Raw genomic sequence first — 144,179 nt, forward strand, 5'->3', positions numbered from 1 at the left:
GGGAGAAGGCAGGAGGAAGGGCTAGACTGGAGCAAACTGGAATTCAAGAAGAGAAACCTATGCAAAAAAAAAAAAAGAGGAAGAGACTTTGCGTTAACTATAAAACTGATCTTAAACAATCTACAAAAAAAAAGATGACAGCTCTAAAGAAGAAATGTAGTATCAATTCTGGCACTTCTTAACCTCTGCATCCTTGCTTTTGTAATTAGGTTGCTCTTTTACTCTAGGTCTGTGCTATAATCACCCTGTTTTTCTCATATTAAAAAGGCATTGGGGTAGATTCTCTGCTGGTGTAAATTGGCACAGTGCCATTGATTCTAGTGGAACCATGCCAATTTTCATCAGCTGCAAATCTGGACCATTCTTGTTAATTTACTTGTAAAGAAGCTCCCCACATGCCTCTAATCACTTCCATTTTCCCTCTTGACCTTTCCTGTGTTTGCCATTGTCTTTTTTTTTTTTTTTTTTTTATCTTTGAAATGTAGTGATAAAATGCTTTATTTTGTTTCATCAGCAAATTGGGATGTCATTAGTCACAACTTCTAGCCTCTCCTCCAAACATAATTCACAATACAGTGCCACACATAAAGCTCTCTGCCACTGCTGACCACCTTCGTTGTTTGGCGTGGTGCAGGAAGGGAAGCACATAGAGCACCCTACAGTTCGTCTCAGGTATTAAGACTTGCTTACTAGTGCTGTTTTGCAAATGCTGCTGTACTGCTTCAGAACGAGAGGTGGCATGTGCGTTGACTTCGTGACATCCACAAAAATCCTATGATGCTCCACTGACTGGTTTATTTTCCTGATGAAATATTTTTCTTTCCATCTCTAATCTAGTTTCTCCCCTGTGTTTCCTTTGTTTCACCTTAGCTATCAAATTCTTTTCATATGATTCTACTTTAAAAGGTACTTCCTGGAGCAGCAAGATATACTGTTGCAACAGTCACATCAACTTCTTAGAATTACATTCCATAAAAGCTCTTTACAATTGTTTACTTGTTTGGTTTTGTGGATTTTTGAATCTTTAATGATTTTAACAATTAAGTTTCCTGACACTGAAGTAAGGTTCACCATTCTAATTTCTGGAATCATTCTTAGAACCATTTCCCCCAAACTGTTTTGCCTGAAGCTGACTATCTTCAGTTTTGCTCTATCAGATTACATTTTCCTGATTAATCACCTAAATTTTAATAAGAATTCAGTTAGCAATTCTTTAGCTCCTTCAGATTCCTTGGATGGAAGCCACATGTTCTGACTTTACCTGTCATTAATTCCTTAGGTTGGTGCAAGCCCTGTATATACATCACTACTTTTGGCAGCCTTTGCTGTTTGTAAATAGCAGCACTAGGGTTGGTATTTCTTTTCAATCTGCTCTGCTGAAGTTCTCAGCAACCAAAATACTTTGTTCCTGCATAAGATCTTTGTCCTTTCAGTTTGTTCCCTTTGTACCATGGTGACTCCTCATACATTTCCTGTCATACTTTCAGCACGTTATCACTGTATCTCTAGGCATTCTTCACATTCCCTGTAATTTATTTGAGAAGAATTACCTTTACATTAGAAGGATGTGCCTTTGAAATAATAATAAAAACCTATTGTTTGGAATACATATCAAAAGCTGAATTCTGAGACAGATTATTACAAAGTTTACATTTATAAGCTGTTTGGTTTATATTGTGTTGTCTGTCACATTTTGATGTGACATGGAATGATGCCATCCACCTCTACTCACATTTTCCTTAAATTCCCATTGGAGGGGAAAAAAAAATAGTCTTTGCTTTGTGCTCTTTGGTGTCATGCTCACTCTGACCAAGACATTATTTAGCCCAGATATTCCTATGGTCCTATCCACTTTTCACTTTTCTTGACTGAGAAAAACTATGGGATTTATAGAACCAGTCACCCACTTCCAAATCCCAATCTGTCTTTCCTGCAAAGTGTACAGGTGAGTTACTGTACCTCATTTGATTGTTTTCATGAGCACCATATTTCACAAGTGGTAAGTTATGTCCGTATTTTCTTGATGTCAGATATTAGGTCTTATCCAGAGTTTCCTTTAAGCTCCTTACATCAGTCTAGTAGATATTCGCAAATTTTACTAGTTTATGAAATGTTCCTCTTTAAAAAGTGTTTCTTCACTCAGATGCAGCAGCAGCAGCTTACTATATCTCCTATTTCTGGTTATATTTTGCAATGATGGGAGGTCTCTACGGCAGTTAAGGAATAGGACATTTTCATCTAAAAATATTAACAGAAGAAAATTATGGGAAAATACTAATGAAGAAAGTTTTGTGCTGCCTATATTTCTGTTCTAAGATGTTTGTACCAGTTATATATATTATATACACTAATCAAAAATAAGAAACATTTTTCTTTTGTATAAGGTGTTGATGAAACTAAGAGTACTATAGAGTTTAGGTATCTTAATTGCTAAAAAAAAAAAAAAAGATGAATGTACAGGGAAGAAAAAAAGACATGAAAATATTTTAGGCCTACGCAAATGTTTTAAAACTGGTTTGACAAGCCCAATCTATTCAGATTAGCAACAAAAATTGAGGGATGACTTAATGACAGTGTTAATATATCTTTTCGGGAAGAAAATACCAGTAAATAAAAAGCACTTCAGCCTAGCTGAGAAAGACATAAAAAGAGCAAATGGCTACAAGCTGATGCCAGACAAATTCAAATGAGATATAATAAAGAATAACAGTCACAATGATTAACCAACCACTTGAACAAACAACACCCCCACAAGTTGTGAAACTTTTAGATGAAGATTGACTGGCTTTCTGAAAAATATGCTTTAATGAAACAAATGTGTTAAGCTCTAAACTTTACTAACTGTATAAAATTCTTTGCATAATCTTAAAAGGTCAGACTAGAGGATCAAACTGAACTTCAGACCTGAAAGTTTTAAGATGTGATAGGACATAACTTTCAGAATGAAACAGAACAACCATTCAGAACTATTGTATGTTTTTATAATTGTCTTTTTTTCATTGCCTCTTAAAATAATAATTTTGTGAAATGGTTTTCTAGCCCCCTGTCTTACTACACCCAATGTTAATTTCTCTAAAGACAGAAGAGGTAAAAGGCAGGTGAAAGTTACATTAAAGAGAAAAAAAAAAAAAAAAAGAAAAAAAAAAAAAAAAAAGGAGGGGGAAGAAAAACACTGCTTCAAATAGCATTTAACATAAAGAGAGAGGGAGATACAGAGAGAAAGAGACACAAACACCAGCTCTGGAAGTATTAAAAGCACACTGAAAACCTCTGTGATGACAGTTTGAAGACAGCAGCTTTTATGTGCTACTGAGCCCACCTCTACAATGTCTTTTAAATGCAACTGTTTACCTAGAAAATATAAGCAAGGGCCAGAATCTCATCTAGAAGAGGCACCTTTTGATTGCAGACACTGAACTGAATCCTTAACTAATAAATTGTTCCACACCTTTGTCTGAAACAAGAAAAGCAAAGGTCTGCATTTTCTCACAAGAATGCACAAGCCCCCTCAAAAGCATATGGTTTTCTACATCTAAGTCTCAGTATTTGTTGACTTAAAGAGTTTGTAGGAATGACAATGCACATCACTGGTTTGTTACTTCTGTCATCTGTGCTACTGAGTGTACCTTGACTCAGATCAAAGTTGAAAGCTTCTAAAAAGATACACAAACCACAATGTGACAAATAGCATGCTTTGTTTGACACAGCAAACAAGAAATTACTTTCATCAACCCAGGAAAAGAATCCTGTGTTTTCAGTGCTAATTCTGAAGACCGCAGTGATGGAACCAGAGCTTTACTTCATCCTCAAGGAATGAGAACCTCTTAAAAGACAAACAGAGGGGAAGAAACAATATCAGTGCATTAAATGCAGGCAATTGTATGAATTTTAGATTTGTACCATAGTACACACTTGTAGAAAATTCAGCCTTTACTTAATTAAATCGATTTCCCACAAAATTGAAAATGTTTATACTAAGCAAATATTTATCCACTAACTGGAAATTACAGATTAGAACATATGCAGCACTTTACAGATACATCCAAAACTAAACATACATCTACAGTATTACCCATTAGTATTACTCATTCCAGTAGCATACATAGTTAATAAAGACAGGCATAAGAAAAACTGCAAATGAGGTGTTTTGATTTTGTTCATTTTTACAATAATACGACCTAAGTCATTCTCGATGTATTTTTATAATATATTTGAGATATTTATTTCTACAAGGCACTACTGTTCTATAAATCCTTAATAATATGTGTATTATTGGGGTGCAAAAAAATTTTCACTCTGACTCTTGTTCAATAAAAATCAAAGGTCATGCATGAAATCACATTTGCCTTGCAAGCTAAATTTGTTCCAAAAGTGTACATACACAAATTTCCCCTTAAATTAAGCTTTTCCTCCCCAAGAAGGAAACAGTATTTACTTAATATTTACTTGCAGGAATAATATTTACTTACAGATTTGGAATTGAACTATAAACTAATGACTGCCTTTTAATTGACTTGAAAGGGCTTTAAATAGGCACTAATAACATCTCTACTACCCTTAAAAACTAAAAGTATGCAGCTTGCCTTTTGAGTTGGAAACACGTGCCTGAAAGTTAGCAGAAACTCACAGAAAAGGTAAAAAGTAAACCAATAGCACAACAAAGAAAAATATATAGTGTATGTTTGTGTACACAGACAAACACATATATATTAAATGCATATATTTGTATATGTGAACAAACAGTAAATAAGGTAAAAGAATTTCAGACTTCTGAGAAAATAGAGAAGCTGCTGTATTTTTATAATTGTCTGAGTCAGTTCTCTTAAAAAAAATTAACTGGGCAACTACAAAGCTCTGTGACATTGTGTTCCTTGCTGAGTCAAAGACATGGCTCACATGTGCAGATTTGCCAAAACCTGCCTTCCTCAGCCAGCAGACGTATTTCAAGCTGGAATTCCTCCTTAACACATTCAACCTCAGCTCTCATCATTTATGACAGCAGTGCACTTGATTTTTTGAAGAATTATTGGCTTGTACACTTTCAAGCAGCATAAATGTCCTTATTGCCAATGAAAAAAAAATCTTTATCTTTGCACACACAATGGTCATTCCCCATCCTATTCAGTGTCCACACCCTGGAGCTTCGTTTGGAGACAATAAGACAGCCTAACATCACTCTAACAATACTATGTAACAGCCCTTCCAGGGATAAGCTTACAAAAGGTTTAGCTGGATACAGCGCTCTCCATTCTTGCTGTTTACAACACAGGCTTTATTTGCCATGTCAATATATATATTTATAACATGTTCTTTTGAAACTGTTATTGATCAGTGCCAATGTTGATAAATTTGAAATAACCTCCACAAAAGTACTGCATACTTTTCAAATATATATATCTTTAAACATGACAAAGTGTCAAAACATGTTGCAGACATTATCATGGCATAAAGACAAGCTTTCTGTGAAGCTCATGACCATCACTATACTAGAAAGTTTACTTCAAACCTTTGCACTAGCTGTGTCTGTATGAAATTTATTCAGCCAACACAACTTAAGAGCTCTTCCCAAAAAATTATTCTCATCCCATTGATGGTAGCAGACCACCTGCCTCTGTTAATTAGCAGTACCCAGCTCAGTTGCAGCTCTACAAGAAGAAAATGGATTGGCTCTTCTGCTAGTCCATTTTGTACTACAAGACCAGAAACTTTGGATCTGTACCTTCCTCCTTCACAACAGCTTTAAAATTTACAACACCGTAAGGTATCTCAGATGAATACTGCTAACCTGTGGCTAAAAATTTTCATTTTTTTTCATAAATCTTCATAAAAAAATAAATATAATAATAAAAAAATGAAACACACCCATTATGGATGGATCTGTGATTTCAGCACTATTTTACATTCAATTATATTTTAAAATTATACACATAGATAAAAACAGGTATTATCAGTCACTTATTAGTCACCTTTAAAACAGGCAGCATGTTCATTATGTTAATGTCCCTAGAGTGTTTAAAGCAACCTTTTGCATTTTAAGTGGAGGTTCTTGGTAAAAGGTGGCACTTAATAAGAAATGGCAATTATTGAGGCATGTTACTCTCCAGAAGACTGCAGTATGAATTTCAATTTCTTCCTGGCCATGTATCAGATGGGGCCAATACAAACAGTTCAGTTTAGAAAGAATAGTAAGTACAGTAACAGTGAAAATCAAAATAAGAGATGATGCTAACCTTCTCTAAGTTTCAGCTAAGGCCCAGCACTTTTGGATTAAAGGCTTATTTTAATGAAAAGCCTTAATTAAGCATACATGTGCATAGGATCACCTTAATGAGGTATGACAGAAATGGAAAACAAGGAAAAAAAAAAAAAAAAAAACAGCTTATTAGCAACTTTAAGAAACAGTCAAAGGTTCCTGAAGAAAAAAAAATGCAGCACTGAAAAGATACAAGAATGCTGGATCAAGTTCAAGGATCTAAACAAAACAGCGAAACCAAACTATGTATAAGACAGAGGCATTTTCAGTATGTTTGTATTAAAATTGATACATACTAATGATTTTTCTATAAATCAATGCAGTTATTTTTGCAGATATCACAGCATTTACACTTTCACCTAAATTTTAGACAGCACAAATACAAGTTTTCTACTTTATTTGCTAATTAAAATTTATTACTAATCAATCTTTAGAAGTATATATTGTAAAATCTCCCTATATGGTATTACTAAGTCGAGTTTTGTGTCAGGCTAACTTGTGAGTTCACTTTAAAACTGTTATTTTATCTTTTTGTCCTTAGAAGCAATCAGTGATTTAATGTCATTATAAAGATAGCCACTTCAGTTGTTTTTTACATCTTCCCCTACAGTACACAGAGGTATTCTCATTTGCAGATTTGAATTTAAAGTAATTACTTATAATTACAGAGAAGAAATGCATCCAGTGGATTAATCACTCCATTTACATGCTGCTTGAAGGATTACTCTCAGGACAGCCTCGCTGCTTGGAAAATGTCACTTCCACAAGAAAATAAATTTCTCAAGTCAGTAGCAGTTGAAAAGGAGTTTGAAAAGTATTTAAACCTAAAAGATTAATGAAACAGTGCACCTGGACTTAAGGCAGAATCTGTACCTGTCCTCCACTTCGGAGATAAAGGGCCTCCAACCAGGAAAACAGCCAGAGGAAGCCCATACTCCTACTACAGGCTAAAAGTGCCTTTGCATGGTCCTGGATCTAAAAGAAACACACCAGGGGTTCTGGAAGTCATGCTCAGAAATGTGGCAAATGCCTGAAGGCACTGTCGTTGTAGACAGCCCCTCTCACAACTCCTCGAGCCACCCACTTCTTGCCGCAGCTGAGGACAGCTGACAAAGGTGCTAGGTGACAAAGATACTTGGTTTGACCCTTATGGATACTGTTGATCCATTTGCTTCATATAGAATTTATTTTTTTATAATGCTGATTATATATTGTTTGCTATAAACATGGGTCACACAAAATGGCAGCAACATTGCTTCCCTTAAAGCCACCAGTTCCCAAAGTCCAATGAGCCACCCTAACCCTGCTACACATAAACACAGCAGAAAGTAAGGCTCCCAACCCCTCCCATTCATACTTAGGGCACAGTTACCACATTAATCACCCTAACAATGTTTCTCAGGCTGGAGCCACTCATGACTGAACTTATCCCCAGTAGATTGTGGACCAACAGCTACTCAGGGCTCCTCACTGACCCCAGCAACTGGCCATGGGCTGTGTGGCCCTGTGGCCATCGCTGGGAAGCTCTGAGAGGAGCCAGAGAGCATCACTAAAAGTCCGTTGCTAAAGGAAGTCCTTCGGTGTGAGATAAACGTTTCCCCTCTTCCTTCTCCCTTATCACCTGACAAGTTAAAACAGCTCTGAATTTTAAATAAATAAATAATATTTTGCTGCCCCCCCTTCCCCTGGGCTGCTTTGCTGCCAGGCAACAAGGTGCAACCAAGGTGCACAGAGGTTTCCATGGGTAAACACAGAGCAGCCGGGCTGAGGGGACTGTGAGTCAAAGACTGGGCACTGGGTGGGGAGAGATCCATGAGGTAAAAAATAGTTGGAGAGGTAACAAGGAGTGGAAGGAAGTCCAGTGCAAGGCCTGCACATATTTGCCATGAGTTGGCCTGGCCATGAGGCGGGCGCTGAGGGGCCATGGTGGGCAGGGCACAACGCATCGTCCAACCATGGCATGAGGGGCCATGGAGGTGGCACTGCTCTCCCTTGGTCACACAGAGGGGGAAGGCAGTGTTGGCCACGAAGGGGTTGCTAACATTGTCTTTGCTCACTCTGCCTCTGGTTTACTTGTCCGCAATAAACAGTTCAATGGGACTTACTGCTACAGCTGTATTTTTAACTTGGTCCGCTTGAAATTTGTTATTACCACCACTGGTTTTGAAGGTGTTCTGCTTAACAATATGTGCACAGAGAGAGATACACTGGGGATGAGATAAGGTTGACAGGGGAGGGGCACAGGCTTGTTTATGGACCCAGAGTTAACTTCTGTGCGTGGAATAAGTGTTAAGTTTTCCCCTCTGCCAGGCCTAGGGGAAAATGAACAAAACTGTAAGTATTAGCAAGGCTGTTTCTGCTGAGAAATGTTATTCATGTTCTTGGATATTTCTGTTCACAGAACCACGTGACTTTTGAAGAATCATCTAAAGACGGTCAATGGAGCGTCATGGTTTTTACAAGGTATGATTTCACATCTTTTAAAGTAAGGTAGAAGGGTGGGGAGAAATGCAGCAATAGATAAACACATTACCTGTATAAAAATAATATATTCTTGTTTATAGTCAGTGTTCTGAAGACAAGGATAGCCTTTGGGATTGTTTTTAATTGAAATAAAATGTGTTTGGGCATGCCAGACTTTTATAGTCCATAATGAGTTTATTGCATATAATAATTATGGGTTCAGTAATTAAAACTTAAAAATTACTGCTATTTTATTTAATATAAACGATAAATCAAAGATTTCATTTGACTTTTTATAAGTTAAAAACTAGGATGTGTCAGAAACATCAATCTTAGATTTCACATTATGGTAATTGTATGTTAGAATTCAAGTACAGGAGTTGCATGTGCATAAAAGTCAAAGACTTTTATGCACATGCAAAAACATTGGCTAAGAGCAGAATTTCATTTAAATTGGTATTTTATCTTTTTAATTCATTTACAATAATAGCTATAGAAGATTTTTTTTCTTTCTAGAGCCACTTTTCTGAACGAGAGGGGATGGCAGTTTCTGCAGTTGCTTTACAGGATCATATAATACACAGTCATCAGCTCCAGGATCTTTCATTAGCAGATCCTTTTAAGTCAAGGAATATCAGGAACATTTACAAACCTGTGAACAAAGAGATGGCCAAAGCAGTAATAGATACTGGACTACGAAAAAAGAGCACTCACCACAAAAATAAAGAAGATGCAGAAAGGGAGTATGTGCTTGATCCCAATCCTCCCCGTCTAACGTTAGGTAAACCTAATATATATAATATATTATATTCAGATTCATTAATTCTTTCATTTTATTTAAAATAAACTAAAATGAGGAAGCTAAACTTCCCATTCAATAAGATTATTCAGTGCTAGACAGCATAAAGTCTTGTTTTTCAGATATGTCATAGCCAGCTACTTAGGCCATTTTGTAAACGGTCATTTAAACAATGAAATCGTCATTGGTGTCTTGAATGCATCTTCATATCTGAAATGTATTAAAACCTATTAAAACCTAAAATGCAATGAAGGTGCATTATGACAACTAGTGCATCTTGAGGAAGAAAAATTCTAGTCTCTTACACTTTTTTAAAAAGTTTTCTGTATTGACTATCATAACTTTCATTACCTTATATTCTCAAATAAATCATCAGTTAAGTGGATATTGTATTTATTTGGGATAATGTATTACTAATAAGATAATTTTTATGTCTATTTGAAATTGTTTCTTTTATTCCTTATTCAGTAAAAAGACATTTACTACTGCTGCGTTAAATATATTCTGTGTTAATGTATACCCACCTTTACTCAAAGTTAAAAAGGTTTGTTTTTACAATGGTCCTGGGGCTAAACCCAGGAAGAATTAACACCTGTAGTTAAATACCTTTTTCAAATTTGGAAGCAAACATGCAGCAAGATAAAAGTCACAGATGTGAGGGCTTGGAATGATGCCTGGTGAGAAAACTCACTTTTAAATAGTATTATAATAATACAGTTGTAGAGCAGTGACAGATAATATTGCTTAAAAAAAAAAAAAAAAAAAAAAAAAAAAAAAAAAAAAACATAGCCATGGAGCATCTTAGCAGACCAGGAATCCAGATGTGCTTCACAGTGGTCAGTTTCCATTTTCTCTTGTCCCTTTCTAAAGGTTTCTACAGTATTCTTACCATGAACATCTTGTCTCCATCCTTTTTGCCGCCTTGATTACACTTGTCTGAAAGAATCTTCCAGCTCAACAGTTTACACTTTTAAGCATAATAAACTTTCATCATCATTAATAATTGTTTTATTTATTCTGTTTCATAAAAATGCCCCCAGGCCTCCCTGAAGATCATGTTGCCTTTGCTGTAGTAACTGTCACAGTAGTCCCAGCTCTAAAGAGAACCATGTAAATCAATGAGGCTCCATACAAGCACAGGCATCTGCCTTTTGGAATCAGCTGAAGGTTAAGAGGGTAACTTAAGATAATACACAACAAGCGAGTGTAACAAGTGATAGGACAAAGGTAGTAAGACTAGATTATTATTAGTATGTTTGCTTGGTTATACTTCTAAAGATGAGAGGGTTTTTTCTTTGGTTCCGTTTGAAGAGGAATTTGAAAGAGGAGAGAATGGGGGGGGGAGGGAGAAGAAAAGCAGAGAAGTACTGGGGTTAAGGCAAATATAAATAATGAGTGATTATGGAAGCTAAAGGTTGTGAAAAAATGCAGCCCAAGTGTGAGCATGTTCTCTGCAATTATAAGAAAGACGAAGTATTTTCTCTTTAAATCGCAGCATTGACTGAGAGGTCCCATATGAATGTTTGTGCAAGTGATTCAAAGAATGTGCTGAAAGATTTTAAGAAGTCATTGCAATTGTTTCTGTGTTTTGCTTATTAGTATTTTCACCTATAATCTCTCATGAATTTACAATGCTTATATTAAGCTTTCTCTTTTTTAAGAATTGTTCATTTTAAACCTTACAGTTGTGAAACAACAAACGTATTCAACATAGTTGAATACAGTTTTCTCTTCTCAAGTTTGTGGGTCTCAAACAGGCTTCTATCATTAATTTTTTTCTCAACAGGGGCTTGAGTCCTAAAAGCTAATCATAATGGTTTGGAGGTTACTGTATATAATCACTTTGCTAATGTTCATTTGAACATAAATAACTCAGATGTAAAATGGGTGTGTCACTAGATAGGTTGAGCTTGTAAATGACGCATAAGGCTGAAAACTCTTGGATGTCTTGAGCTGTGATAAAGGTAGGCTTTCATTACTTATATTTATTCTAAGTGGTGTTTCAAGAATATCTTCACAGAGCCATTTGCATCAACTGCATATCACTTCTTGTGTGTCCTGCTGCCAGTTTTCCTTCATCAACTACGTTGTATAAAAGCTTTCCTTCTAAGCACCTGTATAACCTGTCCCTCACAAATATCCCATCTGGTTTATATTATTTAGAAGTTAGGTTTTGCCTCCAATCTCTTCCTATTTGGCAGCTTTAATCATCCACTTGTGAAAGTTTTTAATAAGCTTTTTTTTTTTACCCCGGGCGTATACAAACGGCTTTCCACAAAGCCATCTCATTGTCTTCCCTAAAACAGTCTCTGACCACAGTGCTTGGAAGAAAATCAAGGGTAGGCATTTTTTGTGTTGTGATACTGTCTTTCATGCTGTGACTGGTTTGCTATGTTGTTCACTCCCTGTATATCCAGTTTTTGTCATCATAAAAACTGGCACTGTGTATATTGGACTATCAAAGTGGGATCCTGTTTCCTTATTTATTCACTGATACTCTTAGGTATTACTGTCAGATGAAATTTGATATATGTTTTTACTAGAACTTTTATCATGTATTTTATAATCTGATTCCTCTTTTGTAGCAGAAACACACTGATCTGAGCACCATGTGCTCCTCAAGGATTGGATAGTCTGTGCAGCATGTACTCTTCAAGAGAGAAAGCACCTGGTTAGAACTTTTTTCGCCACTCAGATGCCACTTTCAGCAATTCATGCATAAGCTTTAAGTCAAATACATATTCTGACCATAGATGAATATAGCATCTAAAGTTTGTAGGGTCTTTCATAGCTCTCTTCAAGCTCACATTATTTTTCACCACCAATATCACCAGATGAGTGCATTTTATTGCACCAGAATTGAAAGACAATGATACATATTGTTAAAATATATTTTACGTTTGGAAAATATAGTGCTGCATATATGTACAGTGCTGCTTGAGACTGAGTGGTTTGAACTGTAGCCCATAGCCTGCAGACAGAGCTGTGAGCTCCCCTCCTCACGTGTGGAGGTGCTGCCATCGTGTTCGGGTATCAAGTTGTCTGGGAACAGAAAGTGTTTCTAAGCTAAGACATTTCATATATGACCACCAATGTAATTTATGGTATTGCTTCAAATTTTCGTTTGATACTTAGGTTTATATGCATTGCAAAACATGCATGGTTGACATTTGGCTTGATACCTTTACAAGGGCGACAGAAGTAACAAGGTGGTGTGCCCGTGAACCAAACCTTAGGTGCAGAAAGGACTTTCCAAGTAGTTCCAAAGTACGCTGACACTCCTTGAAATCTCAAAGCCATCCAGTTGTTCTAAGATATTAAATCAAATTTGTTGTGTATGTTTGAAGCTATAAAGAAGGTCTATGCAAAGATTTTGGTAGGATCCATTCTCTGGTATGAATGAAAGTGTTGACCCTTCCCGTTTACAACTAAAGCTCCCAGGTAGGCATGATCAGCTTGGATTCTGATTATTCCTCTTCTTTCCTTCCATGTTCCTCTTCCTTTCTGGTTTTAGCAAATGCCATTGATGCCCTGTCATGGACTTGTGTTTTGCCTTATTACACATACCTAGAGCATTCCTCTACTGACTGTAATCAGTTCTCATAAACTGCTTACTCTGGTCTCAAAAGATGACAAAGGTCTATTCTTTGCTGTACCAAATAGTATATTTGGTATAGTGCTGGAATACTGATCCTGGCTCTTACCTGACATTTGTGGGGTTGGAAATATTGAAAGTATTTTCATTAATTCGTCCTTTGAGAAGGCTGAGATTTGTTGTGGATGTTCAGGAAAGCACCTCACAGTTACTGTTTGAAATTGACTAGATCATCTATTAGAAGTCACTGTCACTGGTGACCTGCGACAAAAGTCACTGTCATTGGTGTCCAGTAACCATCTCTTTTCTTTTATTAAGCTCCTTCTCTTGCATCCATCACAGTCATACCACACTTCAGCATTTTTCACCACCAATTTTTAATATACTGTTTCATCCATGTTTCATTTTATTTCAAGAATACCATCATGTAATGTTAAAGAAACCTTTAGAAATGAATTCCCAATCTTGTTTATACTTAGATTTTGAAATTATGTTATTGTGCTTTGTTACATTGTCTAGTTAATTATCCCCATCTTAATAGCTGTGAACAGCTATCAAATTCATATTACTTAGCAAATAAGTTTACATTTTTAAAATTCCTATATAAATCCTGTAATTGAAAGAAGTTCCAAAATTAGAAAATAGCTAGCTAATAGTAGGAGGTATGTTGCCCGCCAGTAGTTTGTTTGATGATAAATTTATTTGAAGTATTTGTATAAGTATTTTTAAATAAATGCATTATCAATGAATTTCATATGCAGAAAAGCCATTGTCTGCATCTGCCAGTGGGCATTATCCAGTGATTTGTTCTTTTTGCTGTCTGCAGCTCAGAAATTAGGACTAGTTGAGCCCCCTTCCTTGCCACTAACTGCTGAAGAATGGGCAAAAATAAAGCAGAGATCCATACAGCATGGGGATTCCATACAGCCTTGTGCAATATGCAGGGAAGAGTTTGCACTTCAGCCTCAGGTACATTATCTGTGCACTACACAATTTAATTAAGATTTTCCAGAGTTACGGCTAAGACTCATTAGGTGGAGGAGGAAAGGAAGGTGACAGGACGAGGGGGAATGGGCTTAAGTTGAGCCAGGGGAGTTTTAGGCTAGATGTTAGGAAGAACTTCTTCACTGAAAGGGTTGTGAGGCACTGGAACAGGCTGCCCAGGGAAGTGGTGGAGTCACCATCCCTGGAAGTCTTCAAAAGACGTTTAGATGTAGAGCTTAGGGATATGGTTTAGTGGAGGGCTGTTAGCGTTAGGTTGAAGGTTGGACTCGATGACCTTGAGGTCTCTTCCAACCTAGAAATTCTGTGATTCTGTGATTCTGTGAAATTAAAAGGTCAACCTTAAGACACCATTTAGTATTTAATAGCTGGACCTAGCTATTATCAGCCTACTCTGAAAGTATTTTGGAAATGAGATGTTAGAGAAAGGTTGGTAGTGTTTGATCACTGATGAGGTTATGATAGTAGAGGAGAAGGCAGTCAGCAATTTTTGTCTGCTCTTGCAAAGCAAATATAGGCTATTTTTTGCTCCGTTTTAACTCCTGTTGTATCTGATCTTATCCTTTGCTCATCAGAATGGTAAATATTCACTAATTAAACAATTTCAGATATGTTTTGTTTTCTCACAAGTTTTATTACTTTGTAGTTTAATTCAATAGTCATTTCTATGTGGAAAATGGAAGTAGGTGTGCCCTTAATGCCATTCCATCATTTACTTCGGTTATCTGAATGAACGCTTGCATTTTACCTTGGTGGCCATGTGTGTAGCATCATGCTTTATTAGATTCTCTCATGTATCATCTTGAAAATGTTAAGCAAAAGGGACAGGTGACTGATTGAAGAGGAGTGCAGCTCCAGAGAGGCGGTGATGGTAATTAGAAGAATTACCTGAACTGCTTGCAAGTTTCTTTCCACAGTGTGTTTCAGGGTGTTTCTTTTCTACCTTTTCCCTCTTTTTAATTTGTTTTCCTTTAAGATTTTTTACAGTCAAGCCTGCGATGTGAATCAAGGTCTTTAATAACCTTAAATGGAGGGGGTTTGCTTCCTTTTACTTCAACATTAACTGGAGGTGTACAATTGTCCAAAGACAGGTGGGATGGATCTGGCAAAAGACCATTCTGCCAATTTCTGGCTACCTAGAAGTCTAAAGCTTGACAAGAGAGAGCAAAAGACGGCACTCATTAAGAAGGTTACTTTAGATTTGGCACAAAAAGGGAAATGCCTCTGGAATTCTTTTTGTCCTCAGTGTTTCGTTAGCTTTCATCCCTCAAGGGAAAAAAGCCACTGTATCTGAAAGCTTTTCCTTCAGCTGGCTGCTAGCCATTAATCCTTTTGTGTTTGCGAGCTCAATAGTGCACACTACTTGTTCTGGTTTTCACTCCTTTCCCAGTTTTTCCTTCCCCTAAGAGCCAACTGCCTTTTTTGTCCAACTCTGTATCTTTTGTCAGGATGGAGATCATCAGCATTTGGTGGGAATTTAGGTCAGATAAAGGTGAAGTTTTCTTGTAGCCTGTGAACATGCTTTCTCTCTCTCTTTTTTTTTTTTTTTTTTTTTTTTTTTTTTTTTTGTACATGTGAAATGCTGCATTTGATGTATATCACTTCTTGAAATTTAACGTCTTTGTGGGGGAAAGGGAAAAAAATAATCAGCTTTCATTTTAAGTACTTGTTTCATAATCTTTTGCTCAAGTCAATGGCAGTTGGCATTTCTTACTTTCTGCCACTCCATGTGTTGTCAATGCAAAAATTCACAAATTGGTTTAAGCTGTTCTCTATTAAGTAATTTGTATAGAAGACTAATTTTATTTTCACCAGATGCAATAATCACAGAAAGAAAGTGATAACCTTTCAGGCAGTCAGAATTTTTGTCAATGTTCTTTTCTTTTCAGCATTTATAATGGCTTTAAGTCTTGTGTTTTTGTTCCTTTGAAAAATAGGTGCTGCTTTCATGTTCCCATGTATTCCATAAAGTGAGTATTCATTTGTTTAACAGTTCAAACATATATAATACATGTTTTAAACTACTTAAGTGAATATCTTAATTAATTAAATATAATCTTGAGAAATAATTTTGTTTCTGGATTCTTACAGTAAGAAATTAAATTTTATGCTATTTTATGATGAGGCCCTTCACTCCATTTATTATCTATTCAAAGCTGTATGGGAAATCATAGTTTGTAACTGAGTTATGCATTTGTATACAAAACAGGAATAGCTTAATTTAAAAAAAATAAATCATAGGAATATACTTACATTTCCAAATTTCTCTAATATTTTAATTATAAAAATAAACATTTTGTACAGTTTTCATAGATTGTTGCATGAAGCTTTTACATTCTGTAATCTGACCTGTTTCACCTGTTTCAATGATATCAAATATATTGTAATTAATTGCTTTTTTTTTTTCAGGCATGCCTGAAAGCCTTTGAAAAATTTACAGGTAAAAAGTCTTGTCCTATGTGTAGGAAAAAGCAGTACCAGACCAGAGTAATACATGATGGGGCGCGCTTGTATAAAATAAAGTGTGTTATTAGGTAAGCCTTACTTATGCTAGAGGCATCATCACTGGACGAAACTTATTTCCAAATAATGTTCCAAATTTGTTAAAACTTTAATAAGAAACTAGACAGAATGAATGCACTACAAAAGTTAATGTTTGGGGGAAACAATGTAAAATGATTGTTTCACGTAAATAGCAAAACTATATAAATTTAATTTTCCTCTTCTTGAACAATCCTTTTTCTTACAGAATTCAAGCCTCATGGAGGGGATATATTGTTAGAAAATGGTACAAAAACTTGAGAAAAACAGTGCCTCCTAAAGACAGCAAACTAAGAAAACAGTTCTTTGAGGAAAAGGTATGTTGGACTTGCTTCTGTGGTCCATTTCTTTGATGTGATTAAACTCCCTTAAATCAAAACTCTTGAGTATCTGCTCTCTACCTTTTCATTTATTCCTTGTCGCTCATGCCAAGCAAGCAGCATTGGAAACACTGTGTTGTTCTGTTAGTCTCTTCACGCCACCCTCTTTTCAAGGTAAAAATCAGAGAAAATAATTCAAGGCCTGCCTTTTGCCTTGGCCAACATCAACAAGGGTTTTTATGAGTCTCTATTTCCCTTCCATTTCTGATAAGTCACAGTAATCTGTTTCCCATGAGGGGGTATTTATGGTTGTGGAGTCTTTTCCGCGCGCCAGTATAATAAGGGGAGAAACAAACAAATGCATAAACAATCATATCCTCTCTGCAGTCCCAGAATTTCTTCACTCAGCACAGACCTGGATAGTTCCATCATGTAGATTCACTCTTCTCTAACTTCTGCTCAAATGCAAGTCGGACTATAATAAATTGGGGTCCTGACCCCATACAAATTAGGCCATATCAGGTACAAGGATTTTGCAGTGACCCTGCATCCCTTCAAGCATGCAGCTGCAATCCTCAAGTTCTTTGCCAACTTCCCACCTTCCCCCAGTTTAATAACAGCCAGTCCAACTCAACTTTTCAGTACAAAAACCACTCTGGTGTGCAATTACCAACCCATCCCTCAGGCAGCAAGATATGCCATTTTCCAGTCCAGGTTATCAAATGGCCTGATCAATAGGCCTGATCAATCAAGACATGAATTTCAGCATAGCTAGTGCTTACAACAAGGAAAATACTCTTACCTGCATTGCAAGCTAAATCAGTGGTAGGTTTAAACCAATACTTGAATCATTCTGGTTTATTTTTTGTTGATGGTTGGTTGGTTGGTTTTTTAATCACTACTGTATTCAAATAGAAGACTGCTTATAGAGGAAGGCTTCTTACTGCCTATCCTTTCATTGTTTGCCGCACTTACTTGGTTGTATACCGCTAGAGCACAGTTTTGGATGCAGGGACCCTCTCTGGCTGTATTATGTATGATATTTATGTATGATGGGTACCCTACAGATCATCTTGCAGACTGTTACAACAAAACTGATAGCACTGTTCTGCTTCTGTGGTGCCGGTGGCTATGGGAGACAAAATACTGCTCTCAGCCTGGCTATGGAGACAGTTCAATGGTTGTTGTACTGCCTTGTAGTCAATGCAAAGTCCTTTGCTAATGGAAAAAAAAAAATGGGGGTAACTGAAGAAAGCTAACATTACATGTGGAAGTGCTTAAACGTTTAAGTTTAGAAGAAGTGAATACTTTGGTGGCTTGTGACTGTCCTCAAGTAGCACGATGAGAACAGAAAACAGAAACAGATTTTCTTGCATGGAGGACCGGGGAATGCCTCTTTCCCAACAAGGTTATCAACCTTCTGTGAGATCAAGACACCATGCTTAATTACACACAACATCTCAGTAATGGGAAGCTGAAGAAAGCTTCTAAATGTGCTGAAATAGCTGGCTGCTATTTGTTATATTTTTTTTCCTCACCAGAACTTCAGATGTCTGCAGTAGTTGTCTATTAAGCTACCTACAATGGGCTAGCTTTTAGAGACCTTATGTTAGATAACAGTTTTAGGAAGAAACAAATGGATAAAACTGCTCACATTTTATCAGATGATAGTAAACCATGGGATAATCTTCCTTTAAGATTTTGTCCACGTATAGTTTTCAGCATTAAGAAATAATTCTCATACATACCACTTCAGGTTTTTGCAGAGAACAAAATGGGAACTAATTCTTCACCTTCTAATAAGAATAAACTTATAAAGTCTTCTTATATGGATTAGCCAGGTTTAAATTAATTCAGTACCAATTACAATTAAAGGATATACATCCATTTTTCTTAGTGGCTCTCAAGTGGGAATTGTAGATGAGTTTTCCTACTGTTAGCTCTTATACTTTTAAGTGTTGGTTGATGAAAACACTAAAGAAATTTTTCACAAGGAGCTATCCATTTCCAGAAGCTAAAAAGCTTTTCTAAAATAAATTTTGCCTCTCAAGCTTGTGCTGTGCTTTTAAAATGTCACTTCCTAAATGTTAGCATAATCAAACAGCATCACAACTGGAAAAAAATCAAAATTTTAATAACCCTTCCTCTTCTGGAAGGATGGCAAAGGTTAAATGTCAAGTTTCATACTCTTAAATAAATATCACAAAATAAAAAATGATGTCTGAAATATTAGTTCTAGAAGGACATACATTACTTGTTTCAGGGTCATACAGTAGCCCTTATTACACCTATGATTGGATTTTTTAATAATCTAGATCAAAGGAGATAAGAAAGGCCAGAATCCAAACAATGCTGCTTTTTTAGCGCTGGTATATGCAGAAAGTAGGGTGTTGCTTCAGCATGTTAGGTAGTGAATTTCTTTGATCCTTTCTATAAATGTCACTTGTGTATGTCATTTAATTGTGGTATAGCCTTTTATTGATGCAATGAAATCTTTTCAAATGCATTGCATTATCTCCAGCTTTGCTAAATATGTTGACCATTGTTTAGGAAGCAAGGTAAGTCACTGTGAAATGGTGTAGCTGGCTTTAGTTTCTTCCTCCCCCTCCACGTGATTTCTCCCAACGATTTTAATTTAAATCTCACCAAACAGTATAATGGTCCTGGAATTTGTTTAGTCGTTTGACTTCCTTTATCACATGGAGATGGTAAACATTCTGTTGCTAACTTGAAGTGGCTCCAAGCAGCAAAATGAGGAGGATATTAAACCAGTAAAAGCTTATCAACTGATTCATTGATATGCTGTAAATTCCAGCCTTTTCATTTTACTTTTGAGGGTTGCCATAAGTCAACACATTAGTAAGCAATTTGCAGACATTGGATCACTTAAAAAGGCTTCCCTGTGGACAAAGTTCACATCGGTGCTTTGTTTTGTCATTTTATTTTATCATAGTCTTGTGCTTCTGTACAGATGACTGATGTAGTTCTGCATATCGACAGAGTATTTCAAATATTCTGTTTATGCCATGCTATTCGAGTTTTAAGATGTCACGGATGAAATACACTAGCATAGCATTTTCAGAAATAAATTCTATTAGTTTCAGATCTGGGAAAAAAAATGTATTCCACGTTATGCAGTAGGACACAGCAAGATTGAATATTTAAATGTTAGAACACAATATAACACTAACAATTTATATAAAATGCTTATTCCTTTCTGTACATTTTGACAGTACTGTTTTGCTAGTTAACATAAAATTTGAGTTATATTTGTTGCATTTTTTTTCCTTCCCAAACCTGGACTCTATTTGCTGATTGATGAATATGGGTTGGGTCAGGTCATGCTGCAGAAAATACAGGAGTAGCTCAAAGCAGATAGTATCTTAGCAGCAGGGGAACTTAATAGAACGCTGTCTTAGGCAGGAATTTTCCTCTATTTTTACAGTTTCTGTGCAAGGAAGCTCATGAGGGGGACTCTCAGGATCATTTAGTGAAATGGGCTAGAGAAACACAAGTTCAAGCTCAGAAGTGGAGGGCTTCTCCCTGCTGAGGGAAAAGGGATCAAACAGTGCAGGCACAGAAAGAAAGCGGACACTACTTAGTTTAATGCAATCCCAGCCACTTTCTCTGCCTCCTGCTTTCTGCTTCCATTGTTGGTTAATTTTCCTCAGCGGTCTGTCAAGTAGTACTGTAGTTCACAAAGACAGACTGAGTCCTGGAGCTGACCACATGCTGTTTGTGTCGCTCTCAGATTCACAGAAATAGACACTGGACCAGGGCCAAGTCAAAATGTGGTGGTTTTCCCTCAAATTTTGGGTCCTGAGAGGCTCTCAGTGAAAGATAAAGCATCTTCATGGTTGCTCTAGCTTCCCACTGCCCTAGCTTTCTTGTGAAAACAATTCAGGTTTGTTCAAGTTTGATACTGACATAAATGAAGACTGAGCATAAATCAGGACCAAAGCAGATCCAGTTTTAGAACTTAGGTAACAACAGTTCAGATTAAGCAGTGACATTCCTAGTAGTTTTATTAAATATATAATCACCTCAAGCCATCAAAGACCAACTCTGATTAAGCGTAGTGCATTGGTATTTCACGTCTCGGTCATTACTTGGGATTGTTTGGAAACCACGTAGTGTAAATATTGAAGGAGGCCTGTGGTGGGATTTTTGTTTGTTTATTTTTTGTTTTACACATACCACTAAAGGTCAGTGTGTGTGTTTGCATGGAACAGAATTACTTTTTGCTTTCTTGTCGGTGAGCAATCATGAAGGAAGCACAAGATTACCCATCTGCTCTTTGCTAGATATAGAATTTCTCCCACAAAATTCATAAAGTACTGCTTCGTTTCATATCACGCTGTGATTAACATGCATACACCACGCAGGGGGGCTCAGAGGGATTTCATTTTTATTTAGTTACACTAAGTTCATACGTCAGCATCATGTAACACTGTAGCTAAGCCCAATTGGCACTGACAGGTGGATACATCCTTTTTCAATATGCTGTTGTGCTAGAGATCATTTGCAAATACAGCAAGTCATAATAGATCTCATCTATCACTGAATTAAACTGTAAAATTAAAAAAAAAAAAATACACAGCATCAAAGCTAACAGCAAGAACCAAATGACTTGTCTTGTGTGATAGTTTTCATGATTTCTCTTATCTGGCCACTTCTAATATTTGTCTCCTTGAAGTCTCTATTGAGAGAAAAAAAAAAAAAGGTTTCACTGGAACACATTCTCATACTTGTGCATTATGTGATGATATTATTAAAAACTGCTATTGTGTTTTTTTTCATGTTCAAGAAAGAAACGAGAGTTTCAGAGTTTGAATGATAACTTAGAGCATTAAGTGAGCTTTTCAGATAGGCTTTTGGTTGGCTGGTTTCTATGGTGATTTTTTTTTCTTTTTTGTTGGTTCTTTACGTTTGGGGGAGTGTAGTGCAGGCAGAGGAGGTATTTGGCTTCTTGTGTCCCTCAGGTCTAGAAAACTTTGCCTTGAATATTCTGATGTATGCTATGAAAGGTCACCTTTAGCAGTTGTAAGGGAGCATGTCCTAATATAAAAAGCTGCCAAAGGAGTAAAATGAAGCAATAAGAAAGTGTTCAGGCACCATTGAGGTATCTGACCTTGACAACTCCTACTACCTCACCCCTCGCTTCCCACCCCTTCCTCCCTGAAAAGATGGCTCACTGTTTTTCTATTGAGTTTTCACTCAAAGGAAATGTATGGAGAGGAAGGGTCACATTCCAACACCTGTAACATGACCAGGCAGTGCTTCGCAAAACTGCTTTAACTATTTACAGGCAGAGTCTCCACAGCCAAGCCTAAAGCTTCTGTGACTCCCTATAGACCTTCCAGATAGTGTGGTAGCAACAAGAGAAATTTCTATACAATCTTTCGCTACAACACAGCTGTACTATCTCTGCTCCACCCAATGGGTTAAGAATGCTACGTCTATCTTCAGAAAGTTCATTCAAAACTGTGATTATTTCTCCATAGTATAATAGTCCATCAGTAGTGGCTGGGGACTTGATATTCCTAACCTTTAAATCTGCAGTGGACACCAGCTAAAATCGCAACAAGATTCCTGAGATCATGCAGCTAATCAGACCCCTTGTCCAAGAGCTGATAATTCCACATACAAACTGCTCATAAGCAACTCCAGGTCTAACAGGAGTCACTTTTCCTTTCAGGTTCAACAGATCAGCAGTTGCCTGTTGAGTTCTTACGACATAAACCTAGATGAATTTTTTGCTGAGATAGATTCCACTATAGCTGCAAGTCGAGATGTGTTTCAGCAGGTGGAAGAAAAAGAAATATTTGTAAGTGAAAATGACTGGGAGAAGATCCAGATGCAGGTTGGTTGGCTTTCTTGGTTTCAAACAAACAAGCAAGTTCTGCAATCATAATGTTTTTGCTCTTTTAACGCACAGAGATCTTCAGCACCACTGAGATTTTCTTGATTTTTTTTTTTGTTATAGTTTTGTGGGTTTTTAATATCTGTTCCAAATCAGGGATCTTTTTTTTAAAAAAAAAAAAAAAAAATTTACAGTTCAGAGACTTACTTCAGCAGCATCTCTTTTATTCCATTAAATAGCCCAAAGTGACTGTAGACAAAATTGAGTGAAAATATTCTTAGAATGTTCGAATTTTGACTACTGTATTTTGATAAACCTAATTAGCAATCTTGATATATTTATATTCTATTACTTTTATCACTCTACAGGATTTTTTGTTTTTATTTTGTTTACTTAGGCATTGCGGCAGGAGATAGTTGACTGTCCTATCTGTATCATGCCACTCAGTTCGACTTCTCAACCTGCCAGCATCCTTCCTGGTAACAGCAATCAGTTTTCACGACAGGCTGTTCTGCTTTCTTGTTCACATCTGTTTCATCATACCTGTCTTCAAGCATTTGAAGAGTTTTCCTTGGGAGTACGGCATATTTGTCCTTTATGTCGCTCATATTACCAAAAGAAGGTCCTCAAATGTTGATCTGTATAGCTCAATGAACGTCCTCGTAAAAATAGGTGACAACACGTGTACTTCTAACTCTGGAGCCTTTTCAGATCCAGATCTTTCAAGAACAAACAGTTTTTGTATGTACTATGGTATTCACTTTGTATTTAGAGAAATAAAAGTTAGAAGGGTGCTGTTGCTTCACTTTTATATTCAGTTTCACCTTTGGTCTCAGCATTTTTTTCTCCTCCCTCCCTCTGTCACTCCCACCTTTCCCAAAGATGACGCATAGTTGATTTCAGCATTGTGTTCCTTCAGCAAAAGACCACTGTTAGCCCTTACCTGTTTGTTTTTCTGCCTGTTATTTTGTAGCACTTGTACTGTATTCTGTTTGTGTGTTCTACAGATCAGCTGCTTAATAACTCAGATGAAAGGCAGCCAGAAAGCTGTCTATAGGGCTTTCAGAGACTGTTATTGTTAAGAATTTGTGGAGAATGTGTGATGCTGTAAAGGACTAGCAATTGATAACCCTATCTTGAAACCAGGGAGGAAAAAAGAAATCCTGAGGATTTGCAAATAACTAGTAGTTGACATGGGATTTACCAAGAAAAAAAAAAAAAAGCCAATTCGGTTAATTTGTGCAGCAGAATACAGTCCCACAGACGTAGTGGAAACCGTGAAATGTCACATTTTAACTTTAAGACTTCAGAAACTCTCCTACGTTATACCTCCGTGAGCAGGTCTTGAATTACCAGTATGAGAAGAAATAAAGTTGGTCTAGAAGTGGGATATAATTGAAAAATCCAAGAGCAAATACTCTTACATGTATATAGCAATAACCCTGTCTATAGTATCAAAGAATGTTCAGGGTTGGAAGGGACCTTAAAGATGATCGAGTGCCACCCCCTGCCATGGGCAGGGCCCCCTCCCAGCAGCCCAGGCTGCCCCCCAGCCCCATCCAGCCTGGCCTTGGGCACTGCCAGGGATGGGGCAGCCAAAGCTCCTCTGGGCAGTCTGGGACAGGCCTCACCACCCTCTGAGTGAAGAATTTTTTCCTAATACCTAATCTAAATCTCCCCTCTTTCATTTTAAAGCCGTTCCCCCTTGTCCTATCACTATTCTCCTGACAGAGTCCTTCCCCGGCTTTCCTGTAGCAGCCTTCCAGTACCTAAAGGAAGGTACAGCCTTCTGGTACCTATAAGGTGTCTCCAGAGCCTCTTTACCTTCCAGGCTGAACAACCCCAGCTCTCTGAGCTTCTCTTCACAGGAGAGGTTCTCTTGCCCTCTCATGATCCTCTGGACTCCCCCCAACAGCTCCCTGTCCTTCTGTTGGGGACCCCAGAGCTGAGTGCAGGCTCCAGGTGGGGTCTCACAGGAGCAGAGCAGAGGGGGACAATCCTCTCCCTCGCCCTGCTGCCCATGCTGCTGTTGGTGCAGCCTAGGACACGGTTGGCTTTCTGGGCTGCAGGCACACATTGCTGGCTCATATCAAGCTTCTCAACCACCACCCCCCCCCAAGGTCTTCTCCTCAGGGCTGCTCTCTACCCCCTCATCACCCCAACCCAGGTGCAGGACCTTGCACTTGGCCTTGTTGACCCTCCTGAGGTTCACACAGGCCCACCTCAGGCCTGTCCAGGTCCCCCTGTGGATGGCATCCCTTTCCTTCAACTTGGTATCATCAGCAAACATGCTGAGGGTGCACACAAGCCCACTGCTGGTGTTAGTGACATGAACAAATACCATTCCCAAAATATTTTTCTCACTCCCTATCAATGTAGCAATACATAGACTTTGTCTAGAGAAACATCCAGAAATATGTTTGTATTCAGTATGAATGAATGCTGTTGGAAACAAGACCACAAGAGCAAACAAAAAGCTATCAAAGACATGCCTGCTGTCATCTGAGGCCTCAAGCTTGGAGGTTACTGTGTGCAGTTCTGAGCAATGCATTTCTAGAAACACAGGAGGGTCCCTCAGGTAAGTGAAAAGGATGAGGAGGCCTGCATCAAACTGCTGAGATAACTTGGGAGGTTACTTCTTACGTAGGAGAGAATAAAAATAGAAATGCAGCTTTTGAGCCTCAGAAGAGCTGATACAAGCCAAAAGAATTGTGTTATAATGGACATCTGAGAACCAATTTAAAGCTTAAAGCATAGCAAGGGCCATTCACATTTGACATTTAGGAAACCTTGGATGATTAAACGCTGGAATATATTGCCTATAGACAACACAGAAGTCAAAAAACCAAGCAACAACAACAACAAAAAAAACAGTCCCTAACAGGATTTGTTGATCCTGTGCATTGAATGGATGTCTGCAGGTCCTGTCCAGTTGTACCGTGCTTGAACTTTTCTTAAAAATATAAAAAAAAGACTGAAGTCTCTAGTGAAACAGTACAGAAAGTCTGAATCTGTTTTAGTTTCAAATAGTTTAAGAAACGTGATAATGTTTTTAATGTATAAAAATTGCACTTCAGTCAGAGTGTTAAAGTATTGAAAATAACTTGTACGTTATAAAATCAGGATATTCTTCTATAAACAAAGCCCTCTTCCTTGAAGTACTGTTAGAATTAATTGCACATCTGCATTAAGAACAGGGCTGCAATAACTCTGAGTGTACACAAATCTCCATCACATGCCATGCACATAACTTTTAAGAAAAACTGAGAAACTCAGAATTATCAAATGGGGAGGGGAAGATGGGAATGCAACCATTCACACCAACTACTTGACAGAATAGTTTAGAATAGCACATTTTCTTCATTGCTTCAAATAATAAAAGAAACAAAACCCCACTATGAATCACACTAACTTTATTGAAAACAGTAAAAAAAAAATCTTCCTACAAAACAATGTAACATTACAAACAACAGAAAAAAAAAAAAAAACTAAAACACTGCTTTTCACAAAAAAAAAAAAAAAAAAAAAAAGTCAACCTGACCAAGGCAGCGATTATTTTCATAAAGGTTTTTCAACACAGCAAAAAATACACAACTGAGAACATTATAAAACATTTCTGGATGATTCTGGATGACCTAGAATATGCTAAGAAGAGTTTGGTGGTAGGGTTTGGATATTTATACAGAATATTGTTCTGATTGCATTAAAACCAAGAGTGTGAGTTTTTCAGCCATGTTTTGCCTTGGTCCAATATACAACCGTGCGAAAGCAAACCTGCTGCTCCGGACTTCAGAATCTACAAAGCCTTAAGCACAAACCAGACCAAGGAGGCACCACTAAATCCACTCAACATCACTCAGCTTCACACACAGTTAAGATGGTGGAATTAGTTTTTAAGATTTCATTTTTCAAAAAATAAAATAAGTCAGCAACACTACTCTTAAAAAAAAAAAAAAAAAAAAAAAAAACTGGAACTGTGTGATGGAAAATATCTGTTGTCATTGTTACGGTGCCATCAGTAGCAACACCAGCAGCACTAGTCCACAACAGTACCCCTGTCACCTGAGGCCACATGAAGGTGACACCATGTGACAGTGTGGCCAGCAGCATCCTGAGATGTTCTCAGTCTCCTCAGTGGGGATTTTAGAGACAACACTTGATGATGACAAGCCTTTCTATGTAAGGAATGTTTTTTGGTGGTGGTGGTGGTAATTTTATTTTATTTTATTTTATTTAGGTAGTGCAGGGTTTGGTTTCTAACCCCACAAGGAAGTAAGGGAAATCTAGCCACATTTGTCTACATGTATGTCATACATGCTAAGATTTCAAACCCATTACCCAAACATATCTTAATTTTCTATTCATTTGTTTTAAAGCAACACCTTAAACACCTACCTTAAAAAAAAAAAATAAAAAATCTTTGTTTTGTTACCTAAAGCCAGGGAGGAGACAGTTATACCAATTTTGTGAAACAAAGCATTTCAGCCCAGGCTGGGAAAACTTACAGTTAGGGGGAAAACAGAAGTCATGGATCTATTAATTTTCTCCTTAAGCACTTAAACACATCCGATCTATTCACCACACAGGTAGATCTGTTCACCATCACACTGCTTTTCTGAACGATCATTTTACACGGAGAAGCTCTGAACCATGCTTATACGCATGAAATACAAAAGGTACAGAAAAACACACGTGAAGAGTCTCACCTTGGTGCCACACAAGGTTTGACTTTGATCAAAAGGTGAAAGTTACAGACTGCTGCCACCAGAATGGTCTGCAATAAATAAAGCAAGGCAGCGGGGCACAGCACAAGCTGCACTGCACACTAAAGGCACACACGTGTGCCGAGACTGAAGCATTTCCACCTCACTTCAAAGTCAGACCTCACATGAGCACTTGGTGATTTTTTTAGGGGACCCACGCTCCAATGACAGGATTGTTTTAATGCAATTCAGTGGCAGAAAACATGAAGTGCAAATGAGTGAATAAATCCTAATTTTTCATAACAGAACATTTCTAAATTACTGAATTTCTCTGCACAGACCACGTGGGAAAAGAAATACATTAAAATCAAAACAAGTGCCCTGATTCTTCAACAGCTGATGTCTACACAGGCACCGAGCATGAGGCATGCAAAATAAGGTGCTGCTCATGAAACAAGTTTCATCACTGCATTTCCAGTGGCATTCACTACACATCCTGGTTAATGGGTGGAGGGAAGCAAGAACAAACGCTTGAGGTAAATATATGAGAAACATTTAGAAGCCATTTCACAGTATCCTGACGTATTCATGTAGGTGCAAATGAAGAATCAGATACCTGAACCCTATGAGAACAGGGACTTCCTAATTTCAATGTTGATATGAGGTCTTAATGCAAATACAGTTTCTAAATGGCTTGGATTTAGATATGCTGGGGTTACCAACATTTACAGGGTATTTCTAATACTATCGACTTTGCCCGTTTGGAGTCAGCTTCTGCATTTGTTGAAACATTTAAAGTCACATATATAAAAACCTAAGAGCATTGAATGACAACAAAATAGTTACTTAGAAAAATATGAAAATTAACACATTAACTAGCAAACATCAGCAGCTTTTCTTTTACAACATGGAGCTATCTTCACAAACTCACAATATTCTGTAAAGTCAAGGGTGGTATTGCACTGCGAATCGCAAAACAGATTTTCAGAAGAATTTATGAATGCTCTTCAGTGAAATACTGGCATATTTAGACAATTAACTTGCATATACTAATAATACACATACTGCTCATTTCTCTTTGCAAGAAGAGTTTGAGAAGCTTCAGTTGAGAAACAGAATCTACCATATAAATTTTCCACTGCTTAGTTTCTTCCCATTTTGTTATTCCACATTTTTTATACGCCAAGAAGAGTATCTATGATATTGATATCATATCATTAATATCATAATAATATTAATATCAATGCCACTGAATAAGACTACAAATGACTTGAAAACATGGAAAATAAAAGCAAGCCAAGATGTTAAGGATTAACAATTAAGGCCAAATTTGGCAAAAAAGTTTCATCAGCTCTTGAATTACATCAGCTTAGAGATTTTAAATATATATTTTATTTATTTATTTTTACTGAAGTGGAATTCTAAAGACCAACTACAAAAAGGATGGAAGGGAAAGCAGACTGTCTGCATAGGTGAGATACAGTTCCATGCCATTTCCTCCACCAAACTTCCCAAAACCGTTGTGCAGAGTAGGGATTCTGGAAGTCACACTCAGTGTTGATTTCCCATGAGACGTGATCTCCATCCAATGATTCTGACCAATATTGTCAAGCTTTAATCATTACATTGAAACGTGTAAGAGATTTGTCTTTCAACATGAGCTGAGGAGATGTTGTTCCCTGTAGAACCACACAGCACTCTTGGGGCAGCATGGAACCATTCACACAAATTGCCTGGACAGAAGGAGTACAATCAGAAAGCAATGGCTTCGTCCCAGTGAAATGGAGCTGACATCAAAGAACTGTAGTTCAAGAATGTGCACAGTGATCACCCAGAAACTAAGCATCTGCAATCAAAAGTAACCCAATTCAGTGATTAGGACTGCGTGGCATATGTCAAACCATGGGCTGATTTCCTCACGCCTAGAGCAAAGAAGGAGCATTGCAGCTGCTTCAGACAGTGTCAGGAGACTGTGTCTGAAGTCAGGGCACTGAGCAAGGGAGGAGAAGGTGGCAGAGGTTATCACCATCTGCAGACTTCACTTGCACACGAGATTGTTTTGGGATTCATGCCAAAGCAGATGGGAGACAGCTCCTGGCTTTGACTGCTCTCAACTGAATGGGATGGATTCAAAAGCAGAATTTTTGTAAAGCTCAAATGCTATTAATGTAACTGAAATAGCTTGCTAGTTTACCAACAGCAAATTCCATATTCAAAATATTAGGTCCTGAAAGATACTGGTGAAAAGTTCATCTGTTTGCACATTAGATAACCTCTAAATGTTAATGCAATGTTGTTTCAGGTCAGCACTAAGACAGCAACAAAAATACTAACTCTAAGGGCTAGGGGATCTTGGTTCCTTACTTAAAGCATTTAAAGGTTCACAGTTCATATCACCACTTTTTAAAAATCAAACCAAAAGTTCATTTCTTCTTAAAGAGGTTATTAAATTGGCCATAGTGTTCTGTCCCTACTTAAGTGGCTTTACCAAGATAAAGAATTATTATTTTAAAAATCTGAGTATATGTAAAACAATAGGATTTAGCTACACTCCTGCAGTTTGTTTGTGTTGCTGGAATTCACCAAGCATAAAACTGCTACTGAACCCTACCTGAGTCCATCACACCTCGAAGAGAAAGAAAAGAAAGAAGGGAAAAGTAACCCAGACCATTCTTACAAAATTCACAGAAAGTCAGGTGGATGAGGAAGCCAATTTGCTTTTACCTTTTTCTTATCTAACACAGATTGCAAATTTGTTATGAGCAGGGTCAGCTTGTCTTTATACAGCAGTAGGCACCCCTGGGCAACTGAAGTAGCCTCAGCTGCTGCAGAGATGCACAGGTGAGCAAGAGAGAACCAGCAGGACAGACAAGGGCTGCAGCCCTCTTTTACAGTTGTCACTCCTGCTGGCACTTACAGGAGAAAGCGTCCCTCTGCAGCACCCGTTTGTGTGTGGTGATCCCATTAAGCACAGGGCTGCACAAGGTCCTGCCAGCACGGACACAGCCGCAGTGCAGAGCAGGGTCTCCGTGTGGCGCTCAAGGCGGTACTTGGAACCAGACAAGGAAAGTAGCTTGACAAATCCTTTAATTTCTATGACAATGTAAAACAGTCAACAGGGTAAGAGATACTGGAGGAGCAGGGCCAAAAAGAAACATCACATTCCGGACAGTAAACAGAGCTTCCTATGAATGCAAAAACTGTTACTCGTACAGTAACCAGTGCTGATATTTATTAGCCTAAGGTGTTACGGATTGGATCGTGTGCTTTACACTCAGAAACCCCACAATATTACAGTTCTGTCACTGCACTCAATATTGTGCTACCAACACAGAATACAGCTGAGAAAAGGCTAACCTAAAACACTTAGTTTACATCTTTTTTTTTTTTTTTTTTTTTTTTTTTGTTTTGGTCTTGTGTGGTATCTAGTTGAAGATGGAAGCATTTATGTGCTTTTTGCCTCATAAGAAGTGAGGCAGGTGTTAATGTTACTAAGATCAGCTGTATATACCTTGAAGGTATAGACCACCTGACTCTACATGAGTCAAAATACTAGGAATGCATCGTCACTATTCATTAATGAATTACCAGTTGCTTGTATTTAAGTGACCATATGCTTCTGTGAAAAGTATACAGTGACCTGTATCTTACACATAGTACATCTGAAAGTAGCATTGTGTCTGTAAGAGGTTTTGCATAAGCATGTCATTTCCAAGGCCAAACACACGATGTGGACAGTACCACAATATAAATGGCTGATTTTAAAACAAAACACTGCCAGTAATTACACAGGCTAGTTCTGAATTTCTTACCCACTGTGTAAAACCACACAGCATCTCAACCACATGCCATGTTTTGGTGTAAAATCGTCACTTACACACTCTTAACCCACACATCTCTGACTACAGGATCCAGAACGGGTGGGAGCAGGCAAGGCTGTCAGATATATTTTGAAAGAGTTTTAAAGTTTTGCCTGAAACTTGCAGGCTTATCAACAGGAACTGTCTCAGCTCCATTTAGGTAACTGCCCAGCTCGCTTTCAGAAATCCCACACTTTATAATTTCATCTCTTTCTATGTTCCTGGACCACTGATTTCAGTGATCTCTCCCCAAAACACCATGTCAGGCTAACTAGTAAGGAAAGTGTGAAGATCAAGACTTATACTGGTTCACACTCCCTGAATTTATTCCTTAAATTTCTTCAGAGCATATTTATGTAACTGTCTTAAACTGATGATAATGATAATATTTTAATAAAGCTAACTAGCCTCATATACCACAATTCACTGGCCCCATTAAGACACTAGGACAATTTTGGTCATACTATCACTTGCGTGGAAAAGTGGATACATTTAAGTTATTTTCAACTATAATGCTAATATATAAGGCTAAAAACTCTGAGAATACCTGAATTACACCCCTAATAACAAATCTCCCAATGTTTTAAATGTAAACACGTTCTCAAACAACTTTTAATTCTAGCTCCCTGTTCTTGGCTGGGAAACTTGGACGCAGGTAAAGATTTCTCAGTAAAATGTCAGCATTAAAGTCAAACAGAAAAAAATGCTTGGAAATCTTCGTAAAAATCAACCAATTTTACTTTAAGTCTTCCAAGACTCAGTACAACACATCAATAGTCAGTTTAATAAGCCTTGAATTCATACTAATCACACAAAAAGTAACTCTCTCATATTTACTACAGCAGTATTTACATTGTGCCCCAGTTCAAGTCAGAAAAGGCAGCCTGCAAAACAACTGAGAAATCCTCATGTGCACTGGAGCTTGATTTTTGAAGCACTTGGAGAAAAACAAATACAAGTAAACAAAACGAAAAAAAACTCACATTCACACACACACAGTAGTAAGGTCTACAGCCCAGAGCAGTCTTCTCACGAGAACAGCCCAAAAACAGCCCAAAAGTTTCTGACACAAGGTTTATCCCATACTGGAACCATGCTGGAGAGTTAGTTGTAACAGCCTGCTCACATGTAAGACCTCAAACTCCAGACATACTTCAGTTTTACAGAAATAGGAAATAACCAAGAACATTCTCTGACTTGCTACGTATGGGGCGCACACTGAAGTTGTCCTTATTCCAATCTGTTTGAAGATTACTTGTGGCAGAGCAGGATGAACGTGCAAACAGATTTTCAATACTTTTGTTGGTGGGTGTTGTTTTGGCCTTTTTTTTGTGTTTATTACAGACTGCTTATAGGATTCCTAAGGCTGCAGTGATGCTAAGAAAAAGGACGTTACCACCCGTCAATGCCATTCTGAATTTAAGGCCTTTGAGCAGCTAAATTGTAACACCGTGGAAATTCACACTACCAAACTGAACAAACACGTTTTACTTACCAAGCCACCTACGTCATCTCTATAAGCTTAGAATTTAATTTATATCTACACTTGTAGGCCTATATACACGTTTATGTGTACATTAAAAAACAGACTAGTGAAAGATGCTGTGTTTTACCACTGAACAGAAATCCAGGTAGCTATAAATTCAGAGAAATAATTTACTTCAAATTAAAAGAACACTGTAAAAAAAAAAAAAAACCTGCAACCTCAGCCTCCTAGGCCTGTGCCACTTGCACTGATTACAAGTACTGCTTATACACAGTAGTTCACACAGAATTTTACAGGGCTGTTCTTGGTAGGGTAAGTGACCTCCACGGCACAATAGCTTACAGAACTGTAAGAGCTGTGACAAGGGGTCTACGCAGCTTTTTACAAAGCATACTAGGCTCAGATTTAACACTGAAGTTAATCTTCATATTGTGGTTCACTCTATTTGATAAGATATTGCCTGACTACCAGTAAAGCAACCTGGCTTTTAGAGCTAAGAACAGAAACTGAAAACGCTGGCCTTCCAAGAAAACTTCGTGATATTACACTATGAACTGCCTCCCAACTCCAGCACGAAAGGAACTGTGGTCGCTACCAGTTTTGTTTTTAACACATTCTTAGTGGAACTGATTATCTACTGCTGAGGATGCATGTTCCAGGTAGCTTACATTTCCAGTAAGGGTCCTATTGGGCTTCAAGTGTTTTGTTGTTGTTTGTTGTTGTTGTTTTTTTTAAACCAAGTCCCAAAGTTATTCTTTGTAGCTGTGTCTGCATTACACAGGAGGTACTGTGAATTCAAACGGTAGCAGGTTTGCATCTAAAGATATGAGACCGTCAACAAAAAGGAATGCATTATTCTCTTCAGCTTCCAGTCTTCAAGGCACCTCCTGCATTAACGTACTGGGAAATAAACAAGCAGACCAAAAGTTAACTGGAAAGAGAAGAGCCTGATACAGCTAACTTCCACAGAAGCACACCAGCATCAAAAAATGAGACAAGGCTGGACCCAGATCATGAACAAATAAAATCAATATAAAAAAGCTGATGAGATGACAGGAATGCCACGAGGTTGATGTTTTCAGCTCTGTTGATTGCAGGTGATTGTTAATCACAGTGTTTTCTGATGCCCATTTGCAGACGGCTTTGTCTCAGAGTCTCTTGGATTGTTTGACAGATGAAGCTTATCTAATCCTGCAAAACATTACACAGTAAGGAAAAAAAAAAATAAGATTCTTCCATGTTTCATGCATACAGCTATTCAGAAAGACACATGCAAACTAATATTGTTAATGTGCTTTCAATTTATATAATTTTTGATTAAACACTACAAGTTTAATGAAATGCCTCGAATTAGCAAGATAATTCCTTTACATCATTTGCTTTAAGACAGACAAACTTTGAAGTTTCACCTGACCCGCTGCTATAAGCCCATGATAACTAAAGTTGGAGCTCTGTAACATCCATTGCATTATACAGAGTAATCCCTTTACAGTTTACACAAAAATATTATGAAATTTTATTAAAGATTATAAAAGTCACTTGACAGGGATAAATCAAGAAAAGAATCAAGGCCTTTTCTCATAACATGACCTTAACTAAATGCTGGGGAATAATGATAAATACATCAACCCACATTACGTATCTATCTCAATCAACTATAGAGCTTCTATGAAATTACTTTTAGCATAAAAATCAATGGACAGATTTACACACCCCAGCCTACTAATCTGTTCCCTCCGAGCTTGAGAATTCAACATCACAAATGACAGAATGGCCTCTAACAGCCCAAGAGTCTCCTCGTTGTATTGCACTGTTTAATAGGCCTCAGTTTAACTTATTGCCACCAGCAGAGCTGCACTCTAGGAGGCGCACTCTAGTAAGTGCTCAGATTTTGTTTACCAAGTTCACAACTCTGGAAAGCAGTAATCAGTGAAAACTAACATGTGTACATTTTCAACACTACAAACTGAACCTGCGGTTATAAACAAACACCCAAGTTTCACTGTTGGTCCTTTCGACTTAAGCAAATACTGTTCTATTGTACAAAAGGCAGGAGCTTCATCGCCATTAGTAGAGATGAGATGTAGTAACAACCTCGTCGCATCAAATATGTTTTAAGCTTTTTTTGTACTGCCATACTCACAAATTCTTAAACATGAATGCACCATTTGATTAAAAGTCTGATTATATCAGCTATAGGTTTTACTCAGCCAGTTATTAAAATTCCATACATTCTCTACAAGGATTTTCTGAACACGTAGCACTTTAAAACATCGCAAGAAAGCAGCTGAGATTTCCACTAAACTACTTTTGGGGAACTAATAAGTTGCTTTAAACAAACAAACAAAAAACCACATGCAAGCTTTTTGGAATGCAGACTATGAAAACAGCCCATTGTAATATACACAAGGAGAATTTAAGGCTTAGGTGACTCAATCTGTATAAAAAACAAAGGAAAAAAAGATTAAAAACCTGTTACTGCTATCTTTCAACTGCCAACAAATGCTAAGTTCCCCTAAAGAGGTCACTGACAACCACCACTCGCACTTTGATAAGTATTCAGGCTTCGTTTGCATGCTCAGAGTACCAATAAATGGTTTTATACTTTCACAAAATGGAAAAAAAATCTAACTGCAATCAACAAATACACGTACACATCATTAAGATCATTATACCTAGCTCTCAACTCTTCTGAAATAACACACGGCTATTCTTTCACATCTTCATTTACAAAAACTTGCATGCACAAGAAAAAAGTTTTCTATGGGTTATAAGAACTTTCACAGTAGCACAACAAGGTATCAATGCTGGAGAAAGGAAAAGTTCAAGCACAAACTAAGTTTTCAGTGCTACAATTACCTATTGCCTTCATGAGCTCTTCTCGCACAGCAGAAGTGAACTTTCTGACCAGACATAACGTTGTCATGATAGCAAAGAGCAAGTTGTAAGATAATACAATATAAAAGTTTCCCAGCCAGTTAAACCTTCCGAAGTCTCCAAGCAGGTCAAATCGAGTAATTCCTGATAAAATTGGATTTGAGATTTGCATTAAAATGTTGATTACGTTTATAGAAGAAACACACAAGTTTCACTCTATTACTCTTTACATACCTAACGCAAAATTCTTTAAGACAACATATAGTAAGACATGGTTAAATACACAAGAAAATGCTATCAAAGTCATTTGTCCACTTACTGACTACTATAAAATGGGAAGATGCTTTTCAAAATGTTTCTTGGATTTCATAATAAAACATTTGAATAACATAAGTTAAAGTAACTTTTGACTCTGGGTAAGAATTCTGCCTTTGTTATTTCAATGAATACAACTAGGAAAATCAGTATTAGTATGAAAACTGCTTGAGATATCGTTTTCTCCTGAAATCCACATCTATTCCCGATAATGCTAACACATTGTGGGCTTTCTTATTAAGCAATACAGGTAGTAAAATGGTTTCCATGAAATCCTTAACATCTAACAGTAAGCCTTTGTATGTGTTTTTCAGGACCACTGTTTTTAAAATGGAATTGTAAAGACCTCTTTCCAAGGGCAGTTTTTCTCCTAGAGCTCTCCACCTCTACAGCCACAGAGTATTTGCACAGAAGGAAAAGAGTTTGGCTGAAAGATAGTGCTGACAGGTGGTCTTCACAGTGGACCTCTAAACAATGACACTCGGGCTTTGTGCTGATCAAAGGCTAGTCAATCACTAAAGCTAAGTGAGCAAGATTTGTCATTAATGTGGAAGTGTCTATAAGCTATAGGGTACATCCCAGAAGGCAGAAGAGCCACAGGTTGTTCCTTTGCCAGGTCTACATCAAAGACTGCATTGACTAAAAGGCAGAATACTGAGATGATAACCCAAACACAGTTGTCTAGAATTGGTGATTCTTCACATTTACAGCAGCAGGAAGCTTTGCAGTCTGAAACTAGTCCTAGTTGCTGGAAGCAAATTTTCTATCATCTTATTATAAAGGTTTCTTTTTTTTTTTTTTTAAAACTATCACCAGTGATAATAAGTGAAGAGACAGAATTAAAGGTCAGCTATCTTCTTTTCAAAGGTAAACCTGGCATTTACGAATCTTATTGCACCATGATCCTGGCTCAGTCCTCAATACTCATCAGCCAGCCATCACAATGTTAAAAGCTGTACATGCTTCTTGTACTCAGCACACTCATTAAAAAAAAATATCATACATACAAATATATACAGGAATCAAATTTTGTATCTGAAGAAAAACATGCCACCATGAAGAAAGTAAAATGTTTAGAAGGATAAAGAAAAAAAAAAAAAGACTGAAGTTAATCAGACAGGTAGAAATATAAAAAAAGCACAAAGGTCTTAGTACAAGAAGAAACTGGCTGACTGAATAACTGGTAAACAGATGAAAAAATAAACATGAGTTGCTTTCACACTTGAAGCAAAGCAGCGTCCTTCGGAACATTTCCAAAGAAAAAGTGTTTTACTCAGGCTGCAGAGCTACAGGAAAACAGAGAAATTCAAGTTTCAATGTACAGTCTTTGTATCCTTAAAAAGAAACAAAACAGGTAAAACACTGGGTAATAAGTTTATTTGCAAACAAAAAAAATACCCCTTGACACAAAGGGGTTTGGAAGAATAACGAGTATTGTTGCAGGAGTTGTAAGGATAAATGAAAATGAAGCCTGACACTTCTGTAACATAAGTTACATTAATTTTCCTCCTATAAACAAACATCAGTGCTCATCAGAAAAAAAATCTGGCAGCACCTTTTTGTACATTTGTGGGAGGAAAGGGTTAAATTTTTGTGACTTTCCTACAGAGTAAGCCTACACAGCCTATAGAGAACACAGCTCCCAAGACTTCAATATGGAAAACTCAGAACAGAAAACTACATCTCTAGTGGACACACGTCCAAGAACGTTCATCATAATTTACCAAGTAATACACTAAAGAACTGTTTAGGTTTAAAAAATCAGGTTAAAAAAGAACTGTTCATGTTAAAAAAAGAAAAACTATATTTTTAAACTATACTGACATGAGTTTCATATCACTTTTTATTCAATCACGATAAACAAAAGAATTCTGGGAAAACTTACAAGTATCAGAAAACTCAATTTTGTTTGCAGTTCCTTGCTTCTATGTCTCTGCCTATTAAGTGCCCTGTTCCTAATTTGTTTCCTAGTATTTAGCAACATAGTGCTGATGGGAAACAGTTTTCAAGCAGGACTACTAAAAGGCTGAAGAGTTATGGATAAAATGACTGAACTTATCCTGGAGTTCTAAAAGAGTGAAAGATTACAGACATATAGCACTGCCGTGTAGGTGGTGGATAACAGAAATATCAGATTTTTTTTTACATCTTTAAAGCTTGAAAAAGGTCAGTACTTGTACCAGATAACTTCTGCTATTTTACTTTTCCAATAATGATAAACTCTAGCCTTTTCTACATAGCCTAGAAACTTGTTTTTTTAATGATGTGAAAAGACTATGAGTCTGCTTAACATATTTCTTTCTTTTTCATCTATTGAGTCCCACAGGGCGGTAGCATGTAGAGCAACACATGTTGATATTTCTGCAAAGCACCACATGACTCACTGTACTCTAATACACTCTATTAATCCTGTTTGGACAGCTGTGTCTGTGCATTTGTTAGCTGTGTGTTAATTGTTCCATCTTTTTTCTTCTTTTATTTATCTCTATGGCAAACTATCCAGGAATTTCATTTGTTGGCTTTTTTTTTTAAAGCGAGTTTTACCATTAATCTGTTTCCTATGAGACAACAATGCACCCAGCATGTATACATTCTTCCACAGAAACCATTTATTATCAACTGTTAATCTCACAGACTATTAACAATGATTTTTTTTAAACAAATGATTAGTATTGTCCACTATCTTGCTGCATTAATGTTATAATTCGACTTTAAGCCACTAAGTTTTTGATATTATATCTTGTTCAATGCTAGCATTGTTTTATTATCAAGATCTTAAACTGGCTATACTCTAGAACTGCATTTTTAAGAAGTTTTGCTACAGATTTTTAAAATGTGAGCTCTAGAACATGTGCTTTAGGATTCAGCTTTCCAAAATGCATTACATTACAGTTATTCACTTGTTCATTATGTCAAGTTTCTTTTTGTTATAAAAATGATTTAGTTAATAAGAGTAATCTGTGGATACACAGCACAAAAAGATGCAGCATGGCTTACTGAAAAATACTAGCTACTCTCAATTTCACAGCACTCTGGTTGAAAAGAATCAGATACAGAACTATTGGGTATACAATAGTAGTCTGCGGGCCTAAGCTTGAACTCCTAAACTTCTACTTATGACACACAGCCTGAGGTAAAGCTTTTTGCTATTATTTTTTTTTTAATTTTGCAAATTAAATTCACATTAGCTGCAAGTATCTTGCACTACTTAAATATGTACATCTATGTACTTTGTAAAACCCTTTCAATCTAACTTCAAGAATTCAAGTTGAATATTAACCAATTAAACAATTTTGTCAAGATACAAAACGTCGTGTCTTTCCAACTGGCTAAGATAGTTTTTCCACTTCAAATGCTACTGCGAGTTCTTAACAAAATCAGAATTATTTCGATTTTACTGTATTGGATTCCTAATTTTTCTATTTGAAGACTGAAGGAACACAGGATGGGAGCAGAATTTACAGAAAATGAAAGTAGCCTGGTCTTCACATTGCTGATAGAAATTTCTGTAATTTGACAGTGAACATGAAGCTATTTTATACTGCCCTGAACGCACAGTCTCTATGTCTATTCACCGCACAATTGCCTTTTTCAAGTTTAAAATCTGACCTGGCTTGTTAGAAAACAGTTCTCTAGAAAATCCTTTTTTTTTAAAATGCACGTTCTGCAGTTTCATGGCCACAAACACAGGTGACAACATGACAGCTACAGATTGTTCCTTTTTAAAAAAACTCAATTAAGTGTCCTTTATTATAATATTCTATATTATAATGCTGTACATTTCACTTACCCAGTGTCCTTGACATTACCGGCAAAGCAGAGCTCAGCACCAAGATTGAGACACAGTTTCCAATTATCTGTTTGAAAATGAGAAACAGTCTTTATATTATAAATGGAATTGTTAAAAATAGAAAAAACATCTCAAAATCAAAAAAAAAAAAAAGTATCATTGTTCAAAAACAAACCTTAGGTATTTCACAATAACATACAGTTAGTCTTACTTCTGTCACACTTCTCCATACGGTGTTATACAACTGAAGATCATCCAAGAGTTAAAAATCAAATATGTAATCACTTACTTTTAATCAAAGTGTTAAAGTATGTCTGGATTCAAAATAATTCAAAATTAGCACATTGCAAAGCATCAACTGTTTATTCAATTCCTGAAAACTTTTTATAGAACAGCTATTCCATGAGCTTAGAATAGATGACTGATACATCAGCTTAAGCTTTGTATGCAACTGCTTGAAGGATTAGCATTATTAAAAAAATTACAACAAAGAGCTTCCTTTCAACTGAATGCCTGTTGACTACTTTAAATAGCATGAAAAAAAATCTCAGCTGTTAGATTTTACTCTACTTTTTGTGAAGCCTTTATAAAGAGTAATTGAAACTTCTTTCTCTCACAAGGGATCACTTTCTTCAGCTCTAATTCTATCAGAATTAGAAAGAAAAAACAAAAATTCTGAGAAGTAGATATTCATGCATTCACTATTTATTAATAGTACGCTATTCCTGATGTACTGTAAACAAACTATACAAGGCATTAATAACATTCCAAGTCCCTAATCTACTATACCCATTCAATGTTTACCTACTTTCTCACTTCCAATAATTTATGGTTAAAAAATGCTTTTTTTTTTTTTTTCTCTATTTCTTAAAGTGAAACATTGAATAAATAATTAAATTCAACATCTGTTCCTTGGTTACTGATCACCTCCCCTTGTCAGCTGTGAGAATATTTTTCCAAAAAACTAAGCACGTTCCTTAGCATTAGGTTATTCTGAAGCCAATGCTAAATTGTAAAAAGTAAAATTAGCCTCAAACTGCAAAAATGTTGCTGAATAGACCTCCTCAGTCTTAGTTTAATTATTCAAATTTGAATTACTTTGTCTGTATTACTTCTAGCAACCAAGTTCTTCAGATTTCAAACAAGCTCCCTGAAGTACAGTTAGCACAATCAAAGTTACTCATTAGCAATACGTTTCCTTTGAAAAAAGTTCTTTCACTAGCTTTTCTATAGCTAGTTAACAAGCTCTGCTATTCCCAGCTTTTTACAAGTGAATGGATGCCATCCAAACTAAACAGAGCACATCCTTTTTCCCACTCATTCAGCATTTTGAAAATCTTCCAGTTTGTGTTTACGCAGCTTACAAACAAATACTGATCACTGCAAATGAGCCATTCAGGGCAATTACTAAAAGAGTCAGTTTGTCTTGGGTGGCAAGAGAGAGGAGGGGGCCATCACCACCACAGACTTTACCTTACCTTTGTCATAGTTGTGTCATCCTTCCTGGGAGTGAAATTTTCAAAAAAACGAAGGCTGTAGAAGCCGACGACAGAGGACACCATAAGATAGCTGTGAGAATCAAGGAAAAAGGAACCTCCAAAGAATGCGTGCTTCACTCAAGTTCTCAGCAGTCTCCTAAAAGTCTTAACAACCAGAAGGGGGAGAAATAAACAAAACAAAAAAACACTTCGAGTGCTTAAGAAGGACAGACCTCTCTCTTCTTTCCAAGCAAGTGTTTTAGTAAATTACCAGTGTCCCAGAAAACTAGACAGAATACTTGTTAACAGACAGTTTTTAAAGAAAGGATACAAAATCAAAATGATTTCAAGTGCTGCTCCCACAAAACCAAATGTGGATAGGGATGCATTTCCTATTCCAGGACCCTAGAAGGAGAAAAATATTTTGCATAATTTAATGAAGTACATGCAACATGCATAAAAGTTAACCTGTACAAGTACCAAAAAGACTTCCTAGATGAAATAAAGCTTTTACTTAATTATTTAAGCATCACACTGATGTTATAACCTATGAATCTCACATCCCGTGCAATTTTATCAGCTTGCTTTCAAACTTGAGCGAAATGTACTAAGGCAGAAGTTAAAATACGCATTTTATACATATTCCGTTGCTTTGGAAACCAAAATAAGAGATCTCAGAAGACGACTAGGTATTTGCAATGCCACAAAGAGTGGTCATCACCACTAATCAGCTTTTATAGCTACACAAGCTCATACAGACCTATAGCCATGAGAAAGCATTAGCAAATTAATAAAAACTCTTGTGATTAAAGACACTATTATACAATGTGCTGTTCTTTACTTTCTTAAAGTTTATGTTTTACCATAAAAGAAGAAAATGCTCATGTTTTGAAAGAGGAACACAAACACAAAAAAGGCTTTTCATATTGCTTTTTAATGCATTTATTTTTTTGAATATCTCTAAACAGTGTTAAAAGTAAAACACACGAAATGCAAAACCCCAGATTAGTTATTTACTTGACTGAATTACTGTAAAGATTCTGTGCTGATTTTATTAAGAAGACACTATAACAAGACATGTAGTAAATGCTTATACAGGACTGAAAGTGCTTATACAGGACTGAAAGAGAGAAACAAAAGTCAAGTTCTAACTTGAACTTCTGTAAGGGCTCCAAAGCATTACTAGCATTATAAAAATTACGTAAGAGAAGTTTACTTTACCCCTGATCCTTTTGGCATTGCAGTCTCATCAACCAACAGGTAAAGAATGTTGAAAGCAACTAAGAGGACTGAGATGGACTGTAAAGAACGAGAAACAGTCACATTATTTAAAAGTATTCCACGTTTGAACAATGGAAGTACATATCCTCACCTGACTTCATAATGTTAAGTAAGTTCTACTAAGATGATCAAGAGAGTATTGATTTTATTGCTTAGAGACATCACTCAAAAATTTTAAAAGTACACCCCCAAATGACTGAAGAATTCCCCAAACTGCTTTCTTTTTTTTTTTTAAAAAAAAAGAAAAAAAAAAGAAAAAATTCTTACTGTCTCAGTCAGCAGCAATATCATAACAGCTGGATAAACTAAATTTCTTTCCCAAGCAGAAGCTTTTTTCCGCCGTTCTGTTCAGAACAGAAATACGATATCATAGATCAGTTCAGAGTAAAACAAGTAACAATTATTTACATCTCCATTATAAACTGTAGATAAAGCAATATTATTGTGAATCGACAACAACAAGTTCATAGAAATATCTATTCTGAGGAACTGTACAAAGCATTCAAAAAAAAAAAAAAGCCTCTAGAGAAAGAATGGGGGGACATACAGAAGAAAGTTTTTCTTATTTAAAGGCATGGTTCATCATAATTCACCATAATTATCCAATGAATACTGCAATATAAAATGCAGAATAGAATTTTTTTATATATATTTTAATATAACCTTTAAAAAAAAAAAGGAATTTCAAATATTTATCCTCTTGTGATATAAATGAAGAGAGACAAGACTAACATATTGGACATCACTAGTGTGTCTAAAAGGAAAACCCAACAACTTCTTACTATCTTTACCTTTGCACATAATACACTGACAAATGCAAAATACTCCAAGCCTTTGAATAAGTAGGGAGATTCCTGTTGAGTAACTGCCATTATGAGAAGTATCACAAGAAGACACAAAAGCGCCAAGAATTTCCCTGTTCAACAATTTGACTTTAAGAGAAATAATTCAAAACCAAAGAGACAGGAAAGTAACGTCTTAGGCTATCCCAAATAATCATAAATATAACATGACATATAAAAAGACTGTGCTACTGATCTCCATGCCAAGAAGTGTCACAACTTCTCAAAAATTATGTTAAAAATAAGATTCAAATCCAACTCCCTATTTAAAGTATGTTTGTTAGGTGAGGGGCAATGATTCCATATGATACACTTGTAGAAACTATAATAGTTTGAAAGGACTGAGAATGTACGTATTTGGTTAGAAACAATTGGGATCAATCAAGGAACTGTTAAAAACTGAACATAATATCTTAAAGTCATTTATTAAATTGCAATCCACATGAAACAATATGAAAAAAGTATATTACCTAGATTTGTTTTCTTGCTTTTCACTTTTTCAAGCTCCCGTTCCAACTCTACTGTCTGGTATTCAACTGTGGAAGAGGTACCTTTTAAAACACAAGAAATTTTGTTTTGGATGGGACTAACTATAGTGCTGGAAGACATACTGTGAAAATCCATGTTTAGGACACAACACATTAACACTTGTGGCTTTAAAGAGCAAGGTTTTTTGTTTGAGATTTTTCAAATCTTTTTCAAAAACCAGTTGTGGTGTGGCAGCCTGACACTGAATGGCTTAAATGTGTCATTCTTTGTCTCCATATGACGCATATCAAGATGCAAAGAACCTCTGGATGCCCTTCAAGGGCATTATTGTTTAGCACCTTAGTGACAGAGTATACCTTTGCCTCCAAACTAATTAAGCTGGTGACTGGACCTCCAGTTGTAATATTAGTGATATTAGACAGCTGTAATATTAGTTCTAGGCAGAAAACGAGCAAGGCAGAGAAGTTGCTCATCAACTCTTCCTCCTCTCTACTATGTCTAAGGAGCCCAGCCCATTTCCCTCTGCATCCTCTTCTCTTCAACCTCCAAGTCTCTTTCAACCAGCCAACCCTTCCAGCGCAGGCACACTTTGGTTTCTCTCCTTTACTCTTGCTCTCCACATTCAAGCAACAATACAACGGAGAAATGCTGACGAGAGATCTGCTCTTTCAGCTCTCGTTATTTCTACTTCAGTTTTTACTCTTTGCAATCACACCCTGGAAATACACTCCCTGGGCTAAATCACAAACACCCTCTACTCATCTTTCTCTCATTCACATGCCTTTAATTTCTCAATAATCTCACCTGATAATAAATTGAGTGCTCATATATTTCCTGCCTATTCCAGGCCAATCTCATTCTGTCAAAACACTGTGGCAGTTCAAGGTCTTAATAACCCCAAAGTTATTAAGTTATCTTCTTTCTTGATTTACACTGACACCCTTCTGCTTGTTGGCCATTCCCTACCCTTGGCCTCGCCTTTGATTGCAGGCTAACCCATAATAACAGTGTTGCAGGTTTTTTTTTTTTTTTTAAACACTAATAAATTTCTATGAGACTAATAGTCTTGTCCAGGCTTTTATCTCATATCTTAATCATTTGCCTACAAAAACTAAATAGCACTTAGGCTGCTGGCACGCTAACACTACTTTATGGTCCAGTCTCATTATTTCCTTATTTTCTGTTGTCTGTTGATCCATTTAGCAATCTCAGTACAAGATAACAAGGTAAATTACTCATCCCAGCCAGCCCCCATGTATATTCCTGCAGCATCCAACAGAGTGAAGTCCTACATGAAAACCAAGATAAAGAAAAATGTTTCTTAGATTTTGGATTTTTTTTTTTTTTTTTTTTTAACTTTTACTATTTCAGAGTATATTATTTTTCACTACAGTCGAATTTTCAACCAGGCATACACATCTTCCAAAAAAAAAAAAAAAAAAAATGGGGGGGATTTAATTGCATACTTCTTTCACACACATTTTTGCATATAACAAGTTTCCTCTATGTTATGCCTGCACTTATCTTTCATATCAGTGACATAAAACATATGCAGTAATATTTACAGTGGCTTCAAATATATAAACATCTCAAATCCAAGAATTAACCAGGAAGATCTACAAATTCACTTAAACTGAAGTGCCTGCAGTGACTGTCAATTTCATTTCTCAGTGTATTTTAAATAAGTAATCAAAATGTGTCTTTTTTTAGAACAACGTTTTGTTTTTAAACAAGACTCTTTATTGTTATAAAAATAAACTGAGGCATTCCTTCCACAAAAAGTCTAAACTAGCTATTTCATGGAATGACTAATTACTATGAAGTGAATAAAAAGGACAGTTAGAGAGCTCAGTGGAAACAGTCTCAAGAATTTTAATGGAAGCAGTTAAAGTAAGAAAACTTAAGTTAACATCTGACGTTTTCTTCTCCATAATTGATTTAGGGGTCTCTGGGGAAAAACTTCATTCAAGATATATGCATTTTTTTCCCCTTGGATATAAGAACTCAGAGCTCAAGATTGATATCCATGGGAGTCTTTCCAGCAAAGTCAATGAAATCACATTAGATCCCTAAAGACACACTTCCATGCACATTCTGAATCATATCTAAATGCTGTTGTGGTTCCTCCTTAAAACTAGTAGCAAACAGGTTGCTATACAAAAGAATATTTTATGAGAGGGGAAAGCAAAGTTTCAGATCAGTCAAAAGAGTATTTGAAAAGGATGCAGCTAAATTCTTAAAAGCTCTATACCATTAGCTTTATTTCAAACATGCACAAAGTTCAATGTCAGCGCTGTCTAGCCAATAAATCAAATTGGTAGACGAGACTTGTTTGGACTAGCAATGAAAAGTTAGAAGGGATTCTCCGAGAAAGCCACAAAGCAGCTCATTTAAGGTCAATTTAACGGTATTATTCTGTTTTTCTTCCAGCCCCGACATAAGATTTCAGTACCTCAAAGGAAATTGTAAGAGTATCTATTTGCATTCCCCCTAGGTGATTGGCAGTTCAACACCAATTAGTTCAAAATTACACTGTTACTAGCGTGCAATAAAAACAACACCTTTCATCTTTCTTACATAGGTAAGGATACCTTCAGAGCCAATAACTTTGATCAAGTAAGTATTTTTGATCCTACCCCACCCGTCTCTTTGGATTCAGGAAAACTAATAGCTGAAGGCAACTTTTCTCTTTTAATATAAAAAAGTCCCAGCTTTATTCTTTGACTGTAGGAGTGCTGTGGGTACTGAAATATAATATACTGGAAACAAACATTTTCCCGAAGCCCAGTATCTCTTCAACAGATAAAAATACTAGGGTAGATAACACGATCAAACTTCCCCCTCCCGCCTCCTCCGATTTTCACTTATACACTGGAAACATCTGAGAAGGAAGAAAATTTAGTTTCCACAAAGAAAACATGCAGTTTCCCAGTTAGAGTTAGGTTGAAATATGAGGAGGTTTACAGAAAACTCTATCGACTGCACCACAGCCACGGCAGTTACATCTGTACTAATAACGGGCACAGCTCACACAGCTGAACTCTTTCCCTCCTCCAAAAGCAGAGGTTTTCCCCAGCCAATTCAGTAGGAACAGCGATTCATGGCAATACCTTGCTCTGTCCAGGCACTGTCTGAGGACACATCAGCTGGGACTGGCCACAGCAGTGTTAAGAGCATGATAGCAATTAACCCACTGAGAAATAATCAGCACTGATAATCACCAAGCATTGCTTAAGGTTGTCATCAGGTCCTCATTAGTTCTAATAAAAATATAAACCTCTTTGGTTATGCGTGTAAATGGAGTGTATATTTCCAAACACATCATTGCTAAGTTGTCCAGCAGGCTTCCTTAAGCACATAGAGTATTTTCACTATGACAACTGCAGGAAAGTTGCAGCAGCCATGACATAGGAAGTCTGTAGCTTAACGTATCTGATATAGCTCCATAACACACAAATGTGTAAGTGAAGTTAGACATCACAAATTATGCCACCTAACATCACAGCACTACGTTAATTAATGTAGTTAGTACACATTTGTATACATTTAAAAAAAATCAGTGAACAGGATAAGCTCGCTTCTTCATAGTTCTGGCAAAAATGGTATTTATTTTTCTGGTGTAATTTGTATGTCCTTCTGATTTCTGGCAGAGAGGATGAATCTTTCCATTCTTGCCACATAAATGAAAACCATACTTAAAATTACTTAAATAATTACTCACAAAAACCTTGCAGAATATCTTCTTGTGCATGCAACATTCCCTTCCACCTACATGTTATTTCCAAGTTAAGCTAAAAAGCAGATAAAAATCTGAATGAAGTCTATGAATTTTCTCTTTATAACTAACTAGAGGTTTTCAAGCAGCCCTTCAGATAGTGGTGCCAATGTCGTTCCCTCAGCACGTGAAACAGAACTCAGTTCCCTCTTCCAAGAAGAGGGAAGCCCCATATCTTTCACCTCTCAGGAGAGGGATGGTGAGCTCTGTGGAATTTGCCTAGGTTGCAGTTCTGCTTATGTTAAATTCTTAACAATCCACTGAAAAATAATCCAGTCTTTCAGCTGATACAGGCGACTTCCGTAACGACACATCCTAAATCCAGATCCAATTAAAAGACTTCTACTAGGTCCATCTCACAAGTGAAATTATTAAACTGCAACATAGACACACACCTACATAGAAAAACAACAGACTATCATCTAAACTACACTCTCCACTTGAACAGCACAAACCACCCTGCACTAGGTCTAATAGGTACTTGAATAGCTATTTGTCCATTTTCTGTATTGCTTTTCCTCATACATAAGCACCATCACCATGACAACATAAAATATTCAGTAACAAATACTTTACAGTTCCTAGCTAACATCAAACACATAAAACAATTTTAATTACCCCCATCACAGCTTCAAAGGTGTTCAGTCCACACACCTTTTTGCATATTTGTATGTGTATATACATATACATACATATATATACACACATGCATGTCAGTATAAAAAAAACCTGGAGCTCCCAAAACAGCAAAGGAGAGCATTGCTTTTAAACTGGGAACCGCGCCTGATTTTAGCACAGAAGCCACTACTCCACCACCACGTTTAAATGCTGGAGCAAAGACCACGACCTCCTGTTATGAAAGATACTTTCTCTGACCAACTTTTATCAGAGACCTATTGAGAAGTGAAAGAAGAAAGGTTTGAGGTATGACTGAAAAGTAAACAAGAAAGGCAAAAAAAAAAAAAAAAAAAAGAAAGAAAATTGAGGCTAAAATAAGTCATATGCCTTCCAGAAAAGATAACAATGGACAAAAGTCATGACATGAATAATCTTTGTTTTACCAACAAGAAGTAATTGTATGAAATGTGGACAGATGATTTATCCATGCAGTTTACAGCAATTTAGAAGAGAATTGGTACAATGGGATTTTAAAGAGATAGAATTTACATATTTTCCATAACTGGCATTATATATGCAGCAATGTTCTTTATCTTAGAAGCTGAAACTTAATACTGCTTTTGAAATACTTCAGAAGAAGACCTTGTCAAGAATTGCTGAATTGTAATGCTAAACACAAAAAGCCTAAAACGCTTACATAATATATTCATTGTAATTATTCATTAATGGATGTACAACAATTAAATTTACCCTGTAGCTCCTAGAATATAAAGAACTGCTCTGATACTTATAATTTAAGCTAACAAGTCATTATACCATCACTGAAGCAGAAAAAGTACTCCAAATAAACAAAGCTCATCATTCAGAACATTGAGCCTCTTCCTAATAAAAGTATGTTCACTGCTTTTCAGGCAACAGTAAAATACAGTCACAATTAGCAAACCAAACAATTTTACAGTAAGGGTGGAGGATTTGGATTCTCAGTCTCAAAATATTCTCAGTGTTAAAACTGATGAACATGTTAAAAACAAAGTGCACACAAGCCAATCTTGTACACAGTAAGCAATCAAATGTAAGGTAGTAATGATTGTTACATACTAAAATCTTGAACTCTGAGAGAAATATTCTGAGAGAATATTTATATAACACTACATAACATTAAGATCAATACATATGACTACTCAAAATTCTGTATTTGAAGCAGAATTTGTATTTACTGTACTGTAACTATTGTATTTGAACAAGCATACCATTGAGCTTCCTCTGAATTGCTTCTTCCTCTAAAGTGATGATATACATCTGCTCATCTAAGTCTTCAAGGATCTGTATTTGGAAACAGAAAAGTGACCTAAGCATCAACAGAAAGTCACTTACCTTTTTGACTTACTTGGGTTTGTTTTGTTCGAATAACCTTTATATTTAAATATATATTCTGCAACTTCATAATGTCAACACAAAAAAAAAACACCATAGGAGATTATTCCATTATGTTACAGTTCTGTTTCTTTGCTGTAAATAAACTTTATGTTAAGTTTTAATTTCAGGTTAAAACTCTTATATTCAATTTCAGCCTAAAGAGACTACTTGGGGAACAGGGGAGCAACAGTACATCTAACCTATATTCAGGTCATTTTATATAGTGGCAGGGAGAAGATAAGTAACCTGTTGACCTTCACATTCAATTTAATTTAAACAAAACTAACTGCAGATTTTGAAAGAGTAAATTAAAAAAAAAAAAAATTCATATGCCAATATTTCAAGCAAATATAAATTGCTAGTGGAAGTTAAAAGCAAAATACATGAAGCCTACCTACCTTACTGTCAGGCACTTTGAATTTAAAGCTTATAAATAGCAAAAGAGTGGTACATATTTTCTTTGTATTTTCAGGATTGACTTGACTAATGAAAAGGAATGCAAGACCTAAACACACCCAAATTTTAGTAAATACAAACTAGGAAACATGACACCAAGGTCACTGGGGGATTTGCATATGGTACAAACTTTCCATTCCCTCACATATTCAGCACAATTACAATATATTATCTATGTTTAAAAGGTTCTAACAGGTGCCAACTACCTGCAGGCAAAGCCAATTTCACTAATTTAAGTACACCCCTAGGTAGTTTTCTTGCCATCCAGCCTTAGTTTGGTCTTACACCCTTAACGCCCAAACTCAGAACAAAAACCACACTTCTCAAGCATTTGCAAAACAAAGTAGGCAATACTGGCTATTAATATTAATACTAATAGTGGTTGTACAGCCTGGTAAGCCAGAGAAAGTCCACACTATTAAAAAACTGAAGAAAGCAGGCTTTTGTGCTATAAGACAAAATTGAAAACAAGTATATTGACTATAGAAAATATTGACTATAGAAAACCAGATGAACAAAAGAGATAATTGTGTAGAAGTACAACCATTCTATAAGAAAACACTTTAATGCCACTGTACCATCTATCAGATAGCACACAAGCACAGATTTGTGTAGCACTTACTGTTGGCTTCACCAGCAACTGACCCATTACTGTAAACATCCGTGAAAGTCCCACTGGCGTGCATACTGCAGAGGAAGGAAGAGTACACAAAACAGTGATTTCTAAGTCAAAGACTGATTTTTCTTTGCAAGTACAGTGTTTATGTCACGTTACACATAAAACTAGGTACAGTTTTGAAAAGAACAGAACTTCAAACTCCAACCTGAACTTTAAAACTTATTGCTATTTTTCGATTTCAAACAAGACAAGCATCTCTCCAAGAGCATAGCTGATTTTTGTTATCAGGGAACACCATATAAATAGATATCTTACACTTGCTTACATAATTATTTATTCAAAGCATGTGGCACCAGAGGCTATGTCTACATGAGTATGTTCAGCAGTGCCAGGAAGCATTCCTGGGCACTAAGACTTGATTGTCTACAGGAGTAAATTGCAACAGCTATCCCCTGCATGATTTTGCCCTGGGCCACTTAGCACTTTCCCCAGAAATTCCCAGGTGTAGTTCTGGAGCTCACACAGTGCAGGAACCATTATCACAAGGCAATGTGCACACAGACACCTTCTGGAAACTGCAATACCATGGATGTGGATGGTGGGTGGAATAACACTGCTTGGCCACAGTGCTGCTGAATGTTTCTGACATTTAATCTGCTAGCACAGGTGTAGCTGTAGCTGTAAGGTCAAGAGATCATGAAACCACCTTGCTGTAAAAGTTCACTGTAATTTCAGTTGGCAGTAGGCTCAGCTACCAGATTTTAAGCTACTTTCTTTTTTATGAAGTAACAGATTGCCCTTTTGATAGTAGACTTGATGGTTTCCAGGTATGGTGCACATATGCTTGTTGGGAGAAAGGATTAGACTCTGATCTTTCACTAATAATTTATTATCAACAGTTTAGGGAGAACAGCCTTCAAATACTAAAGCATGTAGGAGATGGAAGGAATTTGTAACAGCACAGATGAGGATATATTTATAGTTTATTTGATCATAAAGTAGTTAGGTTAAATAAGACAAGAAGCAGCAAACAAGATTTTAGTGAGGATTACGTTAATTTTTACTAATGAGTGCTTCACTACAGCTACTACACATTAGAGGAAGAATACAAAAGTATTGATAAAGACTACCCTTAGCTAGTCTTCCCAAACTACAGGGGGAGCCTGCAGGCAAAGGAGAGAAGGGAAGAGACTGCTGCAAATAACCCTCTCAATAAACCTATCACTTACTTCCCGATACACTGCTTCAGCAATTAAGCCAACTGCAGATCTAATGAAGCTCCACCCCAGCATCCACCCCTTTCTAACTGCTATATGCTGCCCTTTCAGCTACACGGGTAACAGCTTGGAGGGCTTTATGTAATTTCAGTGATTTGGTTGTTTAAGTTACAAATGAGTGCTCTAAAATTGGCATTTGATCCCAATGATTGGGGTGAACTGCTACACAGTAGCCCCAAAACACATGCTAAATTTTCAGCTCTGCTGAAACTGACAGCAAGGCACATGTAAAAGTCTGTAAGCCAAGTTCCCCATTAGGAGGTTGAGCAACTGTTGTGAATCAGTCTCAAAGAGCCTAGGTGTTCATGAATGAGATGGTCAGAATTATACTCTTTGCTTCCCCCCCCTTCCATTACTGTGGATTTAAGAATCTCCACATACAGAGAACCTGAGGAGACTCAGCCAAGTTCTCCCAGTAACACCTTTCATAGACTGATCTGCTTAGTTTTATGTAAATGCCTCAAACTACCATCAATCTCAATCCTTTATCCATAGCAACAGCCCTATAAATGCTAGCTGTAAACCTTTAAAATCTAGAAAACAGGTGAAAACATGATGATCTAGAAAAGGAGATGATGTGCCCCCCCCTTGGCTTTTTTTTTTTTTTTTTTAAATAATAATTCGGGGGGCAGTGGAGGCATGAAACTATAAGTGCAGTTTGGAGCCTCCCATGATCTTTTCTACTCCCCTAAACAGGGACAAGAGAATTCTGTCTAGGACCGGTTGGAATAAGTTTGGTTTTGTTGTTGTTTTAAAAAACACCGCATTTGTTTTGTACAAAACCAAGTAACAGATCTCTGGACTGGCCAGATACTAGTTTCATGACTACGAAAGTTAGCTGTGTTGTGTTCTTGCTTCTGCCTTTACAGGAATATTTTCATTTAAAAAAGGGAGAAGGATAGTTTATTGAACACAGGACAAATTAAGTATTCTATGAAAATGTAACTGGTTTACAAACTTCAGAATTCAAATGTAACAAGTTTATACTAAGATTCTATCTTATAAAAATACATATAATTTTTCATATTCAACTTTCATATTGAAGAACAATTTCCTTCAGTTTTTAAAAAACAAATAGAAGCATTCATCTTCTGGAAAAAAAAATCGGGGAAATACTTACACAGAAGTAACAAGCATCCCATCAGTGATATACAGGAATATAAATATGGGAGGTAGAATTCCCAGAGGTCTGCAAAGAACACATTAAGCACAGCCTTAGTTCATTATGAATAGACTACTTATGTCACAAATACAACTGAATTAGCTTCTTTCCCTAAGATTTCTTCTCCAGGATTGAAGAATTTCTGTGTTTTGAAGTATAAACTAAGAATTACTCAGTTAATAAATCTGCAGGCAACAAGCTGTCCTAGCACTTAAGCTTGAAAAATATCTTTATCTTTTATCCCTATCCCACTTAAATCACTTGCTTTTAACATATAGATACACAACATCGCATCCACAGGAGCAAGAAACATCTCACCATGCTAGAAACTGACTTAATAAGCTTACTGAACAGAAAAAATGGCATTAATTAAATTAATATGACTTCTCAACCTGCGCAATACTCAGAATATTTACTAGAAATACTTTTATTTGAAAATATCCATTTCTAAAATTAAAAAAAAAAGACAAAAGCATTTTTTGTTTGTTTTTTAAAATTCCATACCATACAAAGACTCCATACTGGCAGCATCATTGTCTATGAGAGCTGAAGCCACCCATACGATTCCAAGGATAAGCAGTGCAAGAAGTATAAGCATTACAAGAGTTTCCAAAATGCGCGCTCTGATCCCCTGTGGGCAGAAGAGGAGAAAGAAAGAAAAAGAAAAACACAGCAAAAGAACTTTGAATCAGATATTTTCAAACATAAGAAAAATACAAATAAATAGCAGTTTCTTGTGCCTAAATATATATCCATGTTTTATCGCATAGACAAAAGAATAACATGTAATGTACATTTAAAATACAGCCTTCCGTGTGCATAAAAAAAGGAAGTACTTATGGCTTTATAATGCCTGGATTGCGTTTTTCCCCTTAAAACGACAGAAAGATGTTTTAAATTGCATATGCCTTACAGTTCTCATTAATCTCATTATTCCATAAAATATTCTTTATACGATATGATTTTGCCTGAGCATTTTTAAAAGATGGATTACTTTCCTAATACTTTCAGCAAAGAAAAGTGGATTAGCAAATTTTTATCTATGATTCCAATCAAGGGAATGGAAAGCCAATTATGGCAAATAGCCAAATAGCCCAGCAAGCATTAAAGCCCGCGTAGGTACAATGCACCAATTTCGTTAAAATACATTCTTCAGCTGAAATTGCTTCTGCACAGTCTACAGAGCCCTCAAGCGTATGGCCAGAGAACTGCTCCTGCTTGGCCTGCTCACACACCACTGCAGCCGCATCCTACAGCTCCCAGCCCTGCATGCTCCACGCTGAATCCAACTTCTCCCTTGTGCCACACAAATCACAGGTCTAAGAGGTTGTATCGCATTTTTCCTCATGAGCAAATGCTGTAACTACTCTAATTGCTGTGTTACATCTGCGAATCTAAATATACCAAATAATACCAGAAATCCTTTTTAAGTACCGTTTTTTTTGTTTTTTTTTTTATTAATAGTGTGGTCGGGACACTTTCTTTAGAGGTCTTTACTCTTAACAGAATTGCTTTTCATATAACAATTTTTTCTTCAGTTGTCAGCATGTGTCTCCACGAACAAACCCAATCTCCTGTTTCTCACACAGGCTCACCCGAACTTGGGCATATTCTACTGAAAAAAAAAATCTACTTCAGAGTTCAAAGAAGGGAGCTTTACTTCATTCTTTGCCCACTCTCACTACCCCTTCTCTCACTGCTTAACAACCTTCACACAACACATCCACTGAAAGTTAGGTTCCTGACATGACCACAGCATCCAACGATGAATGAAGAACTTACACATCCCAACCACGTGCGTTTATCTTTACCATGTGCATTTATCTCCTATAATACATGAATTCCTCTCTGCCGTCAGTCCCTACAAAACAGCCAGCATAAAGGTAGCACGAACGAGAAAACAGACAAATAGAGACCTTCACACAACTCCCCTGAAGGCTTATGTGGGCAGATCAAGACAAACTCCATAAAGGCTCTCAAACACCAAATTTCAAACTAAAAGGTGGTATGGATAAGATATGGATTTGCTCCTAGGATGTATTTTGTGTACAATAAGCTACTTTGAGGTTAAGTTATTAAAAACTAATTTTTACAGTGCTCAGAAACTAGCTTTCTCTTCTCTGAGTTATTCTGAAGGCAAGCACCTAAGCCAAATATATGTATTTGAAGATGAAAGATGAAGATGAAAGTCGCATATTAAATACTAGAACTTCAGGAATAGGTTACCAGAAAACAAACGCATTACAGTCCAATCTTTGTGTTGTAGTTCTGTTCCCCTCCCCACAAAAAAATCACAAAGTTATTGATTTTAAAAAGAGCTCTGTAAAAACAGCAATCTGAACTTAAGAGGTACCTAAATGCAGTAGGTTTGGCAAGTTTTATCTCCAAATTTATCTACATCAGTCCTCCTTTCAGTAAAGAGCACTGATACAGAGCCTTCACTGTGCAACAGAAGAAAGTCACAAGATTAGAAGAAAACCCAAAACAACCAAGGACACAAGAACACATAGAGATCTGCTCCAAGCTTTACAAAATGCTTGATGACTCTTCTCCTTGGCAAAGGAAAATGTGATGCTATCTTCTGGGCTTCTGACGGCCTCAGCCCCAAGAAGTGGAGACCATTTTAAGACCATCTAGTTCCAACCCCCCTGCCATGTACAGGGATGTCACCCACTAGATCAGGGCTTTGAATAATTTTGACCTCAGAAAATTAGATCAATCTCCTTCCATTCTCAATAGATACACCTAACTTCACATTTCCATGATGCATCAACAGTACTGCAGTCTCTCATAGAGAAGCACAACTGACAGTTCACTCCAAGAGCGAAGCAGGTTTTATTTTTGCATTATAAACATGAGATACACACAAGATTCAAGAACTGACGATCATTACAAAAAAATATTTTGAAAAGCTTTAATGAAGTGACTAGGCAGAAACATTTTGTCATAGGCATAACTGCCCAGGACTTTTTATTTTTATTTTTGTAAAGATGCTCAAGGACATAGGTGAATACTTACTCATTTATGTGCCCACAGGACTGTGCTATATTTACATACACACATAGAAAATTCCTGGAGAAGTGAGCTATAGATACTTGGTACGTTTTTTTTCCTGACAGTAGGTTTGTTTGTTCAGGTGTTTTTTTTTTTGCATAATATTCCTCAAAAAAATAATGTTTTCACATTAAAATTAGTAACATCACTAATTTAAGAGCTGAACCAAATGCTGTACTACTGACTCTTGAGAACAGAGGAAAAAGAAGTAGATCCAAGCAAGAGACACATAACATTTCATTTCAAAGAAAGCAAAATTATGCAAACCGACCTTGAAATTCACTGCTGAATTTTTTGATTTTGCGAACAAAGACCTCCCCACTGACTTTTTTTTCATTTTGGCTTAACATTTCTTCTTTGAGTCATTTCATTTGCCTTCTCTCCCACAGTCCCATTATATTACTCAGCTTTCTTAGACAAACAAAATGTCATGGCACATCTCTGTGGCACAGAACATATTGCCACTCCTGTTTCACAGAATACTTTACTGCACTTTTTGAATCTATTTACTCCCCATTTTTCTTTGTGGGAAACAGAACATGAGGTTTAGAGTCTGACATCTTCAAAAACAGCAGCAAACACATCTAAAACTGGAGATTTTAGACCATCTTGTAAGAGGATGTTTGTTGTTTATGTACAAGACAGATATGATGATGTAGCCTGAGTGCAGAGTTAACAAATGAGTACAATATGGAAACGTAGTGTACATGTAGGTATGCAGGACCACTTCAAAGTAACATTGCAGCTAAGCAAGGAAAAGCTCAAGTCATACAGTGGTAAATGTCAGAAAAGTGACTGCATTTGTCACTTTTTGTTGGCAAGTGACAAGTTGGAGAAGTCCTTTGATTTCTCATTGGTGTGCAACTGGAAACCATGGAAACCTTTATCACAGAAAGGAAGGAGGAGACCTGCAAGCAAGCTGTGCACGCACATGTGTGCGTACTCTTGAGTACTGGGTAGGTGAGGGAGGGAGGTGCAACAGTCATCTTTGATTTCAGGCTTTTCCAGTTCAATTGTTGAACTGGGAGAGCACTTCTAATCACCGCTTAACATTCCCATGGAAGCTAAACTGATTACAAGAAAGAAGAATGGAAAAATAGTTCGTATTTTTAACTTTGCATATTGTTTTAGAGAAGGAAAATGAAGTTGTCCAAGTCTTCATCTGGTCTTTCTTTCCTAATGGTCCTGACCGGTAGGTAAGAACAGGGAAAGTACACACTACAAAACCAAATATCTTGCATCAGGTGTTTCAGAGACTTGTTCTATGTCAACTTTGAAACCCTGCAGTACTTATGTTAGCATGCAAATTTTGAGGTCAAATCCCTTGCTTTCTCTTGGCCAGTTAGCTGCTGGGGATGCTGGTTAAGTTGGAGAAGCAACAGCAGCAACAAAATATTTTAAAGTCTTTTTAGCAGTGTTAAAATACCAGATACTGAAAGAAAAACCACAAGCTACATAAAAATGCAATTGTGTTTGACGTAATGAAATAGGGAACGGAGATAAATGTAAAGGTGGTGGTGGATTTCCTGTATTCGCTGCTATATACTAAGTATAGTGTTGTGACTTCAGCTTCCTTTTGTGGGTACAAAAAGAGGAGTGGGAAGGAAAGAAGGGAAGTAGGAAGACCTATGAAAAACACATTCCTTTTTAATAAAAATCTCCAATCCTATGCTTTACACTAGATGATTTGCCAGTCAGAAAGAGTAGAAAAAGAAGTTATTAACTGACATAGACAAGTACCAAAAAGGAAATGATGGAACAACACGCACTCCCTGAAGATCTCAAAAACAAGCATGACATGAACAGAACTGATCTGTTATGAAGAGGGGCTCAGAAGGCATCCTCAGTTTTGTAGGGGTTGCCCTTGCACCCCAGTAAAGACGAGAGAAGGCTATATAAAATGTTAAAACAAGAAAGGTGAACTGGAAGTGAAGTACAAAAGCAAAAAGGGAAAGGGACAGCAATAATGTGAGTTAAAACAATGCACTGGAAGTGTTGGGAAGAAGAACCTATCTCTAGTCTTCGATTTGTGCATAATTTCTTGTGTAGGCCCAAAAATGAGAGGAACATTGTTCCCAACGTGGACTCATCCACTTAGCGCTGTCCTTTAGGAACTATAAGCCACAAAAATGACATTTATTTTGCTAGCCAGTAACTTTAGTTTTGGTAGACCAATTTTAAAAGTCTTTTTCCATGAAGGTATCTGACAAAAGATCAACTGTCACTGCTTCCAACACTACAAGCACGTGATGATCTTTGATAATTGCTGAACAGGAAATCAAGACACATCAAAAAGCTTGCCATTTCCTCAAGTTTCAGATCATCCGTAAAGCAAAACAAACAGGCTTCTGAAGGTAAATTACCTGCACGGTTCCCTGTTGTCAGGAAAGCAGAAGCTTGGCATCATAGAGGCCAACTTGATGCAAAAAATCTTTTTTGGATGGAGGATGGAAAACAATGTGGTCAACAAAAACTTCAGAAACTAATTACTATAATCTGATAGATACTACAATTAAGATGTTTATTAAGACAATTGGGGAATTAAGACAATTGGGGGAAAAAGATTGGCAGATGGTACCCTCTAGCCCCACACCCCTTTATTTTTTCCAACTTCAAAGAAAGTTTCTCAGTCTAGACTCAACAGCTCACCTACACTTTTACTCACAGCACATTTTCAAAATTCATCCAGTTCTTTAAAGCATGCACTTAACCAAGTGAAATATTTTGTTAAAGAAAAGATGTCCAAAACATCAATCCCAGCAGCCTGGAACTTGCCAGAAGCCTAGTAATATCTGTCATCTTCTGTGTACACTAACGAGGGGTAAAAAAACAAAACCAAAAGATGAACAAAAAAAGCATTTGAAGCTTCCAAGGCATGCCGACAAATAAAAGCTATCCTAAGAACACATTCTAAGGATCCTGCGGTTTGTAAAGCCTTGAAGATGTCTGACTCTCAGGCTTCTTTAAAAATCAATTGTTGAGACATTCAGAAGTTTTTATAGATTGCTTAATCCTGAGCTACTTACACTGCCTGTAGCAGTGGGCCTAAGGGCTCATGTTTCCAGAAATGCTGTATTTGAGCAGGGAAGATTAATTATTTTACGTGTTATGTTGTTTGTTGTTTTTTTTTTCATTTTATTTTTTAAACTCTGAAAGGCATCTTCAGAATCTTGCCATGTTGCCTTCATTCTGGATAATAAATAACCAAAATGTGTTAAAAACAGCACATGGCCTAAAAAGTGAATTCTTCTGAAAAGCCCAGTGAAGTACAAATAGCAACAACAGTTCTGAAGGGATGACAGGTATCATGCAAAAAAGGCAAAACGTATAATTATTAAGAAAAAAATTTCCCCAATAAATTTGTAATAAATGGGATTATGATTATGCAATTGAAACACATTAGGATCTGTTTTACATTGTGTGTGTTTACACATAACACCTAGAGCTTGGGTTTTACTTTTCAAAAGAATGTGTGTTCAACAATAATTTCTTACAGCTTTTCAATAAAGAAAAGGGAAATCTCTTGATAGCTGATTCAAGAATTTTTTCTTTCATTTTAAATTTTTTAACTATTTTGTATTGTTATATGATATGATATTGCATTTATATCATCCAAATAGTTCACCATTAAGTTAGCATAAGTAACAAGTGAAGACCTTGCACTACACAGTGACTGTCCAAAAGGTTTCAGGTGTTTTGCCTGACTAGCAATTAGCACAGGAATCTTTCATTATTACAACGAATCACAGGGATATGGCATAGGCTAGAAACCTGCTGAGTGCTCCCCTCTTCACTTAAAAGTCACAAAAATTCTGGAAAAGCTCAAAAGGACATCTCTGATGACTGTAACTCTTGCAAAGCTAGGATAAAACATGCACCACATGGCCAGGGAATGCACTGGTTTGTCTTCCAAGCGATGGTACAACCCCATGCCAGCAACTCACAAGCTGCTACATTTTGGGAAAAGATCACATAAACGATAGCAATCGAGACATTCCTTGCTCATTTTTGATCTTCCAGTTGTGATTAGAAACACATTTTTCAACAGTTTAAGCTTTATAAAGATTTCAACATGTACGTACAGATAATATTTACCAAGAGTTCTTGCATTTTAACACCAATGAATGAGCAGAAGAGCTTCTAAAACATTATTTTCACTTTCCATAAAAGCCCAAACTGCTGGTAAAACCAAAGAACTGCAGCCCCACCTCAACTAAAAGCTTTTCTTCATTGGAACACTTCTTGGCTGTAGTAGTTTTGATGAACAAATTACTAGCTCCTATAAAATAGACATTTTTGGAACTACCTTACAGATACATAGCGTAACATGGATTTTGGGTGGTTCCACACTGTAATTTGTTTGCAAATTTTACAGAGGAAAAAGGCAATTATCAACGAAGTACAAATTACAGCGTGTTACACACGAGAACAAAGAGTCCTAACAATGTTTCTATGGTGCTGAAAACTTAAACACAGTTCTGCTTGGATATCTTGACCTCTCGCAAGGTAGGTAAACATTACTTTTTACACTATGCCCTGAGCCATAGGGAAAGCCTGGGAAACATTTCTGCAATCACAGCACACTTAAAATACACACGAAGCCTATTGTTTTCACGTGACAAAACGGAGTCTCAGTTTTCTTAAGATTTGCTTAGTGAGACGCTGACTGCAACAAACATGCATGCTAACATCTGGAAAAAATAAACAGAAGTACTAAAAAAAAAAAAAAAAACAGAATTACAGAAGGTACCAGATTGGAAATGTTATATATTGAAGTCTATTTTTTAGCACCTGATACCCTCTTTTCCTGGTTTGCAAGCACTAGTAAAGACCTCACCTTAAAGCACTCTATAATCATTTCTACGTTTTGAAACTATACTTTGAACAACCTTTGCTGTGACGTATTCAAGACAGTGCAAAAATGAATTTCTTTATAATTGAAAAAGAGGCATTCTCCATCAGGTATCAAGGAAATACAAACTAAATTTAGCATATGGATATATTTAGCTAACTCAAATTATTGAATCAAAATCAGCCAATGCCTCAGAACCCTCATAGAACAAACTAAACATTTTTGATCAAGAAATAATGCATCCAGGCAACAGATTCAAGCAACAGGAAAAAAGTTTTGATGCCCATGCAGGAATTAAAGACTAACTAGCACTGACCATAGCTCCTCCACACTTTCTTCCCTTACACTGAAACTTTCTGGCCTGAAGGCACCTTAAAACCAAAATGAACACACTTCTCTCACAACACAGCAAGTATATTTTAAAGCTTGTATTTATTTTCTATTCATTACAAACCTTACAATTTAATATTCACAAAACAAGCAAGTTCCAGCTAATTTCTGCCAGTATCTTTTCCCAAGTGATTTCAGTGGTTACCACTCAATGGTTATCATCCAATGAAAGAGGTAGCTGAAATCATCTGACTGTACAGAATAGTTATATAGGATAACGAACAAAATCCAAGAAATTAAGACAGCAGAATTGGAGAGAAAAAAAAAATGAAAATTAAAGGATCTTGATGGAAAAAGAAAGTATGATGTCTTTGGGTACCAGCTATAAACACGAAGCAAGAAGTACAGGGACTACACGTGCCCAATTGGAAATGATGGTATAAACTTGCATAACAAGGGGTCACCAAGAAGGTGTCTGTTTAGTAGACTGGCAGAGCTGACATCTCTCCAGAATACAGTACATGCAGTACATCGTGGAGTGCCAAACAGCTACACCCTCTTCTCCAGGGCCCCAGAAAGCCTTCTGGCCCTAACCGCTGTGTTACCGCATGTTCTGCTTCCATACCCGTCCAGTCTTCCTGTTGACACGATTGCATGCAAATAACTTGCTGAAATAGCCTAAGAACCAATACGAGCTCCCAGCAGATTTGCATCCTAACTACAAGGATGGAAAATTGTTCTCTCACCTTTTCTTTTTTTTTTTTTTTTTTTTTTTTTTTACCCCCAGGGATCTATTGAACTATCCGAGACAAGACAAACTCCAGAATAACAACATGAGTCATCTGTTGTCTGTGTCATTGTTTCAAATACGTGGTTTCAAAGTACTTAAGGAAAGAGCACATGCCTGACTTCCACATCAAGGTATCGTTCTTGCACATTTAACATAGAAATAATGTACTGGGAAAAAAGTCCTTCAGAATTTTAAAAGAGAAGACATACCAGTCTCATAAAAGCTAGACAGGATACCAGAGAAAAAGCAAATATCTACTAGGTGGAAGAAAATAATTACAGCCTATGGTTGTCACATGTTACAGCCTGCTCTTCCCTCATATGCAAAAACTGTTACACACACACAAAAAGGGGAGTACGTCAAAGCTCTTATTAAAAAGGAGAAATGCACATCTCCTATTGCTACAATAGTAAAAGCATAAAACTGTTTGGGGGAGAAAGGCAGGAAAACGTGAAAGGATACATATAGTGAAATTATGGCTATCCCCTCACTATCCCCTTCTCCTCCTCCCCCCCCCCCCAAGTTTCCTCTGTTGTTCCATTAGCTAGCTCAGCCCTCACTAATTAGCTCTTAGGTGCTCCACTCCCTCCGCCTACCAAGTTTCCTACACTTTCCCAAGCCACCTGCAACAACAACAGGGGAGCTGTGGGATTTCTGACAGTGTGAGCCTCCCTACAATCACTTACTTTTGGATGAGAAAGATTCTTTCCTGCTAGACTGGAGCGATAGGAAGAAAAATAGATATTTTCCATCTTCTTTATAGCTTGGCAGAGGATTAAAATAAGTAACTTAAAAGTATAAAGAAAGACTTGGAATTTCTGATAGTGTTTCTGGTGGAAAGAAACCATAAAGATCTGTTCTCAGAAGCAAATGACACGTAGAACACAGATCACTATTAAAGTTCTAAAATAAAGAAAAACCTTGAGGTTTTTTTGGTGTCAATCTCTGCTATCCATGGCATGGGTAAATAAGATGAGGAAGAGAGCACCAGACTGCTACAAGTTCCTTTTAATAAACTGGGAAATTGTTCAAAAAAGCTGCACCAAAACAAATAGAAACATGAAAGTGGTCAGGGATGAGAGACAAATTCATTGCCTTCTTCAAGCCTTTAACTCAGACACGCATAATGCTTAGACACCTGCCTTTTTCCATCAACCGAAAGAAGCGACTTCTAGCTCCCCTGGATCAGTCATTTTAGGCACCTTGCATTTAAATACTTTCTCCCTTCAGTCTCAAAGAACAACACAAGTTTCTATTTAGATGAAATAATTATATGAATTTTATTATAAACTGAGAATTTACAAAAACTATCAAGAAATCTATCTCATGATTTTTAGATATGCAGCTATCAGTACCACAAACAAAAGAGTCTACAGAAGGTATTAACGTTTCCATGAAAAAAAAAAACTATTCATTTATGCCTTAAAAAGAGCATCTACAATGTCTCAATCATTTCAAAAGATTTCAATTCCAAGTTAATACTTTGCTGCACAAAAAGTCCAGTAACAAAAATAAAATATAACTCCCATAGGACTACATTTCTAGAACCTCCAGCTTCAATTCACATCAGTCTAAAATGAAGAGCTCCCAGCACAGTATTGGTAGCTCTACCACCTGTATGCTTTACAAACAAGTACTTAGCTTGTGTGTTTTTACTCATACAGATCTCTGTAAATTAGAATAAGCTCAAAGAAAAAATATAACTAAAAAAAAAAACCATAATAGATGCATTCACTAAGAGAGCAACAAAGATTCAGTTTACTCCATTTGGAGGGCTGCAGCTACCTGTTAAAGCTTTTAGCAAAGAATTATGGAAATTCCACAAAATATGAGCATGCTAAGTACAGCAGAACTTTGTAGCAGCTGAACTGCACAAGTTCAGAACAATGTAGGAGTGGGGAAAGCACAGGAGTTCAGCAATGCTTTTTGTTCCTGGCTCAGGCGAGGTGGAATAACTAATGCTCCAGTGCTAGCTTCTAGAGCCTAATTAGTTTCACAGATGACTACCTACTCATGCAGGAGTCACCTAATACAATTTCTTACAGTATGCTAGCAAAGTAATGGTCAGGAATCCGCATTTTGAAATAACACTAAGCTTGTTTGGGATTTTCCTTGCACAGTATTTTTATCCCAATATTACTAACAGGCTTTGTTTCATTCTGTTATTGTATAGATTTTTGTAACTGAAACACATGAAAATGTTGCAAGGCCATACATTAACCTGACGTTTTGCTCTTCTATCTACTTTGAAGAACTGTTCGAAAAAGTAAATTATAATCTTAACCCCATAAACAACAGCAGAAAGGCAGAACCGTTGCTCAGCTATGAAGTCACAATGAGGCAGGTACTGCAGATAAGCTACACTGAATAAACTACACCTTTAGTTTATCTCCTGTTGCCTTATTTTCTGTAACTTGCTTTCAGGCATCTTTAAAAGAAGTACATTTTAATTTATGGAAGCAACCAACTGACATTTAACTACTTCAATGAAACGGAGCACAGATCACATCTCATCACATCTTGATCCAATGTGTGCAACAACCAATATCCACTTATTTCCCCCCTCAGCTGTCTTCAGATACAGAACTGTTATATATATTCAGCAAACCATAGATCTCCTTGTGGTAGCATAAAAAGATCGGATTTTGCTCATAAAGCCCCCAGTGGAGTTAAGCAAGATGTTTTATAAAACCACATGAAATGTTTTATATATGTACAAAAACAAGTCCACACTAAGCCATTCTTCCTCAATAGCCAAAGAATGCATGTTATTCACCTAGAAGTTGCTGTCTTGTACAGAAATGCTGTCTTGTACTTTGTTCTTAAGTGTCTAAATACAGACACTACGCTAAATTACACATGTGAAAGTCTAGGTTTTGAAATACAAAAATGAATATAATAAACATTCCCAACTTCTTCTCGACCTGTAGAGAGTTCTTACCATCTTTAGCTTGCCTTAGTTATACTCATTCTGAAAGGACAGAAGAGATCCCTGCTTTACTTTTATACACAAAGCTGTTCTCCTCTCCCACTAATTTCCAGTATAGTTACATACTCCAATCACAGCTCCCCAACAGCAGCCCATGCACTCACATAACTCTTTTCAGAGTAATTTCATGAAATACATGTTTAAGATAAGAAATTCTTTTTTCCTCTGCAGAACTACAAATAAAGGACCTGGTGGTATAAAACTGTGATTTTAGCATGTTTTCAGAGAACCCACTGTAGACACCTGTCAATGTGGCATGCTACCAAGTAGAGCAGACTTCTTCTATCACTCCCAGATATCTCAAGTTCTTCTCACATGCAGTATTAGATGTGCCTAAACTAGCCTTTACATCACAAATTATAAGAGCACCAAGTTCAGGTGTGCACAAGTTGTTTCTGAGACCTCAATGAAAGCAGCAAGCATATGAAGATTTCAACTCTATTATTTTCAAGACAAAATTTACTATCAAATACACTCCTTCACTTGCATCTTACAGATTACGTTTAAGCTTGCATCTTACAGATTATGTTACGAGTTTGTATGACTGTCAGCTAAGTATGCTTTTATAAGGGAGGAGAAGCCCTGATCGAGCTACTTGCCAGATCAGAACCACAAAATAATCAGCATTTGCTTCTAAACAACAACAAAAAATGTCTAATAAATATTAAGTGGTGTCATTTTAAATGACTCTGCTTTAAAGAACTAGACTTCATATCTGAACTTAAGATGTTAGCTTATGTCAAAAATACAAAACCAAACAGCTGCCTTTGATGTGACTGATTAAACAACTTTTGTCTCTGGTATTACTAATGGAATGAGCAAATGGGCTGCAATATAAGGTACAATAATTCAGTTACATACTAGTAAACATTTCATAGAGATCAGAGCACTAAAGTTTCAGTTCATGCTGAATGATTTTATAGACAAATAAATAAGAGCTAATACCAAATAAACATACGCTGTCAACAGGGTACCTCAAGACTATTTGGTGAGCCATTACCCACAGTGGCCCATGGCTATTGCCACTGGAGGTACAAGCAAGCATAAAACATGAAGTCAAATGCTGTTTCCAAACAAGGTTCAAGTCTCTTGCGTTCTCCAGATTGCTTTCACAGAAAAAAAAAAAAAAAAAAAAAAAAAAAAAAAAAAAAAAAAGCAGGACAAATGCAGAAAATCAACTGTTTAATTCAAGGCAATCTCATATTAGAAAGGTTTTCCAAGCAACCTTTCCCAGGATTATATTATAGGGACAATTTCTTTCCATGAAATACTTGTTGAGATTAGCAAAGCAGTTTCAAAATAGTTCAAAAGTACATGTGAACAGATTTCTTCTATTGGTTTCATCACATGGCAAAAAAATATACTCCTTACTTTTGCTGTAGGTATCTGTAGGATTCTGGTTTAACAAAATGTAGAGCACAACATGATAGTCTATTTTTTAAGTAGAAAAACATGGAAATTAGAATTTCCACATCCACCAAAAAATGGAAGAAGCAGCCTTACTTATCTACATTTATTGAGGTTTACATTCCCAAAGCTTGAAAATGCTAAGCACTGCAACATGATATATTTGAAATTTAAGCAGAGTTCAGTCTTACTATTTAGTCTCATTAACATACCTAGGAAAATATGTTTTTCAATTGCAAAGACAAATGTATCTATCAACTCCAACACTGGAGATGGAAGATGTACATACGATGGCTACTCAGCAAATTACAGCCTATCTTTACAGTAAAAATAAAGCTGTTTCTCTAAAAATGCTTGTAACTGTGCTTTTGCAGAGCTCCAACATTTCACTCCCTCCCACAATAAATAATTTTATTTACAACGCACCTTCTTAAAAGTAGTGCTCCAGAGAAAAAGAGGAAGGAAGTGTTTAAGAGCAGAAATCTCCGTATTTCAGTATTTGTGGCAGAAGCCTTGTACCAGGTTTTACTCGCAAGGGCTAAGCTGCAACTGCTAACACAGGCAGGACTTGGCAGTCATGACAGCCAAGTTTTATACAGTAGCAAGCACTACGCAGTAAACTGTTCTGAGCTCTGGCCCATCTCACCTGCCTTAACCGTATGAATAAATTGCTACATGTTTAAGTGGTGGTTTTTATTAAAAATAAACTCAACTAGAATTCGGGAAGAGATATCAAGGGAAGGCAAGCAGATGGAGAGACTGGCTGACACATAACAATAGCTGGTGAAATATTACTCTTATTTTCTGTAATAAACACCAAGATCAAAACATTATGCAAGTTAAATTTCCTTGAAAGGTTCCCAGCAGGAGTTTTCCTTTTTGTTTGTGCAGTACGCGATTTCCTCTCACCCACAAAAAACATACCAAGAATGTGCATGTGCCACTAACACTAAGCAGCACTTCCTTAATCACTCATTTCCAACAATTTATGGATGATCAGTGGCAAAAACGAGCAAAAATAATGAAAGCATGCAATGAAAGCTCATTGAGACAAACCGGCTTGGACTTCCTACTCATTTCTGTGTCTCTTTAAGATGGGGGTCTGATACAAATTAGCCACTGGGAAAAAAGTCATCTGGTCATAAAATACAGTACAGGGTCACTTTTATGTAAGTTTGCCAAAAGGGACATAAACCAGGACAATTTCAAACTGTGACACAGGATAGAAGTATATTAAAAAAATCTTTGTTCCTCCTCCATTGTGCTGTCATGTTGCTCAGCTTTATAGACGTTCTGAGCACCAGCTCTGGCCTCTTCGCTTCCACCTGGTCTACCTAATTAATTAAGCAAGGAAGTTACCTCAAATTTTTGTACTATTTGTTTTTATTATCATGCACTTCTTTTGATGTTCCAGGAGTTAACCTCTTAATCCACAGACTCTGTGTGCTGTGTTCTGAACATTTTGGGATGTCTGGATAATTTGGATAATTGGTCAGGATGTTGCTGTCGCTCATGTTAAACTTTATGCCATGACTTCAAGTTCAAAGATCAGTATTAAGGTAAAATGCTTCATAAAGCCTTTTTAAAACTCTACACTCCTGATCACACAATATCTAGTTATACCAGTTTCTCACGGTGGTAAATGGCACTATTTGTACTTTCTTACAAGGAAATTACTCCTAAACATCTTTATCTTTGTCAACTTCAAACAAATACAAATTTCAGTTGAAGTTACATCAAGAGAAAGCATATTTTAAAGGTCAAGAAAAGGTACAGCAATTACCTCCTCAAAAAGGCTCGCCTCCTTCACCCAGCAGCATACATGTAGTTTTCTGTGCAGTCTTATCACCCATGGAAACACCAGCACCATAAACTACAGAGCCTCCACTACAAATACCACAATTTCAGAATAATAAGGGATGAGGTTAGTTCTGACATTAAGAAACATGGCTGACACCTTTGTTTCATAGCTGTACTACAGAATTTGTGAAGGTCGACGGCAAAGAACTGGAAGAGGCTCTAAACAAGAAATAACTTGACACAGACTCTACAAAGGAAGACAAGAAGAATTTAGAAGGACATCAAGATGTTTTTAAGACTGGTACAGGACACTAAAGTTACTTCAAGCTATCCCAATAGTTCAGTTAATAGCATTGGCTAAGGCTTAATATATTGAAACGATCTCTGACTACTTCAATAATCTTGAAAAAGCTGATTCACACATCCGTGTAAATATGCACGTGTGCACAAAGTTACACACGATGGGTACAGATATATACAGATATACATACACCCATACATACACTACTCCAGTTAACAGAAGCCTGCACATGCAAGGATGGAAATAAACTATAGCAAGCACTTAAGCTCTTTAAAAGGGCATGGGCAACCCCCCTTAGGCCCAAAATGCCCTTTTTGAATTACCACAGTGGTTTTAATTAAAAACTAGGCAGAAAATCAGTTTGATTTCCAGTACAACATTGCATCCGTCCACGGTGAGTGCCTAATTTCCGTATTTCTCCCCTCTGTGCAATACCCAAGTGCTTGGTTGTTTTAAACTGTTGCCCTAGGGAAGTCAAAGAGTCTGTAAGAGGGGCCATGTGCCATTTAGTAAGTATACTAGCAACCAAGAAAAAAAAAAAAAAGCCATGGTAAATTGGAAGATAGTTAATCAAACCCATTCAGATTCATGAAACTTAAACAGTTAAGGGGGGGCGATACATCCAGAAAATAATATGGAAAGAAAAGGTACACAAAACTGAAAATGCTAACCTATGAGCTATCTGAATAAAGCTTGCAACAAGTTCACATGATAAGTAGGTAAAAATCAACTTTTAGCATAATCTGTGATAAACACTCAGATGAAAACTTTGGGGATTGGGCCCCTATGTGATAATGACAAACATCACTGTCACGACTTAAGCTGAACAAAGAAATCCAATAAAAAATGAAAAAGATGATTCAATTTCAGAACTGAACTTCTTATTCATTTTTTCAGAGCTTCTATTAAAATCCAACAAGTAGTTCTTATACAAAAACCTTCAAATGGATGTCCTGACTGCACGCCTAAATCCCAAGTGACCCATTTATTCATTATAACAAAAGTAATTCAATGACAAATTTAAGATGGCCTGCATAGAAGCTTCCCGTGGAACAGTCTTTTCATCCAATTTTTACCCAAACAGGTATCTAAAAAATCAACTGCTTTCCCTACTCCATATGCCCAGCTCCCAACTGAAAGATTAAAGACTCCATATCCTGTGCTAAACGTCTTTAGTCAAGATCTTCACGTTTACAATATGATCGTTCTTCTCTTAACTGCTGCAGGTTTTGCCAAATGTATGAAATATTTCTTTAAATTGAGATCACTAAAATCTGATTTTGCCAATTAACAGTAATAGCATTTGAATGACTTTTTTTTTTTTTTTATAACCCTGGCACATTAGTCTGATGTGATGAATGACAAAATATGATGACATTTTTTAAAAAATAATTTAAGTACAATCATAAACAAAGTAGTTTCTTAAAGTACAAGAATTCTACACGGTAATCATCATTTCAAAGTCTTGTCTGAGGAGAAAGATAACTGATGTGCCAAAATATAACATAAGACCTTTCTTGACACCTGCAGACACATAATGGTTTTATCTCATCTAGCTTTATAAATGGTTCCAAGTGTAAACATGCAATAGCAACCCAAATTCTCTTGACACTGGCTACCAATACATCCCATTCATATGCTTGATAGTCAGACCATAACTTAAAGTTTTAGGTAAAGTCCAAGTTTAGTGCAGCTGGGTTGCATAATGCATTTATTGCAGACAAATCTACAAGTCAAGGGGACACACCGGCAGTACCATACACAGTACCTTAAAGAAAAAAATCCATGGTTTTGGTTGGACTGCAAAAGACAAATCCCACTAAAGTCAGCTAATTTACACATTAGCTCTAACTAGACACTTAGAGACAAAAGCCAAATGGAATAGCCTCCACCTGGAAACTGAAAGGTCAAACTGAGTTGCTGAAAGTGTTCTCAGCCCTATGGATACCTGAAGGAAAGGAAGGAGAGGAAAACAGAATGTTTTCCAGCCATGTGGGATAAGCAGAGTTAGCCCATGATCAGACTCCTTTGATGTTGAACTCATTAGTGTGATCATACTGCAGTAGCTTGGATACATCCAGTGCAGTCAGTAAAACATAACGCTGCAGCTGCATCGGTGAGCTCAGACCAGGCTATCAAACAAGTACGTACACACCATCCTGCTTGACCCCACACGTCCCTCCTGACACAGCTATCTTGCTCAGTCTATGTAATCTACCAATAGCTTCAATGGAGGAGTAAAACCCCTATTTCTTCACATTCTTTTCTCTGAAATTTTGAGATTTTCCCCATGCTATGCTTTCTAAGTATCTTCTTTCTTTGCTTTCTCCTCCTGTTCTCTCAAGGGTCTACTTGAACCCTAAAATCCCAAACTGGATGTAGTACTTCACTGGAGGCTTTCCCAATTCCACAAAGAACAAATATGGCAACTTCATCTCCATGACGCATTCTTGTCCATACAACCAAGACTTGTTTTCTACCCCACCATAATCATCACCTTGCTGATTTATGTTATATATGATCCATCAATGACTCAGTCTTTTGTATCCACCCTCAGCAGATTTCATTCTCCTAGTTTTAGGCCACTTTCCAATATCCTTTGCTTTCTAATAACTGTCATCCAAAGGGTGGGGAATTTTCTTGTATAGCATCATTAGAAACAAAAAGTGTAATCACTTGGATGATAAAGATTAATGAAAGCATGCTACAACTGATCCCCAGACAATTGACTTCAGTTATTTGATATTTACAACTTAAAATTGAATTTGCCATGCCTCCCATTACAGTATTTTTTTGTTACATTTCTTTAGTTCAGATAATATAATAGAATTATCATATTACTCAGAAATTGCTTCCCCAGTTCCATGGTTCACTGAAATAGTCAGCCCTCCCAACTTCCACATATCTAACTAAATTATCATAAACGGGTAGAGAATAATAAAAAAATTTCTTCACATACTGTTAATACTGACAATCAGGCAGTTGGACTAGATGATCTTTGAAAGTTCCCTCTGTTCTATTCTAAGGAGAACTTTATATTATAAAATAGACCTTTATAACTCACAAATCCAAGTTGTTTTATTTTTTTTTTTAAGTTGTCCTTGGGTCATCTATTATCAAGTCACCCTTTCTATTAATAAGCTTGTATTTCTTTGTTGCTTTATTACCAGTATATGTATTGAACCTTCTTTTGTTTTAACATCCCCCAAAAATCCTTTTCCTCAAAAAAAAAAAAAAAAAAAAAGATTAAAACATTTTAAAACACAAGGTAACCCACTTTCTTGATGCCATTGTACATGCCATGTATTGTATACTCACTTCACCTGCTTGTGCATATACAAATGTGCAATCTTGAACATAAGCATATACATCCCAGCATAGTCCTCCCAAATCTGTAATTTGTTCCATCAGAATTGAGGACTGAAAATGGAATATGTACTGTAATCACTCCATATGCATTTAACAGTATTTTCCTACCTTTTTTAAGCCAGCGAATCCTTCCGATTCCAGGAAGAAAAAGGCAAAGGGCATCAACACAAACAAACATAAATTGGAAAAAAGAGAAGCAAGATTCCACAACCCTGCAATAAACAAGAAAGTGCACATGGTAAGTTTCTCAATTTAAAAAAAAAAAAAAAAAAAACCATTAATGTCACAGTTTCCTTCTTTACGTGTAACAATGAAGCATACATTAGTACTACAAAGTCAGTTTTATGGATACACACACATATATAGTAACCTCCAGGTCATCACCAAAAAAAAACACTCCTTTCTCTGCATAATAAGCTACTGACAGAACTGGATATCAACTTCAACAGCAGCAGCTATCTGAAACCTCGGAAGAGAGATTGCAAACTCTGGTGGACTACTCCCATGATATCCCACTCAAGAGTATTTACGTGCTTAACATTTTCAGGAGAAAAGCATTTTATCAACAGTGGATCTCACAAAATTCATTTCTATCTATTCACTACCTCCCATATTTTACTCTAGAGAATCTTAGGCAAATCATGGTTTTAACATCAACAATACAAAAACCATCATCACCACCTCCAAATTAGAAGATACAGTAAAGATTAACAGCAGCATTTCACAGTGAGCTGAGTGGCTCAGTAGTCAATTGGAGAGCAGTAGATGACGTTTATCACAATTCCAGTATAACACTTTCAACTTCATCTCCCAGATATTCCCATAATTAATGAAATATGGGCTCAGTGGAGAGTGCATTGGACTAAAATTGCCTGAGCTTCTGGGCTCAAAGGGTTGTGATCAGCAGCACAAAGTCAGGCTGGAAGCCAGTCACCAGTGGTTACAATAAGTTAACAATTATCTTCATTAACAACACAGACAGTGGGAAAGAGTGCATCCTCAGCAAGTCTGCCGATGATACAAAACGGGGAGGAGCAGGGGGCTGTCTTTCAGATGGACCTCTGTAGGTGGGCAACCAGGCAGAGAGCACACTGATGACCAACTGGCCCAACAGTAGCTTTGTAGAAAAGGCCTTAGAGATCCTGTTAGATACCAAGTTGAACAGGAGCCCTTGCAACAAAGGAAGCCAACAGCATCCTCAGTGTGTGCTCATCTGGGGTGCTGCATCCAGCTGTGGGCTCCTTCATACAGGAGGGACACAAACACACTGGAATGAGTCCAGCAAAGGGCTGCAACACAATTAAAAGATTGGAGCATCTTCATGAAGAAGAGGTGATTTTATTAATGCATGTAAACATCTGATGCAAAGGGGGTGACAGAGTCTGACTCTTTGCAGGGGTGTCCAGTGAAAGGAAATGAGGCAGTGAGCACAAATGAAAAACAGGAAAACCAACTTAAAACACTAGAAAAAAAAAAAACTTTTTCACTGTGACTGTTGTCAAACACAGCTACAGGTTGCCCAAATGGGTTTTATAGCTTCTGTTCTTCGGTGTACTCCAAATCCGACTGGAGACTGCCCTGAGCAGCCTCCTCCAGCAGACTCTGCGTGGAGCAGAGGGGGAACAGCAGACGGTTTCCAGAGGTCCCTTCAAACTTCAGCCATTCTGTGATTTAGAAGGAAAACCTATGACTGACTAAAAGTAGGACATCTGTAAGACACATGTGACATCTGCAGGAAGGGATAAGGTTTGGAAAACAACCTGAAGTGATAACTGATCTCCGTTAAGGGTAACTGTTTTATTGGGATTTTCTGAGCCAGACACCTTCTAAACAGCCCGTTTCTGATACATGTCCCTATCGTCATCCTATCAAACATTTGTAGGATGCCATGTTTTTAATTTGTAAAAGCAATAGCTTATCTGTAACTTACTACTAGCAGAGCTAACAGGCTTAACTAGTGTTATATGTACTGCAGCCTGAAAAAACAACTCATAGTTGGAAAAAAAGAGGCTCAGTCCCTCACCTTCCCCAAAACACAGGTATTTCCAGTCCTACAGGACTACATATCACCTGAAATCCCAAAAAGAACATCCCCCACGATAAATAAATAAATAAATAAAAATCCTTCTCAGGTTTGCTTTCTTTCTAAAAATAGCTCCATTTGGAAAGCATAGGGAAAGAAGGAGGCATTTACTGCATGTCTGGGGAATTCATTATTGACAGAAACTCCTGCATTTAGTTCCAAATGTGAAATGGTTATCAGTTATCTTCATCTGCCTCCTCCTTAAAAGACTTCCATCACGTACATTTTTCCCCCCTCATTTGAATTTCAAGGAGAAAATGGGGGGTATCTGCTAAGCAACAGACAATAAAACAACATTCCAAAAGATGCACAAAATACAACACCAAAATGCTAAAGAAAACAGACTGCCTCAAGGTGGCTAAACTTGAGCTAACAAAGAGGGGGATTTTTCCTTTAGAATTTGCTGTCAGGAAGCTCCTGTTACCACTGAAGAAACATTAACACATAGCATCAGGAAGAATGTCAGCAGCAGCCCTTATCAGAGATATACACATGCACTCAGAGTGCTTATTATTGTGTGTGCGTGTGTGTATATATATATATATATATATATATATTTTTTTTTTTTTTCCCCTCCAGGGTTGTGTATTTTATTTCAGTAGCTTTCTCCGACTGAAAACAGCACATTCAGTTACCCAACACAAAGCTGAACACCCATTTGTCCAAATTTCAGCCATTGTATCACACATGTATGTACAGAACAGTTTTAAGAGATGCAAGTTGTACATACAGAGCATTTTAAAGGATGGGAAGGTGGTGCACATCTGGGCTGATGTTTAAGTTGAAATCCAAAATGTACACATTAGCAGCTGATAGGAACCACGTTTACAGAATATTAAATTACAGCACTACAATGTACACGTGACATTATGAGAGGTAAGGACAGCTGCGGTGCTGATGATGCACTCACTTTCCTCAGAGTAAAGGGAACACTAGATTTAGTAGACAATATATTAATTTTATAATAATCATAATAATAATGTAATAGCCTTTAATATCGATAGGTTCCCTTTTCTTTTCCTACCCATCCATTTCACTGACTTAAGAACATAGAGGGCCTTCTTCCCCTACCATATTTTTAATCTTAATTTGATAACTCAAATCAAATTTAAATACAACCCCAAAAAAATATTATTTCTTACTCCACCAATTGCATCATAAAACTGTGTAAGACACTTGCAGATTTTAACATACACAAAAGCTTTAAGAAATCTAGTCATTTTATTTGTTTGTTTGTTTGGGGGGTCTTTTTATATGCATTTGTAGTGACCTACAAAAACTATAAAAATGTCTATAAAATAAGTTAATAAAACAAAAATTAAAAACCCCTCAGTCTCTGGCAAACAGATCAGAGCCTCAGCAATTTTTCTTTTCTTATTCGTGGCAGTTTCATTACATTTTACCTCCACCTGGTGGCTGTCTTTAACAACAGCACAAATGCACATCCAGCTGTCAGAAGTAGCTCTGGGTTTAGTTCAACACACATTAGGTAAGGTTATTCATACTGGATCTAGCTATTTAGCTATGGGCCTTCTGCCTAGTTTCAGAAGTTAAAGGAATATACTTTCCATTTTTCTACGTGCCAAAACCAATGCAGCAAACCACAGTATAAAAAATTAATATCACAATCAAGTATCACAGACTATATCTGCAACTGATAAATTAACACAAGCATTCCAATGCAATACATTTTTTTTTCCATCTGATAGGAAACAAAACACAACACAAGCTATAAAGTCTATGCTAGACAGTTATGGAGATATGAACATTTTCTGAATTTGAGTGTTTGTGATAGCTCTATCAACTCTCAGAACTTGCACACGTATCTCATGACTTAGTTGGGCCATAATGTAAATAATTTACAAAGTTGGGCCATTACATGGAAATTAGTTTTACACAGCAGTGCAACACTATTCTGCAAACCTAATGACGGCCACAAGAGGGAGCCCCTTACCACGATAAGGTTTTGAAATATTTTTTTTTGTCAAGTTCCATAACGGGAGCCTGCGGTCAGATCTAAAAATCTACTCGAATTTCTGACAGATTCACAGCAACTGCAGAAAATCTTGTTTTAGTTCAGTCATCTCTATCCCTAATGAAAGCTTTGGTCAAACTTGGAAATGCAACAATGCTGAACTTCCTACCATGCTAGCCATTGATACTGGACTGAAAGTATGTTATACTGTACAGGCATGAAATGTTTTCTTTATTTTCTCCTCCAAAAGACTATCATTAAATCAAAAGATGACAGTCACAGGAAAACTCAGAAGCCTTTGTATGTGAAAGCTATTTTTCCCAGTAGATTTCCAACTATCTTACATTTTCTCAAGTACTGTTAACAACTCTTAACAGTATTTCAGAGTTGCTTATTACAGATTTTTCACTCTGCAATGCTGTAGTTTCTCCCAAGTCAAATCAGACACAGAAGTAAGGATTATTTTCCATTAAATAGATTTTCACCATGTTTTGGAGTGAAGAATGTGCCTGAACAGCTAAATCTCTGAAAAATTAGAACTTCTCCCCACATCCTCCATGTAGGAGGCATACCAAATCAGCGTTAACCCACAGCATGTGTGACAGGATAGATGATAAATTAATCTGACTAGAAAGAGCCTCTTCAAGTCATGGAGCCTGATCTCCTGCTTAAAACCAGCTAACCTGCAGGTGCAGTCAGGCTTCTCAGGGCTTCAGACAGTTAAGGTTTAAAAAGTTTCCAAGGATTTAGTCTCTCTGGACAACCTTTTCCAGCATTTAACCATGCTCATTGTGAGGAATTTTTGCTTTATGTCCTGCAAACATTGCTTCTCACCTCACACTGCATGCACCAGAGAGAAAATACAGATAGTTTCTTCTACATGCCCACTCAGGTCAGTGAATACTGCAGTCAGATCCCCCTGAGTTTGCCCTTTTCCAGAACCTCTTCGCACCCTGGAACATAGCCCACTGACTGGTTTGCTCCCTTTTATTGTCTAACTGTCCTTATCTGCAACAGCCAGGGTCTCTTTTCCCCCATATTTCACAGCTTGGGGCACAGACCTGTGAAGTCTTAGAGCAGACTTCACCAGCACAGCCTGAGGTAAAGACCATCTCAAGTACTTCAGCCTACTTCAGGTTAACAGCAGCAGAGTGCTTTCCTGGATTTTGCTCTACATGAGCCCCTCACCAGACTCAACTCCAACCGTACCTCCTGATTTCCCACTTCAGGAATCAGGCTTCCCTAATTTCAACCGAGAATATTAAGCCAGGTGATATTTCTACGTTCCTCCTAAGCAGTTCATCCCTACTTCTACTGGCCATGAACCTCCTCTTTTTTTCCCAAAGCTCAGGAGTTTCCCATTAAGCCATGCCAGCCTCCAACCACACCACTCCTGCTCGTTGTCTTGCACACTGAGGTAGACTGTTAGAGGGCTTTAAAGAGTGCATCCCTGAAAATAAGCATCTTTCCTGGGTTCCTCTGGCTTCAGGGCATTCTCCAATGATATCCTACACATACAGCTCCTCAACATAACAGTCCTAAAATATGTCTTCGTTCTCCTATTTTTCTTCCTTGCATCTTAAACTACTCAGTCACCACAATCAGGGTTGCCATAGACCAGCATACCTATAAGCAGCTCCTCCTTATTTGTTAATTTAAGAACCCTTTTACTGTCCAGATAACATAGAAAATACTCAACTAGTTTCAGAAATACTATCATCGATATGCTTTATTTCCTGGCTTTACCTATCTGCATTTAACCTGTTGTAAATTTCTTTAGTCTTATTAAAGGAAAACTGCAAATTAGGGTCTAGAAATTCCTGAGTTAGCTGTCTTGTTAGCAAAAACTACTGACGAACATCCTGTTTTCAGAGTTATTTCCCCTCAGCCACACAGAGTGGAAAAAAAACTTTCAAATATTAGTACCCATTACACATGTTCACATACTCTGAAGCATGATAAGCAGTCTTGAAAAGCATACAAAACTCACTCTGCCGGGCATCAAGGCATCATTCCTGCAAGCATATTTGCAGAAGTTACACTTGTCTTGAACTATTTCAAGGAAAACATCATGTATTTCTGTTGCGACTTTATTATGTTCAAAACATGTTCTACAATTTTCCATGCTTACAGAAAGTTGGGATTAGATAGTTAAATTCAACGTAACTGCTCATAGATAGCAAGTTTCTTGAAACAAATTTTGTATTTAAAGAACAAATTTATCATTGTAAGCAAACAGGCTTATGAATCTTGCATTTACACATAAGAAAGGAGTTTCAACAGTGCATTTTCAAGTTAGTTACCTTCTGGTAGCTCTTATTCTACATCAATTCTCAAAACAATGAATTTGGTTCAATTCCAAGTCTTCATATTTCTTTAGTAAATAACCGAACAGTGAAGACAGATTTTAAGAATGCATCATCACCCAGCAGCAAAAAGCAACTAACCAATAACATATCAACAACTCATTCAGCATTTTAAAGGAAAATGGGGTTATTAGTTTAAAAATAAGAACAGATCTGTAAATGTATAATGACATCAATTTTAATTACATTATGCTGAGTACTAACCATGAATTAGTGAGCCATTTAGCCACTGAATATAGTAGTTTTGTGGAAAAGAAAGCAGGATCTCATTGCTGATTATTGAGAAAGGTAGAAGCAGGACTGCACCAGCTGAAACTGCTAGAGTGAAGGTGCTCAAGAACAGCCTGAAATTTAAAGAAATGTACCACTGTTACCAACAACAACATGCTCTGAACAGGGTTAAATAAAGTAGTTAGCCTACCTATTAAAACATTGTCTGAAGGTAGCCCTGTGATTTCCATAGTATTTCACATTAAAAAAGAAAATTCAAATCCCAAGTAGCTTACAGAATCCAGTAAAAATAACTGCTTTTTAATAACTACCACAATTACAGTCTTTAGAATTGTGTACATTCAATGTTATAAGATTATTGGAATTTATGCAGTATCTTTTGATGATTCATATTTTACTTTTCATTACCCCCATACACACTTAGAAATATTTTTCAATTTCTAAATTCTTACTACATTTTTTTTTAAAAAGCAGACCAGCTTTTTAATGCCTATAAAGTGGGTATAATTACGCAAATATTTTAACACCAAACTGAAAAAAAACTATTGCTTTTCTTTCACCGAGTACATATTGAATATCTCACAGCTTAGGGTTTTTGATAACTGAAGTTAGTACTGAGAAATCATCAGAATTATGTAAAATGTTTACATCTATTCTCTTTAGATCACATACAATTTATACAAAATGCCATCTTGTGGCATAAAAAAGAACTGTGTTCTTCAAAAAGCAAAGTTGAAAACATTCTCACAGAATTAATCCAATGCAAGAACAAAATAAGAAATAATTTTCAAAACTGTATAACAAGAAAAATAAACTTAGAGATTGCTCCTATGACAGAAGCATCAACAAGCTGCTCACAGAAATCTTACTTTTCTATAACAGCCTCTACAAATCTAATTTTCATTCACACAATAAAGAAAATCAGTATGACTAATGTCCTTTCAGAAAAAGATACAATATGCTTTTGTTGTTGGTTTCTGAGATATTTTTCTTTTACTTAAAGATGTTTAAGTAGTCTAAGCCAAAATTGCAAAACCTAACACGCTGTCTTTTAAGGTGCTATGGGAGTTTGGCTTGGTTTTCTCCCCCACCCACCTCTTTTAAGTCCTGACAATTATGCTTTGCAAAGAAACATCTATCTGTAGATGTTTGACAGTTACTGCTGTTTGAAAAATAACATGCCCACTTCAGGGACAAGAAAGCTTAGGCTGAAAAAACAGGAAGCAATTTATAACACTTTCAGTGAAAGGATATTATTCTGAAGTGCTAATCTTGTCTTGACTTACACCATGGTCTTATGAAAAACACTATTTACAATTGGTATTTGTTGTATTTTAAAGCTAAGCTAGAAAATAGATTCAGGGGGTAACAGTTAACCAGACAAGTTTTACTCTTTGAATGTTGAAAAATTCAAAGCCAGGCTAAGACCACAGCTGCTATGAGAATCATTCAATCTAGAAGAGCCTTAATTTGCTGCAGTCTGAAAACCAGATGAGAACCTCCTCTCTACTACAGAGATGAGAGCTTCATTAAAGCATGTATTTTTTTCTCTCTTGACCTGAGGTAGACCTTGTGGCAAATGAGTATTTTTAAATCCATAAAAAGTATCAGACACTAGTGGGCAAAGCATGTAAGATTTATATCTTTGTGCATCTTTCAAGCTTGCCACAAATGCACGACTAAAAGTGATCAGCTTGCAATGTACTCGGCACTTTCCCAGGGTACAAGACAAAGCAATAAAACATGCAGTGAGCTCTCCTTCCAACAGTATGCCAGTACCACCACAGAAGAGCTGAGAGTGTTGCAGGAAGTAGCAAGTCCACGTTTTAGCAAATCACAAAACTGAGAGGGCAGCAACAGCTCACAGATGTTCTGTAAATCTTCAGGGATATTTAAATAGGAAAGATTAATATCTAGTTTTATAAAGGAACAGGAAGAGGACAGAGTCTCTGGCAGACCGGCAGGTCTGGCAAGTGTTTGACTTCCATTCACTATTCTTTTTTAAGCCCTGTTCAGATGATCAAATGCAGATGTCTACTTTATGGTGAGCTAAGTTGCTCTCCAGGATCCACTGACTCCCTTGACAAGACTGCCACTGACTACTGTGGTGGGACTTACTTCACCTAACACCTGCATTTAGACACCTTACCTTAGGTGCCAGTCTGGATTCTACCCATAGCATCAGGTCCTCAGGACTTTCTGACCAACTTAGTGACTACCAGGATAAAGCCACAGGTGGAAGAATCCCTAGCCCAAACTGCCTTCCGTCAACATGTCTTTCACAATCCAAGTTTTTTCCTCTGCCCTCTGACGGCACGTTCAATTTGCCATCACATTTTACAGGGATTGTTGTCTAGTTTGAAAGCACACAAGATTCCTGTCATAACAATATTTTCAGGAAAGAAAGTTCTTAAAGAGCTATACATACGATATTCTGTTAACTATGGCATCTTCATCCTCTTGCTCATCTGAAAAAAAAATAAAAAAACAAAGTATAGAAGGTTATATTCAGTAGGTAGTCTTATATCCTCAGGCTAAACATACATATATAGGAACGCCATTAAAATTTAGGATTAATAAACCAAATACATATATTACCATCAGTATTTTAAAAGAGGTGCCTTATACAAATGATTTTTATTTGTTTTTTTACTAGTCTTAAGCTCTTTTCATTCAAGTTAACTACGAAGTTATTTCACTTTATTTCAAGCAGTTTTAATCTGTGTATTTAAAATATCTTCCAAAGGGCTCTATGGCAAGCAAGCTTTCAGACTTCCTACTACAGCTGCTGCTACAAACTGTCACCCTGGACATCTGAAGCTTCAGAGAGCAGACACGCTACACGAAAGTCTTCAGGTCCATATTACCTACTACTGTAAATCCCTAAATAGTTTTTTTATTATTTTCAGTATTAATATTGGGGATGGGGTGTTTTGTAGGGTTTTGTTATTTAAAACAAAAAGAAACACACAAGAAAACCGCACACACAAAGAAAGCATACCCAGAACAGGAATGACCACTCATTTCACTCAGTTACTTCTTACTCAGTCTCCACTGCTCCTGGCTTTGGTTTTTGTTTGCTTTTTGTTTTGAGTGGGAGGTAGGGGAAGAGAAGATCTGTTGTTGTATATCCCAACAATTTTAAATCTTTTCAACATTTAGCTCAGAGATCAAATCAAGAGTATGTTCTTCATCTATTCTTTATTCACTTTTCTATACATGTCTGGGTGTTATTCCTACATTTGAAATCATTTTAGAGTCAGCTTTCTTTAATCTTTCAAGTCTACCAGCTTTTCCATAAGGTAACTCAAAATCTATTTTTCAACCCAAGAATAAATAAACCAGGTGTTTCAAGTTTTTAAGAAGTATGCATACACTCAAAATAAACACATAGCCATTAACATAATGTACTTCCACAGAATAATTGCCAAAGAATGCGGGGTTATTGCTTTCCATTTCTTTGAGTGGGATCTGATGGTGTTTTGATGGGAATCTCATGGTGTTTTCAGAGACCAAGTACAAGTCTCTCACGAATTTCCTTGGCGAGAGAGCTTGTTGTGGAAACGTTTTTTTTTCCCCTGAAAGAATTCCAGAAGTACTAACTCTCCAAACAAATCTCATCAGGAAGATCCTAACTAAACGCTCAAAAATCTTTCAGAAAGTCATGACAGCTGCAGAGCATTTCCTCTCACTAGCTGTTGAGAGCAACTGCCATAAAGGTAAGAAGTATTCACATCCAGGGGTTTGCCAAACCCATTCTCCCACACCTCCATATAGCAGCAGCTTCATAGAATCCAGAATACCTACTAAGATCACAAGGTAGTGTCTGTTTTATTCATTATGTTGAAAGAGGCACACTTCTTTAATTAGAAAATGCACTAAATTTTTTGAAGACTTTTACTTGTTACACACAAGTCCATTTGTGAAAGTAGTGCTATCCTAACATAGGTCATTAAAGCTCAATAAGCAGTTTCTAAATTCAAAGTGCCAAGGTCTTGATGCATGCAAATGCTTTTCTGGAATGATTGACTGCACATCAAAGTCTCGGATAAGCTGTCAAGAGTGAAGGATTCTGCCATTTTATACAGATTTTTATGGTATTTGCCTTCAGAATAGATACAGAAGAAAATGACAGGCATCCTTATATATTAGTTTCAGACAGACAATGTTTCTAGAGTAGGAAAAAAAAGGATCAAATATCCCAAGGACCAGGCTTCAGTTGGGAAGGTCATAAAGAACACATTAAGGAAGAACAATAAAACAACTGTACCTAAACAAAGTAGAATTATTACACAAAAACCCACTACTTCCCTTCAGTACAACTGGCAACCTTTTCACTTTACCAGCTAAAGCTTTGAACTTGATTTTGATGTTAAAGTACAGCCTGAAGACACTTACTCTAAAGAAGCTGACATGAAAGGAGAACAAGATCTAAAGGCAAGAGAGGCAGAAGTGCCTACTTGAAATTCTCCCCTCTCTTCAGTCTCAGAACAGCTGAAATATAGGCTGACACAGAGCCACAATGGAACAGACTGTGGCCATCCACACCACCTCCCTCTGTCACAGAGCGCCAGCTACAGCACCCACTGATCTTCTGAGATGTTTCAGTGTGCTTCATCCATGGTATAATTAGAAGGCACGCTGAAGAGTCTAAGAAGTGCTGGAGTTGGCACAACAGAGGGGATGGAGAACTTGTGGCTTGGGAACAAAGGGAGCAGATAGAGGGGAAGACAGCAGCACATACAACCAGATCAGCTCAGGCTGCTGCAGCCTGAGAAACACGTTTGGCCAGAGATCTGGACAGGTTCTTCTGCTTCTCTTGTGGTGGCAGAGAGCAAAAGAACCACCTACTCACTTGAAAAAACAAAGTGAATTTTGAATACATTAACAACTCTGTGCTTACCTGCTTTTCGTTTGTATCTTGTGATTATGAAGTAGGAAACTATGTAGAGGACAGCAAATAGGAGAAAACAAATCTGGAAAAAAAAAAGTTGCATTAATTAGGTTGTGAAGAAATGCCTGGATTATAATAAAAATGAACAGAAAACACAGTATCAACAACTTAAAGGTTAATTCACATCAATACAAGTGTCCTGTATATAAATGTCAGTGCTGGTTTTACAGTTTATACATCATTAATAGAAAGTTAAACCAGCAAGAACAGCTCAAAGCAACAAATATTAGAGCCATAACACAGCTAACAAGTTCTACTCTAAAATGAAGAAAAAGTCAGTGTTTTATGTTTGTTATGTGCTGTTTTTTTCCAAGTTTGAACATACTTGAGTCATAAGATTTATCACTCCTTGCCACAAGCGATGTAGGGGTAATGGTACAATGGGTTCCTGAAGATCTCTTTTGGAATAAGCTACCAACGTACATGAAGAAAGTAGCTAGGATTCCTATTTCCATCATGTTTGAGCTCAGCAAATTCTAGGCAACAATACAGACCAGTGAGACTGCACACAGTGGATGTCTGAGTGTGAGCTAGTCAAACAGTTTCCTCTGTAGTCGGAAAAGCCAAGGGCACAATTCCCCTCCTCACAAGGCAGGCAGCTTATTTAGGTCACAAGTACCTCGAGCCCAGGGTGTCTTGCATGAAATTGTTTCTAAGCTTTGGCACTCGAACTTCAATACAGTAAGACAAGGCCTGAACAGCCACAGATACAAAGGAAAGGAATCAAATGACAATACAGTTTTAACCTTTCAAGTCATTTGAGGTAACAACAAAATAAAAATTAAGTTGCTCTTGAAGGAAATACCAGAGGGTCAGTACTGCTTCCTTAACCCAGCTTACTGACGCCTATTAAAAACATGAGTCAGGAGTAAAAACAGCAAGGCACGCCACCCCAAGAGGCTGCAGCCCTTCATCTTCAGTAGGACTTGAAAAATAACAATGAAGTGCTGTACTCCCACAGTGTATTTTGTTCTTTTTATTAGCTTGCAGCAAACAGATCACCTACATACACAAGCTGAGAAGCTACATGAAGTATCCCAAATTATTAAGATCCTTTTCTATTACGATCCTTTTGTTTTGTGCACAACACTGGTAGCCACCAAGCAGGTCTCCTGACACAGCAGTTGACCAACTCAATCAGGTAAAACTGTTTTAGCAGTTTTTATTATTAAAGGGAGTTTGTCCTATTGCCTGCATAGGTGTTTTAATTGGATCTGCAGTTCACAATATTAGCCCCCCAGTGTGTTTTACTACAATCTGCATGTTGATTTCCATTGTGATCTGAAGCTGCAAAACAGTTTAACTCATGCCTGGGAAAGCAATTTCCTTAATCAGTCATTTAAAGATTTGCTGCCTTTAACAACTTACTGTCTCGGAAAATCAGGAGCAGAACTGCCCTAAGAGAAGAAAAGAAGTCAAAGCAAGGGTAACGATGATAGTCCTTAAAATCCTACATCTCAAATGTACAACCAAATTACATCTAAATAGGCAGAATGATGGGGAGAATGGGAAGAGAAAAGGATGTATCACGTAATTAGCAAAGACTTTTTGAAGAGTACTAAATGAAATAACTCTCGCACCTTATTTTTATTATGTAGTCAGACACATTAGATGAGAAATAAACACAGCACCTGGGGGCCTGCAATTGCCCCACAGACTTTCCCCAGTGGTGTCACTGTGCCATGGGGCTGAAAGGGGCAACTGAGCTCGTTGTCTGAGCAGGCAGCACACAGCGGTGATGTCCAAAATACAAATGCTAGAAATTGGATGTCGTAACTAGGGCTCTGTATTCAAATATTCAACCTGAATAGAGTTCACCATTCTAAATTGCTTTCTTTGCAAGGTTGCTTCAAAGAAGAAAGGTTTTTGATAGAGAAACTGGATTTAATTTTAAAAAGCTGGGATGTTTTTAAACCATAAAGAACAAAAAAAAATTGAGAACCACCTTGGGCTTTCAGAGCTTGCCCTGTTAGCAACAGATAACAGTGCCAGTGCAGAAAAAGAGTCATTCTCTGAGTTTCCAGTTTCCCTGAAAACTAGACCAAGCCTACAGATAGAGGCATCTAATTTTAGGCACCCACCTTTGAAAATTAGGTGTGACCCAGACGGGGTCAGTAAAATTCTTTTTTAAAAAAAAAAAATCTGCAAGACCCAAATAACGCTGCTTCTGTCTAAAACACAGTTAAACTCTCTTTTTCTTGTTTTATTTAAAAAAAAAAAGAAAAAGAAAAAGAAAAGGGTGACCGCTGTCTTGTATGCATCTTCAAATAGATGTCCTCTATTCCATCTGTCATACCAAGGTTACAGTGAAAGCGTGGGTCTGTACTTACACAGTACCACCAAGATAAGTGAGGTATTTGCAGAGTACAGCAGGAGAAAGCTGCCCAGTAACATGAACTGTCAAATGCCGTATTTCTAGTTTTAGGTGACAGCTACTTTGCAAGTCAGCAGTAACGTGTAACCATATATCTTGGTGTAATTATCATCCGACTTCTGTCAGAATTGAGAACGATTGTATCATTGCAAATATTGAATAAAAAGTATGTATCTTCACTAATAAACACTTTTAATGAATAAAGAAGTAAATTCTAATCAGTGAAAGCTTTAGGAATTTAACAAGAAAAGAGTATTCAGAAGTTAAAATTTTTTCACAGTAATCGAAACAAATCACTAAGCAAACTCAAACGTGCCTTTGGTCTCGGTTTATACTCAGTGCAAGCTGTGATCCCAAAGTGTGAGTATCCATGTGTCCCGAATAGCCTTCTAAAGGGAGCAGCAAAAGCCAGCATCCTAACTATTTTTAGTTAAGCTGGGGAAAAGGAATGTGTTGCCCATGAAAGCCAGAGAATAGACTCCACTGTCCTGTCACACTGCAATCCTGGGCTCTTACTCCTCACGCTGCTCTTTGTTTTGTGATATTTTTGTACTGCAATGAAAACACGGCCCTTGTTTGTACTTGTTCTCGTCTCAGTTCATGTTTCTTAATTATGATGACTGGGCTTGTATGCAGCACTCCAGGTACAGTCAGTCCCGTGGCTGTATGTAACAGCACTAAGCCATCCCTTCGTTACTTAACGTACTTTAACCTGTTCACCCGAGAGTCACATTAGTTTTCCTCTGATCACCAAACCCATCCATGCTGTCCTCCCCAGTTGCTTCCACTTGAGCAGTTCAAGAGATGGCAGAAACCTGTTTTCAGGATTAAGGTGAATAAACATGTTTCTTTTTTCCTCCTTTTAGAAACCACACCTTAATTTTACACTACCTTTATACCAGGGTAAGCCAGTCCTTTCTGTAGCCATCCAGCCATCTATTGCATGACCTAGACCTCCCAAAGAATCAGCAGCATGCCAACAGCCACATCTTTTACGTCATTTTCATCATAGTTGAGCAAGACGGCTGTTAATACTGATACCTGAGGGAACCAAATAGCAGATTTGTCCAAGCACCTATCATCATGTACCCTACAACCAGCTTCTAATTCACTTGACAGCTCTACCCCAGTTTATATAATACCTTTCTATGTGTTATCTAGATATATAGCCCTCGGCATATGCAAAAGTTTAACAATAATCAGGTGTCTTCAAAAAACATATCCTAGCAACTCTTTTTTATCTTTAAAAAGGCTCAGAATAGGATTATCTACATATAAAGAAGTTTTTAGTGTCCTAAACCAACTGTTAACTTTTATTTCTAATCAAAGGTATTAAAAAGCATCCAGATAGTCATAGTACAATAAGACACTATTCTAAAAAGACAAATACATTGGTATCTCCAGTGAAGGAAGAACCTATATCCTTCAAAAAGGATCTAAAAACCAGAACTATTATGTGTGACAGTAATATGTATATGCTAATAATGGAATATTCTGTTAAATCCTAATCATACTGCAAGCCTTGTTTCCAACCAAAAAGCATTGTTTTATGCCATCATTCATCCCTGCAATACGATCTGACAACAGGTAAGGATGCTGCAGACGCAACAAATCTGGTCCAAGTTACATTCCTCGTAACCCCAAGTTTTCCACAATTGCTTTTCCACTGGAGCACAGATTAAGCTCTTCCAGACTTGAGGGGAAAGTGAAGACACCGCAGGAAGTGTACACATCTGTGATTAATCAGGACTTCTGACACTCCCTCATATTGCATTGAATAAAAAAAACTTTAATATTTATTTCCTTAAATTCATTTTAACTTTAGAGAAGGGCAAAGCAATCATAGGTCTGTTGCTATAGTCAGACTGCTCCTAAAAAGCTGCTTCAAACCGATGCTCTTACATTACAGGGGAACTACCCTGAGTCCTTGTTTGGCCAGCTGCATCAAAATATAAAGGAAAAAAAAAAAAGGAGTGTGAGAATTTATGGTTAGAAACAGTTATGCAAATCATTTCTTTTTTTATTAGTATTATTTTCAAACACCACCCAGCAGCTGAAAACAAAGCCTGTGAAATCCGTGCTACATTTAGAGGCTCCCTTTTAGCAGGTGGCACACTAAGAAGACTTTTTGACATCAAGCATGTAATTTATTTAATCTCTTTGCATGGAAGAAACGCAATCTCTGGTTGGACAAGCAAAAGAAACCCGTCCTTCCCTGGATTTCGTCTTCATTTGGGAAAGGATGTGCAGTTTTGCCTGCTGAGGTTACACATAGGACACACCAAGAGAAGCTACTTCTGGGGATGCACTGCATTCCTAAGTATCTTGTATCCAGCCCCACCAGTCTCATACTTCTGGATCCATCCCAGGCAGCCCAGCTCCTGTGAGGATGGAGCTGGAGATCAACTCCACGCATTCCAGTTTGTAACCGTGCATGTCTGAGGCGCTGGCACTGGAGAGCCTCACATTAAACACAAACAAAGGTCTGAACTAACTCAAGTTACCTTGGGCTTATCCCCCTGACAGCTACTAAAGATCAGCTGACATTAATTTGTCCATGTTGATGACCTTTAAAACTTTGGCACTGAAGTTCATGCCGCGGATTAATAAAGCATCATCTGCTGTTGCGAGCGCTAGAGGTACACATTCTCTGTAAGACAGAACGTGCTCGAAATACACCGGGGTTTCCCCCTCCTCTCCCTGATCCACAGAATACGGATGCTATTCCCCACTGCCATTAGCGTGTGCATCTGAAGAGTTGTGGTTCTGTGCACAGGAAGACCGACAGCTTCTTTAGAGACAGTCTGTACATAATGCACTGTATCCACCCCAGTTGTGCTGGAAGCATAACAAGAAAAAAGCACAAAGCTAATTCATGCAGAAATTACCCAGTGCCAGAGCAGTGCACCCTGGCAAAGCCCCCCAACAGCATCCTGGGCGACATTACCAGGAGCAAAGCCAATAATCGTGGGAAGTAATTACCCCTCTCTAGTCAGCATTCAGGGGATCACATCCAGTTATGAGCCTCCCATGTAGGAAAGCTGCTGGAAATTACAGCAAGATGAGCCCAAAGTGGTCTGAGGACCAAAAAGCCTGCCCCGTGCTGGCAGGCTGAGGGACCTCAGTTTGTTCCCCATGAACACAGCAAAGCTTTAGGGTCCTGCCATTAGGTACCTGTCATTAAGGCAGTAGAGCTGGGCTCCTGACACTGCTGCATGACCGAGGATGAGACTGGAGGTAAAGAAAAGCTCCTATATGGGGCCAGTGGAGCAGGGGAACAGGCTGCCCGGCGAGGTTGTGCCATCTCTGTCCCTGGAAGTTTTCAGCAGCCAGCCAGATAAAGCCCCAAGCATCATCTCGTAGCAGACCCTGCTTCAAGCAGGGGGCTGGGGCACAGTCAGCCTTCCTTTCTGCTACCCTGAACGAATGAGCACAGTGAGAAGTGTTGGCACCTCATAATTTATATCTTTCTCCACTTGAATGTGTTTCAAAGTATTTGTTTAAGCACAGACCCCCTGTAAAGCTGCCAGCGATGCCCTCCTGCTATGAAAAAGCTAAATACCTCACACAGCTCCAGCTTTTAACAGTAAGGAACCACCACAAAACTATTCTGTAGCAAAACCTCACAGGATTTGGAAAATTTGATTTCACACATTTAAGCTTGTCTCTAGAAAAGCATCCGATTGGACAATTCATCACTTCTTCCCATGTAATTAGCATTTAGAGTAAGCACAGCAAGTCTGGAGAAGCAAAACAGGACAGTGTTTTACTATGCTATCTTTGACATGAAAAATCAAGAAGCTCTGAAGAACTGTGGAAGAAGTGTAGAAAAGTAGTGACTATGTCAGTACTAAAAATAAAAAAGCTACTGTTATTGCACCCACCAGCATTTCTATGCAAAGGACATGCAAGAAAAAGACTACGGACACAACAGCATCTTCACTTCTAGCTGCTGCTTCACAGAGCAAGTCCTCTTCCCTGAATAGAAAAAAAGCAGAGCAAGAAAGAAAAAGCAGAAGGCGCTGTGTAACACCACTGTAAAACATATCTAAGAACACATTTAATGGTTGAAAACAGAACTGGCAGTGGTTTTGCTGACTGATTACTACCTATAGAAAAGTAGCAGTGTTGTACTTTGAGTTTTAATCTCTGTAACATAAAAACTTAATATAGCATCACACACACTTACTACTCTCTTGCTGTTACTCTGTTATTGTGCATTAAAATGCCTCGCAGCAGCTGAAAAGCATCTTCCTGCTGTTGCACTTGGCATCTGCTCGTGCTTCCACCTGGAAAGGATGGCAAGGACGAGGAGCAGGAAAGCACAGGTGGAGACAAACAGCCTTGGTCTATTTCTAGGAACTCCATCATCCCACCAACATCCAAAAAGGAAGCACTGAGCTCCACGGCTGGTTGCAAGGGTCATCAATAAATTACCTACAACAAATAATACAGACTACAGGAAACTAAAACTTTTAGCTCTGCTCTTAGTTTGACCTTGGCATTCATTGTATCTGCTAGGGATGACCTATTTTTCCTCAGATGAAGGTAACTATTCTTAAGCTCTGTGCTCTGTAGTTATATTAGTTCAGTCTAATTCAGCCAGACAGCCTTCATCACTTAGTGTGACGTGCAAATTTCAAAATTAAGAGAGAAGTGTCAAGTGTGTTATGATCACAGATGAATTTTACCCATTAACACCCTAAATCTACAACTTGCCCTACCTATATGGTCTCCTCTGGCCATACAAGAGGTCGGCCCACCCTTCTTTTCTTGGTGTCCATGAGCAAATAGTGGTTAAGAGGATGGGTGTCTGGAGTTGCTCACCTAGGGCAAGTTTCAGGATCTAACAGTGCTTCTGGATTTTTTTCAGGTGTTGTGTGCTAGGAACACTGCTCAGCTGAAGACAAAAGCAGCCAGCACAACCCTTCGGAAGGCTCTTTCTGGGCATTACACACTTAACTTCATGTTAGCTTTGTCTGCAGCACAACCCCTCTTCAAACTAAGGGAAGAGCTCAGGTTAATCTATCAATTTGTTAGCTTCATGTTCACTTTTACATACCTAATGGGAATGTCTTTATGCTGCTGGGTAAGAAGGGGAACAATATTTTACGAGTCTCACCAATAGACCCAAGACACCTTTGTTCAGGCTACCAGTTCTGTTGCCAGTAATGCACTTGGAAACCCTGGAAAAGTGACCCCAAGTCATGTTTCTTTGACCTGGACAGGCTACACCAGCACCGTTAAAATCAGACTCAAGAATATTTTTCACCATTAGTGTAGGACTTAAAACACCCCCTAGAATTAACACCAATAGCACCAACCTAGGTCATGCAAAGTTTTCTGGCCCTGAATAAAGGCATTATCCAACATTTCGCAGCCTATCACATTAAAACTTCACAGAATCAGTCCACTGAAAATTCCTAGCTGGAAAAAATAAACTCAGGATTCTCATTCATATAAACTTGTTAAACAATTTGTTTGCGTTAAGCCAGCTTCTTTGGCCAATATTAGGGCAAACTATCTTTGGAGACTGAGCTAGTGAATTTTCTCCTCTAAATTCAAAAATCCTTGCCTTTTCCTTGTTATACATACCATAGAATTTAAGTAGCACATCTCAACTTTTCCCACCCCCAAACCAAGGCCATTTTTAAACTGCAATACTTGTACATTTTCATCATTCTCACCAGTTACACAGATTCTCTTCTCCAAACAAACCGGACATTTACATAAGTATCTGTTTTAAACTCCACAAACATTTTAGACATACTGCTTTTGTCAAATTCAACACCAAGTCATTAATCCTTCCTATCAGCTAAGTACATTAAAATAGAAAGTATGATTGGGTAATGGGAAAAAAAAAAAAAAAAGATAATCCAAGCATAACCAGACACTCAAGATCACAAGTAAAAAACAGAAGGAGCCACACATTGGAGGTAACAGGGAGCAGGTGAAGGATGCTACTTCTTTCTTCTCCATGTTCAACTCAGCCATGACAGACTTCAGTGCCACCTATACACGTGCTGCTTGCTGGAAGGAGCTACGTGAGATGGAAATAAATGAACTGCAACAGAGTGCTGTTGAATAATGCTACAATCACAGTATTTTCAAAGCCAAATTATTATCAAAGTGCCCAAATATTAAAACCAGACAAAGCACTGGGGTGTCCTGCATCCACGCTGACTGCAGTTTGAACCAACTTTCACCTTTTTCAGCTAGGCAAGCAACTAGAAGCCTCAAGGGGGACGCAGCTAAGCAACACAACGAGATGTATTCAACAGCAAGCTGATGAAACATTAGTGTGAGTTCTGTCACCAGCTTCACGAGAGCTAACTGGGCCCCAAAGAGCAACAGATCAAAGCTGCTGAAGGTAGGAGGCGATTCCACTTGTCCCACAAATGACTAACAAGGAGGGTACAGCACTAACTTTTTCCAGGTCATCTCCACCTCGCTGCATGCTTCGCTTTTACAGTGATGCACCAACCAAGGCTGTTGATTGTTAGATGCATAAAAGCAAATGACAATCAGGATGTTCAAAGGCTCTCCTGTTCCCACAGGACAAGTTACGCAAAATCCTGCACGTTAATAGTTACCTAGAAGTCTGTCCCTAGATATTTGACAGAAGTACATGTTTACAAGGAGCCTTCACAGGAGCTATAAAGAGTAAAGAACATTGCAGAAGTTAAGATTTTCTCACCAAGAGTTACCCCTGCCCTCCTAAATGAGGGTAACTACCAAATCAAGCAGGGGAAGAAGAAAAAGACAAGAAAGGGAAAACACTACACACACAAAAAAAAAATTAAAAGAAAAATAAGCACTTAAAGCCTTCAAATAAAAGCAGTAAACATCCACTGAATGAAGTGTTTTGTTTAGATTGTTTTGTTTGGGTTTTCCCCAACCCAAATTCCCAGCTACATCACAACTGAACTCCCTTGCTTACGGTAGTTTCCATAGGAGCATGCTTCTGGCTCTCCCCTCATTCCCACTTCCACCACCCCCCTCTCCTAGTGTGCCCACCACCCAGCCCTCCACCTCCTGGTGTCTCTCCAGAGGCTCTTGGACTTGCAAAAGACATTTACGCCAGTGCTGCTTTCCCCCAGTAACATCTGCCATCTCATCCACTCCACCTATCACACCACCAGCTACCCAAAGACAACCTGGTTTTGGAACAATTTGGTGGGGTCTTGTGATCTTTGTTTGCTGTCTGTTCTTTCACCATCTCTTAACTTTGTCTCAAATCCTGCCTGCACCTTGACCTTATCAAGTTTATGTTTCCCAGACACAACATTTCTTGAATTATTTTGTAATCTGAGTTTTCTTTAACAGCTGCCTGCACCTTCCTTGAAATGTGTCTGCCTTTTGGCCAACTACAAACAGACACACTAGCATTGAAGAAGAATTATGTTGACCTGTAACTAACAGCAACTTGTTACACTTGGGTCTTTCATGTTTCTTTTACATAAACGGAAAAAGTGGAACTCTGCAAAAAGTTGTTGTTTTGAAAATAAGCATATCTCCATCCGCTTGCCTGAGCCAAGTGGTGAGAGATGCCTATTGATTCCAGATGGAGCCACCAGTGCTGTGCGTCGGTACCAGCAGCCAGAAGATGACTCACTGCTTCACCAACAGAACAGCACCCATGTTTACAAGTAAGGGTATATTTTTAAGATAATACTTATAAAGAGTGTTGGCAACATTGTAGTTATGTTATTATGTGCAATCTTCTGCCTCGTACCTCACATCACTACAACAAGCACTGCTTTATCCGTTGTTACAGGTTGGGTTTGGTTTTCGTTTTTTTTTTTTTTTTGAATGTTTTGGAAAAGAGGCACTACTGAGAAACCTAAGCAAAATTATCTTGGAGATACAAGAGGCAGTTTAAGATATAAATTACTCCTGAAATTTTCAGAGCATAGATAAAAGAAGAAAGACGTGTTATTCAATAAAAGATAAACTTGCATAAACTTTAGGATTCTTCTCCTGTACGAAGCGTAGCGTGGTTCCTGCTGGCACGCGTCCCCTGCATGGCTGTGAAACGAGGAGACATTTTACAGAACACACAAACATGAGTTATTTGTAAAACGTTGATCTTAAAAATTACCAGTGCTTCTAGTCAGCATTTCCTTCCTGGCCCGCGCTCAGAACACCATCACTCCTGGCAGAAGCGCTGCTCCGCGAGCACTGCCTGGGGCCCAAGCTCAAGGAGGCAGAACGGGGTCAGGAACAATAGGGTGTGCTCCCAGCGGGACCACGGCGCCCTAATCAGCTCGCTCACCTTGCAGCCAACAGGGACAAACGCCAGCAGGAGCCACACGCCAGCTCGGGAGGAAGAGGAATCCCAGACATCTCTCAGCCCCAAAATACAACAGGATTACAAAGGTGCATAGAGAAGCCAAGGGAGGAAAACAAGCTAGTGCTGGTAGTGTGGAGACAAAAACAGAAATGGAAGCCACTGACACTGTCACAACGCTTTAAAAAAAAGTTTCTTTGTAAACTGCTGGAAGTTATTTTTACATTCAGATTGCTTTTTCTCCCTGTTAAACAACCATTGGATCACCTGCAGCAAGAAAACACCCTTAATATAGCTGAAATAAAATAAATGCTCAAGAAGTGTTTTTTTGTTTGTTTGTTTTGTTTGTTTGTTTTTGTTTTTGTTATTTAAAGCCAGAACTCCCTAACAGAGGGAAGTGCATTTAGAAGCAGAGAAACAAAGTTTCTCCAACTACATGGTAGCTGAAAACTACACCTCCTATAACAGCCCTTGGGAAGGGAAGCATCTGCCACTCTACCTAAAGACACACACTACCCTATTTCAGTGTCTGCCTTGACTTGCACGAAACCATTAAAACAGCACTTTTGTGCTGGAACTGATTCTGCCAGGACTTTGGGCTTGTTTGTTTTCCCTCGTGTCCTATTAAGTCATTTCCACACATATCATGCTTTCCAACTAATAATTTCACGGTCACCAAGTTGTTTTCTTCCGCAGTTTTCCCCACACACCATAAACATGAGCACACTATTTATTTTGCCAAGGAAGCCTCTAAGAGGAGATGTATTTTTATAAACAGGAGGTCTTACATTTTGTAAATAGAAGCACAAAATCAAGAAGTACATCTAAATTTACAAGTATATAAACTGACAGTGCAGGATAGAAGACTCAAAGGGGAACAAAGGAGCGTAGGAAAAAGTAAAGCCAGAGGAGCACAAAGCTTGCACCACTGTGCTTATTTCATTTGAGCCTGAAATAAACATTTCACAGCAACGCTAGCAGCAAGTGGAACACTCTCATTATGTTAAACAGACAGACTAACAGGACACAAGGGAAAAGAAATTTCCCAAGATTAAGCATCTTCCATGGATGTGCAAGATCTCAGCAAACCAGTAATGGATCAAAGGATCAAGAAAGGCAAAATAAATAGGTGTACAAAACATCAGTAGCATGCAATCACACAGCATCACCTGGCCTTCACACCTACTACAAGACTTGCACATGAATGCTGACCAAACACGGCACACGTGCTCCTACATTTAGCAACCACCAGGCCCTTGACCCAGCTGATTTACGCCTGAGGAGCTGCGCTGAAACCAGATTAGTGAATTCGGCTCCTGTTAGTAAGGGATCATCTCATGAAGCAATAAAACACAAGGCAGGTTCTGTTCTTGCAAACGGGGACACTCTTGAAAAACCAGACACCATGCTCACATGCCAAACAGGAGGCCTGGAGGTGAATGGGCCTGAATTTTCTGCATTAAACCACAGATAGTCAGCTTGAAAGTGGACAAAAGGCTTTTAAAGTCTTTCGTTATCTTGCTCAATTTATAAACGTCAGAAACTTTTCTATTTCAGTGGTGAAATTATCCGAAGTTGGCACCTACAGAAAAAGAGGTGAGTGCCACCAGCAGAAGGGTAACAAGCCTTTGGGTTTTGTTACACACCAAAACTTTATAGAAACTTATTCGCCTGCCCACTCAGAAGATAGATTTACCAGAAATCAATCATCACATCACACTGAAGTTCAGCTTAGCATGCCTTTAGGAATCCTTCAGGACGCACAATCTAGAAATTCTATAACCATTCAAAGGAGAAGAATAAAATTTGCAAAACAAAAGAGAACAGGGTTTTCTTTTCAGCCACATCAAGCTGATCTCCCTTCTCTCATGAATTTCAGCTTCCAGTACAGACGGTGCCACACAACTAGAGCTCCTAAAAGACACTAACAGATTCCATAAGCCTGATTTATTTCTATGAACAGGCATATACAGTTCTTGTAATGCAGTGGAAAAAAAAACCCTAACTCCTTTTGTTTACCGCTCCATTGCTCCTACCCCACCTGCAGCTGGAACGAAAGCCTCGTGCACCTCTCTCTGAGGAAAGGATACTCACTGTGCAACTTTGTGACCAGCGAGGGCAGAACTAATTGCTGGGGATGTTAACATCATGGTACACCTGAACAACATGCTCTGGGTGCTTGGTGGTGCTTAGGCTGATGACAAGAGCAACAGGAGGCCACGCAACAAGGATTCTTGCAATATGCTCCTGCAGCCGTGTGAGCACTGCAAGAAGGCTGTGTGCTCAGCTGTGGATGGCAGCAGTTGATGCACTCCTAAAACCCCGTGGGCTTCATATCCATAAATGAATATACATAAATATACTTTTTATATTATACACATAAATGAAAGGCAAGAAGACAACCGTACTAGTGTATGTATTAAAGGGAAAATTGTTATTGCTACCCTTACCAACTAAACAATAACATAGATGGCCAGTCATCATATCCAAGCATAGTCTGAAGGGCAAGAAGTTTTTATTGAATATTCTGCCTTCATTGTCCACATAAAGCAACGCTGCACCTCTAAAATACATGTTCTTGATGTCTTACATGATGGCTATACCAATAGGAAGAATTGCTAACTACTCTCAGAGGGACTGCAAAGCTTTCGAGAAGTAGTTACAGTATACGTAAGTTAGTTCTTAAAGAATTTAGTAGACTTTATTACATTTAAAGAATTTGGTTGTGCATCTTCACTAGTTACAAAACCACAATATGTAGCACATGATGCATCAGAACAAGACCCTGGGGTACAAAAGTAGGAGATGCTTTGAGCACAAAGACCTACGAATGGAAAAACGGACACTGGGGAAAAGATGGATCCTAACAGCCAGGAGAGCTGCATGATGATGTATATATATTTCTCTTTTCATCGTACAGAAGACATTAGGAAAACATTTAAATACTTCATTGCAGCAGGGCATTATTCTTTCTATGCCCCTCCACTAGTCATGGTTCTCATGACATACCCCACACCCACTCATGCAAAAGTCAAGAAAAACTCTAGCAAAGTAGAATTTTCAGCTCTCTTCACAGAGATGTGATTCGTACTGTTAAGAAAAAGAAATACCCTGGCAGTGTAATACCTCAGCAAAAGAAAGGTTTTAACATATGGATTCTGCAGATACAGAGAAGAAATTCACACACAGGGACCCAGTCAAGTCTCTGTTGTCAAACACCCTTGCTATAGGCCTACCTGACCCTGTTAACAGCAATATTTAAGATTGCCTCCTGACATAGCTGAAAAATATTCAGAGCTAAGTTATGAAATGATATCCTTCATCCGAGGAGTCTCCCCTTGCTCACCCAGAGGTAACTTCACCGTGCATGCATTTAACCGAGCGGTGTTAGGACGGTAAGCGGCCAACCAAAGCCACCTCTTTCCCACATGCAGGAGAGAGACGAGCCCCACAAAAACATCTCTGTGGGCTCCAAAGAGCCCTTAAAACAAGGGCCAGGCAGTCCTGGGAGGAAGCCACAAGAGCCCTCCCCACCTGCACCCAAGGTGCAGCACTGCACTTGACCCTAGGAGGCTGAGGAGACCCCCAAATTGGGGGAGGAGAAAGCAAGGAGAGACCCCCAGAATTGGGGGACACAGAGACCACCGGATCGGGGCAGGCAGCCGGGGGTCGGGACCCTGAAGGGGCGACGATGGGAGCCGGATTTGGGGGGGGGGGGGGGGGCCACACATGGCGGTGAGGGGCGCGGCGCGTACCGTGTACTCCCGCACTTGGCTGTGGAAGTTCTGCTCGCGGATCGTCACCTCGTCCGCCTCCATCCTTCATAGCCCCGCGGCCCCCGCGCGGAATGGCGGCCGCCTCGCCGCCTCCTCCTCCTCCTCCTCTTCCTCCTCGTCGCCGTCGTCGCCCTCGTCCTGCCGCCTCAGCTGCTGCTTCTCCTGCCCCCCCGGCGGCGGGCGGCCCACCATGGCCGGGGCAGGGCTGCTTAGCTCCCCGGAGCCCTGCCGGACGGCCGAGGGGCTCCGGCGGGCGGTGCTGGGGGCGGGCTGCGGCGCTCGGGCAGGAGGAGGAGGAGGAGGAGGAGGAGGAGGAGGAGGAGCAGGAGGAGGAGGAAGGCCAGCACCGCCCCTCGCGTCACCGCGCAGCGCCGCGGCCCCGCCCGCAACCGCCCCAGGGAGGGGGCGGGGCTGGGGCAAAATGGCGGATGCGCGCCCGGCAACGGGGAGGGGGGTGTTTTAAGTCAATTTTCTTCGTTTCTGGGTTTGCGAGTAGATCTCATAACGAAGCATGCACTAAAACTATCAATCTAGGATGCACTATAAATGGTAGATGATGATTTACCAAAGCAAACGCTTGTTGCCATCCAAATAGGTAACATTGGATAGGTAACAGGGGAGTTTTAGGTTGGATGTTAGGAAGAACTTCTTTACCAAAAGGGTTGTGAGGCATTGGAACAGGCTGCCCAGGGAAGTGGTTGAGTCACCATCCCTGGAGGTCTTTAAAAGACGTTTAGATGTAGAGCTTAGGGATATGGTTTAGTGGAGGCCTTGTTAGTGTTAGGTCAGAGGTTGAACTCGATGATCTTGAGGTCTCTTCCAACCTAGAAATTCTGTGATTGCTTTAAGAATCACTTCATTGCTACAACTTTCATAGTATCACAGAATATCTTGAGTTGGAAGGGACCCATAAGGATCATTGAGTCCAACTCCTGGCTCCACACTGGTCTACCCAAAATTTTAGACAATGTGACTAAGTGCACAGTCCAATTGCTTTTTAAATTCAGACAGGCTTGGTGCAGTGACTGTGTCCCTGGGGAGCCTGTTCCAGTGTGCAACCACCCTCTCAGTGAAGAACCTCTTCCTGACGTCAAGCCTAAACCTTCCCTGCCTCAGCTTGACACCATTCCTGCAGGTCCTATCACTGGTGATTAAGGAGAATAGGTCATCACCTGCCCCTCCACTCCCCCTTACATCCAAGTGTAAGGTTCATTGCTTTCTGCCTTCTTACACCTATCGATACATTACACACAATATCCATGCTAATTAAAATTTAAAATTCAATTTATGTCTACTCCCTAGCCTCTGGCCCATTTCCTTGGTTTAAAATATCCTTTTGATATTTTAAGTTACTTGCAGGCAGAATTGCACCACAGGTGTGGGAGGTCAGAAAAATACCCTCCCTCTGCCCTTCTGAAGTCCACTGCTCCTGGAGGGAGAGTTTCTCAGTATTTACTAAGGCTTTAGGAATGGGAAAGGACCACTAAAAGCAGATCTGGAGAAGCACTGGGCTTTGAGATAATTCTTGGGAAAAGCTGTCCTGCACTGTATAGCACTGTATTGTGTCTGACAGATAATACATTTTTTTTACTTGTTTGTTTGTTTTTTCACTTTTTCCCACTTCAATCATCCTCTAGGGATGCTGAAAGTGGTGAAAGCATCAGTAGCTGCCCAGATGAACTTGACATGAGTTTTCACTGTGTGAGACTTCCTACTGCTGTTGCTTTACCTGGACTTGGTCCAGAGAGAACAATATAACTCAAGACACTGCTTACGGGTGGATGTAATATATTTTACTATAAAAACAAACACAACTGGAAAAAGTAGATAATTGGTATGCAAGGACCTGTTCTCAGAGAAATCAAATGCTCTCAGAGATGTCTATGGAAAGTATGTCAGTAGAATCAAAAAAACTCCATTCTCAAAAAATATGCTTAATGTTTGTGCAGAAGAAATAGGTTCCCGGCTTTCATCATCTAATCACAATAAATTACACAATACATAGTAAGTTGTAATAGTATGTAAACAGGGTGTGAAGAGTCTAGAATTTAGACCTTCACTAGGTTTGTGATGAATTAAAAAATAAACATCGTATCTTGAATGAAGGCTAAGAACCAGGAACAGCATGAAGGTTCCAGTCAAAGAAGAAAAACAGGAATAATCAGTGATCAGACCAGCAGTCCATACACCAAAAATATACATACTAATACCAAGACAAAGAAGGAGTGTGGCTGGAGTTCAGACCATAGTCAAGCAGCAAGCTGATCAAAGCAACAAGGAGGACCAACAAGAAGCCGATGGAAGAAAGAAACAGTTTGGGGAAGAAGGGACAGTGAAAACCATGGTTAGGAATCAAGAGAAGGAACTAAGCTTAAGGCAGGGCAATCCATTGGCTCTTGGGTAATCTCTTCCAGCAAATACCTATACACACTGCCAGGTGGTTGTGAATCTAGGTCTGAAGTGAGATTTAGTTCCTGAGCTACCTGGAAAATGGTTCACCCACTGGTAAGGAACAGCTCATTGAACCTAAAAACAAGTGTATTTCATTAATGAGGTCTGAGAGTTGTGTCTAGGTGCCAGGGATTTTATACGTTTCTAACTTAATGTGTAGACATATTAAACACTGCTCTGAAAAAGAAGGTTCTAAGGAAAATGAGCAGTACTTTTGTTATGGAAACAAAATTAGGTTTAAGATTTAGCAGAATTTAACCTTCTCCCTTCCACTCAGGAAATAAGTTTTCTTTTAAATATATTGAAATTGAAATATGCCTTAGGAGCAGATACGGGACATAATTTGTCTCATGTTACAAACTGACAAGTGTGGTTTTTGGTTTTGTTTTTTTCATTTATAGCAGCTGAATCATCAGAAACTTGATATATTTGCCAAAAAAAAAAAAAAAAACTTTCTTGGGCAAAAGTTATTGCTTAGTGCCGAGGTGTCCTCATCACAAAGGAAGGTCATGGTAGCCACCAAAGAAAAATCTATTTATGTTGAAGGAAATGCAGTCTAGAATAAGCAGATGTTGCAAACTGATGAGAAGGTGTGAACCCATTGATGTGGGAGTACAGAAGTAGTAGTTTGAAGCGTACCAAAAGAAGAACACAGAAATTAAGCCTGAGGTACCTCATACCAGAGAGAAGTTGAAAGACCTCTGAAGGCTTTACCTCCATACTTTAGACAGAGAGAACAAAGGAAGTGCTGGAGGAACTATCCTCGGAAAGTCTTAGGACCGCCTCAGTAACCTTAGGGAGCTTGGCTTATGTATAACTGAGACATCACTTAGTTGTAAATAAAAACTTTTCTCAAGCTGGTAATGTGCAGGTGTACACACATAAAGAGAGTAATGAAATACAGACTTCTATTGAAGTAACAGTTAGTGGTGCCTAACTCCTCAGTGTAAAAGTTGAGAGGATTTAATATATTTTGCTCATTTTGTTCCTTTTCAGCCTCATTTTAAAAGAAGAGTTTTTCTACTTCAGGATAACACAGTAAGTGTCTGGTATTCTGAATCACCAATTAAGGATTTATGTGCACTGGGTTAACTCTGAGATAGTGCAGAAAAGATGCTGCAATATTCAAGCTTAGTTGAACTGGAAAAAAATGAAGTTGCTAAACTTGGAACTGTTTCATTGCAAACGTTCCTACAGAATTTGACAATGGATTTTAGATCACATTTTTAAACTGCAAATGTGAAATTGGCACCATGCCTTGAAATATACATTTACCTAGCAAGATTTGAATAAGTGATGCTTTCTTTTCCAATTATAATTCAACTAAATGCAGTTTGGACTAAACAAAAAACAGTACGTTATTCTCTCAGTTAATATGACTACTCAGATGATAATACTGAAGATACTGCCTGAAAGCTTGCCACATTGAAGCCTGAAGCCCAATTTAGTACATTGCTGAGAATGACCACAGATTTTAGAGAAAATTTAGGGTAGACACATACCACAGATGGTACCCAGCTCTTTATATATTCAAAACCTAATTATGGAAAAGAAAAAAAAGATTTAAAAGGTAAAATAATATGATCACAATATAAAACAAATTTTACACTAACATAATTATGCACATCTAGATTATTTCTTGGTTGGTCATTTTAAGGTCACTATATTATATAAGTTAAATTTTATAAGCTAAATGATATCTTCCTTATAGTGACTTTCCAATACCTAAAGGGGGCCTGCAGGAAGGCAGGGGAAGGACTCATGTTCAAGGTATGTAGTGATAGGACAAGGGGGAATGGCTTTAAACTAAAAAAGGGTAGATTTAGATTAGACATTAGGAAAAAATTCTTTACTCTGAGGGTGGTGAGGTACTGGCACAGGTTGCCCAGTGACAGGACCCGAAGGAACAGCATGGAGCTGGGACAGGAGAGGGTCAGGCTGGGGGTTAGGTAAAGGTTCTGCACCCAGAGGTGGTCAGGCACTGGGACAGCCTGCCCAGGGCAGTGGGCACGGCACCGAGCTGCAGGAGTTCAAGGAGCGTTTAAGACACCACTCTCAGACATAGGGTCTGATTTTGGGGTGGTCTTGTGCAGAGTCATGAGTTGGACTCAGTGGCCCTTGTGGGTCCCTTCCAAGTCGGGATATTCTGTGATCCTATAAATCATAAAATCATACAATCCATAGAATATTCCAAGTTGGAAGGGACCCACAAGAATCATTGAGTCCAGCTCCTGGCTCCACACAGGTCTACCCTAAAATTCAGATCATATGACTAAGAGCATAGTCCAAACACTTCTTAAACTCCAACAGGCTTGGTGTCTTGACTACATCTCTGAGGAGCCTGTTTTGCATGGCAGCAATTGCATTATAACCTGCAAAAGCTAGATCCATCAGTCTTGAGTCAGGATTCAACCTGAAATATTGCTGACTGGCATTTCATTTCTTTTCATACTTTCTATTTTCTATTTTTTTTTTCTTCTTTATGAAAAAAGTGTTGTGTTGTTTTGTTGTTTTTTTTTTTTGTTGTTGTTGTTGTTGTTCCATATACTTCCAGACTATATATTTTCATTGTGTCAACCTAGTAGCATTAACTCCTCAGCTAAAATGTGTATGTTTGCCATAAAATGTATACATTTTTAAAACAGCCAAGGAAAAAAAGCTTCAAATTAAAAATGAGAATGTTGGCACAAAAAAAAATGGATATAAACTGGTTCAGTATAGAACCACGTAGGTATTGAATGGATTTTGTGTGTGTATATATGCATGGACGTGTGTCCAAAGAATGGCAACAAAGCTGGTGAAGGGTCTAGAGAACATCTTACAAGGAGCAGTTGAGGAGCTGGGGTTGTTTAGCCTGGAGAAAGCGAAGCTCAGGAGAGACCTTATTGCATTCTCCAATTACCTTAAGGAGGCTATAGCGAGGTGAGGCTCTTCTCCCAAGCACCAAGTGATAAGATGTGGGGAAATGGCCTCAAGTTGTGTCAGGGGAGGTTTAGGTTGGATATTAGAAGAAATTTATTTACTGAAAGAGTTGTGCAGCATTGGAATAGGCTGCTCAGGGAAGTGCTTGAGTGACTATCCATAGAGGTCTTCAAGAAACGTGTAGATTTAGAACTTAGTAGCATGGTTTTGTGGTGGACTTAAGTGCTAGGTTAAAGGTTGGACTTTATGATCTTAGAGGACTTTTCCAACCTGAATTATTCTATGATTCTATATATTCATCAATATGTTGATAAATCTATACCCCCAAAAGTAGAATTTAAAAATGCATCAAAGTAATATGGTTTTGAACAAGCTTTCAAAATGAACATGAGAGTAAAATATCTCCCCTACTTTCAACTTAGAGCTTGGCACATACATTAACTGAGTGAGACTTCTCTCAATAACCAGTGAAATGGATTTGGTGGTTATTAAAATTTCTTCTAGTCCTATTGTGCCTTCATATGACAATTGGTTCGCCTCACTGATAGGAATACTGATAGAACCAGAAGACTTACAACATATCCCAAGAGGGATATGTTGACTTCATATGTAAGGAGAAGTTGATCTACTGTCTAAGATGAACAAGCCTAGGGACATCTGCTGTTCTGCTACCTATCTATGGCTGAATCAGCTAATGCTTTAAGTAGGGCTTTATTGGCAGAATATCTACATTTCTGCCAGGATCAATACTTTGCAGAGTTGAATAATAATTTAAAATCAAACAAGTAAACAAGCAACAACAACAACAACAAAAACACACATACACAACAACAGCAAAAGTTGCTGTTGTGAAAAAGTGTTGTGAAAGTGAAGGCAGAGCTTCACTTCCATTTCACCATTCTGTCAGTTTTGAACCCAGAAATTAGTGTCTGATTAAATCAGTCTCAAAAGGTGTTCAGCTAGAGTGGATGGATGAAAAGAATTAAAACTCACTGCTACTCTTCATGGTGTATTCAATATTTAATTACCATCCATATTAAAAATCATGCCTTACTTTTGATTTCATTTTTACTGCCTTCAGCTTCTATGAATCTTGTTCTGTCCTTCCCAGATACAGTAAAGAACTTTAATACTTTATATTTCTTGTTAATCACAGCAACTCACCTCAGAATCTCCTTTTCAGTTTGTTAAAAAGATTTACTCTAAGCAAATTTACTCTAAGGATTTTTCTCAACCATGAACTCCTTTTTTTTTTTTTTTCTTTTTCTTTCTTCCCTGAATTCTTTCCAAACTTTTAACATAGGCAAAAGAACTGAAAGTATTCCAGTCTCAGTTTCAGCAATTATACAGAGGTAAAATCACCTCCTTAATTTGTGCTCTCTATAATAGACCACTTTAGTCATTAGAGAGAAAAACAATGCATAGCTTCAGAGAAACAGGTGAAAAATATGATTACTTCCCAGAAGCAAAAGGAATGTGCAATTGAATAAACTTGTGTCTATTCCTCTCTTCCTGCTAACAGAAGTCTGACTGTAGGTAAAAGTCTTCCTTGTAGCAGAAGGCTAAAGCAAGATGGCTCTTTATCTTTTGTTTTGTTTTACCATGTCCATTTGCTTGCTTATATAAAGCCACTTTTAGGGTCATTTTAATCCAAACACTGCAGCAATCATTTGCTTGAGGTAGAAAATAGTGGCTACATCTGTACTTTGCTGCCCATGTTCTGTAGTGTGGCATGGGTTCTTAGTTCTCATATAGCCTAGGCTGGATGCCTGCTGCCTGTGGGGAAAACAGTGGTTTGCAGATGGGTCTTCTTGAGCCCTTGGACTTGGAAGCCAGGGAGGTTTTGTGGTCCATCCAATTTAAATGAAGTCAGTAAATCCATCTTATGTATATAGTGTTTTCTCGACCAGCAGCAATCCGTAATTTCTGTTCCAAATCCTGTTTTTCCAGGATCAGCTCTGGTTCTGTAGACAAGACCTTGATCCCTTGTTCTTTGTGTGTCCATAGGCATTTGACTGAATTTGAGCCTGTTTTGTTTTCTGCTCCTCAAACATTTCAGATTGCTCTGTATGATTAGCTCATCTTTGTAACTTTCCAGTACTACTTTTCAGTATTTGTCAACCTTTATCTTTTGTGTCATCTGCCAGTGGTATTAGCAATAGTTTGTCAAAGAGAATAACCACATGCTTGAAAAAAAAAAAAAAAAAAAAAAAAAAATCATTTACCTCTCTATTTTTTTATTCAAATCAATTTTGCTCATACTGTTTCTCATCTTTGGGAACTTCTTGAACTAATAAGTGCATATAATACTTATTTTACTGTTTGGGAATATTATGTTTGCTCATATGGAACACGATCTTGCCAATATCATGTGTTGGTTCCATGGTAACATTATAATAGGATCCAAAAGAGTTACTTAATAGTGGAGGCAATATTTTTTGTGTTAGCAAATAATCATTAGAAGCTTTAGTGTTGTTTTACCACTGGCTAAATGACAGCACCAGCATGCATCTCTGAAACCAGTCTCACAAACAGGTTTTCTGTTCTTGCTAAACAGATGCTTTCTATGCTCCCGTGCTTTCTCTTCAGTCTATGTTTAGTTCCCATTCTTAAAGTACCTACACAGAACATTTTAAAAGGACAACAGTCCCTGTTCCGCTATGGTTTGTTGCATAGCACTATAGCATTATATCTACACAATAAACTGCATCGCCTTTAGAGTCTCACCCACCATTATGTCTGTGCTTTCTTTGCAAGTTTTGCTGTTTGTTTACCTTTCACTGTTTCTCCTTTTTGAATACTCTCCTTTGACTTGTGGGCCATTCAACACGTTTCACGAGACATCTTATCCTGCCAGTTTACTATTGACTCTAAAACGTGACCATGCCTCAGCTGTATTATGAGCGATGAAAATGCAAATATCCACCCATATTATCAGCTTCTGACTACTTAGCATGGCTGTACACACTGTTCTTTAACAAATAAAAAATAAAAATAATTAGTCAGCTGGACCATCTGTGTTTATTCTGAACTACCCTCAAGTTACTTTTCATTAGTTCCATATTGTTGAGAAATGAAATTTTACAACAATTTTTTGAGAAAATAGGTTGCACTGCCAAATCCCTAAACAATAAAAAACATTTTTGCATTAGTTAAATCAATTTATTTTTCTTTCTTAAATTCAGTTTCTGACTCACCATGACTAGGATGACTGTACTGTTACATACCACACAGAAGGCATTTCAAAAATCTATCCAGTATTAAACTACAGCCATTTTTCAGTCAGGTTCACAAAATCACATTGTATAAATTTTATCTTTGACAGTAAGCCATGCACTTTTTATGAAGGACTTTTATCCAAAATGCTAGGAATTTTAAAGGAAATAAATCATCTTAATTTCTAAAATTAATAGGGGCAAGATTTATTCTTAAATCATGGATACTCCTTTCTAATTAAATTCAAATGTGTTTAATGCATCTCAGGAGTGTTAAGATAATAAGTAGTCCTTTTCTGAAATTTAACAGCCTCGATCCCTGTCAATAATTATATTGGGTGACTAATAAAATATGATGCCAGGCATTTTTTGAATCTTTATCTTTCTCCTCTGTCTCATTTGCAAAATGAATAGGTTAGCTCTGCAGGCACCACCTGATCTGGAGAATTCAATGTTGCTCAAGGACATTCCAAATAAATTTCTGCAGGTATTTCTTCATGCAACAGTCATATGTAAAATGGACTTTCACAATATCTGCCAGTTGCCTTGTTAAAATTTCTCTTTGCTCTGTAAGGTTATTGCTAGCATCAGAGGCTGAAAGGCCAAAAAGAGGCACTGCAATTGTGATGTCCTGACCAGAAGAACTTTATGCTGTTATCCCATCAAGACCTACACTCTGAGTTGAGTTCCAATAATCAGTGTTTGATCTACAGAACATATGCCATTCATCCATTGTACCAGTGGTCTACCAGAAAAAAAGCTGAAATCATAAAAATACATTTTATAACATAAGCCAATACTTCCTTTCAGAAACTGTGCTCATATATAGTAGGCCTTTTACCAAAAATCATGCCAGTAATGTGAAATTAGCTAATTTGGTTGAGAGTTTAGCTTCCTTTCTCAAATAGGTATTACATTATAGTAATTACACCTCCAAGTGATGAAAATATGGCAGGATTCTCAAGTCCTGTTATGATTTATATTCTTCTGGCTCTCATATGAAGGAAAAAACATCTCTTGTGGATTAAAGCATTTGGGTATCTCTAAGTAGTTGAATGGAAGACTCCAGAGATTTCATACCCTCTTGCTGGTGGGAGGATAGAACAAGGAATAGGCTGTGATTCATCCAACTCTTCAAAATATTCTCATGTTCCTAATTTTAGGTCCTGTAAGTCATATATCATACTGGAAGTATACCAACCCTGACTGATTGCCTTTGCTGAGATACCCCATGCTGAATGTCCTATAAGTGTCTATGTTACATGGCATGATTTGATACTGCCCACTTTTACAAGCAGTGCACCGTGTAAGTCTCCCCCTTGAAAGTCTATCACACTTTTCCTGCTTAGTTTTCTTCTACTTGTTTCTGAGCTATAGCCCTTGGCCTCGGCAAGAGTAAAGGTAATTTTACACACACACAAGAAAAAATAAATAAAGGATGAAGCTGTCCTACAAACCGTTCATACCCAAGGTTTGCCTAGAGACTACTGTCCACACGTCTCATCTGCCATCTGGGTTCTTCACTTCCAGCTATTCCAATTTGCACAGAGATGTTGTTGCCAAGAACTGTGCGCTGGATGCCGGGCCATTCTTAACAAGAACACTAAAAGCAAAAACAAACAAAAAATCTTTCAAATGAAAAAAAAAATAAAAAGCATACATGATAAAAAAAAACTTCATAAAATATTTCATAATGGTCAGCCCTTCTTCCTGGAGCCTGCTGAAAGCAGGCAGCGACTTACCAGCCACCAAAAGACATACTTGTGGCCTCCTATATTCCTTGGGACACCCAGAATCTGTTAAAGTACATTCAGACTAAGTACAAGCCAAGACCATACTTATCCAGTTCCCTGGGGCAGGCTGTCAGGGCCCTCAAAACCCCAACAGGCATTAATTGCTGTGACCAGCTTCAACGAGAACCCCCACCTATGCCCCCTCTATCCACTGACCTCTGAGTATGCAGCAGAGATTAGCCACAACTGCCTAAAAAATCCTCACACTAACTGGGTCCCCACTGAAGTTTCTGGGGAAATTACTATGGTTATGGGGGTGTTGCAGAAGCCTCCAGGGCTGCAATCTGCCTCTATGGCTGGGGTTTGGAAACAGGATAAAAAAGCTAACCTGGAGCTGTTGGCAACCCCGTTGCAAAGCTCCTGTGTGTGCATCTCTACAGGTACAGCAATTCTAAATGGGGCACCTACTGTTCCACGACTTCAGTTCTGATGATGCCCATCTACATCCTCATTAAAAAGAGCCTTGTACCACATTTTAAGAGTGGTGGGGTATGGGCATGCTGTTATGCTGCTATACTACCAGGTGTCCATGCCTGACATATCCCTTTCCCTTCCGATCTCATAAAACAGTGGATGCCACCAGCTAGGTTAAAAATGTTGCAGATATTCTCTCGTCACCACCCTCTGCCGGGATGGTCTAGTCCAGATACCCAAAAGCCTCTTAACAGCCTGATATCTGAGGCTGCTTTCTAGACTAGAGGACTCATGGAGGTACCCAAATCCAGGACAGGTAAACTATAAAATCAGACCATGTTGGTTACCCCAGGTTCAGCCTGTGGTACCAGGGATATACCATGGCACCATCTTACTGTCTCAGGTTTTCCTCTGCCCCAAACCAGAGGTGTGCAGAGGTCAACAGTTCCTCATGAAAATGCTACTACTCCCTTGCCTGTTTGCCATCCCCTTGTTAAATCTCTTCCATGGCGTGGATGAAGTCATCCCAAGCCTTCTCACTGGCAGCTGAATCCTGCACATAGAAGAGGTGTACTTCCTGATCTTTCAACAGAAGAGCAGCAGAGGGGAAGGTCTGCCTACATTGCTGGCTTTCAAGTTGCATCTTCAGCTCATTGAGCTGCACGTGGTACCTCCTTTGCCTGGCCAGATGTGCCCTGCTCTCTTACATGCTGCTGAATGGGAGGAGCAGGACAACTCCCAGCCTTATCCATTAAGTGTCAATATTCATTTTCTCATCTTCATCAGTGTATAATTGTCACTGATCCCATTTCACATCAACAATGTGACTCTCATGGAGCAGATCCTCCTGAGAGTCATCATGCAGCACTTGCAGGGCAAGCAGGCGATCAGGCCCAGTCAGCATGGCTTTATGAAAGGCAGGTCATGCCTGACGAACCTGATCTCCTTCTATGACAGAGTGACGCGCTGGGTGGATGAGGGAAAGGCTGTGGATGTGGTCTACCTTGACTTCTGCAAGGCTTTTGACACCGTCTCCCACAGCATTCTCCTCAAGAAACTGGCTGCTCTTGGCTTGGACTGGCGCACGCTTCGTTGGGTTAGAAACTGGCTGGATAGCCGGGCCCAAAGAGTCGTGGTGAATGGAGCCAAGTCCAGTTGGAGGCCAGTCACTAGTGGCGTCCCCCAGGGCTCGGTGCTGGGGCCGGTCCTCTTTAATATCTTCATCGATGATCTGGACGAGGGCATCGAGTGCACCCTCAGTAAGTTTGCAGATGACACCAAGTTAGGTGCGTGTGTCGATCTGCTTGAGGGTAGGAAAGCTCTGCAGGAGGATCTGGATAGGCTGCACCGATGGGCTGAGGTCAACTGCATGAAGTTCAACAAGGCCAAGTGCCGGGTCCTGCACCTGGGGCGCAATAACCCCAAGCAGAGCTACAGGCTGGGAGAGGAATGGTTGGAAAGCTGCCAGGCAGAGAAGGACCTGGGAGTGATGGTGGACAGTCGGCTGAATATGAGCCAGCAGTGTGCTCAGGTGGCCAAGAAGGCCAACGGCATCCTGGCTTGTATCAGGAACAGCGTGACCAGCAGGGCTAGGGAGGTGATCGTCCCCCTGTACTCAGCTCTGGTGAGGCCGCACCTCGAGTACTGTGTTCAGTTTTGGGCCCCTCGCTACAAGAAGGACATCGAGGTGCTTGAGCGGGTCCAGAGAAGGGCGACGAAGCTGGTGAGGGGCCTGGAGAACAAGTCCTACGAGGAGCGGCTGAGGGAGCTGGGCTTGTTCAGCCTGGAGAAGAGGAGGCTCAGGGGCGACCTTATCGCTCTTTTTAGGTACCTCAAGGGAGGCTGTAGCGAGGTGGGGGTTGGCCTGTTCTCCCACGTGCCTGGTGACAGGACGAGGGGGAATGGGTTTAAGTTGAGCCAGGGGAGTTTTAGGCTAGATGTTAGGAAGAACTTCTTCACTGAAAGGGTTGTGAGGCACTGGAACAGGCTGCCCAGGGAAGTGGTGGAGTCACCATCCCTGGAAGTCTTCAAAAGACGTTTAGATGTAGAGCTTAGGGATATGGTTTAGTGGAGGGCTGTTAGCGTTAGGTTGAAGGTTGGACTCGATGACCTTGAGGTCTCTTCCAACCTAGAAATTCTGTGATTCTGTGTGATATGTGGTCAACCTGTAAAAACTACTACCTGACGCAGGAGTGCATCTTCTTCCTGGCCCAAAGGGGTAATCATACATTTGTCCTTGCTGTAGTATCCTTCAGTTTTATTGTCTCTGGCCAATTCCCCATGTTTTCTACATGGTACATGCTGATATGACTGTTGCAGTCAGACTTTTCCAAAACTCTGGTCCCACCTGATACAGAAAAATGCATAAAGCTCCATACTGCACATCACGTAACAAACTCAGAGCTGTTGATGAGCTTAGCTCACCGCAATCTGTATCATCCATGGTGGACAGAAGACTGCAGAGCTTCCAGACAGACACACAGACAAAGAGTTTCTCCAGTGTAAAGGTAAGTATACTGTTCAGTCATTATTCTGTGAAGCCTGTGAAGCCTTTTTCAGTAACCAAATTGGTTACTGAAATTGGTTACTGAAAAAGTTGCATCTATTTTATCTATTTTCAGTAACGTTAAAGTTACAAAGAAGTCATCTGTCTGAGACAGATGGTCTTTTGTTTCTAAACCCTGTTGTTTTGTGAATAATCACTTACTTAAACTTTAAGGATAGTAAAAAGCTATCAAGGTTTCATAGGATGTATTCATACTGTGTTGAATCTTGTGTGTTGATGCCTCAAAACCTGTATAATTTGCTTTTACAGAAACAGTATTTTTGCTATTGTTGGTTACTTTACCAAAAGCAAAACATTCGTATCTTTTCAAATGTGAAAAACCTACATTAAAAGTCACACCCATAAGGCACACTGGGAAACCTGGATACAAATGGTTGTTTCATCTTGAATAGTAAAAATGACAACACATAGGAAATAGTTCAGAAGTTTGTAGGCACTGTTGAAGTAATAATAGGATGTAGTTTTCTTTGAAGTGCCAGTAATGCTGCATAGTATGTGACAGAATTTTACTATTTATGTAGTCACATCCTTGCTGAGCACTGTTTCTGCAGCCTCACAACCACCTTCCCATGCCATACCCTGTCCTGTCATCATTCTGGGTATCCAAGTGCCATTACTCTGGACTTAGGCTGACCTGATATCATCTCCTTTTTTAAACCCAGGCTGATAGCATGCTTTGGTCCATGTAGAGTTGCATGGTCCCAGAATGAGCATAATTAGAGTATTATTTCAGACCTACTTACTGTCCCATTGTGCATTTAACACCCGGATATCAAAAACAAAATAAGAAAAAAAAAAAACAACCTCTTTCATATGGAGCTTTTCCACTCTTCTATTACTAGTAACATTTTGTCTTGAATGTATTCAGGCTGCAAGAAAATCTGTGAAGGAAATCATTAGTGAACATCATTGTTTTCCTAAACTATATTGTCTTTACTGAAAGGGTTGTGAGGCATTGGAATAGACTGCCCAGGGAAGTGGTTGAGTCACCATCCCTGGAGGTCTTTAAAAGACGTTTAGATATGGAGCTCAGTGATATGGTTTAGTGGAGGACTTGTTAGTGTTAGGTCAGAGGTTGGACTACGTGATCTTGGAGGTCTCTTCCAACCTAGATGATTCTGTGATTCTGTGATTTCCTATTGTAGTGGTGGAGGTAGCACCTTAGAGAGCTTGTAACCCTTCCAGGCTCTCTCCACCCTACAAACCTCAGTAAAATACTAGCAGCACCTCAGTCAGTGAGATACAGTTTTCAATGGCTGAAATGCCAGCCATGCTGCTTCCCTTCCTCTGCATTACACTCCCACCACTGACAAAGCAGGATCCATCCGTACATCTTTCTACCCTTCTCATTTTCTAGTCCTGGTACATCCTTCCTTAATTTCTAGTCCCACTTCAGGTCATGACAGGTTTGAGGGAACAACAGCCTACCTGTCAGACAGCTGTGATGGAAGCCTCAGATTTCTTCTCTGCAGCCTGAAAAACCTTACTGAATAATGAATCAAAAACGGTTTTGTCTACTCATGTTATAAAATTTATCACGTAATTTGGCACTTGTGAAGCAATCCTGCCTCAGACACTGTACAATTCAAAGTTCCCCATACCTAATTTATTTCTATATTACTGCAGGCTAATAATCTCCATACAGCTTCCGAAAACCCAAGTGCTGATTTCATTTTAGCACTTTGTAAAAGTACCTGAGCAAGTACCTCTTGAGTAATTGTGATTCTGATGCTGTCCAGCTTTGTTCTTCTTTGGTTTGGTGCAACTAACCCTCCAGTAGTATTGATAGAGCAGTACAAGGCTAGACAGCCTTGTGGAAAATAACCTAGTAAAAATAAAAAATGTAGTCAGAAATTCTCTGAGCCAGTTTGTTATGTGTTCACAGAACACAACGAGCGATATAACTGAGCAGAGGGAGCTACTCCAGACACCACTGTTATAGAGAAAAATGGTTGTGAACTACACGGTACACTCAAACCAATCACAAATATGTTCTTCTAGCTGGCCCAAGCCATTTTAAGTATTGAGAGTAATAGAAAATATGAGAAGCTATATTGTCCTTTTACTTTGCACACGCCCAGTGCTTATAAAGAATTAATGAGCCAAGAAATAACTATAGACCATAATTTTCAAGTAGTTCTTCCTGTCCTATGTTGTGGAATTAGAAATACTTAAACTTGTCCTGCTGACATTGCACATACTTCACTTTATGAAGAATTTATGTAAAGGTTCACTCATGCAATAAATTTTAAAACGTACATTTTAAAATCATGAACTGTATTTATACATTATATTGTACTTACACTTATGGATAATGTGTGTCTGAGTATTTATATATGTGTGTGCACACTTATTTTTAAAGTTCTCTGAAATACATGGTTATCCTGCAATAAAAAAAGAGCTGCTGTGCAAGACAGCATTGCATAGTGTATATGTAGTGTATATATGTATAGTATAATTCTTTACAAGAGTCACAATACACTGACTGGTAGCAGAGTTAATTTGAATTAAAATACTGTGGTTTTTTGTGTTGTTTTTTTTTGACATAATCACTGTCTATAGACTTTACTGAGAATGATGCATTTGCCCTTGCAAAGAAGCAGCAGCTTATAGTATTCTTTCACATGAGTTTGTGCGAATATGCATACAAAAGAAAGAAAAATGGAGTTTAATTACTGTTGGAATGTCTCTTCAGGTTATTATTTTACTATGCAATTCATAGCCTGTGCCCCAAATAAACTCATTCTTTTAATATGTAGGAAATATTCTAATGACTGCTTGAATTAATTATAAAAGCTGGTAAGTTTAAATAATATAAACTGAAAAAAATATATATTTGTTCATGCACGAATCTGAAATATACATATAGGAAAGTATTTTCTTAGTAATTTTCCTCTGTTACGTGCATCACTGCATTCACAAAACCACACACCCCAAATTATTGTCTTTACTGAAGACAAACTCTGGAAAAAATGAAATGGGAGCTTTGTCTATATAGAAATATAGTAAGAGCTTCACAGTGTGACCTGCAGTTTTTACTAAAATAAATTAATGGATGGTGTGCAAAAGCCAAGATTAAACAGAGTAGTAACAAAACATTAGTAAGCACTTTTAATGTAATTAATTTTTGATGTATTACGATTTTTAGCGTGTAATTATTTTTGAAGGAACTGCAGCACAGTACTGGATCACATGCTTATGCAACCTAGCTACTAAAGAATAAAATGTGACAATATTTTTAAATTCTATTGCTGAATAATACTGCATTGTACATCACAGATAATAATGGCAAGATTTCTCTCATCTGATAATCACTCACGGTGATTACCTAATAAAAGGCCAATTCTTGGTACTATAAGACCTTATGGTCAGCCTAGCATCTAAGGAGGCATTGGGATGTGCTATATAAAGCGCCCAGGCTTGCAGTGACCTTGAATCTGTTTCCTTATTGCTGAAGCCTGGGATCGTTCCATGGCTACATTCCCAGTCTGCATCAAGAGACCGGTGGTAACATCAATCTTAAACACTGGTCTTTAAAACAATTTTTGATATTGGCCTCGAATAGGTCTAATAATTTTGCTTAATCACCTCTGTTTCTACACAAAAACTGGAATCCAGGCTGACTTCTCGTTTTTCATTCTTGTGACATCCAGCCATAGGCTTTCTGTCTGCCATCCAATATCTTGAATCACAATTAGATAAAATATGTCAGATGCCCCGTGACACCCAATCATCTTTATTGTAGAGAAGTTCACTTTCAGCTTAGAGTAGAATAATTTCCAGTTGACTCAGGTCAGTACTTCCAAAGAAAAATGAGAACACTCATTTGCATGTTTAAATATGCAAAGTCAATACATTCAATCTGCATTATTTGCCTCCTAATGAGAATGACCTTTTCTGCTGAGCAGGAACAGCATCTGAACATGAGCATGTGGACGTTGTGTTAGAATAAGGAATTCCGAATCTCTATTGAAATAGGTCAACTGCTTGCTTCTCTGAACACAAAATAATCACCATCATACTGAACCCTAAATCCAAGGGCTTCTTCATCCTGAGGGAAATCTAGATTAGGTTCAGCATCTGAGTTTTGCTGCTTGGATGTATCTCATAACACTCCTTGCCTATTCACCGTTCTTTACAAAGAACATCTAAACAGTTCTCCTGTCATCAGTGTGGGGCAGGTTAACACCATAGCATGTTTATAATTATTTTACATAGCAAAAGATCAACAGTAAAGGATTAAGTGAGTGGCTTAAGGCTACAAAGAAGCAAATATTATGTCAAGCTTGAAACTCAGTTTCACTTTGTCTTTGGTCCTGTGTTCAAACACGTAAAATCAAGTTTCTTGCAATCCTTTAATTGAAATGGAAAGAAGCCATGCCCAACTTACAAAACAGCATTAGGATCACATAACCTGTGTTGTTCTACTTCTGTGAATGCCAAAGAAGGGAATGAGTCCTGCATGTAGGCATCTCTTCTGTAGACAAATAATAGCAGCGTTATGGCCATTTTATTACTAAACATTTAGTTATCCTTTGTACTGGGGAGGGAAGTCAAATTGCCAGTGCGCTTACCATGCTTGCCTTCCTCTAAAGCTTACTCTTTTCACCTGCAGACCTCAAAAATCAGCAGAAATATTACACCGCGTAGGTAATAGGTCTGCGAACTGGAACCACTCACATGCATGACTCAGGATTAATGAAAGAGCTGGGAATTCAAACAAACATCTTGACATGGCTCATAAGCGAGGGCATAGTTATATATTCTTGCTGTTGTTTCTTTTTCATTATGGTGCCACAGGAGCCTCTCACCATGGATCAGGGTTCCATATTATGAGGATTTATTTAAACACCTAATGAACACCTGTAGTTATGAATTTACAACTGAGAAAAAAAAATAAAACCCTTCAGATTATAATCATAATATTCAAGTGAAACTAACACATGCCTTCTTTTAAGTATATATTTTCCCATGATTATATACAGGAATGGAATGCAGTAATTTTAATGCTACCACTCTGAAAGTGAATCCAGACAAATCTGGATTGTTCTAAAAATAGATACCATAGGCACCAGTGAGGAGAAAATTCATACTAAGAAAAAGAAGATTCAAGCTGTACAGAACCTGCCAGTTCCCCAGATACACGCTTATATATCTAGTTGTGTAGAGCCTTGGTCTTGATATTACTTTATTTGCAAGTGTGCTTTTTTTGCAAAATTATTCTGGAGAACAAGAGTCACAAACCCTCTTATGGCAAACACTGTAATTGCACCAAATGTTTTTTGTAATTGTTCTTCTTTTCATCAACTGTGTTTCAAATCTGTTTTGTTTTCTGTATTGGGCACAGGTGCTAATACAGATGGGGGCAACAGAAGGACCAGCTATACTCATGAGAGTAACAAATTCTCATTTCAAGCAATATGGGAAATAACTGTCCCACCAGCAGGATACCCTGATGCAATACGTTTTGGTAATCTGCTAATGGTGCAATTTCAAAACTGATCTAGACAAGCTGTAGCCTGTACTGCCATGTGAACGAGCAGTTCTCTTTCCTTTCCTATTGCTGTCTGTTTCTTTTTGCAGACAAATCAAATAACTAATACTGAAAAAGGAAAAGCTTGCTGATTACATTTGGATCAAACCTTGGATTTAGTGGAGTATGCCACAAGTCCCAGTTTCAGCAAGATAAGGATCAGGAAATGCATTGCCAAGTGAGTGGCAGATTGATGTCATCCTGAAGTAGCTGCAAAACTGTGACCTTGAAAGACAGTGATTGCCTGAAAGGGACATTAGCAGATGTAGAAGTAGATTGGGGTGGTTTCCAGTGTCAGATATGTGCCAGACAGAAACGTGGTTATTTCAGTTTGTATGTGCACTGTTCATCTCACCCTATAGCAGAAGTCTAGAATGGGTTAATGACTTTTCCTCTAAAAATGCCTATTTTTCCCATATGACAATAAACAGAGAGGAAACCTTCATCCTGTCTGTCAGAGCTAAATTGGTGTTGCTATTTTAAAGTACTTTGAGAGAATGGTCAGGGAGGAGATGACATTGTGAGGTCGGAATGTGCTGATGGTAGCGGATACCATCAACATCTTGGATCAAAGATAGCGGGGATACAGATTAAAACTGCTGACAATTATAAAATAATCCATGAGGGCAGACGTATTATTTTTAATCCACATAAATTCACTAATCTAGCTCTCAGCATAGTCACAATTGCATCAAGAAATCAAAGGTCATTACCAAAAAATGATAGGGGGACAAACTGGCTGTCAGAAATGGTGAATGAAGGCACTGCTTCTGAAAGAATGAAATGAGGCACAGTTTATGAAATAGCCCTTTCACAGAGCTCTTTGGAGTATGGAATTGACCAGGCAGCTATCCCTGTAGAAAAGGAAAAACAAACAAACAAGCAACAAGAAAATCTGACTGCTGAAGCCTGTGTTTCCTTCTATGAACAAGGAACCAGGACTTGTATTTTTGAGGATTAAAAAAAAAAAAAAAAAAAAAAAAAAAAGAGCCTAATACATATGTTAGCCCTTTTCCTAATAGAAATTGATCTACAAGATGACATGTATTAATTATCTGGATATATCAAGAGGAATCTCAGCCCTTCCAGGCAGTGATCTCAGAGATTTAAGATAGTGGGTATAACATCACAAAGGATGAGATAGCTTTCTTTAAAGCCAATTTTACACACGAGAAAACTAAGATGGGATTCACCTCACTAAACATCAAATATCTGCAAGATTTCTTCAGCTGGACTGGTCTCTCCAGACCCTCTTTATAGACATATAGACTATACAGTGATTAATACCATTCTAAAATAGATCATTACATCTAGGAGCTCCTTCTTCTTCCCTTTGAGTCAAGAGGGATGACAGGTTAATTTGCTTAGCTGTAAATGTTCACAGATAACTAACATTAGCTGGGAAGATTCTCTTATTAAGGCAAGCAGAGATGATATAATCTTAGGGAAAAGCCTGAGGGGTTCAGATACATTGATTTCCTATTACATTTTAACTTATAGCTTTGGTGAACCCTCTGCTTTCTATTTTAACTGCAATAGATGCAAAGCTCATCTTTTGTTTCAGAGCAGACAGAAAACAGCCTTTAACTAGCAATGTAGTATCCATTACTACACTGTGGTTGGGCAAGTAAAGCTCCTGAACAAGAACTGTGTATTAAATTAATGCTATGTTATAAATAATAACATAATAAATAATAGGAACTGGGATTAAGATGTGAAATAGCAACTAATATGTATAGATTGATATTGTTACAGCCTAAGCTACCAGATCCAAAGTTTGCTGGCATCTTGGATAAACTTCCAAGTGTTTCATTGTACCTTGACTCCAATACATATTATATTTTGTGTGCTTAAAAAAGCCTCAGGAATAACGGAGTAAGAGTTTGCTAATAGCTAAGAACAACCACTGAGCTAGAAAAAGCTGCTGGAAATTAATTGTCCCTGAAAACAGTTAACTTACATATTAAAAAGACGGCGTTAGCAGTAGGATGAATGGTAACATTGCACATTACTGTTGGTGCAATTGCTCCTGTGAGTAAACTGATACTTATTCTTGCCAGTATTTTCTGTTTTTATAGGTAAACAAATAGGTAAAGTGATTTTTAACAAAGTAATGGTAACTGTCAATTTTAGGAGATTTCTTTGTTGAATTCATGCATTCATAAGTGTATATTCCTGAGTATCATTCCTACTTCCAAGCATTATTTTTTAAAGCTGCCTCAGTAGAATTAAAGAAACGATCCAAATAAAACACAGAGTGATCTTCAGAGAAGAGAATTACAACTGATATGTTGAAGCTAAGCAATTAACAACAACAACAACAAAAAATGTCCCTTGTTTTATATTTACCTCTTTTCTGATGAAAATTGCCTTATGACAGTGTCACAAAATCATAGAATGGCTCAGGTTGGAAGGGACCTTAAAGATCATCTAGTTCCAACCCCCCTGCCATGCACAGGGATGCCACCTACTAGATGAGGTTGCTCAGGGCCTCATCCAACTTGGTCTTGAACACCTGCAGGGATGGGGCACCCACAGCTTCTCTGGGAAACCTGTGCCAGGGCCTCACCACCTGTCAAGTGAAGAATTTCCTCCTAACCTCTAAACTAAATCTTCCTTCTCCTAGTTAAAAACCATTTCCCCTTTTCCTGTCATTGTCTGACAGACCCCTGAGGGACACCACTTGTCACCAGCCTCCACCAGCCTCCACAGAGCCACTGACCATATAATATAAGTGTTCTTATAAGAACAAGGTCAACTTGTAAGGTCAACTTTCAGCATAGAATTAAGTCTTCCATGGAGACTTAGGTTCCTTGGCACAGAAACATTGATTATATAAATTTCATATAGGAAATGCAAAGTTCCATAATGTGGGAGTTTGATCAATGATGTTATCCTGGTTTATAATTGTGTATTTTTGAACTGTGATGTGCACAAAGCACTAATTTAAAAGTCCATTTTAGCTGCAACCTACATCTTCCTTTTAATAACAAGAAAGTCATTTGATTACATTCCTTCAGTTATCCCTGTGTCACGTATTGGATAATCTCCTTATAGTTTAAAACTAAAAATGTTAATGGATTGGGGAAATGGGTTTCTGCTTTCACCCATCATATCTGTCTTTTTTATGCTTGTCTTTTGGATCATTTATCTAAATAATAACCGTCAGTACCCACTCCTTCCTTCCAATGAACTAAGACATGTTAATGCTTAAACTCAGTGAATACATCCCTAATCTGGATATACCTTCAGAGATTACCACTTTCATCTCATTATCTTTTTTCTTGTGGTGGGGGTGTGTAGATACCAACTGGCAGGGCCATTGCTTCCTAATTTCTTTCAATTAAAATAGCCTGGGTTAGTTCAAACTATGTAGATTTTTATTAATGAATTTCACCAGTGAGCACTGACTGAAAAGGGCATTGATCTCACAAACTAAAAGACAGGAGTTATATGAAAACTCAGCAAACAGCTTTCAGTCAGCAAATCTGTTGGGGCAGACCCAGAGGAATTAATAAGTACCTGCAGGGGAAGGTGCTACGGGTGGTAACCTGGAGATACACCTGGAGGATTTACTTCAGCAGTCTTAGTGTCAGAATGAGGGAAGACAACTCATTTTGCTCAAAAGCAGTGTGGAGAAGATAAATGACTCGTCCAAGGTCAGACACAAAGATTGTGGAAATTCTAGAAATGCCAGGAGAGATTTTTTTTCTAGAGTATTTTTATAGTTCAGTTTTCATCATGCCTGACTTAAAAAGCTGTAGGAGGCATCTAGCTCTGAATAAACAAACAAATAAATTAATAAATAGAACACAAATACTGAGCAACAGGGATGTGTCTTTAAAATATTAAGGAAATCATTTTTCTCACCTATTGATTCCTTCTGAAATGGTTTGAACTGAAGCACATTTGACAGCCAGCAACTTTGTAGTGCCTTAAGACTTTGCAAAATGTATTCCAGATGAAAAGTGTCCTTTCACAGAAAATCTCTCCCTGCAGCCTTTCTCTTTCATACAAGTACAAATATCAGTTCTGCTGATCACAGTGGTGGCAGTATGACGTGGGGATGAACAATGGCTCAGGTAGGCGGGTACCATGCTAGAAAGTCACAGCAGAGCCTTCAAGTAGCTTGCACTGTTCTGAGGATCTGACTGCTCAGAATAAATTCATTCTGGTATTAAGCTTTCAGTCTGTATAGTCAAAAAAGACTGGATGTAAAGGCTTATGTATTCTTACATGAAGCCAGCTGCTTTTTCTATTGACAAGAACAAAAAATGATCATATGAAATCAGTCTCAAAATCTTTCTGGTGCTGCTTTGATATTTCCTGTGGTGATAAGTAGCACGATATGCTCAATATTGGCAAATTACAAAGGAGCCAGTATCTACCTATGTATATCATTTAGTTACTAAATAACATTTTCATGACTTTTAGGAGGTGAGGAGGAAAAATAGCAGACAGATGGCTAAAGAATGACTATTCCCCTCATTCTGTATGAAAAGAGAGAGAAAAAGAGAGAGAAAGATGTTAAAAAGAAATCCATGAATAGAACAGAACTGAATAGCATAGGAAAACTGTTAACAGAGATTACCTCAGCAGGAAGTAAAATTGTACCGAAGAAACAATTCTATATGAAGTCTCATTTCCAATGAATCATGCCATTGTCTTCAATTTCATTCTAAATGTGAAACCTGCCCTTACTGCTTGTTCTCTGTTGTGGGATCACTGTCAAAACAAAGAACAATTATAAAATGTTCCCTCAGTTCTGAGTTCCTATTCACTAAGTGATGCCAATATGATGCAGAGATCTAAATGTGAAATTTGTAAAATGGAAACTGGATTTCACCTTTTTTCTTGTATTTAGATGCCACGAGAAAGTTGGAAGAGTATAATTCAGGTTTTAAGTGCTTTTTATACTCTCATGAACAAGAAGACTGCATTTACTAGGTACTGGTAGCCAAAATGGTAAATCTAAAATGATAATCCACAAAGTTCTAGGACAGTATCTGAAATATCTGCCATAATTTATTTAGATATGGCATTGCTAGATTTGAACGATGAATTAGTCTAAGCAGATTGTTATTTCTTTCAATATAGCATTTTATTGATGATTAAATTTATATATTTCTCTGAAATATTGCTTTACTTTAATTCTTGGAAAATATTTGTACTTCACAAACAGGTGATAATAACTCCATTTATACATTTTTTGCTAAAGTTGTCTGTCCATTTTCACCCAAACTTTGGATTATATAGTTCAGAAATATACATGCTTTCCACATTTTCCTATGAGATGTGAAGTGATGATGAAGGCAAATATTGACATTTTCTTTATTCGAAAAAATATGAAATTTCTCATTATTAGAAAAATCTGTTGCCCTGATGACAAATTACGTGATGAAACAGAAGGAGGATGTAAATCTTAGAGTTTTAAAAGCATCTAATATTTACTCAAATTATATTCAGCTGTACTTATCTAGCATGCTGCTGGAATAGTGTTATCAATAAATCTATAAATAGGATGCAAAATGCATGTGAGCTGTCTGTGCATGAATAAAGAGCAGAACAGCAGTAAATTATAGCATAATATATAGTTTAAAATGAAGCAAACGGAATGCCTTGACAAGTTAACACAATGTATTTTGTCACTGAGTGTGAAAGATTCATTACGCATCAGCCTTGAGAAAGCTGGATTTCTGAAGCATGGGGTCATCCAGGACACATGACGTAATGAGAGAGCATGGAAACATGCACAGAACGGCAAAAATAATCTTCTGAATAATAATGCCACATTAAATTTTCAGCTAAAATTCAAGTCCTACCCAGTACTTCATTGTTCAAGAGATGTCAGGAGTACAATAAGAAAGAACAAAATAATGAAGCCTGACTTTCTATGGATTTGTTTCCCACAGGAGATTCAAAACTGATCCTCTTTTAGAAACTAGGTCTTATACACTGTTTTTTTTGTGTTTTTTTTTTTTTGTTTGGTTGTTTTTTTTTTGTTTGTTTGTTTTTTGTTTTTTTTTTTTTTGTAGTTTTTGTTTGTTTTGGTTTTGGTTTTGGTTGGTTGGTTGGTTTTTTGTTGTTGTTGTTTTGTGTTTTGTGTGAGTGTGTGTGTCTGTTAAAGTCAGGTTTCATTTAGTTGAGAAACTCCTCTAGCCACCCTATTTTCATGAAATTTGGGGAAAATTGGTGTTTTGGGGAACTGTCTTTGGGATCTGCCAAAGATGACCGAAGCTGCCAGATTTCCAAGTTGGTCAGAGGGGAGGACACACACGCAGGTCCAGACACATATACCCAGCAGACTGCTGACAGTGGCAAAGTGCCACGGGACGTTTAATTCCACCTGACCCCAGAAATGACAGATAAATTTTCACCTGCTGTGCACACTGGCCTGGCAGAACTGTGTGGATGCTGTCCCCTCAGCTCCATGACACCAGCCCCCCAGGAGCAACGTCATTGTGTCCCAAGCACTGCCATGGAGGGAAATATTAGCAGCTGACAGTGATGCTGTTTTGGGCATACTCGGTAAGAAATAATGGTGCTTGGCAGTGTAGGAAAGGGTTTAAAACTGAGGACAAGGCAGGTGGAGAAGTGCCATGGGGCACTGCAGTCTCTGGACTGCTGCGACATCATGAGGCATTAGAAGTTTATCGAAAGGACTTTATGGGGAAGCAATTAGTCCATTCCCTTTTGTAACGCTAAGATCAATCCTGATATTTTCTTAAAAACGAAAAAACGAAAGAGTTTCTCAGGATTTAACAGCTTCAGAACGCGTTTTGAGCGAGCTCCCGGCCGCCCCGGGACGCCGAGGCAGCAGAGGGCGCTGCTGCGCGAAATGGCGGCCGCGCGGCGGAAGGGGAGCGCGCCTGTTCCACAAGATGGCGGCGCCCCGGCGCGGCGTGGCTGAGGGGAGGATGAAGAAGCGGGGAGCAGCGGCCGGCCGGGCTCGGCGCGGCGGGGGGAAGCTGGATCGGCTGCGGCTGGCGGTGGAGGAGTTCGTGAAGGCAGCCGGAGACCAGCCGCCGCTGCCCGCGTCGGTAGGGTCGGAGAGACCGAACGGAAAGAGCCGCCGGGAATTGAGGAAGGAGAAGCGCAGGCTCAAGCGGAGCCGCCGCCGCCTGCAGCGACACGGGGAGACGGGGGAAGCCCCCGCTGCTCCTGCCCGGCCGGCTCCTGCCGCCAGCCCCAAAGTCCCGGTGTCGCCTCCAGCCGCTGTAAAGAAGCGCCCGGAGCCGCCGCGGCAGCAGAAGGCGGTGCGGCCGCCGGTGCCGGCCCCTCGGCCGGCCGCCATCTCCTGGTCGCGAAAACGGGCGCTGCTGGAGGCCAACGAGGAGGAGGAGAAGGAGATCCGGCGGCTGGAGCGGCGGCTGGGTCTCAACAAGCGCCGCAAGAAGAAAGGGAACAGCGGGGCGGAGGGGCTGCCCCAGAGCTTCGTGCGGGACGGGCTGGACTACGTGCTGGGAGTCCTGGGCTCCGGCGCCGGGCTCGGCGAGCTGTGCGAGGACAGCGACCGGGAGGAGGCACCGGGGCTGAGGGCGAGCAAGGGGGCTCCGGAGGAAGACGAGGAGGAGGAAGAGGAGGTGGCCCCGGGGGAGGATGAAGAGCTGGAGGACGCCTCTGACGCCTCCGAAGGGGAAGATGTGGAAGAACAGTGGGAGAGTGATGGGAGCTCGGTCCCCGAGGGTGAACCAGAGGCACGCGAGCCCCCGGACCCGCAGGAGGAAGAGGAGGTAGGGTGTTTGTCTGAAATAGCACAAAGTTGCTTCCCAAAGCACCATGAATGTAAAATAGACTTTACATCGACCCTGCAAAGTGTTTGCTCTCTAACCAGCATGTGGAATGTGGGTGAAAACAGCGCTGGGTCTACCAAGCCTTGACTTCAGAGGTTTGCCAAGTCCTAGGGACAAACACACGTGGAGGGTATGGTAGGAGGTTGCATCCTAAAGCACAAAGCATTGTTTGTATATACAAGATTAGCAACTAAAAGGAACAAAGAAGTGTGACCATCTCAGTTCCAGAAGATCCAGATTAGGCCTTTCCACCAAGACCATAAAAAGTTTGTTAAAAATGAATACCATCTGGGAATGGGAGTGTTTCTTCTTCCAGATGATCCCAGAGGGTTCTGCCTGTGGTATAGGCTTTGTAGCAAAGAGAAGAGGAAGTCAAACAGATCGTTTAGCCACGTGGCACCAACTTAAGCTGTTAGTACCCATGCACCTGAGGCTTTCACGTGTACAGGTTTCTGTTGTCTACCTGGATAAAACAAATATTCAAGATAACAGTTTTAATAAGAATAACTTATATGAAACTTCACTTGAAGGGGAGGGGGGATTTTTTTGCTGCTGTCAGGTTGATCGTAAGCAGTAAGTTGTTGCATGTTGGTTTTGTTTCTGAATGAAGTTGTTCCTTTGACATTAGTTATTGGACAGAGGAATATATGTTTAAGTAAAAGACTGATATTCATCTTAAATAGAAATGTATGTGTTTATTTAAAATACTTAAGTACTTAAAATGGTAGTCTCATTTGCTATTCTGTTGTTTTCTTGGTAAGGATCATAATCACAGTGCTACGAAGTACGTTCCCCCTCAAGTGAGAAAAGCTCAGGAGACACTAGATGACAAGAAAAGAGAAGAATTGGGAAGACTGAAGAAAATGGTGAATGGTCTCATTAATAGGTAATGTAATAAGGACAAGTAATTAATCTTTCTGATTCTGTGTGACAGTGATCATCATTCAAAGAAAAGTGGCATGGATGTGACTTTTGTCTTTTCAAACTACATTTAATTTGGCAGTCATGTCTGCTATCCTTAATAATAATTGTCTTTGTTGATAGAGATTCTTCAAAGTTGGTGGTTATAGAAGCTGAAAAAATGAAAAATAAATTCAAGATTGGGCTGAATTCCACATGGCTGTTGCCTGCAAATGCTAGCAATAATTCTCTTAAGTGTCAGTTGGAGTATGCCTATTTGAAAAAAAAATAAAATTGCATTTTGACATGCCTGCTATATTCCTCTTAGCATGTTTTTTATAAATTAAATAAAGTTAAATTTTCTTTAGCACTGCAGTCAAGGAAGAGCAACTTTATATTACTTTATAGCTTAAAGTACTGAAGACCAGAAAAAGTAATTAACGCTTCCATGTGCTTTTAATTTTAGAATACCCTTAAAATAAGAAATCTGTTTATACTTTTATCTATTATCTGTAAAATTCAGACTACAGAATACAGTTTTAGTTACTTAGGATTTGCTATATCTGATATGTTACAGAAGTATGAAGTGTTTTTGTAATTAGTTTTTCCAAAGACTGTGGTGTGCCATAGTTAATACTGAACAGGAACAATTTTTTAATAAGGCTGTTCAGTATGACAGTAAGGACATTGATAGTGTTTTGTAAATATTGCTGCTAATCTGTTCCTACTTGTAAGTACTTTAAAAAAAAAAATGTTCTGGAGTTTCATTTTTATTTTAGTGAACACAGCAAAATACAAAAGGTTCCTTTCATTCATCTTTATTCTTTTTAAAAGAGCTAGCTTGGCTTTACAGAGAGGTTGTATGTTGGATAAATTGAAAATTGTGGAACTATGCAAAAAGGCGAAACAGTGAACATTGGATTTTGTTTCTCAATAGGTTGAGTGAACCAAATTTGTCCTCCATTAGTGGACAGCTGGAGGAGCTTTACATGGCCAACAGTAGAAAGGACATGAACGAAACTCTAACAGATATTCTTATGAATGCTTGTGTTACTGCGGTTGCCATGCCTGCAAGACTGATGATGGAGCATGTCCTTTTGGTCAGCGTTCTTCATCATACAGTAGGAATTGAGGTAATTTTTGTGGCTGGGACTAACTTTGTTTAATAATACATATTGGGCGGTGTTTTTTCTTGATGTCTTTTTCTTGATTGCCTTTTAACTTCTGATCACAGAATCACAGAATTGTGTAGGTTGGAAGAGACCTCAAGATCGTCGAGTCCAACCTCTGACCTAACACTAACAAATCCTCCACTAAACCATATCGCTAAGTTCAACATCTAAATGTATTTTAAAGACCTCCAGGGATGGTGACTCCACCACTTCCCTGGGCAGCCCATTCCAATGCCTCACGACCCTCTCAGTAAAGAAGTTCTTCCTAATATCCAACATGTCACTAAATAACATATTTCAGTTGATAGATGAACTCTCTTCGTATTTGTAGCTTGTTTGCTGTTCACAGGTTTATCTGACTAATTATATCTGACTTACTGCTTTATCTGACTAATTACTTTGTAAATTAACATTGGTCACTGTTATAAAACTTCCCGTTTCCAATTTTAAAAAGGGTTAATATTACTACTGTGGTAATGGTGTGGGTGTCTTGTTTGAACCTTAGCAGTAATGTGATCTCTACCTACCTATATTTTGGTATGCTTCTTAATTCCAGTCTTTACCATTAGTTAACTCTTCATAAATACAGGAATTCGAGAATTTTTTTCCCAGCTGTACCTCTGACAAACAGCGAAGTCTTATTCCCACTTTAAACTAGTCTCATGCTCATCAACTGCGAAAATGTGGTGTGTTGTGATTTTACTGTCCCACACTTCAAATATTTAGTTCTGGAATGGTAAACTCTGTGATGCATTTGGTCTTGGACATGCATCTTTTACCGGATATATGACTAACAGTAACAGCATGCTAGCTTGACAGCTGAGAAAATGTGTTCATGAAGATTGTATAAACAAATTTTGATATGCATACTGTAATTTTGTAACATTTGTAGCTTTAAAAGGCAACTGGATGACATATAAGAGGTATAAATAACATACTTTAATAAAATGTGGCACAAACTAGTTACTATTTGTACATGTAGTACATCCCTTTTTGTTGAGAGGAACAATATTCTTTAAAATTAATAATGGCAGTGCCTCAAAAATGATTATTTTACAGTTGTCTTTAAAATCTGCTAGTGGTTAACTGCTGAATTGTTGTTTTTTCCTTAATGGAACTTTTGCCAGGTCGGTGCTCACTTCTTGGAAGCTGTGGTGAAGAAATTTGATGAACTCTCTAAAAGTGATGCTGAAGGGAAAGAATGTGAAAATCTGCTTGCCTTGATTGCCCATCTGTATAACTTCCACGTAGTTCATTCCCTGCTGATCTTTGATATTCTGAAGAAGCTTGTTAGCACTTTCACTGAAAAAGATATTGAGCTGATTTTGTTTCTTCTGAAAAACGTGGGCTTTTCCTTAAGAAAAGATGACGCATTGGCTTTGAAGGACCTGATCAGTGAAGCCCAGAGCAAAGCACACACAGCAGAGAAGAATTTTAAGGATCAAACTAGGGTATGTGCGTATTAAGGGTTTTCTTTTCTGAATCAACATTGCTCGTGTACATGTGTATATTTACCAGAATGTTTTCCATTATACTCTAGATTCTAGAGTTCATTAGAGTTCAGTCGCTGCATTCAGTTATTTATTTTCTTTTTGTCTTTCCTCATTAGTTCTTAGGACACAGATACCAAAATGCTTGCAACTGGGGAAACTAGAGCTGTCACATATACTATGCAGTGACTAATTCTTCTGTTTCATACTTCTTACACTTCAAACAGTGGTCACTGGGGGCTGGCATTTAGCAGATAAGGCTTTGAATTGAAGCTTGAACACGAATACAATAGGAGTTAGAGTAAACATCCTTCTCTGTATTCATGTACTCTAACTTTCAGTGTATGTTGCCAGATGAGTTGCTTATTCTCACAGAATAGCACTTTGAAAATACGCTTTCTACTTACATATTAAACTTGCAGCATGTAATCCACATAAATATTTCTTTTCCTGATAGGTCCGTTTTATGCTAGAGACTATGTTGGCACTGAGGAATAACGACATGCGTAAGATTCCTGGTTATGATCCTGAGCCAGTTGAAAAACTCCGCAAATTGCAAAGAACACTGGTGAGAATTTTCTTGACATAAGTAGAATAGCTGTTCTTACACTACAAATAATCAACTCTGGTTTATGTCAGCTTGATGGTGTATTATATGCTATATAGTATTTAATATATACTAATATAATTTTATATATATATATATATATGTATAAAATCATTTAACAGTCTGATATTCTTGTGGACAAAAATTGCTTCTTAGGTAGTACTTGAATAATCTCATGTGTTTAAATTTAGCTAGGCATCAAACAACCTTCTGCAGAAGAGTCTGGGAAAGTACGTAATATGTAGCCAGAGGGTTTGAGGCAAAGTCCTGTACTTGACAAAGAGACTGGAATGTTTAATGATTGTGCAGATGGAATGAGTCATCATGACAGTTTTTTTCCCATAGATTTTAAATGCAGGCACCTGTTTGAAAGTTCACCAGAACTATTTTGGAAGTCCAGGACTTCTTAAATTTTATACGTTTTGTTTATTGTTTTCTTTTCTGGGAGCCTTGTGGGTGATGTCTAGAACAATCTAGCATAAAATGCATGAAAATAATTGTCTCTTTGGAGAGCTAATTAATTTTCACAATACTTAAATCTGGTTCCTAGAGCATATGCATCTGCAGCATGTTATTTTTCAGAAACTTTTAAGTCCAGCATGCACAAATCAGCAATGATAGGTAACCTAGTTCTGTAGAATTTCCTCTCAATTTTTCACAACCCTCTTAGTACACCTCTAGACTCTTCAGTTGAAAATTTTTATTTTGTTTGAAGAGATTATACATTTTATTTGAATTGTACAAAACTTATGGCAGTTTGTCATTTTGTCATTCTGTTTGATCATAAATGTTCAATGGGAAAATCATGACCGGATCGGAAACTAATTGGAGCATCTTACAATGTCATAATCAAATCCAAATTGTAATTGAGTTTTATGAGTGAAAGATGGCTATCTTTTCATTGATCATCTTTAAAAAAAATAATAATAATAAGATGAAGTTGATCAAACCTATGCTTAGAAGCTTTTACTATTTGAGAAATTGGAGTAAATGGAAAAATCTGGAAATTATTTTCAGGTTACTGCCTGAAAGAAAAGGTTGTGGGAAAGAAATGTGAAGGTCTTTATAGAGATCAACTTACTTGTATTTGTTTAAAGTATTTGTTTAGAAGTGATTCTAAATAATTAAATATGCTAAAAAATAAAAATCTGTTGCTACTTATTATTGTGCTGTTACTCAAGGTACACAGCAGTAGTTCGGGAAAAGAAACTCAGCTCCGTGTCTCCCTGGAATCACTCCTCAATGCTGATAAGGTTGGTCGCTGGTGGATCATTGGGTCGTCCTGGAGCGGAGCACCAATGATTGATAATGCAAACAGCAAGACTCAGCAAAAACTGCACATTGGGAAGGTAAATCCAAGTAGGACTAATAGAACTAATAAGTTGAATCGTTTAATCTTCTAAATGCTGTTGATACAGACAAATAAGCTCATTTAAGAGCCCACCAAAAAGAGCCTTGGTGGACTCTTGTAAGATGAAGCTTTCAGATTGTAAGATCTGATATTAAAATTTTCAAAATGTTGGACTCATGCCCTTCAAAAGAGCTATTATCATAATATTATGATACAGTGTTTTTTCTTCTCCTATGCAATTATGAAGTAGTTTGAGATGGTTGTGGTCACGTACATTAGGAAAGCACTTCTTAAAGATAATTGGCACAATTAAACTAGGTTTCCCTAATTGAAAAAGCTCCTGATGATGCCTGTGCCTTTATTGGACAAAAGTTCAGGACCTCTGGATTGATGCTTCACACTTTACTGCAGGTTTTTATTAACCGTCATATTAGAGGCTGCACAGAAATAGCTCTCTTTAAGAGTTTCCTTTTTTTTTTTTTCAGGTGAGCTCAAAGATAATAGAGCTTGCTCGTAAGCAGAGAATGAACACTGATATCAGGAGAAGTATTTTTTGTGTGTTGATGACAAGTGAAGATTTCCTGGATGCCTTTGAAAAGCTTCTGAAGTAAGTACTGACTAGGTAAGAAGAAAGCCCAGAACTAGAAGTAGTGATAGCTGGGAAGGAAGAATAACATTGCTGGTCTCACTGTTCAGTTGAAATGGGATCCAAGTGTGTAACTAGGATCCATGTGAGGATGGAGAGGAAGGGTACGAGGGGGACCAAACCCTGGATGCAAGGAGTACTAGGGGTCAGGCAGAACTGACTGGTAGCCAGATGAAAAAAGCAGCCTCTGTTATTGTCACTTAAGTCTGGAACTGTGATTTACAGCATCCTTTGATTTAAGGAGCCTATATGTGTTTGTATTGAAGATGTGGATCTTAATCTAGCAGATCCTAATATGTTGCAGGCTTGCTTTCTTTACTTCTTGCCACCTTGCATGTCTCTGTCCATTCTTGCAGGACCTGGTAGTGTTCTAGCACCTCAGTTTCTCTCCCACAGAATTTATTAGCTTTGGACTTGCTCCAGGGTCCCATATCATGTTAAGACCGGTTTCCTCAACGCTTGACACACTTCTCTTTAGAAGAGTATGTGATCAGGGAAGAGCTCAAAATAAGTTATTCTTTGGGTTTGTCAGAATATTAATTGCAAGTCTGTAGTAACTGGGAGGAGAGAGATCAGGTCTGAACTTTCCTGTTGCAGCCTTGTAATTCATAGGAATTGTTCTTACCCTGATGGCATGCAATTATTTAATTTGCTAACCAAACCAAAACAGACTCCGTAATAAAGTCAACTAATGTTTGATTAAATGCCACTTCTGCAAAACACAGCTTGGATTTAAGACTGTGATGGAGTCATTCCAATATCTTAATATGGCCTGTTCAATTAAAAGAAATTAGCTGCTGCTGCTGCAGTTCTTGCCAAGGCCTGGTAGCTCAATTTGCAAATTGATCCTTGACTCTCATCTGTGCTATTTAAACTAGTATACAAATCTATATACATACAGGCTTGGCAGAAAAACTGTGTCTGCAGATTGCCTGCTGTGTGTTGATTCAGATTTTTATGCGGCAAATGCAGAGAGAAGAGGACTCTAAAATCTGCCCACATCTGGCAGGGTATAATGGAAAGCACACAGACCAGTCAGTGAAGGAATTAACTTTAATGCAAACATGCTTTTCAGAGTGTATGGGAATTTATATTCATATGTTTGATGTCAGGCTCTTGAGGAGGAGCATAAAGATGTACTCTAATTGTGCTTGTTGATTCATCTGCTGCTACATCTCTGGCAGAACTGAGTTGTTGTGAAATGGTCATTTACACCATTTTAAACCCAGCCTGTTACAGTTTGCTTGTCTTTCTCCTCCTTTTGGGAAAAGTAAGTCACAGAATGGCTCAGGTTGAAAGGGACCTTAAAGCCCAGCCAGTTCCAACCCCCTGCCATGTGCAGGGATGCCACCCACTGGATCAGGTTGCCCAGGGCCCCATCCAGCTTCGCCTTGAACATCTCCAGGGATGGGGCATCCACAGCTTCTCTGAGCAACCTGACACACGGTGCAATTGGCCACTGCCTGCTGAGTGATGCCCAGCCAGACCCTGAGCAGTGGCAGTACTGTTCCCCACCCCTCTCCCTGGTCAACTCCCTGTATTTATTGTTCAGCACAATGCCATGTGGCCATCAGCACCGGCCATCCCTTTGGCCAGTTCGGGACAGCAATTCTGTAAGTGGTTTCGTGGAGAAGAACAACTTGAGAAACTTCAAATCTCACAAAAATTGTAATAGGGGAAGAAGGCTTAGCTAGCCCGTTACAGTGTGTTGTGCAATTCCAAATAGTGAGTATGGGATTGCATCTGCTATACTCACTTAAATTGATTTTTAATAGGTGGTATTGAATGTTGCTTTTTTTTGATCTAAATCCAGTGATAATTTTGGGCTCCAGCTGATGATAACTAACCTACTTGGGGGCAGGCTTCTGCTGGTGAGAAATAACCTGCTTCAGAGACAGTTACTGAGTATTTGGAGGGCAATTTTTAAATTGATTAAGACATGCATGTCTCTGGGAGCATTGTACCTCTGGAATGTTTTAATAGGTGAGGTGCTTGCAGCTTCTTTACGCAAAGTTACCAGGCTTATGAAATCTGTGCAGCTTTATGGTGAAGTTCAGCAGTGAAAAGACAATCCCAACACTTACATTTTAGTTGTTTAGGAATATCAGGTCTGAAAAGAGAAAACAGTGCTAGGTCTGTGAAGAAGTGAGGGTAAGAACAAAACATCAAATGCTGCTTTTCTTGGTTACAACTGTCTAGCAACGTATTTCCAAAATAAGTTATGTTAGAAGTGATGATGAACAAGGAAAAAGGGAACGTACCAAATTAGTGACTACACTGTAACTTCACAAGTCATCTATTAGATACATGCCAGATAGCTGACTACTTACGTATGTTTTCTGAACAAACTTTTGTTGCTCTGTGACAAACTCAGATAGACCTTGGCTGATGGGAGAGCAGTGAATGATATCGCAGACCAGCGCTTGCGGTGCTGTTTTCTTCTGGGGAACCAGACTGAAGTTTTCTCCATTCATTAGCAGTCAACCTAGAAATCATCCCAGACTTTCCTATTGTAAAACCTTACGTTCTGTTTCTTGGCTGAGTGACAGTATTTTCTCTAGTACGTGTCTGTGATCAAATGCAATGACAGATGTCTGGAAGGGTGTACAAGCAATGGATGTTAGACTCAAGCTATGACAAGCTGTACCCTCCAGACTGTAGAGCAAGTTCCAGTGGGGTCAAACTTTGTTATAAAATGCATTTGAGTTATACCAATGCTGTATGAAACTTGAGCTTGAAGCAATGAAAATAATTTTGTTTGACGTTTTGCAGATTATAATATTAAGCATCCTTCATTTTAATTGGTTTTAATGCTGCCAAGCATCTGACAGCCCTGGAAGCTAAATCATATTATTCACAGAACAGGTGCATTGTGAGTTAGTTACCGTTCCTGGCCAAAGTGCCTCGGCCCTATTTTCAAGTGGTCAAATGTTCAAGTGGGAAGGCTGTTCAGTCCTTGGCCTTTATGCTGGGAGACAGCCAGCATAAGTACTTATTGATACTGTTTTCCTCAGGTAGTGCTGTTCTGTTTTGTTGTCCAAGCAGCTCTTGTCTCGCAGTTTATCCTCTGTGTTAGTACTTCAAGTTGTAGTGCTGCTGCTTTCAAAGCCCACATAATAACAAGACTCCGTGATGACATGCTTGTCTCCTCTGTTTTCCTTTGTGGAGAGCTGCAAACATGGAGTTGGGCTGCTATTTCCTCTCCAGGCAGTAATTATACTTCTGTCGTTCTGCCTCTATCTGTTGTGGTCTTATTTTTGCGGCCACTTCTCTAACACCAGTAATGCTGTAGCATTTCCATATTGCTGTACCAGGATGCTGATTTAGCCTACAGTCTTAGGGGTTTGATGCCATTCAGCCTTTTTTAAGGACTTTAAGAACTTCTGACAACCAGAATTGAATGCCTTTTTTTAAGGTATAAAAATGTTGACTGTTGTAACTTTTAATTAGTTGCAATAACTTTTTCCTTACTAAACTATCCTCTTTTCTAAATTTTAGGCTTGGACTGAAAGACCAGCAGGAGAGAGAAATTGTTCATGTTATCCTTTATTGCTGCTTACAGGAGAAGACGTATAACCCCTTCTACGCGTTTTTGGCTGGCAAGTTCTGTGAATACGAAAGACGATTTCAGGTAAAGAAAAATGCATTTCTACTTTTAGTGCCATTGTTATGGTTAGAAAGACAATTACTGACCACCTGAGAGTAGATGTGTGCCTGTTTACATCTCATGATCCTGAGGAAAAATTCTCCTGGTACACCTGTGCATTTAGTAAGGTAAACTGTTTCCTGCTCAGATCTGCCACTAAGTAACTTCTGTAGAAGGTTTGCTTTTTTTCTGTTTCACATGTTTAAAAGGACTTGAGCTATCCGATCAAAGATCTAATTAACAGAGGACACATAAAGAATAGAAGGTCAAAAGGTTTTGTAATTTCTTACTTAAACAGTTCCTTGATTTGTTTTTGTTTTTGTTTTTTTTTTCCTTTGACACCTAGGTGACATTTCAGTTTAGTATCTGGGACAAAATCAAAGACTTGGGCAACCTGTCAGCCACTGCCATCACCAATTTGGTTTCAGTGTTGGTTCACTTACTAAGGACAAAATCATTGCCGCTTTCAGTTCTCAAGGTTGGTGTGCTTTCTTTTCAAAATACATGTTCTCACCTTTCCAAGTTCTGTGGAAAACATATATTATTAGCTGTATGTACTTAACTGGTGCTTTGCATGTTCATTGTCATGAACAAAGATGAAACTTGTTCTAAAATTACCAGATTAATTTTATCAACTATAGTAGTGCTATCCTTTTGGGAAAAGGGGCCTGAGGTGATGGAAGCATACACAAATCCTGGATAATACAGCATAGAAACATCCTTGTCCAGTAGCAGTGTTGCTCTCAAACAAAGAAAAACTGCCTTGGAGCAGGTGATTTGGATCTCTCATTATCAGAGGCAGTGTTAATGAAATCCCATTGGATATATAGGGATTTTAATGGTTTGGATGCCCTGTTCAATTCTAGATAAAGAACAGTTATGTGACTGCCGTTTCCTGTAGAGCATCTGGGGTTGGAACTGAGGTCCTTTTATTAGCAGGCTTTGCTAGTGAATTTTGTACCATCAGTTCTAGCTGACGTTTTTTATTAGACTAGAGAAAAAAATCTTCCGGGGGGGCGGGGCTTAAATTTCACAATAAGCCCATGGAACTTATTTAAAAGAATAATTTAAACGTGTTAAACAGGCAATATTCTGGATTGTCTTAGATTGTACTTTCGAAGTATTTATCAAATTGAATAATTACATCTTTGTATTGTGTTACTACCGGACTTGTTATTCCTTAAAAACTTCAGTGCTTGCTTATTGATTGGCTTTAGGGAGGCAGCATTCTCAACTAATTTTTCTGTGCATAATTTCAGCCTTGATATATATGGGAGTCCAATCTAATTCTCTCTGTTCTAAAACCAGGTGATTGAATTCAGTGAACTAGATAAACCCAAAGTCCATTTCTTGCGACAAGTATTAAGCATGCTGTTAGTTAAAACAGATGCTGAAGATGTTGGTGATATTTTTGGGAGGTAAGTGAGAGAAGTCTCCAGAGAATCCTTCATTTGCAGTAATTTAGGAAGTTTGCTTATTTGTTTGCAATTATACACTGCCTTCTCTAAATACCAGAGATCCATCCCTTAAAAAGCAAGCTCGGCTGGGGGAAGGTGGTGGTGGGCCAGCAGGCATGAAGCATTTGTTTGTTAGTACAGGTTCTGATCTAGATGCAGCTGTGCAAAGTATTATGTACAACATAAGGCTTTCAGATATTCGGTGTATCATTTAGGATTTTCATGAGCAGAGCTCTGTAATTACCTGCATTCCTTAATGCATTCCTTACTGCTTTACCATCTGTGTGCAGTGAGGTTTGGTCTCCAAGCAGTCTTCGCTGGTAGATTTCTTTAGTACTTTTTCCTTTTTTCTTTTTACATTGCTGCGAGAAAGGTTTGTGGGTTTGTTTTTGTTTTTTAAACCAACATTGTATGGAAAATCTTGGTTTTATACAATTGACAGGGAACTTACTTTCTTTAAATCCTTCTTCACAATGATCAAAAAGATCTCAGTTTCATTGAAGGTGCTAAAATGTTGTTCTGACACTTCTGTTTTGCTTAATCCCCTACAACTGATAAATGTATCTGTAATATCCTTGAGTTCTATGAAGTATTACACAGTTCGTTGGATTTATACCCATACAGTTTGGGTTTCTTGTGACCCATGTAAAATTGCATTCCAATATTCCAGTTGTTATGGAGATAGCTAAAATTTGCAAGTTACTCCAGGAAGAAAGTTATATTGTCCTTGCAGTGTCACATAAAGCTGGGGAGGGGAATGTTGTTTCAGCTGTAACACAAGGAAGTTCAAACATGGTGTTTGCCTTGGTTTTTCTTTTCTGTAATGCAATTGTTTACGTAAAACAAGTTTAGTATTCTGATACTTCAATTTATTACTGAGGACCAATTGTATGTTGAGTATGTTTGGGCAGTTTGCCAAATCAATGTAGATATGCTGTTAATTTGAAAGCCTTTTTGGAAAAGCACCTTCTGTATATCGTTTTTTTTTTATTTTAATATCTCTATTTGAAGGAAAAAAAATGCAGAAACTTTTGAAACAGTAGAAGTCTAATACTGTCTTTTTGTCTGTATTTTTACAGGATATCTGACAACCCCAAACTGGGAACGCTGCGGGAAGGCTTGAAACTTTTCCTTACCCACTTCTTACTGAAAAATGTACCAGCCCAAAAGAACGATGAAGAAGCCAGCCTATTAAAGGAAAGAGTTGAACTAGCAACCAGGTCTTTGCAAGCAAAAGAATCCAAATTCAAACTATAGTCTTTCTCGAATAAAAGATATGTAAAAACTAGGTTTGAATGAAGATGCGAGACTTTGTTAGTCTTTCAGACCCAAGTAATTGGGAATGAGGAGAGCCTTTTTACTGGAAAGGATCCATTTTTTGATGGAAATGGTTACTCTGCTCAGTGTACTAGTTACACAGATTTAATCAAAGGCAATACGAGGCCCATCTGAAGAAAGGGAAGATGTTTGTTTTTTTGACATGTCCCTTTAAGATTGATTACTTCTTGCAGATTAGAATCTGAAGAAGAGGTTGAATTTCTGTCGTACTCCGGTCAGTAGTAATGTTCAGCATTGCATATTCCAGTCTCTCATTAAATCAATTGCAGAAAACTGACACTGTGTTTTTAAAGAATCAACCTTAACCAAAGGCTTTTAATAACTCATCAGTGCACTTGCCTGAAGGAACGGGCCACTAGATGGCATAAGAACTGGTGAGTCACTTTTGGAAGAAATCAACTTTTTTTCTAAAAGTGTTGAATTTCTCAGCTAATTCTGTGAATTGTTAGCATAAAAAGACTTGAAGATCTGACTTTGCCCAATTATGTTGGGTTTAAAGATCACAGTAGAGTTTGATGCTATTTTAATTTGTTTTATTCAGCTTTAAAATCGGAATTTTAAAATTACCTTCTTACCTTCTTCTTACCTTCTTATTACCTTCTTCTTACCTTAATTATTGCAGAAGGTAAGACCTTCGTCTTACCTTCTGCAATAATTAGATTTTCTAGGCGTAAAGAATAATATCAGCCTTTTAGTAAGAAAGTATTTTCTGTAAGGATTTGCTTCCACTTCCCATTCAGATGTCTTAAATCATGTACATTTTCTTGTATAACACTCAGTTTTTGTCACCTTACCACTACACATTAAAGTGAGATTTCCTAAAGGGTTTTGCTCTTTGGGTTGTCCTTATTCTAGCTGGGTAGCCAGCAAGGGATTGACCACAAATGTGTGGGGGCACGTCCTAGTCTGCATAAACTACCTGTGCTAGGGATGCCGGCCTTATTTCTGTAACCAGGCTTGGCCCCTGGTGTTCAGTAGTATAATCAGTTGTGGTGCCTCCTAATTGCATGTAATATCAACTGATCTATTCTCCATCTTCATGTCTGCCCTTGTTGGGGAAAAATGATTTCCAGAAAGCATCCACCAGAAGATTTTGAGTTCTGCAGCAAAAGAGCTGGCTGAGATGTGTGGGATTTTTTTTGTTGGTTTTAATCATAGTTCAATATGGAATACTTGATACAAGTAATGCTTTCGGGAAGGGGAGTGTTTCTCCCAGCAGCAAGGGAGCTGTTTTTGAGGTCTTGCCCCTTTTGGGGAGGGCAAGTCGTAGGGAATAAAGTTATCCTGGGATCTGAGAGACCCAGTGTCAAATTCCCAGGTTATGCCTGCACATAACTAACACACAGAGATTGCTATCAAATGAACAAAGCAAGATGCTTTCTTCTACCTCTTTCAGATCGCTGGCAGCTTTAAGCCTTAAAAAAAAAAAAAAAAAGACTTTTTTGCTTAGTTGGATCTTACATGCAACAGATGGCAGTGGAAAAATGCTGCATTAAATTTTCTGCTACTTGGTATGGATTTTTAGAAGTATGGGCAGCAGAAGCAATGCTGTATTTTGTTGGACTGTGACACAAGTCACAATGTTGAGTGTGTATGAACAGAGCCTTTACAACCAACCATGCCAAACCTCCTGGCTTAGATTTGGTGGCTGGATTTGGGAGAACATCTCTGCAAGCCCCTAGAAATTCTGGCTGCTGTGGAACTGTGGGATCTAGGTGAGTAACAAGCTCTCCCCCTGGACTGCAGCAGCCACATAATTACCTTTTTTGCAGGGATTGAGGGAGACCCAGCATTTCAATGTGCTTGTGATTTAATAACATAAACTGAAACACATTGCTTCAGCTGAGAGGTTGAAGCAACTTTGTTTTCAAAGACAAATTTGAGACATCTTCCTTAACCTCAGTGCAGCAGTGCCTGGTTTGAGTGCTTTGCTGATCAGAACTGACCACCCTTTGCCCATGGAAATCCTGCCTAGTGTTTTATGGGTCTGAGTCCATTCACTTGCTGCAGCTGCCTGAGGCAGTGCAATGCAGGTGTTGCTGTGCAATTAGAGGAGACGGTTTTAACCTTACAGTCTAAAATTACAATTGCTATTTTTTTAAACTGACTTTCATTATTATTTATTCCAAGCAGCGCATTTTGTTCTAACTCACAGTCAGTTATTACAGTTATTGCTTTGTTTCTGCAGGAAGCAGATTTTACCCGCCTGCAGCTTTTGCATTTGTCATATTTATGCATAAACATAAATTTTTTTTTTGAAAAACTGAATTTCCATGGAAAGCAGCCAAAAGGCGCTGCCAGTCCACGGTGCCGTAGTCGTGGTGCAAGGACAATTACTGCGGGGAGATGGGGAGTAAGTCACGCAATGTTGCTGTGATTCAGGGAGGGAAGAAGTGTCAGACAGAAATGTGATGATTTCAGGATTAACGTGGACTCGTGACCCTTGGATGCAGCCATTCTTGATATTTTTTTTTTCTGTGGACCAACTGGCTGAACATCTGCCGGCAGAGGTGGGAGGCAGGGCACAGTTTGCTATTTATCTGCGTGCTCATCTGCAGGCTTGTAGAGGTCTCTTCCTGTGAGCCAGTCAAAACTCGGTAAGAAATATTCCCTGACAGTTCTAATATGAAAGATGCTACTTAAAGTGTCCAAAATCCTTCCATAACGTGGCTGGGGGGTTAGTGCTTCAGGAGCAGAAAAGGGCTTTGAATTGAGAAAAATACCCTACCCCGGAAAACCAAGCAGCTGTGGTTATAGCACTGATCCTTACACGTGACAAGCCAGGGGGAAATACGGGAGGATTTGTTTAGATACATTTAACTACAAGCCGGATGCTTCACTTTTTTTTTTTTTTTTTTAGCCATACAGAAGAAAATTTAAGCTAAGCAGTAGTGTCCCCCCGTAGCTATTATCACCGTTTCAATTTTTGTTTTCCTTTAAGCTGACCAATGCTGTTTTTAACTTTCTCTGGTTTTTGTATCAAAATTAACGGGGCAGTAAAGTCTGGTTTTTCGCTTTGGCCGGAGTGTGATGCTGATAAATCATATGCGAGTCCTTTTTGGCAGGGTTTTAGCGCCGCACCTGAACGGTCCAAGTTTCTGCAGGGCTTTTTAACTTCCCCTTTTTCCCCCATCCCTCGCACCGGGCATGACGAGCTGGTATCGCTGGTGCTCTGAAAGAGCAAACGCGAGCAGCTCTGCCCTGCCATGAAGGTGAGCAACTCAATGCTGTGCTCAGAGCACATCTGGCATCGTTCGGTTTGTGTCGTGCTGCGGGTGAACCCTGCACACCAGCGGGCCCAGCCTGGGAGCAGCGTGGTGCCAAGTGTGCACGACGGTGCTTTCGGCTTTGTAAACACCCAAATATCAGCTCCTGTGCTTGGACATCACCTTGTAGTGAGTGTAGCGGCAGCTCTGTGCCTGGCCAGGACCCCTGTGCATGGGAAGCAGCTCTTGACCTTTTCCTAAATCAGATGAGACAGTCTGAAGCTTTTATTTCGATGAGACAATCCGATCCGCAGGGTCGCTTTTCCAAAGGCGCGGCGGAGCGCCTTCACCTAAAGCCATTGCGGGGTTGGAGCCGTGTCAGGAAATTGTAGGTAGAGATGTGACTCTTTTACCAGATGCCGCTTCTCGTGATTTCATCTCCTGGAGGAAACTTGCCTCCAGTAAGGCTTACTTCAGCGGGAGGCCCACGGGTGTGCACATCACGGCTGCCCCCAGAAAACAGCTGCGCTATCACCACGGCTGGGGCAAGCTGCGGCCCTGCTTGAGAAGGCTGTGAATTACAGCAGCCTTCCCCTGATTTAGATGCACGTACAATGCAGAATCAGGTATCACTTCCCTAACAACACCGTGAGGAAATGAAATGAGCAGCTATCAAGGATAAATTTAGGAAGAGCCAGCTGGCACCAAACAGCTCTTGTGGCCTTGGACAAAGCAGTGTATGAAGGGAAGACTTGAAAGTGAATGCATTCAAAAATGGCAAAGAAACTTGATGTCACTAGGAGAGCCACAGGGTAGCATTGCAAAGAGAGACCCTTTATGAGCACTTCTCTTAAGGTCTTCTGTCAGTAGCAAGAAATGGTTGTTTCGGTCCCACCTCTGACAGATTTCCAGGTATGGCAGTTGTCACTAAACATCCATTACAGACCTTTTAGAGTTAGGGTGGTGAGAGGATCCTCAAACCTCCCTGGGGTGTGCAGGTATGAAATACCAGGAGTATTTCAGGGGGCAGAGAGCCACTCCATGGGAGCAGCCTTCAGGTATGGGCAGGGGATGAAGCTCGGTGTTTATACCACAAGAGATGAAGCTCTCTCACCAGTTTCTTACACCAAAGACTACACAGGTACCGTGCAGCACAAATTAGGAAGAGGTACACACAAGGGCATAGAAAGCAGACATGGGTGTGAAGCATTGCCTGTAGGCTGACGGAGAGCCCTCTGAGGCACAGCAAGCTTTCTCAATGTTATCCCCTATTCCTCAGCTGCTAAAATCAATGCTCGGATGTAAGCTCTGGATGTGTAAAGAGGAATTTGTGGAAGAGTCAAGGAGGACGTATTTCAAGTGTTTTGTCATTTTCTAGCTGATAAAAGAGCTTCCTCCCTCCTGTCCTTAAACCAAACACTACCCAGGAGGATCTGTAGCATGACAGGCATTCTCTCTGGACAGCTCAGAAGTCAACAGAGGAGAAAAGGTTTTTTCAGGGTGCTACCAGCTCACTGCCTGCAGCTCCTGATGGTCCAGCCCCTGCTCTGCACACCCAGACTGGCCTCTCCACCTAATGTCTCTGTGGTCCCTTCTCTCTCCTCCTCTAAAACCCCCTGCCATGGGCTTTCCATCATGTGGACCCTGCCATACACTGAACAGCACCTGAATATGGGCTGAAGAGTGAAAATGTGGAAAAATGTATAGGTTTTATTATAACAAACCACGTAAGTGGAGCTTGGTGCTGTGATGCTCTGGGCAGGACCACGAAGGCTCCCATCACCCAAATCTGCCTCTCCCCACATCCTCAGCTCACCCTGACAGGAGCACGTGGGATGCTCAGATGTGGCTTAAAAATGCCCCAGCCTCACTCAAGCAGGCCCCTAAGAGAAGACTGGGGCTAAAAGCATGGGAGGAGGGAGGGAAGGTAAGAAAATCCCTGCAGGAGCAGGGAGCTGGGAAGAGAGAAAGAGGCAGCAGAGACAGCAGGAAGCGCTGGCTTACGCTGCTGGATTGCTGTCTTAATTATCCCTGGCAAAAGAACAGTGATTAACATCACTGACTGTGGACAACCTTTATGTAATTACTCATTAACATTTCTAAAATTGCACCTAGCTGCTAGAGCAACGTGTGCTTTATAGATTCATCATGTTTAAGTCCGGAACGAGTCATTAGATGGTCTGTGCAGCCCTCTGTGCTCTGCCAGCCACGATCACACGGTGGAAAGGAGTCCCCAGGGAGGGCAGCCAGGGATACCCAGCGATGGACATCCCATCCTATTCCCTGAGATGTTGTTCCACATTGGGATCAACCCCATGCCCTGTTCCTGGGTTAAAATCCGTGCTGGCTGCCTTACATTTGTTTTTAGGGAAGTGGCACCTATGGGGCTGGATGGGGACAAGGATTCTCCATCCCCACCAGGGGCTTCCACCCTGCCAAAAGCTGGCCAAGGACATTAACAGAGGTCCTATGGATAATAATTTCAAATACTGAATTAATTAAAGATCACTCTGGCCTCCTAAATCCTAAATGGTGATTCCATTTCCACACAAGGAGGCCCCAGGACTATTTCTGCTCTCACATTTGAAGCACTGTGGAGCTATCCCGGCACCCACAGCACACGAAGGGAAAGCCAAATGAAAGCAGAAGAGGCTCCAGGCTGGGATCCTCTACCCTGGGGCACAGCCCCCTCCTCGTGGCCCTCCTGGTATAAAAGGGAAGGGGCTCAGCAGGAGGCCAGGCTGGGGGACAGGGCCCTCCCAAGCCCTGGAGGAAAAACTGACTTAATCCATTAGCTGTAGATGCATGCGAGAGTTTGGACTTCAGAAATCATCAACAGGCTCTCTGCTAGTGAAGCATTTCATCCCCAGAAGTTTCGTGGAGAGTTTGAGGGGGATTATATATTTATGGGTTCCCATTTGAAAGACTTTTCGCAGGTTTACCTCAAGCATATGGCTCCGATTTTGGTTCTTTTGTTTTCCCACTTAATGCTCACGGAATTGCCGGTTAATGACATCCATGCTGAAACCACGTTGTTTTTCCAAGGTAAACGTCCACCCGAGGTGGTGCTTACCTCTCCTCTAGTGTGGCAACAAAACCCCAAAGGGCCTCCTTGTGCATAGACTGCCTGCTGCAGTTCCAGATGGGGGAGGTTAAAGCCACACTGGCCCTGACAGTGCTGAGGACATCATCACCACCAGCACTGCCACCACCACCAGCACTACCAACACTACTGCCACCACCACCACCATCATGACCACTACCATCATCAACAGCACCACAACCACCACCACCAGCACCACCGTGACCAGCACCACCACCACCAGCACTACCAATACCAAGAACATCACCATCAGCACCACAACCACCACCAGCACCACCACCAGCAGTGCTGCCAAGCCCAGCTGGGTGCATGTTGGGTCCGGTTGCAGGAGCACAGCACCCATTACCAGTCCCCA

The 144,179-nt window shown here is 38.6% G+C and overlaps 3 protein-coding genes across 4 annotated transcripts; 2 read left to right on the forward strand and 1 right to left on the reverse strand.

The window, feature by feature from the left end:
- Positions 1–8,692: 8,692 nt before the first annotated feature.
- RNF32 (ring finger protein 32) lies at positions 8,693–23,473 on the forward strand (the record flags this gene model as incomplete). The annotated part of the gene is made up of 8 exons (XM_082754362.1): positions 8,693–8,716; positions 9,233–9,497; positions 13,937–14,079; positions 16,050–16,082; positions 16,522–16,646; positions 16,862–16,970; positions 22,672–22,836; positions 23,234–23,473. The coding sequence occupies 8 exons, from the start codon at positions 8,693–8,695 to the stop codon at positions 23,471–23,473; spliced, it is 1,104 nt and encodes a 367-aa protein (XP_082610488.1).
- Positions 23,474–26,204: 2,731 nt separating this feature from the next.
- Positions 26,205–98,491, reverse strand: LMBR1 (limb development membrane protein 1). 2 transcript variants are annotated; one of them, XM_082754382.1, is made up of 17 exons: positions 98,201–98,491; positions 83,731–83,803; positions 81,256–81,295; positions 78,801–78,940; positions 72,281–72,384; positions 53,785–53,911; positions 53,239–53,307; positions 50,845–50,909; positions 49,601–49,673; positions 43,939–44,019; positions 42,894–42,970; positions 42,567–42,644; positions 41,677–41,750; positions 41,346–41,436; positions 39,868–39,934; positions 35,745–35,906; positions 26,205–34,076 (listed from the first exon to the last, which is right to left on the reverse strand). In XM_082754382.1, exons 1-17 carry the CDS (start codon positions 98,261–98,263, stop codon positions 33,994–33,996), a joined length of 1,467 nt encoding a protein of 488 aa, XP_082610508.1. In that variant the 5' UTR covers positions 98,264–98,491; the 3' UTR covers positions 26,205–33,993. The 2 variants fall into 2 exon arrangements, with proteins under 2 accessions (XP_082610508.1, XP_082610509.1); XM_082754383.1 differs by lacking the exons at positions 78,801–78,940; positions 98,201–98,491 and having other exon boundaries at positions 83,731–83,789.
- A 25,505-nt stretch (positions 98,492–123,996) lies between these two features.
- On the forward strand, positions 123,997–138,066 carry NOM1 (nucleolar protein with MIF4G domain 1; the record flags this gene model as incomplete). The annotated part of the gene is made up of 11 exons (XM_082752288.1): positions 123,997–124,848; positions 125,670–125,794; positions 126,746–126,941; positions 128,108–128,431; positions 128,928–129,038; positions 130,259–130,426; positions 130,914–131,035; positions 134,573–134,705; positions 135,067–135,198; positions 136,029–136,138; positions 137,257–138,066. The coding sequence occupies 11 exons, from the start codon at positions 123,997–123,999 to the stop codon at positions 137,432–137,434; spliced, it is 2,451 nt and encodes an 816-aa protein (XP_082608414.1). The 3' UTR covers positions 137,435–138,066.
- Between the last annotated feature and the right edge of the window lie 6,113 nt (positions 138,067–144,179).

Source organism: Aythya marila (genome assembly GCF_965140915.1).
Source record: "Aythya marila genome assembly, chromosome: 2".
In the NCBI taxonomy this organism is placed as follows: Eukaryota; Metazoa; Chordata; class Aves; order Anseriformes; family Anatidae; genus Aythya; species Aythya marila.

Bases quoted from the DNA above. Each gene is read 5' to 3' on its own strand.
- LMBR1 (XM_082754382.1), bottom strand. From the start codon at position 98,263: ATGGAGGCGGACGAGGTGACGATCCGCGAGCAGAACTTCCACAGCCAA. The intron at 72,385-78,800 runs GTTAGTACTCAG...TGTTTATTGCAG, and splicing joins AAATGGCTCACTAATTCATG to GGTTGTGGAATCTTGCTTCT. The intron at 44,020-49,600 runs GTATGCTTGTTC...GTGTTTTAAAAG, and splicing joins AATTCAGAGGAAGCTCAATG to GTACCTCTTCCACAGTTGAA.